Source organism: Hydractinia symbiolongicarpus, chromosome 1 (genome assembly GCF_029227915.1).
Source record: "Hydractinia symbiolongicarpus strain clone_291-10 chromosome 1, HSymV2.1, whole genome shotgun sequence".
NCBI lineage: Eukaryota > Metazoa > Cnidaria > Hydrozoa > Anthoathecata > Hydractiniidae > Hydractinia > Hydractinia symbiolongicarpus.
In genome coordinates this window covers 12,517,269-12,627,553 of record NC_079875.1, presented here as the reverse complement: position 1 = coordinate 12,627,553, position 110,285 = coordinate 12,517,269, and the positions used below count along the sequence as shown (strand labels likewise).

The following is a 110,285-nucleotide window of genomic DNA, read 5'->3' as shown; positions in this document are numbered from 1 at the left end:
CTCATCTGAATTGCATGTACCATTTGAGTCACCAAAGCTTTCAGATAACCAGTTAGCCAAATTTGATGTGTGCATTGTCTGTCTATCAGGTGTAGCTATTACGTTATTACTAGCCATTTTATACGTATTTTTCAAAGCAAGAAAAAAAATATTTCAGAATCATAGTAATACATTTTTACTCAGCCTTCTTGTGGCTTTGTTATTAAACCAAACATGTTTGTTGTTGTTTACAAGTGTACAAAGCATTTCAAGCAGTGGATCTGCATTAACTTTTTTCCGACATTTTTCTACGACATTATTGATAGCAGTTTCGTCAAACATAGTTTCCATCACAATCAACCAGTATATACTGATCAAATATAGTCTGGAATATGAAGCTGTGTTTAGTTCAAAACGGCAATACGGTTTGATCAGTCTAACATGGATCATACCGATATGCAACTTTATTTTTCAGTTCTTATTTAGCAATGAAAAGGTAAACACAGGAATAGTAATTTTTACAATTTTATCAAGTATAATTTTCATCTTATCCGTGAACACATATTTGTATTTTAACATTCTTTATCACATTCAAAAGATTGGCGTAGAATCAACTCTGCAAACTGACAGCAAGAGCTTGCTAAAGCTGAAACGAAAAGAGAAGAAAGCATTCCGTATCACCTTATTTATCGTCTCTTCATATTCGTTAACTTTCGTCACCTTACCAATTAATCATATTCTGATGTTATTTAGTATTCAACCAAAAGAATTTCTTTTGTTTTCAACTTATTTGGTAATTGCAAACACGATCTTTGATGCTTGTGTTTATATTCTAATGAAAGAAGATGTAAGAAATGAATTCAAGAGGATTATACTAAGAAATATGCGTTGGAAAAGATCTCGTACACGCATTGCAGCAGGTACAAATGTTATGAATACTATGTAAATGACTTCAAAGCAATAAAAGATAGAATTATATTAGAATAATAGAAAAATAGAATTTTGATTTTATTATGTCAGACAAGTGTCAAATTTTTTTCGCGGGGATAAGGATTTTGTCCGAGAAATGCATGCGCAAAATTTTTTTGTAGAACTAATGTAATTTGCTCTCCCCAGAGATTTAGTTGAGGCAATTCTCTCTTGTGTCTAATAGTTCCCTTTGTAATTGCAATAAATGCAAAAATTTGGGGTCATTTTTAATACACCTTTTCTGAAATATATAAATCATAATAATTATGACGTCATCCATAACTTTATAATGATTCTGTGCTTTTCAAATAAGAACATCAGATAAAATAATAATTTATCATGACAAAAATGAAGTTTTTCTGGTTGGATTTTATTTAGATTTGAAGAAAATATTTGTTTTGAAAATAAGGCTATTCTTGGAAAGATCGGCTATATTAAAAGGGTTTGACCGTAACTTTCAGCTCGGAATTGAGGCACTTAATGAACAGAAACTTACGAAATTAGGTAATTTGTTCTACCTTTTGCTAAGGAACATAGGGATAAGAATCATTTTTAGTATCGACCTCTTTAAATGAGTTTGGCATAATTAGGAAATTCGGGAAAGGTCTATTATTTTGGAGAAAATAACAATGAGGGGGGAAGCGTTTTTTATCATTATTAAATTATTATTAAACAAAGGAACAATTAAACACTTACACGTGCTAATTGCTTAATTTTCTTTTCGAAAATATATTTTAGACGCAGTTTGTCGAAATATCTATGTTTCACTCCTGTTTTGGTGACATCGAAGTTAATTCTAAAAAACCTTACATTTTGGTCTTGATATCCTAAAAATAATTCTATATTATGACCCACTCTGTCCAGGGACCAACACATTAATACGAGAGAAGAAAGATTCGAGATAGAGAATAATAGTTAACTTAAAAGTGACAGGAAGGAACCAAAATATTACCTAATTAAATAAAATTGTTAAGAAAAAAAGTAATATGAGATGTAAACAAAAAACCTTTTGTCTTTCACTTGTAATTACGCAGAAGCACATGGATAAAAACACAAGCATGCTCTCACACCCTGCAATCTCTTAGTCGAAGCGGATTGATACCGCAAGGAAAATTAATTAAGTACCAAATAAAAAGTCTGGTTGCGCAAATGTTTTTGTATCGTTTGATGTTACATCGTTAACGTAGTGTTCAATCAGACCATGGGCATAACCATGAAACAGTCCACGTTCTGTCTTATACGAAAAACTCCATGTTGTCAGCATAATTTTTAACTTAACTCGCGAGTATTCGAAATCCCTGTTTATTTTTTAGCCAATACAATCGTGCAAACTTTAGGAAATTCTCGACAAACTTCTTCAGTAGAACCCCCTCTTAACCCCCTTTATACTGTTTTTAAGGTGCCAAAAAGACAATTAATGTTACTTGGGGGGTCTATGAACCAAAATGGATGATTAAATGTCCATAAATTTGATGTTGCTTGCCCCCCTCCCATTAGGTTACCAATAGTAAATACAGGTTTGACAAATGTCCTGGTTGCAAAAGCTGTATTTATACTTCAGATCAAAACAAACTTTGGATTCTTGCAAGAACCCTATAAAACATTCTTGATGCTAGATTCTTTTGCTATCGAAGCTAAAAGCTCTGTGAAGGAGAATGCACTTTAAATACTGTTTCTGGTAATACAACCATTATCGATGTTGGTTATAAGCATGTATGCCAAAGTCATTGCTCCTAGGGCTATTTTATGCCTGTGATATGCTGGAACATTTACGATGAGTTTTCACATAAAACGTTTAAAGCCTTCATTAATAGCGATTTCAACCTCGAGGGACTTTCCAGATGTTTTTACTTTTTATGTTTTAATTGGAGTTTTAATTAACCTAGAAACTCTTGTAGTTTCTGATCTAATAGATAATCCTTGTCCCCAGGGCTTCTTTGTGCTTTGAGCCGTTATAAAATGCCCTGGGAACAAGTTTGGCTATAGATCTGTTCCTTATTTATTTGAATGGTCAGCTCAGGATGGTTTCTTATCACATCGTTCTCACAGGTAGCGGTACTTCTTTTTTCTCTGAGATTACTCATCTGCGTCTTACTGTAATTATACAGTCTAACCTGTCTACACTAGACGCACATGGGATAGAATTGCAGTCTAACCTGTCGACAGTAGATGCACATGGGATGAAAGAACACCGTAATATGCCTGCCGCACTAAACTTTTTTTTCTTTATAAAAAACTGAAAATTTAAATTTTGTCTTTGAGGTTTAATGTTATGCTAATCCTGGAAATCGTTTTTATTATAGTTGATGTTTTATTTTGTTCTTTGAGCTTGTCATATACAATACATTACAATCTTTTGCAAGCCAAAAAGTTTCTTTAACATTAAAGTTATTTCCACAAGTTTTGATGTGCTTTTTAGTCAGAACAGAAATAAAATTAAGCAAAATTTCAGCATTGTCGTTCTACCATTTTAATCTTTTTGACAGTCATGTATAGACTCATTCTTTTTTTTATATAAAATTTTCTTTATAATAACAACCGTTGCCTGCCTGTCTGTACGCGAGACAAAAGGTCGTACTGCGGCGCACGAAACATTAATGCACAAAAATGATTTTTCCGTAAATTAAAGGATATTTGTAAAAAATGTATTATTTTAAGTCCTTCTAGGGCAACCTCGTTCTCGGGGCAATTTGCCTGATCGATGAAGTTGATAGGCCACTCCGTAATAACTGCTCAGGGGACACAAGACCCTGGGGACGGGGATGATTCTAGGGCTTTAATAAAATCGGTGTTGCTTTTGATATGAAATTTTATTTGACATAGTCATGTGTCCTTGACATGAAACAATAACGTAATGTGTTCATTTCAGATCATGTGTTTCACAATACCGCGACCACTTTCTGTGCATTAGCGAAACCTCAATGGATGACACCATATTAAAAAATAACGACCCATCACTACAACAATCAAGTAGATAAATAAAATACCGAATAGCATGATGGCAATTCAGTTATCAATTGCAATATGACTCATCACGCACGAATAATAGATCTATTTTGGAAATTTTCGTTATAAGAGAGCGTAATTTTAGAAAACGATAGTTTGTAATAGCAGTTTTAGAAGAGTGATTTCAACTTTAAAAAAAAGGGGAATTTATTCCCAACATATTACGTTTTGTTTCATTTTCTGTTTTCATGAAAGAATCAGTGCTGTTTTTGACATCATAGAAATGAGAAGTGAAACTTATAAAGTGGTGATATAAAACAAAGCATTTTAAATAGTTAACACTTTGTTTACAAAAGACCACGTTGGTAGCAATTTACACAAGTAAATAAATTAATTAAATAAATCTTCTTATACGTTTTACGTTATATCAAGCGCAGGTGCAAATTACATTTCAAAACAACAATAAAGAAGAACAGGCTTTTGAAATGGATCAGTTGAATTTAAAAACAAGTGAAGTGAGACGAAAACGAAGCGGGAGAAATAAAACTTCGAATTTACTACAAGAAAACAAGATGAAAATCTTTGGAAAGAAAATATCTTTTGGTTGGAAATTGAGAAACTTTTTAAAGCCAAATAGTTATGATAAGAAGCAGGATTTGATAAATAATGAAGAAATTGAGAGTGAAGAGTTAACAAAAGATGAAAAACAAACATTTTTACAGTGTCTTTTCAGTTTTAAAAGTCACAAGAGGCAGAACTTAGAGGAACAAGAAATAACAGATGTGCCTCGGGGCGAAATGACCGAAAGTAACACAGCAAGGGAAGATAAATTTGGTGGGAGTAGCGACTGCAAAAGAGACGACAACGACTTTAAACATGCAGAAGAATATAAAGTATCATCAAACGAAGCTGGAGAAAGAAACAGTAAAAACCACAAAATTAGTAATGACATTCTAAAAGACGAAACAATGACTGAAGATGACGTATTTATCAAATCTAACCAATCACCGGCCATTACTGAATCACATGAGTTATGTTTTAGACTCGATAATAAAATTGAAAGTCTGGAAGAAAATCAAGAGAGTTCTAAAGCTCAGTGTTCAAAAAATGAGATTTCCAGAGATAGCCCAACTCAATCCGGAGGATTAATTATCGGATTTTTTCGCAAGATATTGAGTTCAAAAAAATATAAAAAGAAACTGAGTGTAGATGTTCCAACGAAAGATAATGGTACGAAGCAAACGGCTTCGAGTAGTTTCAATGCAGAAGAGGATAAAAAAGGATTAACAGAAAGTATATCAAGATCATCTTCACTCTCCCTATCATTGAGTGAAAATATGATGGACCTAACGAGTTTAATAGATTTCGCAGATGGCGTTTTGCTATTAGACACCGCAGCTGATAAGAAAAGCGGTAAGGAGAATTTAGACATCGATAATTTCCAAAATAACTTTTTTCGCGGATGTGAAACGAGCAGTATGTGTCATATTAGCAGCGAAAGTGAAGAAATTACCGAAACTTTTGCCGAAGATAAAACAACGGACGAATGTTTCACTATAGACGAGGCTAATGATAACAAGCGACAAACGAACAAAACAGAGATTTACATAGTAGATGAACACAAGGATGCGAACGAATGTTTGGAAGGTTCTGAATACGAAAATACAGAGTTAGAAGTTAACAGATCAAGTGAAAGCAAGATTGTGTGCGAAAATGAGAATTACAATGGTGAATCTTTACATTTGGAAGAGGACTAAAGGCTTACAGCGTATAATGTTGTAGACGGAGGGCCGTTACCGCCTACGGACCCCGTAACGCTCCCTGGAACACGCCCCCCTCCATATATTTTGTCAATCATGGTTATTATGGAAAAGTTACTTACGCAGAGGATGCGTTTTTACCCAAGGAAGGAGGTTTAAATCTTAAAATCCCTACGCTCAACCCGGTTTTCTTAAAACCTGGGTTTCAGCATAGGAATTGCGTGACTGCAAAAAAAATAAACTTATAAAAATATTTTGTTTCCTGTGTGTCGAATTTTGACATAAAACAATTTTATTTAAAGTATTCCACATCTGTATTTTTATACTAATGTTATGTCAACATAAATATACCACTTGATTACATTTCGCAAAATTTGTCTGCGTGAGAATTACTAAAAAGATAAATTTGCGAATATATAACTTAATTTATTATTAGATTAATCTGTATTTAAAAACGGCAAGATATTTTCGTTTTTCTTCACTTGTTTTTTCTCTGGGTAAGATTCACGAATTTAATTCTCCACAAAAAGCTTAAAATTGTTTACTCACGAAAAAAATTCGGTTCAGTCAAACTGCTAAGTCACTCATTATGCATGAAATAATGTGAAAAAAGAGAAAAATAAATTAAATTAAAGTTAATTGAAGTTTTGATTATTAATTTAAAAACATGTTTATACAAAAAAATAGTAGCCAACACAAAATTTCAGAGGCTTTTGAAATTAAAAAAGGATTACTTTTGAATTTTATTTATACACCTCATAATCACATGACAAGAGCAAGCTTTACTGACACATGTGAAATTTCCCCAAAATTGTACAAATTATATTGAAATTACAGCGGAATCTCGCTGTCTTGAACTCGCAGGAGACTAAAAAATTTGTTCGAGATAAATAAAGTTCGAGATAAAGAAAGGAAAATACCTTACGCGGACCACAAAGGGACCGAGACTTAAGTTCGAGATAGAGAGAAGTTCGAGATTAGTGGAGATATAGAGATTCCACAATAATATTTAACGACAAGTTATACTTTGTTCAACTGATTCTTATTAACACGAGTGAAAGTTTTGAATTAAAATTATATAATTATATCTCAGGTTTTCTTTAAAACCTTAAGGAAAAATTTAGATTTATTTAGAGGTATGTTGAAATAGGTGTGGCTTATCAATTTTAGCGATTTTTTTTTTTTTTTTTCAATTTGGCGTGGATTGAAATAAAATTTGTCTCTATACGAAACTTATTTCCTCCCTTTAAAGGACTGTTAGAGTGATTTAAACCAAATTCTGGTTTCCAAATCTTCTTTAGCACTTCATTGGACCATTTAATTAGGCCAAACTAAAGCAGTAGAAAATGAAAAATGGCACTGCACTTTATATGAGTAGCTACGTTCAATGTTAGCGAGTGATGACTTACTCAAAAACGAAATAAGAAAAGAACAATTTGTTTTGAAAGCCACAGCATTACATATTAACGAAATTTTATTTAGGTAAAATAAAGAAAGGAAAATACCTTACGCGGACCACAAAGGGACCGAGACTTAAGTTCGATGTCCTAAACGCTGCTACAAAGTGAGTATAAAGTTTTAATGAATGGCTCGAATTACTCGAATGGCTCGAACAAAATCAAAACAATTTTCTTTTTTTCTATTTTTTCAACTTTTTTTAACAAGGTGTCTCTGTTGCTGATTCGTGATGTCTTTTGTTGCAGAAAACGCATATTGAGAGAAAGTCTTTGTTTATTAAAAATTTAAACTTTTAGAATTTGTTGATACCTGAAATGCGCTCCCTTTACATTGCCTCCATTAGAGACAAGAAACATTAAAAACGACAATTACTATAAAATCCTTTTTTAATTTTTATCAAACATTTTATCGTACATATTTACTTGTTTCTTAATATTAACATAGTGTTTATATCAAATAAATTAGATTAAAAGGCTTGTTAGAAAAAGGACTATCCAACATAAGACTTGGTTTTTGTGAGAAAAAGAGGCGGTGTGATTACCTACTGACTTCATAAAGACATGACTTCCTTAGTGCATAAATAAATCTCCTGAAAATCCGGAATAATATACATTAAGTACTGGCTACATAAATAACAATTACAAATATATATAAACAATAAGAGAAATTAATAAAATGCTTAACATATTTCGTGTTATTTTTTTACACCAATCACCTGTAAAAGACTTTTCTACTAGTACTAATATTTCTTTTTCTAGTCCCTTAAATTTATTGAGAAGAAGTTACCATTCAAGTTATTTCTGATTTTTTTCCTCGTGTATTTTAATCTAAACTTTTCCCCCTAAAAAGTATAAGAACATACGATGATTCTATACATTTTCATATCCACACAGACTTAAAATTTACCACGTTCAAATCAGAAAAAAATAAACCCAAAAACGTACACGAAGGGGTGACGATGCGATCAAGACGGAAAAAAATAAGAAATATAACATGAATATTAATTCAATATACTATAGTTACTACAAATTATTCTCCCATAATCCTCTTGTCCCTTTCACAGTCTCTAATGTTCAGTGCTTCTTCGATACGAATCACGCGATTTCATTCTGGACCGATACCAATCCTCCACCTTTTCGTCATTGTATTGGTTGTAATGATGAGCTCGAGAGTTGAATCTTGCTGTATACCAATTTATTCTCTCGTCTTCTTCATACTGGTTAAATGTTTCGCGTTGTTTACCCCAGTATAAGTACCATGAGTAAGGAATTGCTTTCTCGTCGTCATCTTCAACTTCAAGAGAAGAAGCATTGTGCTGGTGTGCATCTTGAACTCTCTGAGGCGCAGATGGGCGTAACGGTAGAGAGAATTCATCCTCATTAGTGCGTTGTTGGGGCGTTGGGGGTTGTTCTGAAACATATATACTTTGTGGGCCTGATGGTTTAGGGTGATTTCTTTGTAAAAATTTACCCTCTTGCATAGAGTAGGTACCGTACCACACTGCTGGTGACTCGGAACTTTGTCGTTGCTTTTGGGCGCTCAAGCGCTTTGGAAGTGTTGTTTTTTCAGGCGTTTTAATGATGGATTCTTGAAGATATTGTTCTGCTACATCTAATGATGGTTGACGTGTGATTGTTGGTTCTTGTGGCATACCTAATCTTTTCGGTGGAACAGGTTTACCAGGAGCATCTTCTTTCCGGTCATAAAAATGCGCCATGTTAAATACAGATCGAGAAGACGTCATAGGAATCCTCCATGATTTTTCCTCGTCATACTTCTTCTTCTTCTTTCTCTCCCTCTTCATTTTCTTTTCGGTTTTTGGCCTTCTTTGATTTTCAGCTGCGTTTACTTTATGCAATATAGCATTGTACATATACACTAGCTGATTGTATTTCTCTTTCCAATCCTTCGTCCTTTCTGTCAACATTTGATACTTTGTCTTGTAATACGCCACTCTATACGTTAGTTTGGTCTTTTTTTCCCTGAATTTATCCTTTGCTTGAGTTAATTTTTGATATTCATTTTTTAGGTGTGATTTTACTAGCTGTTTTGCTTTGTAAACCTTTATTTTAAACTCTTCTTTTTGCTTCCTTAGTTTCATCTTCAAATCCTCAATCTTATATTTGGTGTTTAACTTTTCTTCAAATTTCCATTCTTGGAACTTTTTTTTCTCTGCCTTCATCTTATCTTTTAACTCGTTCATGGCGGTTTCATACTCATTCAATTTTTCATTATCTTTAGATTTACCATGTCCCTCACTTGGTTTTGCTGCGGTCATATTTTCTTCATTTTTGCTCTTGACAGCACTAGACATTTTGTTTTCAACTTCCATTATAACGTCTTTGATCTTTCTATCCGTTTGCCATTTATACAGATCAAACTTAAAGCTTAATTCGGCAAGTTTACTTTTGTACCACGTCTCACTTTCGTCTGCATCTTTCACTTCATCATTCTTTTGATAGTCATCAGCATTTTGTTGGTTCAAATGAGACGCAGGCATGTCAAGTTTAGTAATTGTTTTTAATTTTCCATTGACTAATTCCACATAGACGTCTGCTAATTCGCAAGGAAATCGAGTGTACCCTCTTTCATAACCTTCTTCAATGATTTCTTCGTAAACATCCTCTCCGCATTTATAGAGAGTCTTGAGACTTTCTTGTTTAATCACAGAGCATTTTAAACAAACGTGGTCACGTTTCGCATTTCTCCATCTGTTTTCAAATGATTTAAATGCTGCATCAGGACAGATTTTATTATCGTTTGTGCCTAGACGGCATTCAGGCATTTCCAGTTTGGTAATGGTCCTTGACTTTTCATTGACTAGTTCCACATAAATATCACCAAGTACACAAGGGAATCGCACGTTCTCCCTTTCAAAGCCTTCGTCAATTGCTTCTTCATAAACCTCCTGTCCACATTTGTAAAGCGTTTTGAGGCCTTTTCGAGCTATCACAGAACATTCCACACATACATCATTCAATTTTGCTGCCTCAGGTTTTGGAAATTCAGGATTGATCTCATTTTTCCATCTACTTTGGAATGATTTAAATGATGCATCAGGACAATATTGATTATCGTCAATAACCTGTTCATCTTTTTTGACTGAATTGATCATATTACCAATTTTAAAGATCTTTCGAAAACGATTAACATTTTCCAGTGTAGTTTGTTCTTTAGAATTTCCAGCTTTTATCTTCCATTGACTTTTTAATTTGCTCCATACGTTATTTACATGGTCTGATATTTTTTCGACAGGTTTTGAGAATAATGGAAGGTTTGATGTTATGTTAAAATCAGGAAGAACGTTTGAAAATAAGGTAAGGCAAGAGGAAAATGAAAAGGTCAAGTTCTTCATTGATTTTCCGATTTTTGCACACTTTCGAAGGTTTGATAATTTCAAGGATGTATACTTCTTCTGCCAGTATATCACCTTTTCCTTCTCCTGTTGCAACTGATCTTTCAAATCAGCAATTGCACTGCCATTATCAACAGGTGACAAATTGAAAATGTCTTGAATAATGACATCAACGTCATCTGCGTATTTTGACATGTCCATGGCGCCATTCATCATTACCCTGATTGGTCTAGCCTTATCAGTGGCCGCCTTTTTCACTTGTTTTTTCCAGTACATTGTCATTTGTTTCTGAAGATGGTATCGTTCTTTTAAATCTTCCAAAGATGTTTTTAAGGCTCCATGTTCTTGTTCCAATGTGTAATACGACGCAAGAAGATCCCGTACACTATTTTTCATCGTTTGAGAAGATCGTATGTTAGTAATATTAAGCTTGTTGATTTTCTTGCTCAAGAACAGGAAGATTTCAGGAGGGAGGTCTTTACTGCTTTGTGTCGAAGACGAGGGGACGTTATCTTTCTCTCCTCCGTTGCTGACAAACATTGAGGCACAGCCTATAAGAGAATAGTCATTATTATAAAAACAATCACTTACGTTTTGTGGAAGATTTTGTTTAACAAAAAAGAACCACACATTATAATTTCCCAAAGGATAAAAGAAACAATCTGTGAACATAAATCCTATAACTGATGTGATGAAATTCCTTTCCTCTCTTAAATCTTTAACTTTAATGTGACGTATGTTTCCACATAGAACGAAAATTTAAGGCTTACCGCTTCCTACGCAAACACCAGTGGCTACACACAGACAAAAGACGATGACAAGGGTTGATGTTTTCATTAAAAAGAACTGATTCTTCTTTTCTTTTTTGTCAAACAATGACGTGAAATCCTTCTCGTCTTCATGTTCTTCGTATCCTTCAAAGAGAACTTTGATATCGTATTGTTCTTCTTCATTTTTAACCTCAAAAAGAGTTTTAATGCCCAAATCTTCTTCAGCATCTTCTTGGTTGTCAAATAGGCTTTTGATTCCAAGATCGCTTTTTTCTTTTACTTCTTTTCCTTTTTCCTTTTCTTTTCCTTTCTCTTTTCCTTCTTTCTTTTTTCCTCTCTCTGTTCCTCTCTCTGTTCCTCTCTCTTTTACTTTTGTTCTCTTTTCTTTTTCTTTTTCTTCTTCAAACTCCTCATTGAACAACATGTCAAAGCCAAAGTTATCTTCAATCGTCTTGTTTTTTTTAGCTAGAAAATGATTTGACTTTTTAATACAAATATGTAATCTCGATTACCCAAATTATTTGAACATTCACTAGACGTTACACGAGACGGGAAAAAAAGAGAAGGAGATAATAAACAAAAAGTTGGAGGGTTCAAATCGTTCGCCTTGGTTATTCTTTTCCTTATTCATCATTTCCTGTTGCTACTTTTTAATACTTTGTCAGGTAAGGTTTTCGAGACTGAAGAATACAGAGCTTTATAATTTTGCCAAATTCTACTTAAATGTCCCAAATCCTATGGAAAGTTACGAAATTCTAATTACTTAAATATATATGTATACAGGCTTACCCGAAATACCACAACCTCGTTTTTGCCTTTTTGACATTCGGAGGCGGGCGGCTAAGCGGCCCTTAGACAACAAACCCTTGGGCCGAGGATGGTACTACCACAATAAATTATAAACAAAAGTTTGGCTTTTGTATACACCTATGATCCCAGGGCTTCTCATAACACTATGGTAAAAATCAATTGGAAGAAGAGTTTCACACTGTTTAATAGTTGTGTTGAAATGGGTCTGTCTCAAAAATTTCAAGGAAAAGGCGAAATTGTCAACAAATTTTAAAACCTTACCTTTACTCTTATGTTGAAAGTAATTTTCATTCGCAAATACAATCTCTAACGATTCGTCCTCCGCTGCGGTGGTAGCGACAGATTTGGACAACACTTCTATATCCGAATCATCTTCGTCATCACTCTCCATCGTTGCTTTCCAGTGTTTAATCTCTTCCTCACAGTTCTCATTTGACTTGATAAGAAATTCATTGTTTGACGTGTTTTTCTGCAACATTTGCGAATACAAATGCTGTTCCGGACGTTGCTGTAACACTTCTATATCTGAATCGGTTTTAATTGGTTGGGTATTTCCGAATAAGAAATAGTTTTCGTGTATTTCCAACTCGTTTTCGTCCAGCGAACGAATTTTTTGCTGCGGTATAACCTCATACTCGCTCTGAGTTACGACATCTCTACTTGGAACTACCTCAAAGTCATCAGAAGATGACGTGGCCGTACTTGAACTCTAAACACAAGACAATAGCTAGTACAAATCTTTTAGTTTATCTCGAGAATTCTCTAGAACTCTTATTTGATTTACCACTATTAAAAGACAGTTGCAACCTCGTTCCCAAGGCTTTTTGTCTTTTTTTATTAAATCAGAAGTGTATTATACAACAGAATGCAGCATCGGCAAGAGACAAAAAAACGAAGTTAATCCCAGGATTTTGGCTGCGAGGTGACGATGCAATTTTACTTTCTTTACGCAAACAGTAAAGATTAAAACAACTATAATTGTTTTGTTTTGTTTTAGATAGAAGGCGTTCTTCTTTCTTATTAATCCGTACATAGCAAATTTGAGATGCGTATGCAAGCAGTTGGAAGCCGTTCTTTACTATTTTTGATCCAATAAATACCGCGGAGTTTTCTGCAGATTCTAAATGTTGGAATTTTGTGTGCGGGAAAGAAAATTTGTGAAGTAAAAAACATTATATAAAAAGCACAAATAATATTCCTAACGTGAATATTCCTATCTTAATCTTATGCCTTCTTTACTGTCTTCATCACCTGTTAAATCACTTTAAATAACGTTGCATTTCAGTTTTACAATTCTTTCCCGATGAGGGCGGTACTAGATTATACAATTCTTCGCTGCTTGTGTAGAGTTTATTGAAGACGGCTAAATGCGATATACGACGACAAAAAGTTGCAATTTTAACACATGTTATTCAACCTTAAAGTTGGATTTTTGTTGTTCGGTGTCCGCTTTTCGACTTAATTGACGATAATGTGGCGTAGCGAAAAAAAATATAATAAAAAATATATCTAATATTTAACGTTTTAACTTGCAGCTCTCTTCACTCTTTGATCCTGCTAGTTCATATTTATTTTTTAATATTTTGTTTGTTTATCATTGTTAGTTCTTTTTTAATTTTTATCCATAGATGTTTAATCAAATCGTCTTTTCACTTAAGCGGTAGCTACACGTGGCAAAAACCATTCGCAAAGAAAATATCAAACCCCTGGATATGTTTTTATTAGCAGCAGGTCTAAAAGAGCTATTACACTAGTACTGAAATTTTGCTTCGGATAGAAAACGGTTACCATCCAAGAAGTGAATAAATTATTATTAAAAATGTAAAAAATATTTTTTTCTTTTTTTGAACATAGTTTTCTCCATTATTTTACGTACAGTTTCCAAGTAGGAACGGAAAGCTCGAAGTCGTTAGGGATTCCAACTAACAGGTCCTATAACGATGCTCTATTTTTTTTCCTGCAAATCAGATGACACAAATCAGATGACGGTCAGTAAATGGCTGCAAAGAGGTGGACAACGTTACATTAGAAGTGCGTAGCAGCGGGCAATCTCTGCTTGCAAGGGGTTCCCACTGCACCACCATCTCTACATTCAATAGTCAAGATAATTGAGATCTCGTAATAACTTACCTTTTTCTTCTTAGAAGTCCTTTGTTTCTGTTTTCTCGATTTCCCCATGTTTTTAAAATAAAGGCTACACAAAGGTCGAACCACCTCGCTCTGATAACGTTTGCAACTGAACTATTTTTTTTTATCAAGCTCATAAAACTTTAAGGCTGCAAATAGTGTTAAAATATTTATGAGTAGATAGAATTCACTATAAAATTCGGACTACATTTTAACTTTTTAAAATATGGTTGTTTTTATTATTAATATGTTATGAATATACAATATGGAAGTTGCGTTGAATGACTAAACTTTGTATACTTAATTTATGGTTTTTGTTGGTATCAAACGAGAATATTTAAAAGTTGATGAGCAACTATACATCGAACTGAAACAGATACGAAGTAAAATTTTGAATTATTCATTCAGTTATTTGAATGTGAAAAATTTAAAAACAGTGCTACCAGAACATAAGAAAACCTATCTTTGTTTTTCTGTTCAGTTCAAACGTTACGCACAAAGGAATTAACTAAAATAGAAAAGTGGTCATTGTAATTGAAAACTTTTTTAATCCAATTTATTATTTTGCCATAAAAAGCACTCCTGAAGTTTTGTGGTATCAGTGGCTAAAACACTTTAGTATCTTAATTTTTTTCAAAACGATAGCTGACTATTATAAACCTTGAATATACTATGACTACGAAGAGACACGTGCCAGAACTTTAAACGCCCTGTTTGCACAATCTTTCATGCCCAAATTAGTTTATTAATATTATATTTTCCAGCACCAGTACCTTGGCGACGAATCTAATTAAAATTTGATACGTATAACCTGAACATTTTTGCAACAAATTGAAAAGAAAACAGTGTCTACCTCAGAATCATCATTATCGATGCTATCAACAAAGGTCCATGCCTTCTCCTTTCCCTTCATCGTCTCACCTAAATATGCGTTCTTCCGGCCAACTCATACATCAAAGTCTTGCACAGAAATATAATACAGCATATATAAAAAACGTATGGTGTATTTTTCTGTTATGATCGATATATTTATTACCAAGTATAAACTTTTCTTTTCAATTGCTTGCAATGTTTGTTATAGTTTTGCAGCATTCTTTTCATAAGTTTTAATTCAGCTTGTTTTTTAACTTTTTTAAGTTTGTTTTGATCACGTGATAAAGCGTAGTGAACGCAGCACTCCACCACGGTGCTTCTTATGGTTTGTGTCGACAGCATTTTGTCGTGCAAAGTTTTTCTGCTAGCGCCCTGGTATTCCACATTAAGAATATGCAATAAAGGTGAACAGAAAATTATATCTTCACTTTTTGGTAAACCAAAGAGAAATAAAGAACAAAAGCCTTGTACCACGTGTGGTATATATACACAAAAATATATATGAAAAGTATGTTCATTGTAAACTGTAGTTAGTATATACAAAGAAATTTAATTCCTTTAACAAGCACGAAAGACCTGCAAATAATTAGTTTACAAGCTAAAATTGACATTGATAATCAGCTATGTCTATCTTGTTCAAGTGGTCTGGGCGATTAATTTGCAGAGTCAGCAATCTTTTTACAGTGTCAGCAAAAAATTGTGTGACCCAGAGACAAACAAGACGAATCAAAAACGCTGCTAAACACGTTTTCTCCCAAGACAACAGTGCATTTTACTGTTTTCCTTTCTCTTGCCTACAGATCCTCAGACATCTTGCTCAATTTACTCTTTAAGTTTTTTTGATTATAAATTGTGTCAAAACATAAAGTTGTTCCTCATACACTACTATAGCTAGAAGAAATTATGAGCCAGCGACAAGATCCGAGTGACTTTCTGAAACAGATCATTGGCATGCCAGTCGTTGTAAAACTAAATTCTGGGGTCGATTATCGAGGTATAAACGATTATCAATATGTTTTTAAAATATAAAACATTGTGCTGTCCTAAATTTGTAAAACATTTATTTGCTTATATTTTTTTGGCTCAGGAGAAATTCATACAAAAGCAACAAATCAGCATTTCTTATTTGTTTTTTTAAAAACCTCTTCAAATATAAACACTAAAACAAAACAAACAAACAAAAAAATGCAATGAGTGCAAAATTTTCCAAACAGGTTTTTGTTTTGTTGTCTCAGCACATTTTTTCAGCAATTCCTCCATTGCATAAAAAGGAACATTCTTTTCATTTTGCAGGTGTGTTGGGTAGTCTTGATGGTTACATGAATATTGTGTTAGAGCAAACTGAAGAATATGTTAATGGCCAGGTAAGATTTTCTCTGGCTATGTCAAATATTTTTCTGGAACATGGGGCTTCCCTTGATATTTGTTATAAGTCTTCCTGAGAAGACTTATAACAAATATATCAAGAATGGGTTACGAGAGAGTGTAGAGTTCATCTGCTTAGTTGTAATCAGATTGAAGGTAAAAAATAAAAGCAATTAATAGGGTTGCCATTTTTGTTTATTTAAATTAAAGTATATACATATTGGTATTAAATCTGAGACCCTCAGATTTTTTCCAATGTCTTGCCGAGTTAACTAAGCTTTCTGCAAGTTAATAAAATGAGTTGTTCTCATATGAAAACCCACTCATTTGTACTTAAATCAAAGGATATTCCAATATTGGTCATGTTAGTAAGGGATCGTCTCTGAGATCGTTTTAAAAAAAATCGTTTCAAATCGTTTCATTTTTTAATTAGCATAGCATGTGATACGAATTTGAAACCATTGAAAGTAATGTTTAATTTTTTGAAATCGTTTCAGATCATATGGAAATTGTTTCACTATTTTGTAAATCGTTTCATTAAAAAATAAAATTGTTTCATAATCGTTTCATAATCATTTCAAGATTGTTTTCTTATATTTACTTGAAATCATTTCACATACCATAATTCGTTTCAAAATCGTATCATTATGATTGTTTCAGTACATTTATTTTAGATTGTTTCAAAATCATTTAAGGTGTTTCTTTTACATTCTTTTAACATAAAAGAATAAAAGAAATTACTAATCTAATAAAGGTCTCTCAATAAAATCTATGCGCTGTCACATAGGTTTTTCTATCGCTGCTTTTCGTTCTTAAATTTTTTAAATGCGAACTAACGAAGCTTTTCTATTGCCGTTCTTAGTTTAATTTTTAAAATGAGATCTAAAAAAGCATTTCTATATCACATTTCGTTCTTAATTTTTTAAAATGCGATTTAACGAAGCTTTTCTATCGCCGTTCTTCGTTCTTAAATTTTAAAATGCGATCTAAAGAAGCATTTCTATCGCCGCATTTCGTTCCTAATTTTTTAAAATGTGATCTAACGAAGCTTTCCTATCACCGTTCTTTGTTCTTAAATTTTTTAAAATGCGATCTAAAAAAGCATTTCTATCGCCGTTCTTCGTTCTTAATTTTTTTTTTCATTGCAATATTTTTCATTTTAAAGGAAATTGTTAGTTTTAAGAAAAACTGTTTATGTTTAGTTTTGAAAAACTGTTTTACGATATTTACGATAAAAGATGTTGTTGATGATGTCGATGTTGTGTTGAATAAAAAAAAGAGAAACAATACTTTTACATTAAGTTTAATTGGTTTTTAATTAGTTCAAAATCGTTTCAAAATTCGTTTCAATAACTTTCAAAGACTTTTACATCGTATCACAAATATTATTTTGACAATCGTATCAAATCGTTTCAGAATTTTTTCTAATCGTTTCAAAATAGTTTTAAAATCGTTTCACAATCGTTTCATTTTTACGTAGTTTATACAAAATCGTTTCACAAATAAAATATGAAACATTTAATTTATTTCATGATACGATTATGAAACGATGTGAAAAAAATATTGAAACGATTTCCATACGATGAAAGTCGTTTCAATTCGTATCAAAACTGAAACGATCTTGGACACGATCCCTAAACAGAACAAAAAAAAGAACAATAGAAGTAACCAATCAAAAAACGCAGACTATTTTTACCGCAAGAAGTTTGTTTTCGACTAAGCGTAATTTCTCTCACCTTAACTATTATGGTTTTTCGGAGTTCAGGAAAATTTTCCCCTCTCCTCTCACAGCTATTGTATTGTGGTTTGCTGAAGGGTTGGAAAATTTTGCACCGTTCTCTTAGCATGAAGGTTTTATCAAAACAGTGAATATATCTTTACAGGTTTGGCCACAAATTGACCGAAATGATAAAGTCAAAATAATTTTTTTAGAACTTTTCAGATTTAATGTTAGAAAGTACTTTAATTTTTCTTATTAACTTCTTAATTGATGCATTATGCGTAACCAGTAATTGTCACACCTCAGCGTTAATTAAACTAGTGATGGATCAATTCTTTTCTACATTGTTTTTTACAAGAAATTGTAATTGTCTGTGGCGCTGTGGAATACAAAATAAGTGTAGATAAACACATAATGTTAGTGGTCTTGATGCCTGACGAAACGATGCAACATTGAATGTAATTCATTCTTTAAACTAAAGTGACCCTGTCCATGTTCCTACTACAAGCCTTTACACTGTATGCGATTGTTCTTTTGATGTGACACATAAAATTATATAGTTACTATTCATAATGAATAACATTGCATCAAATAATATTCATTAAATATTGATCTCTTTGCTAACGAAAAGCAGGTCTTCTAACTTGTTATTCACTTTGATTTTCAGTAATGCCTCTTTTTCTCATCATAGGTTATTTAAAATTTAAGCAATTGTGTCGGGACCGATATAGGCTTTACATGTAGATTTTTTAAGCAGTGCGGAAAGTTTTGTCTGCTTCAGAAAGTCCCTTTATTGCTGTAAAACTTAAATCTGTTCTTTTTCTTTAGCTTAAAAACAAATATGGAGATGCTTTTGTAAGAGGAAACAACGGTAAGTATATATATTTTTCTTGTGTTAAATGTTTACACAGTGTAACTTGTGTTCGTGACCTTTAATTTAGAAAAACCATAATAAATTTTAAATGTATTATTTAAATTTTTTGATTTGTATACCTTTTTTGTGTCTATGACTTAGAATCAAGTAATGGCTAAACATGTAGCAAAAAGTAAACAAAGCCTTGGAAACCTATCAAATGTTTTACCATATGTTAGAAACGAGTTGAACATCATTTTCATTCTCAGCCACACATGATTATTAACAATGTATGTGTAAGACAAAAAATTATTAACTCTAATAATATTTGAAAGGATTTAAAGGGAACCTGAGGTATAAAATGATGTTGGACTTTATATTATATATAGAGCCTAAAAAGTTGGTTGGCAATTTATTTATTTTAATTTTTTAAAAGCTCTTTTCATTCTCATTTATTCACATTTAAAAGATTTTGGATTCTATTGTGCTGCATAAATTATGATTTCATATTAAGGAATAGCAAATTTTGCCATTCTCTGTCATCAGTAATTTTAGACCTAAAAGGATGTGCATTCAGACGTTGCCAATGCATAGGTATTATAAAGGTGATTAGTTAACATAAATTATTTTGCTAAAATGACACTTGGTTGCTGGATCCAGTCTTCTTAATTTTTTTTAATAACCAAATAACTGGGGATATAGAATTTAGTTTACAATAAGATGTTCTTGGTAAGCTTGCATAGGCTCGGTACTCACAAAATTTGATTACCAAACAACATATATATATACATTTAATTAATCCTTTTAGAAAACTTTAAACAACTCTTAAATTAAGTGGCATTTTATTGTTGCTGGCATTTTATAATACCATTCACATACTATTTGATACCTTCTGGCAGTCACGAAAGTTAATTCTCACAAAAAATCATTGAAATAGTTGTTTCAGGAAGTTAATTGCAAAAAATATTTGAAATGGACCATAAAGTTCTAATGAAATGACTTCCTTGATTTTTGTTTTTATTAATTCACGAAAGTTTCTTCCTTTAAAGGGAACCGAAGGTATAAAATGATGTTGGACTTATATTATAGAGCTTTAAAAGTTGATTGGCTAGTTTGTTTAAATTTTTTAAAAAGCTTTTTTCGTTCTCAAAATATTCACATTTAAAGAATTTTAGATTTAAGTAATAGGAAATTTTGACATTTTCCGTCATCAGTAATTTTAGACCTGTCAAGGGATGTGCATTCAAAATGCATAGATATTATAAAGGTGAATTGATTAACATAATTTTTTTCCCCAAATGACACTCGTTTGCTCCTCTCAGACCTCTTAATTTTTTCCCAATGGCCAATGTTGTTTGTATAAAGGCTTGCTAGCACCCTTTGTCACCAAGATTTGCCCATATATATGGACTGTTTGTAACATCGGTTATATCTTGTTTTTCTTTTATAATATATAACATATAAAATTTTTAGAATTGCAAATTTATATTTTAACCATCATTTTATATGTTGTTACATTTAGTTCTGTATATTAGTACTCGAAAACAGAAGCCAAAAGTTTGATCAATCCGATATTGCTGGATCCGACGCTATTTTGTTGTTACTATGAAGAATATACTTAGCTGAAGTATCAATCCACACAACTGGTCTTAATTATAGAATCAGATTCATCTTGTATATATAACTTGTGTTATAATACTTTATTGTATTTTAAAGAGTTTTTATTTCACAAAGAAGTTTGTCTTAGTTATATTGATATTTATAACTTTTAGTTGTTTTCTAAAGTCAGTCAGAAAAGGCTTTTCTTGCAGCGTTAGTATGATTTATGGCAACCACAGTAATGTGCCAATATGTTGACCATTGTGATTTGTTAAGAAATTCATTGCTTCAAGTCAAAATATTGTGGATTTGAGTTCCCATTCCCTGTTAGCTGATTTCATATGAAGTAATTGCTTGATGTTTACACTATTGGGGTTGGGGTTGAGAATAAGGGGGGGGGGGTCATTAAAGTCCATGTTGACTATCGTTTTATCTGAAAATGGTTTTCATTCTAATAATGGCAGTAAAGTAAGTAATAAGATAAGCAATAAAAGTTAATCATTCAAAAAGGAAACTAGATTTTTGTCTTCATTGAATTCGAAATTGTACCTGTCATGTATAATTGTTGTGTAATTTACGGACTAAAAATTTACGGAAGTTGTTATTAAATAATACAAAGTTTCATATGACGAAAGCCATCAATAAAATTAAATTATTAAAAAATTGCATGTATTTTAAAGACTGGAATAATAAAAAAATATCTCGTTTGCCAAATAGACTTCAAGCTACCTTATTAGTATGTATCCTTATACTGTAATGTACATCTGATGACCAAAATTGACTATCCCTCAACTATAACAAAATTTAGTGCTTTGTTTTGCTTTTTTATGAAGTTAACTAATCAACTGTAAATTACATGCTTTGTTTTAGGGAATAGAACAAAAAAACATGCCTCCTAAGGATCCGAAGTTACGTAACTTAACCATCAAAAGTGGAGTTGTGAAAAGGTAAGCGAGACAACTTGTGGAATACACAGGCGTTGACACGTTATGTTTAAGGCTTAGATTAACTTTAAGAATGAGTATATACAGAACAACATAGGTTAACAGGAACTCAGTAGCTGTAACAGTATCAGTTTCTGCATGATTCCTTTCGTAAAGGAGCACCGACAGAATGAAATTAAACTTTGTTTCTTGCCGTGTAACTTAGAGAATTCTTCCAAGTTGTTACTGGTAAAGAGTATTGTTAGTAACAGAAAGAAAATAAGAAACGTCTATATACATATATATGCCAGGAGTCAGGAAAAATTGGAAAGCTATGTCTTTGTAAATGCGTAGTCACTACTCAAGAAAACTTCTAAAAGTTAGGAAATGCTTTTGGAAATGGAAAGAATTCCTAGAAAATCACTTTTATGAGTCTATTTTGTTATTCAGGTCAGGTTGTTTAATTTTAGGTTATGACAACTGTCCATGTGACCTTTTTTTTATTGAACCAGATCACGTTTGAGAAAAGGTCAAACAACTCCTCGAAAAATTTACTTTTTAAAAAGTGGCCCTGTAAGGAGGTGTTATTACGGTTGTTTTTCTTTGTTAAGATTATCAAAAGAAAAGGTAATGTATGAGAAAGAATTTCAACAACATGAAGAAAAAATCGAAACAATGAAGAAGGAGGAAAAGGATGAATATGATATTAAGAAAATGGTAAGGTCTTTAAAAGTGTAAGATTGTGTACGTTATCGTATCGTACAAGTTAAACCCAGGAGAGTCTTTTCCCAGGACAGTCCCAGGAAAGGATTTATATGGTCTATCGTTTTTTCCCTTTTTTCAAATATATCTATTCCTAATATTACTAAAGTCGAGTTGTGTTATCACATTGTAGTATCGAATTTACATTTTTTAGGTTAAGATTGTTAGGTTTTTATTTTAGCTTCTGTAACTATAGAGATTCAGAAACGTCAGGAAATAATTGGATTGATATTGAGTTGATGCAATGCTTATACAAAAATACGACACATTTGCTGACTTTGTAAAACCTAGATACTTATTTTTTTCTTTTTGTTATGTAATGGCATTTAGTATTCTGTTTGTGTTTGAAAAAAACGAATTAAAATCTCTTATGATACAACCTCTTATGATATAGCACAGCACTACCCTATTTTGAAGACATAAATTCTCAAAAATCAGTTTATTTGTTGTAGATTGAAGTAAAAAACGAATCCGCTGCAATGATTCCAGACTGTTCTCGCCGCTTACAAAAAGCTCACGAAGAATTGGCAGCTCTTTTAGTAAGTGTGAGCATTGTAATTTAAAAGCTGTGTATCAGCCAATCACGTCCCTTGAAAATTGGGACTACTATTATTCAGGTTTGACAGCTCTCATGTATTTTAAAGTGGGTAGGTTTCGCATACTTATAGAAATCCCCTTAATCGTATGTTTAATCTGAATAATATCCGAAGTTATTTAAAATGATGATAATTGTTTCCAACAATAATTATCCGGTTTTTAACTGTTTTAAGTTCTTTATTTTTATTTTTCCTGCTTAAATGTCTGTAAAATCTTGGATGAGTCTTTTGCATTGTTAACTGGTTCTCACTGTGATTTAAGTGTATTTTTAACGTGTTTTAAATAAGATTTTTAAACCTTAACTGCGATTTAAGCGCATTCGTGTCGTAGCATTTGTAGCATGAACCTGCTTGAAAGGTTGTAACCAAGTTTCAGGTCATTTAAATTTTACTGAAGTTATAAAACGTTTTGGCTTCTACGAAAAGAACGTTTTTATAGCTTATTATATTTTATAATGCGACGTATCAGTTTATAATCACTAATATTATAACATTAAAATGATAAATATATCAAAAGTCTAACAAAAAGTAGAACACTCGTAACTCTGCCCTTAGGAAAAGAAATCCACGCGAAATCTTTTGTTTATTAGCCAAAATTAATCCATTATTCCAGGTATATGAAGGAAAAACCTCCGATTATAAAAAAAATTTCGATAATTCCTAACATTTTTTAAGGAGGAAGAAAAATCATTAGCTGAAACAGAAGAGTACAAAACTGCAGAAAGTATTCTTGAAGATGCGAAGGAACAAGTTGCATCATGAGAAGTCTTTCTACTTTGCAGCCGATAAAATGTTTTTAGTAATTTATTATATGATCAACAACACCTCTACCGGGCAGAAACACATTCATTTTTGGTTATCGCAATTATGTCAAAGACGAGTTAGAGGTCGAGTACTATTTTATGTGTAAGTAATGCTTTATAAAAAACATCTGCCGGTAGAGTAAACTTAGAGACGCGCGTTGTAGAGAAAAAAAATGTATGTTACAATCTAGTTTATTTTTTGTGTCTTTTTGTTCCAATTATGTTTTGACTATTTTTAACTGATTTTTCCCATTTTTTACAAAACAGCTCGACTAGAGAGTTTTCCTTGAGCTGTCACGCTGAAATAACATTAACGTTTACTTCGATGATAGAATCGGTTAAAGCAGGATAAAAAAAATAATTTGAAGAGAAATTGTATGATGAACAACTTTGACATGTATCTAAAGGTTCTTTTCAGAAATTGTGCACAATGTGTTTTATTTCGAAACTACATTTGATTAAGGTTTAAAAGAAGTCTGATTACAAAAAAGAAAAACCACACGAGAAAATGTAGTTTCAAAGAAAAGCACTGTTTATAGACCTTCATACGCACTACTCAATATATATTATAGACTTACTGTCCTTAGAAACACTACTCATATTTAGTGTTCTTTAGATGCACTACTCAATACTTATACCGTCTTTTAGATCCACTACTCGCATTTATAGTGTTCTGTAGATGCACAACACAAACCTATACTGTCTATTAGATCCCCTACTTATCTTATAGTGTTCTGTAGATGCATTACTCGAACTTATATTACTCATACTTAATACTACTCAGTACTTAATACTTTTTGCTCAAAATTATTAATTATTGCTGGATTTAATCTTTCGAAATTAATTATTGGCTCGGTAATTTTTTCGAATTAAGTCCCGCAAATTTTTTTATGACCCAATTCACAAAAATAAATTTTGATAAATTAGAACAAACAATTTTTCATGCAAAAATCTAAAAAAAAAAATGCTAAATATTATGGTCACAAAATGTTTGATATGGGAATCTATTTGGAAAAACAAATTCCAAAAAAAGAACGTTTTGCCTTTAATTTGCGAAGATAAGTTCGTCAAAAATAATCAACATTACCAGGGAATATATCGTTTGTGGGAGAAATGATTGTGTAATTGAAAATTAAGAATGGGTCTTTAAGAGTTGTAAAAAATGCGGAATAAAATATTGCAAATGTGCACATTTTTATTTTATTTTGGAATTAAATGCTCAAGTAGGTTGTGCCCATTTCTAAAGTGAATTTATACAGAATTTTTAAAAAAATTTCAAAAGCGCCAAAAGTAAGGTGAAATTCGAGATGAAAAATAAAAGTATTTGAATCCTTGTTTTAAGAATTCGAAATTTAAGTTTACGATTCTGCATTCTTTTCTGTTACAATGTTTTCGAATTACTTTCTTCACTTAAGTAAATGAATACACTTAACTTTTCCCTATGGCAAATATTTATATTTGTATATGAAATAACTCTTTTTTGCATGCTTTTCAACCGAGCAATTATTTAATCTTGGTATTACCTAAAAACTTCACATTAAATCGGACAACAGTGGGTAAATAACTTTAATTTTTGTCAGCTTTTTTTAATAATCTTGGGCTTTTCTCACTTTCTCTTGAGCAGTAAGGCATTTTTTAAGCAGCCTAAGTGTCGGATCAAAAGTTGCTTATAAGAAATACCGCTGCAGCCACCTTTACCCCATAGTTTTTGTCGGAATTAGTTACCGTATTTGTTATTTTTTTATAAACAATGTCAAATTTAGAAAATCACTCCCAAAATTGCCGAAATTTTAAACAGTCCTAAACAATTTGAATGGTCCAAAATTATACAAATTGCTGGACAAATAAGTGGTTATTAACAAACAATTTCCATGGTGGAAATTTAGGCCTAAGTAAAATTTGCCATACATCTTGACTTCTGGCGGCGCTTCTTGAATTTGACATTAAACAGACCAAGTAGACCGTTTTGTTAATGTTTTGAGGTTATAACCAGAGCTCTTCTATGCATATGATATTCTGTCAGAGCCGTCAAATTTTTGACTCAATTTAAAATACTTTGGAAATAAAAAATTCGTCCCATATAACCTTGCCATTTTTACTTAAATAGCTAAAGAATGAGTAGTCGAATGAGAGCTGCTCCTTTAAATATTGGGGTTTCGATGAAGGGCGAGCTGTATTGAGGAAGGTCCTCCTTAAATATATTGGAAAACAGCGACTGATTTTAAAATTTTAACTCGAATTTAAGAAACAAAAATAGAAACGCTTAAATATCAAAAATTTTAGTGTTTATGAAAACTCCTTAATAACAGCTACACCACCGCTTACAAAATAAAAGTACCCGTAACAATTAATTTCACTGTATTGTTTTTGCGTTATTGTCTATATTATAATACACGTATACGTCTGTCCGTCCGTCTGTCTGTCTGTCACGCCAAATGATAGCTTAGCTGCGCAGGTAGTGAGACGCACGCAATGCGGTATAAATAACGACTAGTATATTTTAATTTTTTATAGTAGACGACAAAACATTTTGGCTGACGCTCCATGTTTCTGTATTTAACAGACTCTTGCTTACTTGGCTATCTTAGGAGGACTAAATTCACGTGTGTGGTTGATTATGTAGGCTGGTTCGCCAATAGAAATTTTTATTTTTTAATAGGCTGTATAAAACTTACATGACGTTTAGGACAAGTTCCCCAAAAAATGTTGCTTTTTTATAGTTTTTTTTTGCACGCTTGGTTCTCTTATTAGCGTGTATTTTTTTAATGAACGCCTTTTTTGGGAAATAGAGGAGAGGCTCATGCAAGGGAAGACGTTGAGTAGGACGCTCGTTAAATATCCTCTGTCAGAAAAGGTGTGTGGGGAATTTTTTTAAAAGTGGGAACAATTCGGATTTCGGTAAATACAAACTAAAAACTTCGAAGTAAACTACCTATAGTGATTATTAAATCTTTATTGTAATTTGGAGATTCGAAACTTGTGCGTGATACTTATAAACTTTATTCTCATAAAAAAATAACTTCCCAGTGCTTGCTAGCTTTTCTGTATTGATACACCTGTCCAAATATAAAAAACATATAACAAGCCCTGGGAACGAGGTTGATAAAAATGTGTCTCGTGATCAGCACTACGACCCCTACTTCCCTTCTTGTTCACTATTTAAGAAGGAAACTTTCTTAATAAGAAACTTTGTCCAAATTTGTTAAAATACCCGACAAACAAACTTGTTCTTGTTAAGTTCTAATGTTTCTTGAAAAAAAAGGTGAGGATTGTGGAACATTCAAAAATTTTTGTAATAACAATCCTAAAACATACACTAAATTGCTCTGTTGTCCTGGACAACAAAAAATTCCTCACCATAGATTATTCATAAAAAGTATTACATCTTGTTCAAGCCTTTTATACTTAAAGTTAACAAGTACCCTTCATGTAAAAGGGTCGTTTGACTCGGTCAAAAAAAGAAAAATTTACTAGTTACTTGTTGTTGAGAGCAGTTACACATATCTTACATGAAATTGCTTGACCCTTTCTCCAAGGTTGAGTCAAAGATTTTATAACGGCAACGCCTTAATATATCAGTGCAATAAACTAAACCACAGCCCAGTAATCATTTAGTGTAGTTTATTTATAAGTTTTTGCATTTGCACGGAAGTTTTAACGTTATTTCAAATTATGTAAAATTCTAATAAATTCTAATAACCACTATGTCACAAATGCATGTGTTCTACTCGCACGAACGTAGCTAAGACTTTCGCTGTACTATTAGATCTCCATAGTTGAGTTGGATGCCTTCTTTTCTAAATTTAAAAAAATACAGTCTTGTTCCTAACCTAACATTTGTTGTTACTTGAAGTCAAAGTTTAAAGAGAGAAAAGAAACTTGGGAAATGTCTTTAAATGATGTCAGATTCAGCAGAATTTCCATATCCATAATCTTTATGGTTATGGAAATATCCATAATCTTTATTTAAAACTTACTTTAAGAAAAGATATTTTCGCAAGAAAAAAATTCGCCAGTTTCGCGATTTTTCCCCGAATTCGCGAAAATAAAATCCTCGGGAAAGTTTGTGGCAGTGCTTTTGCGTTATTCTATTTACCTATGCTTAAACATTTTTGTTGACCTTATAAAAAGATTTTGAAAAAATTAAGTAAATATACAAAAGTAAATTATAAACCTCACACCCAATACCATGCATTTTTGGCTGCTGTTGTACCATCAACATCATCATAGGAGTAAAATAGACCTGACGAGGAGGTTATTGGTTTACCATGTACATCTATGCAACACTGTTAGTCTGTAGAAAAATCCTTGTGTTATCCGTCGTGCATATTCCAGGCATCAGCAGTTTGTGCTTCACCCGCCGTGCATTATTTGGACATCGCTAGTTTGTGTATCTTTTTTAGCATAAAGCATTCGGGAACAAGATTAAACAGAATACGGGTGTCCATCAAGGACGTAAACATAGACTCGCTTTTAATTTCGTTGATAGATGAGATGGGAGGACCGTTAACAAATAAAAAAGGATATAATTGACACTTTCTCTGGTTCTTAAAGTACCAGTTAGATCGGAATATATCCTTGTCAAATCTCAATTATTAAATTTGTTGTTGAAATAAAATGGGGAAAGATAAGTAGGTCTTTAGAGTAGCCACCAGGTCGGGGGAGAAAAGAAGACAAAAAGCAAAACCAAAATGGTAGTAGGGGTTTTATATTTTTTTGCATCACATACAATTTCCAGAGATAACTTAAGTGCAAAATAAATAAATAAATATATATCTATGTATATAGTGAACTAAACATTAAAACAAAATTTACTAACATAAAATTGCAGATTGAATATCTATATATAGTTTTTCTTCCTCAAAATTTACATACGTACATCGTAGAAGGGAAAACAAAAGTACAAAAAATCGCTATAATACAACTATTATATGTCTATTTTTAAAAATAAATATAAATTTTACAAGCAGATAGATATTTTTTTTTAAATTTTCTCTGTGTTAGCGTCGATTACTTTCACGTTATAAGATGATATGCATATGCTGTATTAATTTACGGGCTTTTTGAGAGTCTAGGTCCGAGTAAGAATGTCGCGCTAAAATATCAAACAAAAGTGCCCTTTTACTTTTAGTACTGTGAACTGGAAAACTCTTTCCGATGAGGGTTTTCATTTAGCAGAACTTTCATCGGAAATATCGGCAGGATACACTTGATAAAACACCTAAGAAAAGCCCACCAAGGTCAGTTGGTTAACGAAGAAGCAAAAGAGATTTCACCTTTAGGAGAAAAAAGTTGCAGTTATTATTTTTTTTGAACCAAACTCAACAGTTAACAGATTGCCATCAAACCTGTTATGTTTTGATCTTGCAGCAAAGATATGCATTTTTCATTACATATTCCGAACTATAACTTTTTACCATGCGCCTATCTATATGATAGCGGTTTATGTTCAATTGTTTTTCTGCGCATGTCTCCTATTCCATTCCAATGATCCATTTCATTAGACGAAGCATATTGACTCGCTGGCGAAGTACTCGATACATAATCCACATCCCGTGAACAGTCTGGATTCCCTATGTATCCCTGTGGACCAATAGGGCTTCGTTCTAACGGATAATTAGGTGGTAATTGGTTGTATGGGAATTGACTACCTACAGGAAGTTGGGCAGTTTGATTAACATTTGCACCATAGTTTGTGGGCGGTGATGACGTCCACATGTGGTCGTTATGGTAACATGAGCTATCACGTGGCGAGTTTGTAAAGTTTTGATTAAAGTAAGAGGAAAACAGTCCGGAAGAATGATGGAACATATTCATGGTTTTCTTGCGTTTCTTCCATTTTGCTCGACGATTCTGAAACCACACCTAAAAAAATCAACAATAGATATGATGGTCAGTTTAAACTGTCAGAAAAAATTATGTATGTTAAAGTTACACTAAAGTTACACTTAAGTGAGTTAAAATGTAGCATTTTAGAAAGTAAAGTAAAGTTTCACATGAGGAGGAAAATGTTTCATATTTTTGGAGTAAAAATTCGTTAATGGGACAATACTTATTTATTCTGCGCTAAAAAAAACCCTGCGCAAACATAGAAATAAAAATTCAAAATTTGGTAGTTTTAGGAACACTTTTTCCTATAAAGCATGCGTAATTGCATTAGCCATATGTGTTGATTGTTTTTAAGGTAGATATCTAACCCATTGGTATGTTATACTAGGCACATTGTGAGAGATTTTAGAACAGATTTTAGAAGACAAAGAACATTGACTTACGATGGGGAGTAAGTAAGAAATTTGGGAAATTTGGGAAATGCATGCTAATGTGTGTCTCGTCAACCCCTGCTGCAGTTAAGTTACTTTACACACTAGTGATGTGTATAGCATTGTGTTGCTTGGTACACAGACTGGTTAGCGGTCAGTGGAAGCAACAAAAAGACTGGCACAAGACAGAGTGGGCGAAAAATCCACGGAAATTTGCCTGTCGTACAGATGTCGCAATTGTTATTTTGTGCGTAAATATTTCGTGCATTCGTAGCACGATTGTGAAACACACAAAGCCAGACAAAATTAGGGAAAAAGGGTAGTTATATTATTATATTGCCAATGGGAGAATTGTGCAGGTGTAGGTTGCGAATTTGAACCAAAACAAAAATTACATCCGCTTTGTTTCCCAAGCTACGTCACAACAAAAAGTGGAAATCTATTTGACGTAAACTACTATAAAAGTTATTCAGATCAATTTCTTAAATAAATTAAAACCTTTAAGATTTTCCTTTTATTATTTAGAAAATAATCTGGAAAGAATTTAAGTTTGTTGTTGTTATTCTAATATCAACTTTTTTGTGTCATTTTTATCATTCGCAGTCGGTTCACTTTTGAAGTGTATTTAAGTAAAACCGCAGACAAACTTTTCTTAAAATGCATTTCACATAATATCAGGATCACTTAAATTTAATTAGAAGATTCATTCTGTTGTTAATTAGGATAAATGATTGTCGTGAGGGATCAGCTATCTAAAGCTTTATCACAAATTATAGATTGTAATTATTATGTGCAAATAGAGACTAGAACAAAGACGATGAATACAACGTTACTTGAACTTTTATTTTTTATTTAAAATGACTTTTTTAATCTTATCATGAACCCTTTCTTCGGTGTTTCTTTTTAACATTCAACTTTTGACTTTTCTTCTGCAATTTCAAGTTTTAGCTTGTTAAGTAATTCCTAGATAATACTTTTGCTTTATCGAAATAAAGAAACAGATCATTGTAAAATAAGTTTCAAACAACCTGCCCGTCTGTCGGTTTAATGAGAAAATGTAAACAAAAAGCCGCCATATTTGTTTACCACGTAATTTAAAAAAAAAGTCCGCCAATTTTTGTAACAATCTCTCTTGAAGTACTTTTGTGTTAATTTTCTAAACAGTAACTTTTTTCTAAGAATTAGGTCAAAGTCATAAGAACATTGTAGGCTCTAGAATATCCAGGCTCAAACCTACTGAAATTTAAAAATGGTCAGGCACGTTGACTAGCTCCAAACTTTACCAAACGTGCAACTCTCCACGCACATTTAGGTCTAAGGTCCTATGAATGTAACATTCACATGCTTAAGTTCTCGCTAACTCCATAACTTTCCAGTGGTCCTACTTAAAAAGAATTTAAAAAATTGGCCCAAATTGAAATATTTTAGACTATTTAACTTTCGCTCTTAAAAAAAAACGATCAAAAAAGAACAAAGATTTGTCGGTTTTTTACCAGCTTCACATATGTTTACGACAAGATTTATTGATATTTTGTTGTGGTAACGTCATCTAGATACAATTCCTTTTACACACAGACATTCTCATCAACAAAGGCACATTACACATAACAACTTCTTAAAATATTTGTCATATCCGGTATATTTATTATCTTGTACCATTTATTTATATCTTATTTTTAAGTAAAATAAAGTTGTTACGAGTTTTTTTAAGTTAAGTCATCAAGAAGTCGAGCTCACGTTTTTTCTAAATACAGAAGTTTTTATAATGAAAAGGGCGGGAAATTGTCTTTTGACCTCATTACGATGCATTTTCGAAATATTTACGGTTGAATGGTTTTTATTAAATTGCGATCACGTGACAAATATTTTGCCGTTTCTCGATAATCTGATGAACGTTTTATATTCTTCGCACCGCTGAGAAAAGAAACTGAAAATTTTGCTATGGCAACTGTAGATTGCATCATTTATAAGACTGAGGCAAGTAAAAAAGGGGCACGCAATAGAAAAATATTTAAGTAATAAAAATACAAAAGTGAAGAGAAAAAAAAGATTTACCTGCACACGTGATTCAGTCAATCCAATTCTCATTGCTAATTCCTCTCGTACGAAAATATCTGGATAGTGCGTCTTGCTAAAGTATCGTTCTAATTCATTTAATTGCGCGGGAGAGAACCTCGTTCTGTGTCTCTTTTGCTTGGATGGTCGGTCGAGGTCATCGCCGCTATCATCTTCTTCGTCTGACAACTTTGTCATGTTATTATTGTTGATCATATTATTATTATTATTGTTGTTGTTGTTGTTTATGTCTTCACCTCGATGAAAAGTCATATCGATATGACCAGCTTGTTTGTAGCTATCAGTTATTTGAGAGAGTGCGTCCACGCCAGCAAATGAAACGTTTGGCACACCTGCGGCAGTGCTAATAATATCGTCAAACGTGGAAATGTTCGCTTCGTTTTGGACTTCTAAAATACAAAGAAATGAGGTTTTAATCCAGGCATGTTAGTTTGATGGAAGTATAAGTATACACACAGCCTGGTATTCAACTAAACGTTATGTCACACCCCACACGATCATCAAGCCTCGATAAATTACTGATACGTATAAAGAAACAAGAACAAAAATTGCTTAACTAACTTCTACAAACTTGTTATATTCATCGCAAACGCGGTTCGTTATTTCAATATCAGACACTTCTGGTTAGAAATAAACATCGTGGTTTTGCTGATTTTTTTCTTGCAAGATTAATAAATTTAATTCCTGGCAAACCTGCATAAAAATTTTACCCGCGAATTATTTTTTTAACTTGCAGATACTCGCACATATCATTAAAATTAGCACTGTGTCTAACATACAGCTTGTACATAATTCATTATCTCTATTCTTATAAAAATCCACTTATTTTGTAAAGCACTCGCTTTTTTTAGAACCTAAAAAATAAAAAATCTGTTGTCCTGACTTACCCTTTTGGAAACACGCTCCAGCATAACCAGTCAGAAATGCAAAAACATTTCATAGCTTTGCGCCTTTTATATAATATCGAGACATTGTGCGGATTTATCCAATACTTTTTTAAAAAAGCTTAAGTGATGCATAATTTAGAAAAAGAACTATTAATTCGCCAAAACTCTTCTGAATGTGCGTTCCATGTTTTGAATGAAAAAGTAAAAACAGCTTGATAGAAATAAAAAAAATAACCATCTTATAATCAAGCTTTAATCAATTTTAATTTGACAGATATTAAGTGATAACGAAAATTAATCAAAGCCTAATTTTCTTAAATACACAAAGTTAACTCAAAAGAAAGGAAAACTGCGGAAAAAAATAGAAAGATAGACATATGCACTTTTTATATACATCATGTGAGTTTTGATGTGATAGCTATAAATAAGAGTGGTATATAAGACTAGCATAAAGGACCGGTATATAAAAGTTTATTCATACCTGGAGGCAGCAGCGAGATCATATCTTCATTATTTATATGAGCGTACGTGATGAGATTTGACACTTTGAGTTCTTCCAACTGTCTTGGTGGATGTCTCTGTGAATATGAAGAGGGTTCTGCCATTATTACCAATGAAACACGCTCCCCTTTTAAATCCTTTTGTTTCACTTACTCAATACTGATCTGTAAAAATCTGCTTTAAGACAATTATACAAATAGTCGGTACAAACTTTGTGATTCTTTTTTTTAAAAAAAAAAATATGAAAAAACTCTCTTCAAACAACAGACTAATTAACCTATTCGTGTTATTTTTACATCGTTGTAATATTTACAAGCCAATCAGAATGCTGGTAGGTGGAGTATGTTGTTTTTTAAATGTGGTTACGCGCTAAGCTATCTGGGTTAATTAAACATGGAACTTTTGAGCATTTTTTATTAATGCAGTTTTGTGCTTTTTTTAAAAAAATTTTAGTTTTACTCATTTATTTTTGTTCATTTAGATATTTATATTTATTGTTTGTTTTAGTTCAAATTTATTACTATTTATAATGGAGTACTAAAAACTTCGACACATTTGTTAATTTGTAAAGAAACAAAACAAAATTGTGAATTATAACACTAATTAGGCCCCTCACTTTAAATAGATAAATTAGGGAGAATTGGAGAAATTTGGGGCTAGTCTGTAATAAGTCTATAATGAATTTAAGAACATTTATTAAATTTTATACTATCTACACTATTTTCGTGCCTGAAAAAACTGAAAATGGGGCGTTGGAAAAAGTGTTGCTTCGTCGAAACTGTTTTTACCAAAACTTAACACACTTTCTACAATCTACAAGATTCACAAAATTTGTTACAGGATAGGGCGTAGAAAGGGCGTTGTGGTGGGTGGCACGTGTAGCCTTTAAAATTTAAAAAACATATTTAAACACGACCTCCTTTAGTCATGGAAATGTAAAGCAGAAGGAGGAGATGGAGAGAAGGATTGAGGGGTTAATAAAAACTAGTTGCATATAACATAAAAAATTTAAATCAAATTATATCAGTTGTCCCCTTTAATAAATCTTTTTTCGCGCAAAAGTAAATTATGCGTCAAGCTACTAAACACTTTTTTCGAAACGGCGCATTTACATCATCACTGCGCGAAAAAACTCGAAAAAAGATTATAAAAAAGACCTTAGCCCTGTTACGCTGATTTACACTATCGCAAATGTTGTCACTGCTCTTAAAAAACTTGAAAAAGGAAAATAAACAAAACCTTAGAGCTGTTACGCTGGTTTACACCATCGCAAATTTTGTCACCGCTCGAAAAAACTCGAAACAAGATTATAAACAAGACCGAAGCCCTACCTTTCGTTTAGGCGATTTCTAACTTCAGAGGCCGTTTCATGTATGAGAAAAAATACATGTTGTGATTTTTTATTTTATACGCGTATAAAGTTCGGTTCGCAACTTTTTCATACAAGCAAGGTGCGCACAGTATAATGTAAGGCTAAGAATCATAGACCGAAAACTTGAAAGCTATCGCATAGATAGTTGAAAATCTTTCCGCCATTATTTATCATCTAAAAAGAACATTTAAAGCCGACAATATCTTTAGATAATGTTTTCGTGTCTTCGTGTTAAATATGGTGTTGCCATTCAAATCAAAGACATTTTTTTACTGCCTAAAGCAAAAACATGTTTGTGAGGAGGAGAAATGAATCAATGAAGAAGTAAACAAAACATCAATAACGAAATAAATTCTGAACAAGATAAGAAAAGTGCTACGTCATCATGACGTAATGCTTTTTAAGCGATTTGCGGAATCTGGGAGGAGGAAAAGTCAGGCTTTGAGAGATATGACATTTTTGATTATGACTCATTAAAATAAACAAAAAGAAAATGTGTGAAATTTTTGAGAATATACAATAAAAGAGCCTGCACCGGAACATGTTTCGTCTGTTGCATTTCCTAACCGACCTAGAATAGGGCAACCATATTTGAAAATACTCAGGCAAAAAAAGAAAGAAAAAAATTCAAAGAAATATTGACTTTTCGTATTGCTGTTAAAGTAGGTTTTTATTGAATTTAAATGTGAAGTTTATTTGCCCTACACAGATGGTATTTTAGAAAACTCATATTTAAAATCCATTTGTCGAGGTCGAGGCTAAGACAACATGGGGGCTCGAATTAGTTCTTCAAATATAAACATCGAAAAGTAGAAGTAAGGAAAAAAACAGCTGTATATCACGAAGAAACCAAGATGTGAAAAAGCGTTCTATTCAAGATGTCTATTTCTAAAGTTTTGATTTTTAAAGTCAACATAAGCTTATTAGATGTTCAAAGATATGGAGAGTAAACAATCTTTTCAAATCAATATTTTTTTTTCGTGTTTGGCGAATATTTGTTTGTGTTACTCAGTGGATAAAAACATCTGCAACTTTGGGCGATGCGTAGCACGCCATATTTTGAGTGTTTACACCACGAGAAAAAAGTTTTTTTTTTTTCGCATGATTACCGACTTTTAACAACAAATTTTTTTATTATGCCTGACAATTATTAATGACCCACCTTCGGTCACTCAGGCTGATGGCTCGTAGAGTTTGATTTCAATTAAAAATTGAATATCTTACCAAAAAAATAGGACACTTCTGGTTCTTGTGTTTGCAAAAAGGTGACTCGTTAGGCGCCATATTTTTCTTTTTATGATTGTGCCAGTATTTCATCTTATAGTCTTTGCATTTAATTTTGCGCAACAACATTTTACTGCAAACAGACGGATAAGCTTGTTAGCTGTTTTTACTCCGTCGTTTTGGCTACAGTTCTTTTACTATCTTAACATAAAATCTTCGACAGCTTCGAAAGTTAAAACAAGTCAACTTTTCAAGCGTTTGCTAACGAACAACTTTTTAACAGCCAAAATCAAATTCCGAATAGGCAAATAATATTTAAGGTAATGCAAGTTAAGTAGATTGAGTGAGCGCCGACGTTTAGTGCTGCGACATGAACGTTTAATGGAAAGAAAGCTCAAAAACGCAGAGATGGTGTAGTGGTAGTGCATTCGGTTTGTAATCATAAGGTTTCAGGTTCGAGACCCCACTCACGCGCTCTCTAAATGTGTTGCCAGCTCATTTAGTGCCAATTGCTGATCGCTAACCGGCTGTGTGGCAGGCAAGCAAGTTAGAGCAATACTATACGTATCTCTGGCGGTAATGTAACATAGTTACAGTAGGGTAGGAGGAAGAGTCAGCTATTGGGACGGAATCCTTAAGGGCTTAAAATAGAGTATGGACAGCTAAAAAGTTCCTTATTTACGCGTTCCAAAAACGCACTTAACACATCTATAAAATTTATACGCGCGAAATGTGATTGCGCAAAATAGACACAAACAAATTAATTTTTTGCATGTTTGACAAACCTATAGGTCAAGAACCTGCGTACCATGATGACAAGGCCATGTGGTATGGAAAGATACTGACATTCTGCTGTCGTCGTCATTTAGTAAGGAAAATCACTAAAGACCAGTTGTGTCACACAGAAATATCCACTTAGGACGATTTGTTAATTTTCTTCGTAAATAGGTAATATAACAGGCCACAAACAAACAATAGACAATTTGGCGTTCAACAAATGAGACTAAAAATATCCTCTTTGTAACATTGCACACACACGCACACACACGCACTAAGCGTATTTTATAAGAGAGTTGCACTAAAAACTGCATCGTAATAACCAACAAATGTTGAAAGTTAGTAACAGATACCAAGGATATGATATATATACAAGGAAGAACACAACATGAGATGTTCGGCGTAGAGTGCTTTCTATTTGGAAATATTAATTTCATCATATACAATATGTTACATCACAAAAAAAACTTCATTCCATATTAAGAAACAATAAAAAAAAATAATCGAAAAATTAAAATATATAGCAGGTACTACTAGCCGTCATAAGCCGTGAAAATCTTTTTTATAGCAACAGTTCTCCGTTCAAATTTAAATACTGTTGTTTCGGACCACTGGTTAGTAAATGCATTTTAACGCATCAATTAAACTTTGTAAAAAGTGAAAAATCTTATTTCACATGATTTTCTTAATATTTCACGAAGTTAACAAATCGCAATACTCTCCAAATAAATTAAAATATAATTAAAGATATTTATAATAAAATTATATGCACAAAAACGATCTGTTCATTTCTTCTTCTTTCAATTTATACTGTATCTTCAATGCAAGAGAGATAAAGTAAAGACTGTTGAAAAAGAAATTTGCGGATCCATTATTGTGTGCTAATCAGTGCACTAACGCTTTTTTAAAAAAATTTGCTAAATTTTATTCACGTGAATTTTGCGAAGCTAAGATTTATAATTTTGGTGAGTAATAATTTTCGCGAAAGTGATAAACACTCGCAAAACTAATTTCCGCTAAAATTAATACATTTTACGAAATTTTTACCCAATCTTAACTAACCGTCTACAATTTTGGTACGGCAGGAGGAAACACCAACGTGTAAACGTTGTCAGGTGGCATAATAGCAACCGCTTTCGCATTCATGTTATCATCTTCAACACACTGCATGAAGGCTTTTACTACATCCTTTATTCTAAAGAAAAACAAAATGCAGTGTCAAGTGTCAATTGAAGTGGAAGCTCTATTGCGCACCCACGCTAACATTTGATATGTATTAATTCATTTTAATGATATTGCTGACATAGTAACTAACGGGAAGTTTTAGCGTCCTTTTTGATCATCCGAACGGTTGGCTCTTCCTCCTCTTCAACGCTAAGTTACTATTACCCGCTAAAGTAACGTAAAACATTACTCTAACTTGCTTGCGTGCCACAAAAGCCAATTGGCGGCTGGCTGACAACACTACATTTAACATTATGATTACAAGTTGACGGCGTTATCACCACACTATCTCCGCCTATATTTTTGTATTTTTTTACATTTTTTTATTCACATATTTTAAAAGAGAATAGAAACATAGCCGCAGCTCGCAGCACAACAATCTAATTATAATTCCAAAAACACTGTCACTTTTAGCGTAACGGAGGTTAGGCATAATGGGCGCTGGCACGAACTAAGCAGGCTGCGGCCATGAACACCTAAAGAAATCAGACTTTAAGATACAAAAAAGGCTGCTGGAAGTAAACAGTACTAGCTACTAACTGAATTTTTGGCAAAGCTTCAAAATTCTTCTTCATCTCAGGATTCTCCTTTTCTGCATTGCGTAACATAGCAGTGTCACAGAAAAAAGGACAAAGACAATTCACTCTCACACCGTCTATAGCAAAAACCGGTAGATGCTAAAAAAATTTTAAATATGAAATAGAAAAAGAAATAAAAAACATTAACCTAACCACAAGAGCATTGAAAAACATCCTATACCTTAAACGAGCGTGTGAAAGCTACCACCGCATGCTTGGTAGATGTGTAAACTGGTGCTCCTGGCATCATCTGAAAACCTGTAGCATAAGGTGGAAGTATATAGATATAAATGATTTTTTCGGAATAGTTAACAACACCAGAGATAAAAAAGTAGTGCATATATGCATATTGATTGCCTATGTAAGAAATTCAATTTTTACCATTGGACGGAAATTTCTTCACTATTTGTCATGTACATATCAAAATCACGATGTTATGACAAAAATTTGTACCATCGGATTATTTGTTTCTTTCTTTTAGTGGTGTTTTTGTATTATATTATTTTTTCTACTGTACTTATATATCACATAAATTAAAGTTAGGGAAAAAGAACCATGTCAATCTAATAGAGCAGAAATAAATGATTACTATTATTAAATAATTATTATTATTAACAGCCAAAAAATTGTCAATTGTGCCTTAATAAACAGTGAAATAAGAATATAGCCAATTTTAGGCGCATTGAACATTGAAAGTAGTCATATAATAGAATTACGAACATAAGCATAGCATGTAAACAGATAACAAAATCATGGATCTTCTTGAAAATAAATAAAAGCAGTCATACATTTACACTAAATCAGGCACGTAAAAAAACCAACCTGCTGCCGACGCCACATTTACAACCAACCCACCATTTCCTCCACTTGACTTACTCATCAATTCTATTCCCTTGTACGTCCCCTCGATAACAGCTGTCTAGAAATGATAATTAAAACATAATTCACAGATGAAATTTTTGAATAGTTCCAGGGTAGAAAACAGTTACACCTACATTCCTTCAGGATATTTTTAAAATTGAAGACATGTTTATATTGCACATTAGTGAGACATGGGCAGTAAAGCAGAAAATCTTGACCGTGTAGAAAGGAATGATATAATAAATGGTTAGGTAAAGGATGGGAAGAGTTCAGATGAGCTAATAAGGAACATGCTAAGTATTCGCAGCTTTAGAGATGCTACCCAGATAAGAATATTGACTTAGTATGAATTGAAAAGGATAATTGGGTAAGAGAGTGGAGAGGCTTGATACCTTCCGGGACGATGCCAAGAGATAGACCAAGAAAGACTTAGTTAGCCTAAAGCCAAGGTAATAGAAACAGACGTGATACGGGGGTTTTAAGTTTAGAACTAACACAGTTTAAATCTGAATTTATTTCTCTTAAAGTATGGCTCACATCATACCAAATTAACAGCAATCTGAGGCCTAACGTCTGAGGTTTTGGTAGATATGATTCCAGCGTTATTGCATACTATGTCCAAACCACCAAATTCAGTCCTTGCTAGTTCAAACGTACCTATTAAAAATATATAGCTTGGAATAAAATTAAAAGAAAAATGTTTCACGAATATGTCTACACATGTTCATTCAAATTCATTTTGGAACTTTAATATACAATATTTAAACATAATCATTTTACTCACAATACTTTTCTCGACATATTGAAAATTTATATTTTTAAAAAAAATAAATTTATAGCACAATAAAAAACACAACATTAACAAAAATAAAAGCAAGAAGCTCATACGATTTAGTTCTTGAGAATTGGTCACGTCACAATACACAAATTTCATTTTGTTGTGACCATAAACTTTTGAACATTCTTCTTGGAACGAATTCCCCAACTCCTTATTCATGTCAGCCACAACAACCTATAAAACACTATCAAAATTAACCAGAGAACCTTTAAAGGGAGATTTAAATTAAACTTTTAAATTAAATTTTTTTGACATTTAGGTTTGAGTACCCATACCAGTATGCTGGTATAAAGTTCCAACTTAATACCTCTTTGTTGGTAAAAATTAAAAATAAAATAGTAGTGCTAGAAATCAGGAATGTATTACCCGTGAACCGTTGCTTAACAAACATCTTGCAAATTCTTTACCAAACCCCTGGGCTCCACCAGTGATCAAAGCTACAGCCTTATCTAAAATCATTTCGTAGTTACTTTAAATTCATCTAAAAACAACAAGGGTATGCAAACGTTAACGAATTTCTACTTAGATCATGCTGTGATTCGAATTAGCACCCAAGATCCTTAAACAGCCTTCTCGCTTAAGCAACTATGTAAATGTCTTACTGTTTATTAAACACCCATATCCTAACAAGTTGTCACAGGATCACACTTATTACATACAGTATCTATACAAGTTAAATGGTTGCTTATTTTAATTAAAACGTTTTTTTTTAATAAAAGATTTACATGTTAGGCTTTCTAGGTCTTGGAAATTTCTCCTTTATTGATATCAATTATTCATCAAGAATTCTGGCTGTTTAAATATGTAATAAAAAAATAAAAAAAACAATTGATTGAAAACAAATATCTCTGTCTTCATTTCTTCAAGTTAAATAGTTGGAAAAACTTTAAGTTTGCTTCTTAGTACCTCTATTAATCAAGCACAGATGCAAAAATCTAAGATGCTAATTCGAATCATAAATATATTGTATTTTTTGCAACTATAACCAGGAAATGCATTCAAATCCAGTAAGAATTTAAAACGACAGCTTTTTGAACCTTGAATTTTACTTTTTGATGTGTTTAAAAGTTTAAATGGACAAAAAGGACAATGATCAATTTTATTGCAAAAAAAGTGTGTACCTTGTTGATTTGGAGCACCGGAGTATGACCCCCCCCCCCTACATTTCAAATCCTTACATCATTAATTTGATGGTAAAACCCCAAATCTGAACGAAACTTTTATACATGTTACAACTTTTGAAAAGAGGTCCTTAAATGCCTTGATGATGTTCAGCTATAGATGATTTTGAATTTGTGGATTATACGTAAATAAAATATAGACTATGGTTTCTCTTGTTAGTCCCCTATTTTTCAACCATTTTGACTAATTTCATGAAAAATATTGATACACATACTGAAAATCTCAACATGATTCACCTAGGGATCCTAGGAAAAGCCCAACCCTTTTCTAATGGCAAGGGGCAAAAAAAAGACATAAGACATAATATTTTCATAATATTCTTTGTACACACATGATTTTTCTATGAAGCTTGCAAAGCTATAAAATCCTTCCTTTGTAATTTTCTTATTTGTTATGCCCACTAAAATATAGACTTTTCATAATTATGGAACATCGAATTGAAAACATTAATTTGATAACCTATGTTTGATTTATAAGTCATACAATAACCTATTCCATTTTTTCATTTATTTTAATATTGTGACAGTGCACAGAACCGTCCCAAGCAGAAGTCCAAAGAGACCTGTCTTGTTTTTGGTACGTTAAACCTCTGACATAATCTGTGTGCCGAGAATCAGAATATGTATTCTCCCAATTAGCAATTTTATGGACTTTTACTGTCATATCATCTGACACTGATGCAAGATGTTGATCCTCAATAATTAGTATTTTATGTATAGGTTTTTTGTGGATTTTAACCTTTGATATTTCCTGACTAGTGTTTCTCGTGTCTAACATAGAAACATCTCCATTGCTGTAACCAATACAAATTTTTTCCTCAGTTACCCAGTCCAACGACATTGGATGTGTTATTGCTTGATAATCGAGCAAACTTGCAGGTTTTCCGGTACCTCTATTATCGTATAATTTAACAGTACCATCTTCAGATGCAGACGCAAACACATCAGGAGTAGCACAATTCCATAAAATATCAAGAACTTTATCAGTGTGCAAATGCACGCTGTGTATAGACATGTCAACTTCCAGGTCCCACAACTTTATACTACTGTCCCAACTTGCACTAGCAACTTGTTTTGATTGTTTACTGATGCTAAGTGCTGAGCAAATATCATTGTGTTCAGACAATAAAATTTCATTTGAAAGTATGGGGGCATCCTCAAGTTGCCAAACTTCTATGGTCCCTGCATCAGTACTAATAATTATTCTCTTTTCATCAATCCACTCAATATCCGTACAACCAGCCTCGTTCTGAGTTGCATAGTCAACATGAGGTATATTTGGTGCGAATTTTGCATCATTGAATACAGCCAATAAACCATTCCAACATCTACCTGTCAGATTTGAAGCAACAATAGCTAATTGTCCAGCATCATTGAAACTCAAACCATCAATATATTTTGGAACCTTTGTTACTCCTGTTTGTTCTTCCAAAGAACTCATACTTTAATATACAAGCTATAAAACAAACAAAATATTTGATGTGCAGTTACTTCAATCCCCCATTTATTCTTCACCAAAATCTAAAATTCAGGTATTTTCATCAAGTTCAGATGACCCAAATTAAGTTTCATAGATCCCATCTCCCAGTTGAAAGCTCATTGGTTCTTGCCTTACTATTATAAATTTAATATATATGGTTCATTACAATCTAATAAAGATCTGGCTGACATAAAAAAATCTGATGATTTGATTGGCTTAAAGCTCCTTAAAAGGGCTTTGTATGGAATCGAACATGTCTTTTTTCTTCCTTGATCACTTTGGAAAAACAATGTAAAAATGGCTTAAAATTTTTTAGGAAATTTATTACAAGGAATCATAAGTAAAAAGGCGTACCTAAGTTGATTAATTTTGTCCATATTCCGAAAATATATCTCAGCAGAAATTTCTGAAAAGATAATGTCGTAAAAATAAATCTTTGTGAAAGTTTAGGAATAACAAAAAAAATTTTATTTTTTCTTCGGTAGTTTTTCTCAGTAATTTCCTAGTTCACAAAAAAAAAAAAAAAATGAATGCCTTATTTCAATAAATAGGGCGGAAATGAATTAAACTTGCAAAAGGTACTCAAATCATGAAAATAATTGTTCACAAAAACAAATATTTGGAAAATATCTTGACTGATTCACGAAAACTGAAAGCATAAATCATATATATAAATTATACAAAGATTATTTTAAACGACCCATGTAAAAAAACGGATTTAGTTTAGAGGATGAAAGTGAATATATATTGTAGTATATACATAATAAAATTTGGAAATAGGAAAAATAAAAACATAAGAAAAAAAACTTCATTAGTCTTGTAGCAGATGATATAAAACAGTGGTACTGTAATAGGCATATTTGAGAAAATATGTAACCATCGTGTTGGTGCTAAATCACATGAAAATTAAGACAAAACTCCTTTTTGAAATTACGGCAACCATATTTAATTTTACTGCAAATGGTGCAACTTAGACTTTGAATCTTCCTTTCTTGGTGCAAAAAGCATGCAAGAAGTGGTAAAAAGAGAGGCTCTTCTGAGAGATTTACCACCTATTTTGGCACAAATCATTTTTTGTCAGCTTCACTACTGAAAACGGGGTTCAAAGTCCAACCTGCTCTAGTTGTGGAAAAATTAATCATGGCTGTGCTAATTCTGAAAAGGTGTATTAGGCAGACATCACAAAAGTCGGATATTAGAGTCATATGGGCACAAAAATAGGGTCAGTTGGCCAATTGGCAAGTAAAAACTCAAAAATTCGGCAAATTTACAATTTTTCAAATTAAAAGATCCAGCTATGCATGCCAACAAGTGTGCAAGGCAGGATGCAGTACTTATATTTTTTCAAAAGTGTTTTCTCACGATTTGAGTAATGCATGTGCAGTTCCCAACATTCTCATGCTGTTTCCAGGGGTGTGAGTGGCTTCTAGGGATTTCTTTTATAATGTTTATTGTGATATTGACATGCCAATAATTACAAGAGTTTTGTTTTTTGCCTCACATGCCCATTGTTCTTAAAATGAAATCAAAACAACTACATCCACATGGAGAGTGCTCTAGCTATAGCAAGGATCAATATTTTTTTAATTATAAGCTAGCTAGCTATAGTAGTAGTGATTTATAATCATAGTGGTTAGTTAGCCTTTTCTGGGGATTAAACTCACTGTTCCGTACGAAATTGACCCGTTGTACGAGGTTGGTCATTTTTCGCACTTGTACAAAGATGGGCAATTTTGTACGAAGATGGGCATTGCAATTGCTGTACAAAAATTATGCAACGAATAATTTGGTTTAGAAATGAATATCTAAGCATTGCTAAATACATTCAGTAAACATTATAATATCTTAAATATTCTCTGAACGTTAATTTTTGACCATTATTATCTAACGATTGTACCAACTTCGTACAACTTAAATAACTGTGTACGAGGCTGGGCCTACTTCACTTCTTCTACTTAAGTTGAATTTTTTTTAACAATACTAACTTTGTACAATTTGGAATTTTTTTCTGCAAAGTTTTCGTTTCATAGCACGTAGAACGTTGTCTATTCTTCCACATAAAAATCCATCATTGTTTCCGTTTAGTCATTCCTAAAATTTTTCTTCCATGTACCTCTTTTCAGTCTTCATTGTGCTGAACATAAAAACACGCGTTAAAAGTTTTTATATAAATTTAAAAATGTGCGTTCGAAAAAGTACTCGAAAAGGTCGATATTTACCTACCTTTTCCTATCGTAATAACTTAAAAGGTTAGAAAAAATAATATATTGAAAGTTTTTGCGTTCTTCTCCGTTCTCACTCAATTATTAACAAAACCATGCTTACAAAAACAGTTTCGTACGTGCCACGCAAAGGCACTGGAGACAAGGGTGATTTACAGTTTTTTTGCACGAAAATTCAATATAGCATAAAATTCAAAAGTCACTACCATAAAAACCATGAAAAGCCTAATAGGTCCTGGGGACGAGGTTGATGAGATCCAGATAGGAGTCTAACCTGCTCGCCTTATTAGTATTTTTTCAAATAGGCATCTAGATCGTAAAACGAATGTATTCTTTTTGAAAACGAAATAAAAGAAAAGAAGATATTTTAAAAAAGTTATTATTTTATTATAAAAGTTTTATATTTTGACGATATTCGCCGCTGTACGAAGATGGTCAGTTTTGTACGAGGATGGTCACTCTCAGCGCTACGGCAAAAAAGCCCAACATCGTACAGTGAATGACATCGTACGGAACAGAGGACTGCAGGCACGTGTTCTACGCTCATTAACCCGGATCGATGTGTTTTATGTTCAAATATATTCAATGCCGGTGCACTTATGTCATTTTTAATTTCTGATGGCAAGCAAGTAATTTACGGACCAGTTAAACTAAAAATTTCTAGATGAGATAAAGTTTACGGACTCAAAAAATGAATAGACCCTTTTGTCGGAATTTAAATCGCAATGGCGTTAAAGTCTGGTCTTTAAATTTAACAAAATAATCTGCAAGTAAGGTTGAATAAAAAAGAAAGGATGTCTTCTTGGGGTGAGACTTTCATTTTTTTATTTTTTTTACACAACCTAATTGTGCTGATCATAATGCAAATGCTCGTTTTAGATATAAAATACTTCATTCGATTAAAGAAGTAAAAAATACATAGGGGGTAAGTTTAGTGAAAATTTAAGGTGTGACTGTGGTCCCCAATTGTTTCCAGGAAGGAGATAGATGTGCATATTTTACATGGCTAGCCTCACAAATATCAAGGGATATACCCTGTCTATTATTTCCAGGAGGGGCCATGGCGTAGATGGAGAGTCCTAGAGTATTTAATGCTCATTTTGAGCTACGCAGACCCAATTAGAGCCTGCGCTCTACTAGACAACTCCCGGCAACATCCAACGGCCCACACAGTGTGCCATCTTCCCAATTTTCCTCACATGGCTTGGGTTAACCCGGGGCTATGGTAACATTCACTCGCCCATGTTGAATCGCCGTCAAGAGGGATTGAACCCCCGGTCTCCCGCACAAAGTACGAGAGCTATAACCACTAATCTACGGCGCCACATAAGGAGTAACAAAAAAGGAGTAAGAAAAAGTAACAAAACCATGGTTTTAGAGTGTCTTAGGCTCCTTTTTGAGCTACAAAAACCTTTTTAAAATTACTGCCAAACAAAACAAGGGTCCTTATGTAGGGATTGAACCTGTAAGCTTTCAAACCTTTAATGTGAATTAAGCAGTTTACCATATAACCGTGCCCCAGAAACTGTTCATATCATAATCAATTGTTTTCTGTCTATATTTTTCACTCTATTAAAAAACATTTCGATGCTTGGATAACCAGGAACACTCCATTTGTTTGCTCGCTCTGGATACACCTCCAAAGGACCAGCTATTACATCGTGGACCTTAGAAAGTGAAATATCCCGCATGGTTCCTGTATACGACTCTAATATTGTACCGTTCCCAACATGTGGCTTCAGACAGTCGAATTCAATAATACATGCTGGACCATCTGCGTCTAAAAGGAATCGAGTGGTGGCTTTTCCAATGTAAAGAGAAGCGGCTGGCGTTCTTTTCTTTACATTTGCTGACTCGGGTTTAAAGACGACAGCAAACCATTTCCCAACAATCTCTTCCTCCTGAGTTGGTGGTGATAACCACTTCCATAATTTAACAAGTCTTGCTTCGTCTTCTTCCTCGTCAGCATAATCTTCTTCCTTATCTGTATCTTCATCCTCGTCCTCAACTATCTCCTCATCGGTTACAGATTATATGTCACTATCCTCTTTATCCTTTTCTTCGATCTTTCGACGCTTCAGGGTTGGTTTTTTAGTTTCTTTTTTCTCGACCAACTTTTGCAAATAATCATTGGTGGACATCACTTTTGTTTTCCAATCAACTTTTCGGCGAACTGGCTGTGTCTTCTCAACTGGACCCTTAATTGAAGATAGCAGCTTTTCTTCAAATGTTGATGGAGGATCATCCAGTACCCATTTGGGCACCCAAACCTTTCCAGGGTAGGGCAAAGGCTTAGGCCCAATTAACTTCGATACTTCGCAACAGTGATTATCAAATGCAGGAAGTATTGGCATCGATTGATTGGTGCTTGCAGTTGAAGGAGCATCAATAAAGGATGCTGAAGAAGCGTTAGCAAGAAGCGGCGATTGTGTGGTGTCGATTGATTGCGTTGGCGTTGTCGCGGCATTTTTATTCGTTGGCTCTTTTATTTTTTTCGGCGTATTTAAAGCGCGAGCAAGTTCTTCCATAACGTCCTCTGGTTTTCCCATTTCGCACCATCTTCTATATCTTTTAAGTAACCGTGGGTCAAATCTTTTCTCCGGGTACTTCGTTCTGTCGATCGGAAATATACCTAGATTAAAAACAAGTTGAATGTACTTTTCCACATTTCACAAGAGGAGAAGCAGTTTCACTTAATGACGTTTTTGTAAAATAAAATATGTATTCTTAATACCTGTTCGTCTAAATCCTGCTTTTATGTTATCTTCAGTAAGTGCGGTTTGCCAACACTGTCCAAGTTTCTCCACAAAGTCAGCTTTTCGAAGAGGACGCTTACCACCGTAAGAAACACACCATTCATTTAAGACACGTTCCCATTCTCTCTTCAGGGGACCAAAACATGCTACATCTAACGGTTGTAAAATATCTGTCACATGCGGTGGAAATTTCATGATTGTCACATCTTCCTCCATAGCTTTTAAGATAAGGCTTGCAGACACATGCGACAAATGGCCGTCAAAGAGAAGCAAAAGTGGCCGATCTGTTACTACTCTGCAAAAGTGTTTAAACCATTCGCCAAACACATCAGTGGTCATCCAACCATTATCTGAGCAACCATACAGTGTACCTGGCATACCTAACAAGATCCAAATAATGTTTTATACAGCGGATACATAAAAAATAGTGTAGGAGGGAAAGGGGAGCAGAAGATTGGGTGACAATTAAGAATTGTATTTACTGGGACTTACTTTCAGGTGGAACCAAGACTCCTGATGATTTTTTCCTGGGAAAACAACAAGTGGTGGTAATGCTTGTCCAGCTGCGTTCACGGTTGTTGTATTTTCCCGACCAGCACCTGGTGTTACTCGATATGCGACTTCGCCACTTCTGCTGACCACTTTGCACCTTTTCGGATCTGTTGGAAATCCAGATTCGTCACAGTTCCAGATTTGGTTGGGTGTAAATTTTTTTTCTTCAACGATTTTTTCAAGCATGTCGTAAAAGTCATGCACAACGAAAGGATTTGCTGTCATGGCCTTACGCGCACTGCAGCTCATTGTTGCCTTTTTTAGGAAAAGGTTGTTTCTTTCCATAAACAATCTTAGCCATTCCTTCCCAGGGCGGTTTTCAGCGAAAGGGGTTTTCATTTTTCTTGCCTCCACATATTCTTTGACAAGATTTTTGACTTGGTCTCGTGTAGGACTAAATCCGAGGCAGCATAGGACGCGGATTACTTCAGCTAATTCTGATTCAGTTGCTTCAGTAAGGGTGGGTTTTCGGCCAGACCGTACAAATTGTTTATTTTCCTTTTTATTTCTCATTCTTAGGCGAATTGTGGCTTCGTTTACTCCGTATTTTTTAGCTGTTGCTCGGATAGACGAGATTCCGTTTTCGACCTCAGATAACGCACTTGCCAGGTCTTCCTCAGTCCACTTTTTGATCGATTTTTTAGCCTAATGAATCATCATCATCATCATTCTCGGCTTAACGTCCGTTTTCCATGCTAGCATGGGTTGGACGGGGTATATTAATGACCCTCTTCCAATCTGATCTAGACTGTGTTAGATCTAAACTCAACTTCCTCTCTATCAAGTCTGTCCTTATAACCTCCTTCCAAGTCTTTCTCGGTCTGCCTCTGGGCTTTGCCCCAGGAACTATCAAGTCTCTACACTTTCTTACCCAATTATCCTCCTCCATTCTTTCCAAGTGCCCCAGCCAATTCAATCTTCTTATCTGGATAACATCTTTAATTCTACAGAGACTTAGCCTGCTTCTTAGCTCATCTGAACTCTTTCTGTCTCTCAGACTGGCATTACACATCCACCTAACCATTCTCATATCATTCCTTTCTAAACGGTCAAGATCTTCCTGCTTTACTGCCCATGTCTCACTACCATACAACATAACACTTCTTACACAGGCCTCATACAACCTACCTTTTACCTCAATTGACAGGACTCTGCTAGTCAACAAAGGAAGTAACTCTCTAAACTTTTTCCAAGCAGAACCTATCCTGCAAGTAACACTTCTTCCAACACCCCCTTCACTGCCCAACATATCACCTAAGTAACAGAAGTTCTTAACTATCTCTAACGAGCCACTGTTGTACATCATTAAAGCTGAAAATACTTCATTCTCTATAATCTCACCTTTGCAACGCTTGCATACAAACTGTATGCCAGCTCTTAACCTTCCACTAATACTACTGCACTTCTTATGTACCCAATGCTTGCAAGTCTGACAAAAAATTGAGTTACTACCAACCCCTTTCCTGCAAACTCCACAAGGCCACTTTCCAACTACAAGGTCACACTTGGCTGCAATGCTACTTATCATGACTTTAGACTTTGCTGTGTTTACCTTCAGCCCTTTCTCTTCTAGTCCTTTCTTCCACTTCTCAAACTTTTCAACTAATTCTTCCATCGACTCTGCTATGAGAACCAAATCATCTGCATACAATAACTCCCATGGGCAACCTGTTCTGAACTCCATCGACAGTGTTCTAAGACTAGAATAAACAACAAAGGACTTAGTACAGAACACTGATGTACACCAACATTTACACTAAATTCATCACTAAGTGAATCGTTAATCCTGACACGACTTCTAGCATTGCTGTAATGAATGTAAAAGAAAATTCAGAAACGACACTTGTAAGTTAGTTTTAAAGTGTTTGACAATTTTAAATTTTAATCACGGTGGTTGCTTCTATAGTAGGCAAACATGTTTTCGAATTACTTACTGTCTTTGACATTTTGATCTTGTTTCGTTCGCGTTTAAAAGAAAAAGAAAATGTTTTTTGAATGCATGTGAGCAAATCTATGGTAAATTTAGATCCCAGGCTCTAAAACAAAAGAATCAGTGTTGTCCTTTTGATTAAATGAAGAAAAGACTAATAAAATATTCATGGCGCATATAGCGCTTCTGGGTGCGTATTTTTAAAAAAAATCGCCCATTTAAAAATACGCATCTATTTTTCAAAAAGCCAATGCGGGGTAGGGTTTGTTTTCTTAAAATAGTCAAATATAAAATCTCTGCGGGTAAGAAAAAAATTTAGTTTTTAAAATGGTACTGCTTAGCTGTGCTTACACGCTACTTGTGTTTAGCCATGCTGTGCGTATTTCTTTGTGGCAGAATCAGATGTTTTTACATATTGAATTACAAAAAGGTTAGTGGTTAATGATTCAAGAATAAGTAATTAATAAACTGTCACTTGCATGTATTATTATCAAAAGTGATAAAAAATAACAAAACGCAGTGTTTTTATGTTCTTTTCTACTTTTTCTTGAGTGAGTATTTTTTTATGGTTTACATTGATGCGTATATTTTCGGAGACTTGACTATATATAATATTATATATAATATATAATCGTATTTTTGGCTCAACAGATTAATATTATTGGCAATTAGGGAAAAAGTAAAAAGGTATATAGTAATATAAAATTATAGTAAAATAAAAGTGTATAGAACCAAAAAATAAGATGTTACATTAAGAAATTTCAGTTGTGCGGTATAGGTATATATATATATACATTTGTGTACATCTGTGAAACAGAAAAATGTAAAGGAGTTATATATAAGCATGGTGTAATCCATGTGTTCTCAGTAAATGTTAGAAGGCTACTTCCCAATTAGAATTTCAACTTAAATTTCCCAGTTCAGCAGGAATATATGCATTATTGACAGTAATGAAAGAAGACATGAAAGCTCAATTTTCCCTACAGAAGATTCATTACCAAATTCACAATGGGACCCAAACAGCTATGGTTCAGAATTTTTAGATTCTACCCTGATGAGCTTACACAATCATATTCATTAAAAATGCTATACAATGTTTTGTTTTTAATATTCTGGAACAACTGCATGAAGCAATTTTAATCTTCTTTTTTCCACATATAAAGCAAGCAAAAAGTCCTTTTGGTCTAACGACATCATTATTGGGGGAAATTAGTGAAAAGAATTTTTCATTATCAGAAAATTTTCGTATTTTTTAAAGTTAGATTGAGTGGTATTTATATTTCCTGACTGGCTAAGTACAGATCACAATTGTTTTTGTAAATTGAATGTGTAAATATACTAACTTGGCTCTACTTAAATAGAACATATTCAGGGTTCGAATTAGAAAAGTGAAGTTGAGCGGCAAAAATTTTAGCACTTTGTAATAAAGTAAACCACCATTTAGATGTGTCCTGGGAACACTGAGATCAATTACCATTGGCTTGTTTATCGGTATCTACTTGTTTTTCGACGAGTATATATTTGTATTTTTTTGTGACCTGTGACTTTTTCCTGCGTTTTATTATTTTTATATTGGGACAAGTGGGGACGTTTAAACTTGTGAACCCCAAACATGAGTACTGAGCATCTGAGCTAGCGACTTTATCAGTTTTAACTTTCTTGTCTCCAATAGCCAAAATAATGTTGCAAAAATAAAATAAGTTTATTTTTATAGCATGCTGTAAAAAAATATTCAAATGTAATTATTGTTTCAGAGGTTCTTTACCAGTTTTTGTAAACATTACAATGCAAGTTAAATACAGTATGCTGATTAAAGTTGTTTTAACAAAAAATATGTTTGTTTTAAACATGAGTCCTTTAGTAAAATGCTGTTTTTTATTTTCTTTGTTTCAATGTGATGAAAACAAAGTTTAAGGAAAACAAAGTTTGTTTAAAAAAGATGCAATGAGAGAAATTTTAATCAAAACAACACTAGCTGGTTATTGATATCGTTCAGAAAGAATGCTGATTGCAAGTGTGTGCTTGTCTGAAAAAAAACAAAAAAAACTATGTCCATAGGTACAAAAAGATATATTAAAAAAATAAACATTGGTTCAAAAATAATTAGATATCGATTCTGATGATTCGTCTTCTAAGTCTGAAAGAGTATATTTCATGATATCTAAAGTAACACATTCGAACTATACCTGTTCTATTCTATTTTTTTTTTCCTTACGAAACTTGCTCACATATTTTTAGTCTTTACTTTATTAAATGTGTACTAGTGAAATATGCTAACAAAAAGGGTAATAATTTCTTCTCCTGGCATAAAATAATCAAGCAAAACATGATAATTAAATGGAAGCATAACAAACAAAAAGAAGGAATGAACGATTTTTAATATCGCAAAAAGACACGAAGTGACACAAGAATGTCCCATTCGAAATTTTATCATTTTCTTCGAAAAGTGTTTCGCAAAAATGGAATTTCGATTCGTGAATCGCCAACTGCTAATTCGAACCCTGATATTTCAAACTTGTAGATGCCTTATGAAGAAAATAAATTTGTGGCTATACACATTTTTATAATATATGCAAATTACATATTTACAATCCAGTCAAGATTACTTTAGAACATTACTTCAACATTGTTACCACCTCTAAAGGGAGGAGGTGAATGTAGTTTTTAGTCGTAATTTGAATCATGTATCTGAAACAGACAATTTTATAATTTTTGCATATATAGAAAGAAATTTTATTTTCAGATGATGAGGATTTTGTGCCTGAAGTTTCAACAGAAGAAGTAATAACAGACAAATGGGAAGGTGAAGATGAGGACGATGATGTCAAGGTATAAAATGATACAAAAAATTTTAATTGATTTTTGCCATATTGCAGGTTATCCAGAAAAATTAAAATATATAAGGGTTCAAACAGTTGCAATTCGCAATTTTCTAATCATAATGGCATCTTTGCGAATCATTTGATAAGGAAATTTTTATAGTGATCATTATGTTATAATGATTGTCTTGTCTCAGATTGTCGCAGTTATAGACTTTATGGCCGACTTTATATAATTCCAATTTAAACCCTGCATAATGCTGATAAATAATAGTTTTATTCTTCACTACTGACTTTATATAATTCTCATTTAAACCCTGCATGAAGCTGATTATTTTTCACATACATAAGCCTTGGTGAAGTTGCTGGGAGATCTTTTTATTCAATTGTCATTTTTTACATTGTTATAGGACAATTGGGATGATGATGATGATGGTGAAGAAGGAATAGACAAGACACAAAGTATGTTTTATATATGTGAAATGTCACTAAAATTTTATCTAATGTATTTGCATGTGAGAAAAACGTCATATACACACTTGCTTTATTGAATATATGTCCTGCTTTTTTAAAAAAGTTCTGATTTAGAAATGACAATAGCCGGGAATTTACTGACAAAATTCAAATTTGATTTTATAGCCACACCTTCTAGCCAACCGAAAAAGAAAAAACCCCTTGCAGAAAGAATAAAAGAAAAACAAGAGAAAAGACGGCAGGAACAACTTGCAAGACAAGAGGTAAGGGAACATCTATATATAAGAATTTTGTTTTAAATATAGAGTTCTAATTAAAACTATGGTTTGCATTGGCCAAAAATTGATGACATTACACGCTGTTTCGTTAAATTATGTATAGTCAGTGGGAGTAAAAAAGAACACATTTTAAAAATGAAGGTTTAAAAGAAAAGTTAACAACGTTTTTTTTTTACTCTTAATATGCCAAAAGGTAGTGGAGGCAGATATGATGTGAAAATATTCCTCATCATTCCACATCATCATCCCAGATGTGAAAAATGTGATGTCAGAACACTTGGAAGAAGTTCCAGAGAGTTACTTCCTTTGTTGACTAGCAGATGTTTATTCTTATTTTTCAAACAACAGGATTTTGTATATTTTAAAAGATTCTTGGGTAACACACTCTGCTGCATAAGACACTGTTAAAGGAAAGCAAAAAAAGTTAAAATATGTCTAAACAATTTAAAGAAAAAGAAAAATGCTCTTGGATGTGACGCTCAAGCAGTTCAGTATTATAAAGATCATCATAAAATTCTCTATATTCCATCTTTGTTGTTATTAACAATTCTCTGTAATAATTACATCATTTCTTTCTGCATAATATAAAAGGGCGTAGCACTGGAACTATATTCAGCAGAATAATTAATTATCCACAACGTTTAAGTTTAAATTGTTGGATGGATATTTTTGGTAAAAGATAATAGTATTTAGCTATAAAATCGATAAAAGAGTGCTATAACAGAAAAAATATGGATGTTATAGTCTGAAAATATAACTCTTAGGATCTATTAAAAAATAGCCACCTTAAAATTCAATTATTGCGAAAATCAGTTCTAAGAAAGTCTCCTTTCCCTCCTTTTGATTCATCACCAGATAAATTTCTAAAGCTACTGAAACACAAAGTAAGGTTAATTTCTCAAAACCGTTGAAGAAATATTTTGCTGACCTTATTTTTCATTCTTTTCACAGCAAATGAAACTAGAAGAAGAAGCACAAAAATTACTAACGCCTGAAGAACAGTTAGCCGAACAACTTAAGAACCAAAGGTAAGATTGATAAATGTTGTTTACCTTTTTTTACAAATTTTCTACTATTTCCTCCTCATTGGACGATAGCTCAATGGTTCTCTCTTTTTCAGGGTTTTCTTTAAAATAGCTTTTGTATAATTTCATACTCTGATCCAAGTGGAAAATTAACTAAATGCACATTTTCTTTAAATTTTTAACATTGCCTTTTGATACAACGAAAACTTTTATTTAGATTTCCAAACCGGCTTTAAATAGAGAAGACCGCTTAACTACCGTGGATTCGACTGTTGCCATAAGTTTTGCTTTGTGTGATAGCGCATATTTTCAAATTCGCGTTAATTAAATGCATTTTTGAAAACAACCTTGCTCAACCGCCTTAATTAAATGCCTTTTTCAAAATAACATTATTAAAGTGCATTAAATTCATGACCGTTAATTTAATTTGCGTTAATTTCTTGACTCGTTAATTTCATGGAATAAGGTATAGGTTCAAAACAAAAAAGAAGAGAGTATAGGAATTTTTTAATCATAATTTTTTGAAGTCCGGTTTTGAGAGTTATATGTTATTAGACCTCAAAACATTTCAAAAAGATTTATCTAAATGTTTGTTTTTTCTTTTTTTAACTCAGGTTGTTTTTTCTTTTTTTAACTCAGGTTGTTTGAGCCTAACCAAGATGACTTTATACATTCAAAGTCTGTTAACAGGTTGTGCACTTAATAATGAAAATCAGGAATTGTCAGAAACTTCTAATACTTCGTCCGTCTTTTGGTACCAATCGTGTCAGCTAAATCATGCACAAAAAAATGATATATTTTTATCGACTTTGTTGTGACGTATGAATTTCCGTGGATTTTCCATGACTAGTTTCTAAAATGTCATCAAAATGTCTACCTATTATCCTCAATAGAGCTATATCATGATTACCTTGTTGTTGTAGGTGCAAGATAATTATGTTTTTCCTAGCCCTGTCCAGGATTTGAACCTGGATCTCCCATGTGTCGTAGCCATTAGACCAACTGAGCATACAAAACTTTACAGGTGCAAAGTATATACACTAAGGAATTTACAGCATAGCCTAACTAACTAAACTTTTTTTGAGGATGTCAAAATTCAATTTTTTAATTTTTCTGATGCCTTAAATCTGAAATTGAATTCAAATTGACAGAGAATGAGAAAGCTGGTAGGGCCACATCTTTTCCTCTTAAATAGCCCTGAAATTTATAATGCTTGCTTGTTTCGGTGATCAAGTTATTCACTCAAAACACCAGAAAAGAAATGGGTTCCCTAAAATTGACCACATGACCAAAGAACAAATTGAAATCACCAAAATGTGTCTCAGTTTGTACTCTGTTCACATAAAAAATACTGTTACAATATGTTTGACACAAAATTAGTCACGGGATACAAAACGTTTCTTATCAGGAATTATATAATAATTATAGAATATATAATATAGCTCAACATTTTGCATTCCTTTTCAATCAAGTTATGAGCCCTATACAATTACTGTAACGTATTTCCTTGTTACATACCAAGCCTTGTGTATTTGAAAATATCAGAATATGAGAATATCAGGATAAAGTTTAGCTTGGTCTAACAGTAGGCTTTACATTCGTTTTTTCTGCGTATAAACATACATATCGGTGTATTTGCTCTTTTGAATTTAGCACAGTATTGCAGGACAATTGATATTTTTGTTTCAGGCTACAGGAAGAATCTGATTTAGAATTAGCAAAAGAAGCATTTGGTAAGTTGCAATTCATGTAAAACTTTAGATGCTCAACTCAAACATATGTGACAAAGATACCATGATTACTCGCTATTTTTAGACTATTTTGCTCTCCATAATGATGTTCTCTCTTAACTATTCTTGATTCAATTGATTGTTGTCTTGTTGTAATGTGATCTGATGTGACGTCTTTAGGCTGTACAATGTTTTGCTATGTTGCTAAATTTTAAACATTTCCCTGCCCTCCTTCATCTGGCCGCAATCAAGTAAATTTCCGTTCAGTTTTGAACATTTGTTTCGGCTAAAACAAGTCAGAAATCACCTAAAAGGCATTGAAAATTAATGAATGCACTCGTGTATTAGACCAGTTGTTGTTTACTTTATCTGTTTCGTTGACCCGCTGTTGTAATCCACTGAGCTATCAATTTTTGTTTTTTTCTTTCCAGGTGTATTTATAATTGTTGTTTAAATCGGGGATTTTCTTTTATCTTGAATGTGTACGAATAAGGCGGCCGTGTACCATTATAATCGGTTAGGAAACGGCAAATAATGATGAATCTCGTTATTATCTAGAATAACGCCCTGATTATATGATTGATATCTTTTTAGGTGTCGCAGATGTGTTACCGGGACAAAAGACATTTGAAAATTTTAACCCTACGAGTAAAGAAGAATTTAATGAACTCTCTACAATGATCAGTCAAAAACTTACGGCACACGAAGTAAAATAAATTCATGTCATCTTCACCTAGTTTATTTCCGCTTTTTTCCCATTTTTTTGCTTCGTCGTTGCATAAACTTTTTTTTGCATTTCTTATTTAGAACAAATCTGAATATACGACATTTCTAGAAAATCTATTTCGCGACTGTTGCGCCGGAGGTGAGATTGCATTTATTTATTCATTGTATTTTCATCATTCGTGATCGTTGTTGTTTTATTGGAAAGGCTACTGGAATAATTGGACAATCCGGACCATAAACAACGATTTCCAATTAATTTAAATTTTTAAAACTATCAGCCATGTGGATGGGGATCGGTAAGATTCGCAAACTGTCAACATCATTGGAGAAAGCATGGTGTCCTGGGAGGCTAGTCCCCTTTTGGAAAACTTCAGCCCCCTTTAGTCTAATGTGTGCTCCCCTTTTCTTGGACTAAGATAATTATCCCTATACAACACTGTTTTGTCATTCATTGCCAACTACCCTGCTTACTGCACTATCCTTCGATTCGGTCGCTCCTCTGGACTTGAAAAATATCCAAATTTAAAATGTGAAAGTAAAATCTAAAATTCAAAAAATTCTACTCAACTCAAACATTTCTAAACATGTTAGTGTATATTACATTCTGGGGAAAAATTATACTTAGGGTAACATTACTTGAGGAATAGAAAACTGGGTAATATTCTGCACACGAAAAAGTTGTTAAGAAAAAAATCTCCATCTTGACTTGTAGCCACATGGAGATTTGTCCCCCATAGTTTCTTGCCCACATAGCCTAAGAAAAAGGCCACACAAAAATTAATTTTTCAAATATGTTTGCTTCTTAGCTACTTAGTCTCTGATAGTGGTACATAATAAATCTATAAATTTTTGGTATGCTTTATTGGTAAATAGCTAGCTTTTCCCACATTTGAATTATCAGGATCAGGAAAAAGTCTTGAAATAACTGTGAACAAGCATTCACCTACTAATTCATATGAACCTGAATGATTAATACCCGGTTAAGCTTTAATAACCAGTTAAGCTCTATGCATGGCATTTGCAGTTGTTGACAGTGCGAAAATATATTATTTTTTTTATTTAGTGAATGCCGAAGACATCAAAAGAATATCGAACAGCTTAACCGTACTGGCTAATGAGAAACAAAAATTATCGAAAGTAAGTGTGCTTCCTGATAAGTTTTCAGACAGACAGACAGACGAAAGACACAGACAGTTACTTTAAATTTACTTTCCATGAGGTACCTTATTGATAAAACAGACTGGTAATAACTGGTTTAATTTTGTGGGTAAATTTTACTTTTCACTTGCCCACTATTTGAAATAGCTATGGATAATAAACATTCATAAATGCAAAGGAATTCGACAAATTCTGCTTTGTATATAAATATTTTTATAAATATTTACTAACATGGACACTGAAAATAAAAGCCTCCATATATTCTAATTTTCAAACATTTTGATTCTTAATGCATTGAAGAAAGACAAGCAAACACGAAAAGAATTTGTGGCAAAAAATAACTGATCTAAGATTTAATAACTTTTTACTGTCTTTTTTTGTATATATTTTCCGCAGTATATCTTTTGCGTTTCTATTTTTTTTTTAATAGTTTTTGTTGTGCTTTAGGGTGGTAAGGCTGGCAAGAAAAAAGCAGCTGGAAAAAAGACGTTATCTACTGGGAAGGCTGTTCGCAATGATATGGATTTTGAAGACGATTATTATGATGAGTACGAAGACTTCATGTAAAATTAGATGCGAATTAGAAATTAATTTATACCCTGTACTGTTTTCTTTTCTTAGCTTTGTGCGCTTGCCTTTCTACTCTCCCACCACCAACGCTGTTGTACTGGTTGCATCCTTTGCAAGTCGGGTTTTTAGGGCCTAGGGGCTCTGAAAAACCGGTGTAGGGGTGAGGCTAATAAGACTCTCTCCACCACTCCTCACCCCGCCCCCTTACCACCCCCTCCCTCCTTACCAACTCCTCCCCCTTACCACCAGGGTTCATTCACCTTTTATAGTCTATAAAAAGGTGAATCAACCCGCCGTGGTTTTAATTTGTTGTAAGAGCTCTGGGGACGAGAATACGCAGAACCATCATCGATTAGAGTATCCATAGGAATTTGGAGGCTATTCGAAGATTGCAATAGTAAAAAACAATAACTATTGGAAGCTTCTTTTCATTGTTGTTAATTCCTGGAATCGCTCAACCTCGTTCCTAGGGCAACTCCGTATTAACAGCTCAGGGACAACAAGACCCTGGGTACGAGATTAGGAATCGCTAATATGAGATCTAGAGTTGGACCAAAAATACACAATTTTTACTAGATTGTTTTTTATTTATTTAGTATTTGCGTCAACCGGGTGAGACTCGAGCTCACGTTTGACAGTGTCAAGTTCTACCCACTAAACAATCGGTATTCAATCATACATTAACCATTGGCATAAACATTATTTACACGGATATACAGCATAAAAATAATTATATTAAATAAAAATAACATTAATAATAATAATATAAAATTTATTGTGAAAAATTATTTTAAAAAAATATGTCGTAGGTAAAATCCTGGTCTGGTGTTTACCGAATGAATTTTTGACTTTTACCCTAAACGAAATAAAAAATATATAATTCAGTCATGTCATTAATTTCTAATTGGTGAAAATGTTCACTTTTTCTGTGTTAGTATTGACACAGAACACAAGCCTGCTACATATTAGAATGCGAAATAGACGCACTGGGAACGAGATTGGGAAGGAGACTAATCTGGCATTCACGGGTTGGAATGAATCCTGGGAATGAGTTTGAGTTCTCACAGTAATAAACCATAAATAAATAAGTAAATAAGATTGGCTTACTCGACATCTTTAGCAGTCTTGACTATCTTAGATGAATCTTTATATTTTAATTGTTGTTTTTTCAACTGCTCAGCAACTTCTTTCTCAGTTTCTGTAGCACGAGTTTTCTAAAAGCAAAAAGTAAAAATTCTTAGGATGTAAATAATACTGAATTAATGAAAAAATAAAATACAAATTTCAAGCTGTAAAGACTTTTTAGGCGTTTGCTGTTAGGCACATTAAGCAAAAACCCTGGGTACGAAGGTGTTTAAGCTTTAACCACAAATAAAAGAAAAACTTTTTCGTCTAGAACTAATCGAAATTTAGGATGAAAAAAGGTCAGTACCTTTCCCGAAGCTCCAACATGTTATAACTTCTATATGAGAAAGATAGAATAAGAGAGTTCTATAAATTTTTGTTAATGGTTAAGCAAGGTAAAGTTAAATTTTCTTTACAGTCTCGACGTCCTTAATACTTCTTTAAAAACTTCAAGCTAAGCCTCGGTACGTCATAAAAATATTCCTTATAAAATAAGTGATTACAGCACCCCAAAACAATAAATGTTCAGATTTTAAATTTTGACTCGTTTATTAACTTAGTATTTTGCCTACAAAGACAAATATTCTTCCAAAAAAAAGTGGTTACTTACCTTGAGTCAGGCTCAGCATAACCTTTCGCTGTGGTAAGTCTCATATCCAAATGCATAACATCGGGTTGAGGCTGAAGTAAAAGCTGAACAATGACCGGACGATTTGTTCGTGGGACAAGCATTAATGCAATTCTATAGTAGAAAAAGTAATCGGAGGGGACAATAACTAATCATCCAGATAGAGTCCCTCATACCATTCCGGTATAAACTTTCTAGATATTACATAGTTTTGCATCTGAGAACACTCTAAGGCAGTCCAGTACTTTTTCATAACGAAGAGGTGTTGGAGAAACAACATCAACTAGTTATAAGCCCGTGAATAAAATACGTTAAAATTCATCCGTTGTGGAACTTCACGGAAATCCCTCATTTTTCCTCTCTCCTTCCTCAAGTCTTTCATTCCTCAATCGTTGTATAAATGCTTGATCATCTGAATATTATTGTCACCCAGGTCTTGAAGGGCGTAGTTGAAGGCGTTTCGACCATCACGCGCTTTCATGAGCAAGTTTGCGCCCTTTTGTAGCAACATTTTTACAGCGTTGTTACTGCGAATTTCCACAGCCTCAAAACAAAATCCGACATTTTCGAATAATTGAAACACAATCTTTGTCAAAATACTACGTGGCAGGAATATAGTTAAACAGGTACATCAAATCTTAACAATGCAATATATTTGATATATTAAAAACACATTGGTTGAACACTTGCGGGAATAAACTTTGCAAAACTAGCGATATACGTCTGTCTGAAACCTACACAAATTCGCGTGTCGCTTTTAGCGGTTACCATATTTGGCTCATGGACTGACAGCACACGGAGAGCACTAAAATATAAATAGTCTCTTGTCTATGTAAGCTGTACGGACGGTTAAAAATCTTCCACTATCCTTTTTCCAGTGCGTGCCTAATTTAATACCTTATACAGAGGTGTTTTTCCATCTTTGCCTCTTCCATTCAAACTTATACCAGGTACTTCCAACAGCTGACCTACAACCAAAATAAAAAAGCAGGTTATAGATATTTCATTGTTACACGAAGGGTGAAGTGATAATGGATATTAACTTCGCCCCCATGGCTTTTTCCGTATAACAATCTCGAAACACGAGATAAAAAATTTTCTTGTTGGTAGAAAGCCCTTTGGACAATGTTAAACACTTAAAAAAATCAAGCTCTGAGTGATATAAAACAGTTTATAGCGGGCGTTAAAAAAACTTTTGAAACTTTTTCTTTCCTTTTGCCAAAATACTCACCGTCTTTCTGTCTGTGACCCAAAATAGTTGTAGCGACATCAAGTAAATTATAGTACTTTAACGGTTAGCTTATTATTTCACATAATATCTACATCATCATCAATAAGAACTATCAATGATATTAGAAACTGGTGCAGTATTGACCATATCTTTTTTTATTAAGATATCCTTGATGGTGAAATTTAACAACTGCATTATGTTTTAAATTAACGCATCTATAAAAGTGGTGTTTAATAAAGGGCGGAAATAATAAAGGGGCGTTTCCCAGAAAGTAATCATAAAAAGCGGAAGCCGTTTTTTCTAAGCATTACAGCAATTTAGCGTCGTACGGCAAACTAGCGTCGTCCAGCATACTGTTTGTCATACGGCAAAGCTTCTACGTTTAAATTACCTTCCTCTATGATCTCGTTTGTTGATTTTACCATGAATACGTTTGTCTGCTAAATATTTTTCTACTTTCTTCAATTTACCTTTCCACACATACCTTGAAAAATAAAAACAAAAAAAGATGATATGCGAGACTAATAAGACTTAATCAACCATACCTACCAAAGCCTGCTAATAAAGTTTTACTCAGGCATGTATCGAACTTGAATCTGTAGCATTATTTTTACATTTTGCTTGTTTTATGATCACAACTTACGTAAAGAGAGCTCCATTAGCAGCAGATAAAGTTATGGATACTGCAAACTGTCATAAAGCCTTCTTTTAGCAGCAGTCTTTAGTTCTCTTGACCTTGTATCAGGTCTTAATGTATCAAAATCAATCCAAAAGGAGGCAACACTGAATGGTAAACCAGGAGATATTGGTGGTGCTGTCAGTGGAGGAGTGGGAGTCGGCTGTGTTGCTTTCTTCGGTGGCACCCATTTTGGTTCTGGTTTTGGTGGTGGCGGAAAACATTGTTCTGGAAGAAGCCCCTGACACTCCTCATCTATGATCATGGATTGAACAACGCCACTAAGTGGTGAAACGCTACGTGATCTCCATCGTGGAATGGAAGATTTTTACTGGACTGTAAACTGAACGATTACTTGGCGAAGGAGAATGAATAGATGCAACTTCATTACAACTGCACGTAGATCTATTCAGCTTTCTCAGTCTCTCTTATTCCTTTCGCGAAATATTTTTATACTATTTTAGGTTGATGTAATTTTGTTTATATGCACTTATTTCTCTGAACCTTTGAGTATTGAAAATTATTATGACTCTTCTTCCTCAAACTCCTATGTATTTATGCTTACTGATTTAGAGAAAGAGTGTCTGAGACAAAAAAATATATGCTTAATATATTCATTCAACTTGGGTGTAAATAACAGATTCAGCACGCATTGTCACTTAAGTGCCTGCTAGAAAACATTCCTAAACCTTACGAGCTTATTCAGGCAAATCTTTTTTCGCATGTTCATTCAAGTTGCATTAATGCATCAATAACATACAACACATAACATACAATACAGTAATCTTTGTTTTCCATTTGGAACAAAACTTACATCTGGTTACAACCTTGTTCCCAGCGCCTGTTCTTTTTTTATATCGGGACGAAGAATCGCCGTCACGGGGTACCAGAAAACATACAAGATGCCCTTGGGATGAGGTTGACCTGCTTCCTCATTTAATATAGCGTGTTTCTTTCATCTTTAGCAGCACACAGGAATTCGATCGCTTGATTATTAATTCTTTTTGTTTCGAAAACAAACAAACAAACCAACAAGAAAACAAACAAACAAATAAACAAAAGACTTACCTCTTCTGCATTTCTTTTATTTAAACGTTTTAACACAGCTCTTTTTTCCTTTCTTATCTTCTCAGCCTCTCCCATTTTTCTCTGTACCCAATCTTTGTCCTTTTTTGGTTTTACTCTCTCTTCATTGCTGAGCTTCTTTATCTTGTTCTTCAATTTTGCACCAATGAAGATTTCTTTATTTCTGCGGTGGCAACCGCATTCTCCCTGTCGTAGTTATTGCTTTCCTGTGCATACCTTTCATTGGGATCAGAAGAATCTCTTGAAGAACCCATATATAATTGGGTCACCGAGACATCATCACCTTCGCTCTCACTGTCATCCTTATGCCTATTTTTGTCAACTTCATCATCGTCATCATCACCATCATCAATCAACTCATTTTCTGCATCTAACTCTTGTCCGTCTACATAATCTACATTCCGGATTACTCTGTTTCGAACTAACACTTGTGAGTCTTCTGAGAAGGCGTAAACGGAGTTATCTTCCCTTACAACAGTAGCGCAGTCTGCATGCGATGTATTTTCATCCATGATTTCCACTAGAGTTGCTTTAATATCATCTTTCGGTATATCGCTGCAACTTGAAGCACTTGATCGATCTTCTAAACTGTATGTCGCAGATGCACGAGAAAATGATCTTGAATAATTGTTCTTCCTCCTTCAAGTTTTCTTTTTTGAAAACAAAGCGGCTATTGCTTTACCAAACGCCATTTGTTAAATGTTTTTCCAATTTATTTTATAAACAATATCATAAAACACAACAGATAATTTTTATTTTTTTACTTATGTCAAAATCGTCTCAAATGTAGAAAGAGTTTAAAACACTCTAATATGAAAATTTAAAAGATGGCGCAATTGCGTCATGGTAACCGCGCATTAAACCTGCATTCCATTGGTTGCGCAGCAAAGGCAAAAAAACTATTTAGTTTTTCTACAGTCAATAAAAAACAGTTCCATAAAAGACTTGATGAAACCTTATGAAACTTTTCACTATAGCCAAGGGTTTTACCTTCTGTATGTTCTTCAAAATACTAGTTGAAACATTCTGCAATCCCGAACTTAGTTTTTGTCGCAAAAGTCCGATATTTGAAAGGCTATTTCACGAAACGACCGAACAAAATCAACTGGTCAAAACTCTGCAGCATGTAGGCTGCGAAAGCTTTTCTCTTAGAGATGTGTAGATCAGGGAAATGCTACTTCTGCCAAACCTGCCTTATGGATCAATCAACACGAACGGTGGCCTGCTAAAATTCAAAAATTTTAAAAACGGGACATGCTGAGAACAGAAAAAACGAACATAGTTTTTGTTGCAAAGGTCGATTTTTAAAAGGTTATTTTACGAAATAACAGAACAAAATGAACTTGCCAAATATTAGCAATCAGCAGGCTGTAAAAGTGTTTTGGACGATGTGTAATACGGATCAATCATTGCATTACGGATCAATCAACGCAACGGCCCGCTGAAGTGTAAGATTTCAGTAACGTCATGCACGGGATCTTACAAATTTTCTAACAACGAAAGAGAAAAAAATGCGTAAAAGTTATCAAGAATGTAGAACGGTGACCGTGAAAATTACTCTCTCGGGACTATGATATTTTGCAGATCTAAAATATGCCTTACATTTTTTAATCGGTAAAAACAATACATATCTTATTTTTATGGTAACTATATTCATAAAGTTATTAAAAATTTTAGTTGCACATGAAGTGATAGCAGAGAGATATTTGTTTTGCTTTCTTCTTCGTCCTGGTCCTGTTAATGACAACTGAATTTTTATTGCGTATCTCGCCTGAAAGCTGCTTTGTTTTTATGATGAAATCTGTGCTTTCACGACCCTGCAACAGTTTTATTTTTTTCATTTTTTGCTTCACTAACTGGAATATTTAATGAAGAACAACACCTGAGTATAGTTGCCACGAGAAATGACGTCAATTTGACGTTTCTTTTTCAAACCCACCCACCAACAACAGAAACGTCAATGCATGTCAACTGAAAAAAACATATATTTTTGCGGTTCTGAAAGTTACAGACGCAAAATCATTCACTAGCCGTTTCTTTCGCCTTGTTGTTTGCTTCTTTTTTGAATCCTTCTCTGATTTGTTTTATTAGCCAGTTTTTAAAGCTCAATTTCACCTTTAGTTTTGTGGCTGTTCTTTTAAAACTAAATACAGGACCATTTCATTTTACTCACACAACCCAATGGGACACATTTTAGTTTTTTATTTATATCTTTAAAAAGCATGACGCACGCCCAAGCATATCCTAGCCGGATTTTTAATTTCTCATTGCTTACAAAAAACATCTACACATTTTTTTTTTAAAAGAATCATTTCTGGGTTTAGCATAGAGCTTGACGCTGATTTTTTACCTTTAAAATGGTTTTCAAAGATCATGAGAGCTATTTTTTTATTGGTAACCTTTGTGGGAAATTTTAAAATTTAGAATATAGATGTTATTCTCGAACTAAACTAAATACTCAAATATTTAAATGACTTGTTTTTACTAATATGGGCACATAATTTTAGGGTATTATGGATTCTCGAACATTGGAAGGTTAACTTTTATGTTGTTCTTGTCAATCGGATGCACAGATTCATTTGTTAATCTATCATCCACAAACCCATATATTGTTCATTCTACTTATCTTGACATGCCTTTTCTATATTACTTTTACTATCGCAGTCAAAACCGTGCAGAAGAAGGCTTGCCAAACAGGAAAAAGTGAGGTTATTGAATCCCTTGCTAAAAAGTATAAAATTGATTGGGTTATCGAAAAAAAGGACGAAAATACGAGTACTTGAGCGAGAAACTGGTCCAATAGATAAAGAAATATTTGGACAGACCAGAAATGACTTACATAAGCCCTGGCAAAAAGGACAATGTTTATATTGGGAAAATTGATGGGATGTCTCAATATATGCAAAAACAATACTTGTTGTGGACACTTAGAGACGCACATGACATTTTAAACAGAAGTGAAATTCTTGGGCTTTCAAACAACGGCGACAGCTTCCCAGAAAGCTTTGACAAAAACTTTCATTTGGCAGGCTCTATAATTTTTTCAAAGCTCACAAGAAGTATATATGGAATAAAAACATTCCTGAATCGTCGAGCTTGTGCGAAGTGCGCGAGAATGCTTGTTTGCTCGCGAAAGGCATAAACAAAAGCTTAAAGCTAAAGCTTTCTACTAACCCACACGATTTAGTTGTGTTAGGTATTCATGCCGTAGAGAAACTTCCTGTATGAATAATGATTGTATTGAATGTGGTGTTTCTAAATGACAAAAAAATGTCAATAATGAAACGGAATGCAATGACACATCCTCTGACGACAGAGGTGAAGAATCAGTGGAAAAAGGTGTGACCTTTATCGATGGGGAAAGGATGAAAGGACTCAAAAATCAGGCATGGGAAACATGGCGTGAGGTCATTAAAGATCTTAAATCTCATATGCATCGAAAGAGGAAACAGGTAGATAGAAGTATTTCGCTTCATTGTGCTTAGAATGTAGATTTGGAGTTTTTTTCTTACTTTTTGCCTCTTAGGTTGAATACTACAATAACTTAAAACATGGTTTGAAAACAGGTGACTACATGCTTCAGGTAGACTACAATGAGGGATATCATTACACACTCCAAATATATTGCATATTCTTGGTGTTTCGAAATATATTGGACCAGGCTGAAAAGGATCCTGTGGGTAATGTAGCTGTTGTGCATAGTCCCATGTGTAATGAGCTGTTCCATTAAACGAACATGACTCATTTAATGCATTAGGATCATATTGTGGATACGTTTTAAATCTTCCACTGCCTGACGACATTGCTGCTTATAATAATCAAGCTCTTCTTGTGCTTTTTTCAGGTGGTCAATTTGCTCCCTAAGAAGATTTGATTTTTCCTGTTCGGATTTATCAATGCTGCGAAAAAATGACATTATTATTTGATTGACAAGTCACACATATATCCGTTAGTGGTTTGGCAACTACCACCCATGGGTTGAGCTCATTCCACAACACTGTAAACTGACTGTAGCTTACATATGGAATAACAGATTTTATACAACTTTCTCTGTAGTAGTGCCATATATTTGTTTTGTATCTGATGATGGAATTAATGAAATTGATTCATCCCTGCAACCTGGTATCCGACCAGGCAATAAAACAGCATGCTATTCTGCATAATTTTCAATAAACCCTTTTACATGGCAATTTGTTTCGTATGTATGGGCATTAGATGGGAGCCTTTTGTTATTACCATGTTTTCTTGGTTTTGCACCCTCCTCATCAAAATGTTTGCATAAACGAGCAAAAGTTTGCAAGGATATATCTAGTAAGAAAAGGAAAGTCTTTCTGCAAATTTTACGCCTATACATAAAGAAATTTATATGTCCTGAACTTGTAGATAAAAATTTGGGTAGCCTAGAAATTTGTAATAAATTAATACAAAAATGTCTTTTTCTCCCTTGACAACTCAGCCACAGAATTTTTTAAAAAACTCTACCTCTTCTGTAGTGAAATGCCTAATACAATTAGTACTAGTACTTCCCAGGTTACACCCACACCCCTTCGCTAAAAAATCACTTATTGTACTTAACTCTGCGGCCTCCATATGTTCCTCCTTTTCATAAATAATAGCTGGTCTTTTTAATGAAAGAGCCATATTGGTTACAAAGTTGCAAGCACTTAAATTTCCGTAGCAGATGTCTGTGCGACACGTGATATCGCAGTTGGTAGGCACCATGTGACATACGCATTATGTTTTAACCCCCTAAGACGAAAGTCCGTTTTTTTACCGGCCCTTTTTCGGGAACCGTTCAGCCATTGGTCAAAGTAATCGAAATAATACTGCAGCATTCTAATTTACCCCACCAAACTTTTGTTTCTTTGCAACAAGACACGAAAATGGCTGGAATTTGTAGTCAAAACACAGGGTATAAAAAATACAGTCTTGTTTTTTTTTGAGTGCGACAATTCAACGGCAATTGTTAAGACGGCTTATTTGGAAAAATTGGAGGACGATATTGCGGAAGGGAAACGGTGTAGATACAGACACCGAAGCGACATGTACATGATCGAAATTTTAGCAATTAAAGGTAAGTTCTACTCCCCGAAGACTTGCCAGTTTTTTATATTTGACGGCCTGAATATAAAAAGTTCTGGGGACGAGGTTGACAGTTTTTTTTCTTCACAGTTAATTAAAGATAAGAATATGCATATAGACCTTTTGAATACTTATTTTCCACAGTAAGCCATTTTTAGCTCTAACAACTGCATGACAGGCAGAAAGATGCAGGAGCTTGCTGAAGAAAGGCATTTTTCAGTCTATTTCTTTATACGGAAACATGCTTGAAGCTTTAAATATTACTGGGTGGAGATGGATAACTTCTGATTTATATATCATTTTAAGTTTTAAAATAAGTGAAAAACTTAGCTAAACTGGTAAAGAAGTGTATTTTGGTTTGAAATCTTTAACTATATTTTTTTGTAAACAGAGAACTATATTGCTTGTAAGTTTTTAGTGAATATATAAATAAAATGTTAAAAATAAATACATTTAGTTAGCTACCTATATTGTTTTCCGTTTCTCTGCCCAACCACCTGACTCAATGGCAATTCAGAAAAGAGAGAAAATCCCCACGCTACCACGTGAAAAACACCTCAGTGAAGAATATCTAATTTACAGAACCAGAATTTAAAACCGACCGACAGCACAGAGATTTTAATCCCCGTTCCTTTTTTGAAATTTTATCCCCACCCCCTCCTCCACCCCAAAAAATAGAAAAAAATAGCAGGAACTTTGGCAAAAGTAAAAAGCTACAGTTTTATTATCGAAACATCGTAGTTTTTTTCGCAGAGGGATGACTTACTGTGTGCCGTGTGTTACGAATTTATTAAACAACAGACCACCTTAATAAAATACTAAAAGCTAAACCATAAAGTGTTTACCAAAGTTGGTTAAACTATTTATTCTCAAAAAGAAAAGCGTGGTTACAGAAGCATTTTAGGGTTCTTTGCATGGTATCTTTTTTAAAACTTTATAAATTTTATTAAAAGGCAGGTCGTCTTGAACGGTCCTGCTTTTTTCACTCATAAACGCACGTGCATCAGTAATCTTTTTTATTGTCAGGTAGCCATATTCAGTCTACGGCCACTATCATGAGCACTAGTATTGGTAATAAATTGGTATCGGTAATATTAGAAGTAATTACCGATACCTTTAGTATCGATAATAGATTGGTATTGATAATACCAATACAATCATAAGAGAAGTATCGATAATATTATTAGCACTATCGATACTTGTTAAAAATGTAACGATACTTTTAATTTTTGATTACAATACTATCGTTATTTCTTTTGTTTCATTATCAATACTACCGATAAAATAATTACCGATATTATAGGTTGTTACCGTTTTTTCCCAAAACCGTCACATTGAATAAAATGTGAAATCTTCAGATTCATACTACAAGAAAACAACCTGTTACAACAGGGTTTCAGAAGAAGCTTATAAGTACAAATCAAAAATGAAGAAGACTTTAACTGTAACATTAATTCCACCAAAATAGCATTTTACATGCCGGATTAAGTTAAAAATTTATATACACACACCAATTTACTGATGCTGAATATGATCCTAAAGTCGATACATCAAAATTATAAAATTATAAAAAACATGCAATTCGGAAAATGTGTATAATGTTGTCAACATACGAACAATAGATAGATAGATAGATAGATAGATAGATAGATAGATAGATAGATAGATAGATAGATAGATAGATAGATAGATAGATAGATAGATAGATAGATAGATAGATAGATAGATAGATAGATAGATAGATAGATAGATAGATAGATAGATAGATAGATAGATAGATAGATAGATAGATAGATAGATAGATAGATAGATAGATAGATAGATAGATAGATAGATAGATAGATAGATAGATAGATAGATAGATAGATAGATAGATAGATAGATAGATAGATAGATAGATAGATAGATAGATAGATAGATAGATAGATAGATAGATAGATAGATAGATAGATAGATAGATAGATAGATAGATAGATAGATAGATAGATAGATAGATAGATAGATAGATAGATAGATAGATAGATAGATAGATAGATAGATAGATAGATAGATAGATAGATAGATAGATAGATAGATAGATAGATAGATAGATAGATAGATAGATAGATAGATAGATAGATAGATAGATAGATAGATAGATAGATAGATAGATAGATAGATAGATAGATAGATAGATAGATAGATAGATAGATAGATAGATAGATAGATAGATAGATAGATAGATAGATAGATAGATAGATAGATAGATAGATAGATAGATAGATAGATGTGCATATTTTACATGGCTAGCCTCACAAATATCGAGGGATATACCCTGTCTATTATTTCCAGGAGGGGCCATGGCGTAGATGGAGAGTCCTAGAGTATTTAATGCTCATTTTGATCTACGCAGACCCAATTAGAGCCCAATAAAAGTTAAGTGCGTCGTGGATTTTGATAATTAATTCTAATGCATCACATGCTTCATATATGAAACATAATACGCTGTCAATTAATGAAGCCATAAAAAAATTTTTTCTTTCAAATAAGAAAACAATATTTAAATTATGTTTGAATTTGCTACCACTGATCACGCTGTAATTTTCGTTCATTTAGTTGCATTGGCAAATATTTCTCGTTCACTTTTCGTATAATCCTCATCACGAAACAGAAAGCCTCGAAAAGCACGCAAATATAGTTATAACTAAAACATGACGAATTAACAAACTATTATTCATTTGATTTTATTAATTTCACTTACTAAAATTTAGAAGTTTGATTACAAACATTGTCATAGGCTATTGTAATATAAATTTTTCGTTGGTTTACATAGGCATATGAATCACAGATCTAAAACAATGTGCAGTATCAAAGCGCTTGCTGGTTACGTTGTTTACATCCTCTAGTACCAACTGTGTTTTCTTTTTGATGAAAATCTCGATGATAGATGTTTCCTTTTATAGTCACAGTTAGCTCCTGGTAACTTGGTCACCGGATAACTCTTTTTTTTTTATCTCGAACCATTTTCTTGGGTCCCTTTTAAGTTTCGTTAATTCTTTTTAACAAAACACTCCGAATAACTTAAACCTCGGATAACTTGCACAGTCGTTAACTCGACCCATATTTCTTGAAGACTTGCAAACTTTATCCAGCGCACTCTTTAAATATGACGATAATTCAATCATTCTTTGTAAATACTTACAGCGTTTTGAATTTCCCAATTAGTGATGACTTAGGATTCTAAAAGTAAATTATGTAATGTGGTTTAAAATGACTTTTCACAGAAACCTTTTACAGAAAGAAGTGACGAATTTTTTCGCAGAGACAAAAAAGTTCTTCCTGAATCTTTAATAATTAATTTTGGATAATTTCATTTCAATTTTAAATCGTTTTTGTGGAGTTTTAAACATGCAAGTTGGCAATCACTTCTAAATCCACAAATTTTGTTTCGAAACGAGACATTGTTAGGTCATATAGCTATATGTGACTACCAATTTTATTCCTGGGTCTTGTACTACAGAATAAATAAAATAAGTGTCTGCTAAGCAATAGCATAACTCAGAAGAAAAGGATAGAATTTGAAAAAAAAGGAATTTCAACACTTGCGTCAATCCCTGCAACGAAAATGTTTTAAGTCTCAGTCGAAGCCTCTTGCATTGCGTTAATGAAAACAGATAAAAAAAAGTGCTTGATAAAACGTGAAGAAGCAAAAGACTACCAGACTAATTCTTCATACTTACTTTTATGCATGGCTCTCCAAGGGGCCAGTCACTTTTGCAATGATGTAGCAGTTCGTTTAACGAATTACATTCCTGAATTTTTGAAAGGACGAACTTTCTTTTGATACTAAAATGTTGCACAAAGTTCCCTTTCAACATGGATAATACGTACAATTGGCCACTGGATGGATTTTCACTTTTGCGAATTAAGAAAGCCCCAGATTTGTTTTCGGGATGTTTAAGATAGCGAATACTTTCATCCCGAGTGATACAACCAAAGTACCAGCTAGATAGAAAAAAATATGTGGAATGTTAAAGAATACACAAAATACACATTCTTCTTCTTCTGATATCCATGCAGTAAGTACTGTTTTGAAACATTTGAAACCTCTTTCCTTTTATTAAATGGAATATAGGATTAAAAGAGAATCAGTCAGGAGCCTGAATTATTGTTACGACGGAAGTGTAGTATTTATAAAAAATAATTCTCAGAGAAAAGAACATTTTTAAAGCAAAAACGCGATAAACAACAACGCATGATGATTGATTGAACATCAAACCATGCTTCAGAGAAAGCATGAGAGCTACAGAAACAAATGTGGGAATGGGGCAAGAACTTGTGGATTTGAAAACTGATGGTCCAGTATTCACTTGTGATTGCTGTCACCATAAAGACTTGTAGATTTCTCTACTACAAATAAATATGACATAGACGTTACCAATCCAAATTATTATTAACGGTGATAAACAACATAATGTTGTTTGACATTTTACAATCAACAGATATCAGTACACCCTAGGAGGAAACGAGAGACCAACGTCTTTGATAACTGATCAATTTTTGTTAAGAGTTAACGCATCATTATTTTCCCAACTAGCGAATTTGGTGAAAAAGTTGATCGTGACATAAAACTGTGCCCTTTGATTATAATAATTATCAGCGTATCACTGTAAACCCGTCAAATCTTTTATTGGTGCTGATAAAACCTTGAAATCATGAATTCTGTTAAAGAAACGCCTGCCTTTTAAATTTATTCTTTCAGAAGTTGTGGAACAAAGGATAAACAACTTTCCCCTCTGAATTTTTTCAGGAAATTAGGTTGCGTTGGCATACGGTGAGTTTGGATCTGGTCTAATAATTGCAAAAATAAATGGCCGAACTCTATTCCATGAAGACATAATCAATTTGACATACTTTGAGCAATTTAAATTCTTGAACTTGAATGCAGTATTACTTTTTCGATACCATGTAAATATTTTTTTCAAAGAGATTGGCCTCTTGATACGGTTATATACCATGCATTATATGTTGAATATCAAATACGTGGTAGCCTACATGTTTTCTTTTGAGCGGAGGGGTCAAACCTAGACGGACATTGAAGAATATGTTACATATAGACAACACAATGGTATTTAGAATATATGTAGAATTTGATAATCATTTGATTTGATTTAATTTGATAATTAGATACAGAGTTAACCAAGAAACATCATCTGTACTTCTGCGTAGACAGTTTCCTTTAATGTTATCTTGGGCATGTACTATTCACACAGTTTAATATTTAACGCGGCAACATTTTGACATTAGATTTCATTTAATGAAGCAATGTTCATTTAACAATGGTCAACTAAATATAGCCCTAAGCAGAATAACGTCCTTGATGTTTTTTGACTGCTAAATTTAATGAAAGTGCTATTAGGTGTGATTGCTATGTTCCTGCTGAGTATGACCAACTTAAAAAGAAAAGTAGCTTTCGCCCACTGCAAGATATATGTATTTTATCTGATGAAGCATTGACCATTGTACTGTTAAACACATGTAATTATCACGTCATGCAAAATATATTGCTCCAGATAATAATAATAAATTAATTTTCTGTGTTATGTTTAACTGGAGCACAATTACTTCCAAGTCAGGATGCTCAGGATTCTGTATTATTGCGATACAGATAAGATTTAAAGCATTTAGCTTTGTTATCAAGATCTACATTTTTGATAAAAGCGAATCATACGTAAAAGTTTAAGCAGACATAACTTGACCAGACATAACTTTGCCAGATATAACATGGCCAGATATAAGTTGACCATATAAGTTGACCAGATATAACTTGGCTAGATATGACTTGACCCAATATAACTTGACCAGATATAACTTAACAAGGTTTGACTTGACCAGATATCATTTGACCAGATATAACTTGACCAGATATAACATGACCAGATATAACATGACCAGATATAACATGACCAGATATAACTTGACCAGATATGACTTGATCAGATATAACTTGACTAGATATAACTTGATCATAAGGCAACAATAACACCATCAAAATCAACAATAACAATAACAAAAACAACAACAATAACAACAACAAGGACAAAACTAAAACTAAAGCAATAGCATCTGCAATGAAGATAAAAAGAACAACTGCTTCTGCGCGCAGTATTAAAAATACAAGTTTGAAACACTGTTATATACTCACGGTTCATCTTCTAAATTCCTAACAGTAGTAGAAGCTTCAGTGTCACAAGTAGGGTGATTCCTCCTTTTGTTATCTGGCATAAAGAAAGAATGGTCGTCAATAGTAACAGACAAAAACAATGTTTCTTATAGAAAAATTAAAATCTCTGTATTAATAATAGATGTATCTTATCTGTCTAAAATGCCTGCTAAAAGTTCTTTGTACTGAGAATGCTTGTAAGCAATATGAAATCTATAGAAGATTTCTTGAATTGATAGATTAACGAAACAACAGAAAATAAAATACCGACTTGGTCATAACTTTTATTTGAAATTTTTGGTCGTTTTTGAGACCGTCATCAGGAAGACAATTAAATCATCGAAGGAAGTTGAACCGGAGAAAAAAAATATGTTTTTTGACGGCAGCTCTTATTAAGCATAGCAATCATAGGTAAAAATCCCAGATGTCGAAAGCCCTAGCTTTAAAATGTCGGTTAGATTTTTCAAAATACGTGGCATTACACTTCTGTTAAATTGACATAACGCATTTGAAAGCAAAGCCTTTTGAACACGGACCTGAAATTCAATTTGATGAAAAACAAACAGGTGAGAAAAACCCGAATTTGCGACAGCAGGCCGTAAAATAAACGGAGTTGACTAGTCTAGTGCGTAGTTGCAAAGTCAAAGTTTCCAAAAGTAGCAAAAAATATATACACCGGATTCTTTTTTACCTAACAAAAGCCTAACAAAACACCTAACAAATCTTGAAACGTTTCAATACATCTATCTATAAATTTACTATACACGATTTAATGGCGTAAAAACAATGTTATGGCCGCATTCAACAGCAATAAAAGTATTAAAGGTACAGTAAACGCCACTAAACTTTGAGTTTTTTTGAAGTGACGCCAAAAACAATTAATGCAACGGTTAACATTAACACCAAAGGGTAAAATATCATTTCTTTCGGTTTCAAATGTCCAAGATATGTTGACATAATGCCTGTTTAAAAAATATTCACTCAGGTGGTCGTTTTCAGGTTACACCAGTCAACTCTGACTGGTAAGTTTGTTACAAGTGGTCAGTTATTTGCCGTCAAAGAACGTCTTTTCCTCTGCGGTTTAGCTTTCTTTAATAATTTTAGTATCGTCACATCAGACCTCACGAATTTTTTTTCAGAAATTAAGGAGAGCTTGATGATTTATAGAGTAAACCAGAACTTAATTGGAACATTACTTTTCGGGGTTTAATCATTCGAAATTTACTCGTCGGGGTTTACTTGTCGGAGTTTACTCGTCGGGGTTTACTTGTTGGGGTTTACTTGTCGGGGTTTAATCATTCGGGTTTACTCGTCGTGGTTTACTTGGCGGAGTTTACTAGTCTGGGTCTACTCATCACTGTTTACTTGCCGGAGTTTATTCGTCGTTGTTTACTTGTCGGGGTTTAATCATTCCGGTTTATTCGTCAGGGATTACTTGTCGGAGTTTACTAATCGAGGCTTACTCGTCGATGTTTACTTGTCGGAGTTTACTAGTCGGAGCTTACTCGTCGGTGATTTATTGTCTGATTTTGCTAGTCGGGTTTACTCGTCAGGGATTAATTGTCGGATTTTACTCGTCAGTTTAGCAGAGTTTACTTGTCAGCTTAGCAGGCTTAAGACTTAGAATCTTAGGTCAAAGTTTCAACGGTAGTCAAATTTAGGCGTAACAAGTCGTTCAATCGGAAGTAATATCTTTAAAATGTTGATTTGCGTTTTTCTTGGGATTGCATTTCTACGTTCCTAATCATGATAACTCGAAAACTTCACTTCTATTGATTAGGTAATGAGTACTATGACATGACCTTCAAGAATAGTGGTAGTATAATCTCAATGTAACGACGCTTTTCAGTCAGACATATTGTAAATTTAAAATCCGCCAAACTTAAAAGCTATTTTCGGAAGTACACAACTTGCGACTATTCTTTCTCGTCATATCACAGAAAGACGTGTTAATCATTTCTTAGAATCTCAAGTTCTAACTCTCTGTTAAATTTCAGATTTTATGGCCAGCGGAAGGTAAATTTTTAGGGCTTTTCATTATCTTGGACAGTAACCATGGTAATTGATTGGCTTGCCCAATATGGGTATTTTTGAATCTCACGATACAATCTTATCAACTGATTTAATTTATTTTCAAATGCTTTAAATATTGCAAGAAAAGAAATCCTGAGGGAGTTTCCCCCTCAAGCACGTTTGGTTTTTGAGATGACTATAGAATAAAAACCCTGGATCTTTTACCTGCATCCGAGTAAGTCTCAGGTTCTGCATTTGTAGGCGTGGCGTCACTAAAATGAAAATTTATTAAACCAATTGTGATGACAAGATTTCACATGAAATAAGGCTGGATTTAAAACTAGTCTGCGTTTTTCAAAGCCCTTGCGAATTACACTTTAAAAAAACACGACTAGATTAAAAGCTGTAGGTAATAAGAAGTAAAACTAAGAAGCACACGATGTCTTAAAATATAATCCTTAAACTTTTTTTGCCAATTCGTGAAATATTTGTAATTTATTTATGAGAAATCCCAGTAAATGTTGTGTCTGGTGTATATAGTTGATCAAATATGAAAATGAGTCATTGATAAATGTCACTTATGATCGTAGTGACGACATTACATCATTTTGATACATCGTTTCCTATGCTAACTCGATATTAAGTGTACCAGTAATGCAGAAGAAACAATGTATTTCAAAATACAATTTTCAGCAAAGCTCTTCGTAGAGAGCTACACCATTGGCGATGTATTATTTTAAAAGAGTGTTCAAACACGTTAACTAACCATCAAAAATAATAATATAATAACCAAACCTTTTAGTTTTGTTTTCAGCAACAAAATTTGTAACATTTCTGTTACCTAAAAATTAGAAGCGTTAACAAACACACGACTTAATGTTAAATTTTGAATCAATGAATCAGAGGTAGCACTCATAACGGGAAACCTACCATTTATACTTTCCACAATGTACGATAGTTTAATAGCTAATTGAGAAAAGTTAGTCAGCTTTTCAGATCCCTTAATCAAATTTTGGCAAGCAGAACTAGTGCCAAGAACGAGACTATCTGTTTCAACTTTATCAATAAAAACTTTTAATTCCCCAAGCGGATTGTTTGGTAACTCTTGGTCATTAATTTGGCGGAGATGTGATTTGAATATTGGCATACTGGCTGATAAAGAAGTGAGATTTCGAAGTGTTTTTTCAATTTCCACTTTTTCAGCAATAAGCTCGAAGTTGGATTTTAAATTAAACGCATTTATGTAATCCCTATATTCTTTCATGCTAGTGTGATCCATGCAGTTAACGTTGATTATTTCTGTTCTAAACATTTCTCTTTTATCATCAAATTCTTTTAAGAAACGTTCCTCCTCAGCATTCAAAATAGTAAGATACCTTTCTATACATTTTAATTTTCTCATTTTTAATTCCTGTGCAAATATTTCCCTTTCCCTCTCGAGCTTCATCAAGGTTTCATGGTATATTTTGGATAATCTTTCAGAGTCCTTTCTTGTGTTTTCAAATGACGTAATAAATGATTGGAACCAATTCTTCGCTTCCATGCCAAATTCAGTTACACTTTTCAGTCTATGATTTTTGTGTTCCCTGTGAACGCAAAACACACACACAAATTTATTGTCACATTGGATGCAAACTCGTTTAGCCAGCGAATTATGTTGACTGCATAATGGTTGGAGTTGTCCTGTCTTTCCGTTAAAACGTACAGTAGTATATGCTTTGTTTTCACATGAATGCATATGTTGGCATTTCTCACAGATCTTTGTACCACAAGTACTGCAAGAATAACAGATAGGCTGTTTACAATTCTCGGTTTGTTGACATAGACCATTACTTGTTCCACTTTTTGATCTAACAAAACAACAAATCACAATAATTCTTATAATGGAAAGATAGTGCGCTATTTTTCACACAACGTCTCTTATAAACTACAGATTAATTTGCCGTTCGGTTGTTGCATTAAACAGAGCTAAAAAAGTCATAGTTTGTAATATTCCCTTTTTTAAAATCAGCTTTAAAAAAATAAAATTAATTTTAGTATATAATTTTAGAAAATATTTACTTATTTAAAACGCACAGGATGCAAACCATATTTCCTTTGATTCCTTTCTAAATTTGTACACGTCTTATTTATTGCTTGCCAGCGTCAAAAAAACAAGTTTAGGTATAAGAAGCAAGGTGTCCATACATAACTCTTACATGAAAACAGTAAGATGAAAAAGAAATCATTACTTACACTGTATCTAAAATTTCAGAAAGGCAATAAGAGTTAGCCAAGGATGATGTTGTATCATGCTCATTTATTATCGTTTTGTTTGGACACCTAAGTGGACAATTCAGTTCTGCACTTCCATCTTCATTAAATGACAACATGTCGTCTAAACAGTCTTGACAGTACGTATGTCCACAGTTAAGATGTTTGGGCTTGTGGTAAGTCTCTAAGCAAATCTTGCATTCCACCATAGCACTGATCATGGATGGTGACAAAGCCATTTCAAGTATTCTAATTTCAAGTATTCTACAAATTAAACCTTTTTTTGCACAGAGAACACGTACAAAATATACTGTATTTTGATGCTTATATGACCTTGACCAGTGCTATTTAACAAAATATTAAACAGGTACGAATTTAAGGCAAACGAAATTATAGGCCTAATGATAATTGACACTAACGAGAAAAAGCATTGAAACAGAAATTACCTTAGAAAGTAATGTTGCTATATCAAGTTAAGTAAAATGCCACGTATCTAATTTATTTCATACAAAATTACGGTTGTTTATAAATACAGATATGAAAGGCATTTATACAACATGAGTATAAAATGATTATAAAAATGCAAGGAAGATTTAATTAAGTCAGTTCAATAGAAAGCTTACTAAGCTTTTAATGCAAGGAAAATGCTCCTTCAAATACATCTTTTTTCACAAGAATGTAATTACACGCTTCTCTAGTAACTATGCAGAAATCTATTAAATTTAGCTGAACGACCACTCTCGATTGTTGTGTTTATAATGCTTAAATTACCATCCTACCATAAAAACGAGACGCAAAGTACCCCCTCTCCCTAAAATAGGATTAAGCGTGCGATACTCGACGTTCTTTGTCAAATCTAATTTTTCAAATCTAATTAGAACTCGAGATTTCAAAAGTTGTTAACTGTCCAGAAGTGTTTGAGAGATGCAGAGCAGTCGAATCCTATTGCCATTTTATTCTTTGAAAACTCTTTTTAAAAGGGTAAAAACCATTTACAAAGCTTTTGCTGATGTCGTATCAACATTTTTGTAACTAAACTAACTCCGATTAAAAAGCACCTCTGCCCCGATAAAATTACATCAATAACACAAATCGGGAATCAAAGGGTACAAAAAATTCCATCTATATTACTTTGTTCTTTTAATGTAATTCAATAAAACCTGCCTCTGTTTTCGTCGTCATATAATATGAATTCGTTATTGTGTAAAGACACGGCACTTTCCTATCCAATGCTTGTTTTGTTTTTTACATTCCAGTAACTTTGCATGACGTAATAGTTCCAGCCAACATAGCACTGTCTTCCACTTTGCTTTTTTTTCTTCCTTTTAGATACGTATGACAACAATTCAAATTTTCTTCCATTTTACATAGTTAAAAGATTGGGATTTTTTTTATTCTTTTTTATCTTTATCAGTATTCATGTGGGCCAAAAATTTATTCAAAGAATTACAAAATAATAAGTTTTAGAATGAAACCAAAACAATTCAACGACCTCACGTTCTGTAATGTTCTTAGCATTAACATTTAATAACATTAGAACTACCACCGACGGAATTTAAATCAATTTTAAACTTACATTAATATAGTTAAGATAATGTGAAACAGTTTTGTCAATATGTCAAATGTAGCATAGACACAGGACTGTACCCTAATCCCTAATAAAGTCTGTTGACTGGGGTTGATATGTGAGAAACTTCAGCATAGGGTGCCTTTTTACTTAACTTAGAAGGTTAGAATCTCAAGGTCAGCCATCCCCCCCCCTCCAAAAAATAATCTGCAACAGTCCTGAGACAGCAGCTAATTTAAAACATTTAGTATGACCTTAAGAAAATGCCATCTTTAACTTTAAAAGACTGATGTCGCGTACGTGTTTGCAACCCGTGCTGTCGTGTTCTGTCAGCATATTAAAAAACGTCTGAATAATCTAGAAATGCACTAATTTCATATGCATTCAAGTTAGTTCTATTAACAGCATGTACATCACTTCCAGCATCAATCAAAACCTGTACCATCGATGGTATTCCTTGTTGCTATCATTAGCAGCGTTTCTCCATCATCATCTCTCATCTTTGCAATATTTGGATCGCTGGATATAATCGATTTCAACATTTCGACATCACCATCGAGAATGATTTTCACAATTTCTGAAGAAAAATTTGTACGTTATAGTGTGTATTACTTACGTAACAAAATTTCTTGGTAATTTTCCCCGATATTATTTTTGTAACTACGAGGAATTAACAGAACAATTGAGTAATACTAGAATGCTTGGAACGATGCAATTCAATTTAAATCAAATTCCCTCTCGTAAGTCGTTAATACCGGCAGTGGTCGTTTTGTTTTCTAGCTCATAGTATGATTTCCACTAATTCGCTCACTCCGTATTTTACTTATTGTAAACTAAAGTCTTTTAAACAAATTTATTAGCAGAATTTGCGAGAGAAAAAAATCTGCCTGCAAAAGTTTTGGCGCTAATTTAAAAACGTATTTCATATGATATAATAAATGAAACCTTTTTTAAGACATTGTATTAAAACATTTTCGTATTCCAATTTAGTATGAAGTATTAAAAATAGGTAACAGGATATTTGTAGTCGTGTTCAAAAAAAATAAAAAAGAGTTACGTTTAAACATTCTATCCATTTCTGTTAAGTATTTTTAAATAAAGTCGCAAAGTGGCTGTTCTTAACCACAAATTTTCATAAAAATTTGGGTACTTTTGGGGAATTAACGTTAAAAATTTCATACCGTTAAATTTGCAAGTCTCTACTGCCGGTTGTGCACTTTTTAAATTAACATCTCTAAAACAGACAACAACACTATCAGGATGTTCCAAGAGCTAACACTCGGAGTTTTTTTTAACAATTCTTCTTAAACAAATTTTTATGCTACATTTTGGTTACATTCCGTAAAAACAGAAAGCCAAATTTAAAAAGAGCGCCCTTTTTAAAGTCGTATATTTGTGGTCCCAAAAAGCAGTACCAAGACTGACAACAGTCAACTACTTATAATAACTAACATTAACGAAAAGTATAAAAACACCTTTTCACTGTGTCTGCATTGACAAGACTCGTACTTCCTTGAGACTTTTCATATCCTACAAAAAATTATTTCAGCAATCAGAAACGCATAATAATATTTTGTTCAATGCTCAATTATGAAAAACTGGGCAAGCCAACGTACCTTTCAGACTTTTTACAAGGTTCATCAAATCCTTTGTTAGTTGTGGATAGTCAAAATTTCCTTCAGTTTCCCCAATGGTGTTGTTGCATGCAGACCATTCAGATGAACTTACGTCTCCAATGTAAGCAGGATAAAAAGTAATTTTCAATTCACCCAATGGATTTTTAAGTAATTCGTTATCATTTATTTGAGGAAGATGTAAGTTTAAATTTGGAAACGTTTCAGGTAAAGAAGATAGATCACTAATGTTTTTTTTAATTTCTTTCTTTTCGGCAACTAGTTCAAAATGAGACTTCGAGTTAAGGAGCTCTATGTAACTAGAAAATTTTTTCATTTTAGCATTTTCTGAGTAACCACCGCTAATCACTTTTGCTTTGAATTCTTCTGTTTTTTCATCAAAGTCCTTCAGCAATTTCTTTTCCTCTGCCTTTAACAGCTGCAGATACTCCTCCATGCGTTTTAATTTTCTTACTTCTAATTCATGAACAAACAATTCTCTCTGACTCTTAAGGTTCATCAAAGCTTCATTATACTTTCCTGATAAGGATTCCAACAAAACCTTTCTGTCCTCAAATGATGTCACAAAGGACTGGAACCACTTCTTTATTTCCAAACCCATTTCTTCAACTGTTTTCTTTGTATGGTTTTTGTGTTCTCTGTTTATACAAAAAACACAAGTGAACTTCTCTTCACATTCGATGCAGACATTTTTAGCTAGAGAACTGTGCTTTTTGCAAAAGGGTTGGACCTCTTGGATCTTTTCATCAAATGTTACTACAGCATAAGATTTGTTTTCACATGAATGCAAGCGTTGACATTTCTCACACATCTTTGCACTACATGATATGCAGGAAATACAGATAGGCTGTTTGCAATTTTCAGCCTCCTGGCACAGCTTAATACCTTTTCCACAATTTGACCTAAAAATAATGTACTACTATTATTTCAAATGTTTAACTTCGTTAAATTTTCTTTCATCTACATGCCATAATTGCTGTCTTTGAAAAAAACTTTTTCGTTTAGCGTTCACCAATGGACGAGTGGACGAACACCAATTTTACTACAATATTACTCAATAAACCTACAAGACCTTCTTTTTTTATACCTGTTTATAGCTATAATTCAGCCTTATTTCCAGAGCGCTTTTACAAAATCGGAATTTTGATGTACTTTGCAGAAACTGCTTTGTGAAATTACTGCAAAACTTTTAAGCAAGGAATCCTACACATAAACGTCTTTTCTAAACTGACCATACATGATGACATCAGCAAAAATTATGAATTGCATAACTATACGGGAATACCCTCAATCGAGGACATCAATTTTTCAAAAGAGGTGTAAATATTAAGCTCACAACCATAAGCAGAAATCCGTTTGCATATAACTCATAATCAGAGCATATCAAGAGTGATTGCGTTGTGGCACAGTGGGGTGAAAAGCAGCGCTCAATGAGCCGGCTTGCTCCAAGGCTTTGTTGAACAAATTTTTTTATGCTGGAGATCTTTTATGTTTCGCTCCGGTTAAAGCAGCCATATTCAAATTACATATTGGAATGGCAAATATGATACTTGTACAACTAGTTGATAAACTTGTGGAAAAATCCACATAGGCGAATGAACGATTAAAGAAAGGTCCGGAATTTGAATTCTGCTGTCATCAGCAGTGAACTGACAAATATATTTTTGGAAAATTGGTTATAGATTGTTTTTTTTGTGTCAAACTTTAACAGCTGAGCAAGAAATTGTATAAGATTGCGTGCTTTTGATGAACTGTTACGGAGATATCTATGTTTACATTTTTTTTGATTACATCATTAAACCGTCTGTTTCAAAACGGTTGATTGATCAAACTTCACAAAATGGGTTTTAGTTTATTCCTGACGACGTCGGTTATTTCTGAATGTTTCTAAGTTACTTTGTCTCAAGCTTAAAAGCGCATTGCACTTTTTAAGTCTATTTGGTGAAAAAATGTTTTCGCCAATCTTATCTAACGCAATGACGTCAACGTTAAAGTTTTGTACAGGAGTTTAGTTTGAAAATGTTGTGGGCGTTACAAACCAAAACCAGAGATGAGGTTAATATGATTGACAACGACTACAACTTACATCTTATCCAGAATGTCGGTCAAACAAAAAGTCGTCGCTAAAGAAGATGTTGTCTCAAGTTTTGTTATTATAGTCTTCTTTGTACATCTCAATGGACAAACCAGTTCAGCACTTCCATTTTCTTTAAATATCAAAATGCCATCTAAACAGTCTTGACAGTACGTATGTCCACAATTAAGTTGTTTGGGCTTGTGGTAAGTCTCTAAGCAGATCTTGCATTCCAACATAGTACTGATCATGGTTGGTGACAAATCCATATCGGTTACAAGTTTATTATACAAAACTAAAATACAGAGTTACTATACAAATAGGTTTTCTTTCATTCTTTAGGAGAACACCTATTTGTGTTGTGTTAAATAGCGTAAAACAAGACATCACTTATTCTTTTTAACGACATAATTGACAGATACTTTTTTCTTAATACTGTTAAAGTCTTTTTTTCATGAAGGTTTTAATCACTTATAAAAATTGTTTTCTTATTGACTTCACTGAGTCTTTTATACACAAGCATCAAAATTCATGTAAAAGTTGTTTTCAAAAAAAACAAAACAGAAACATATCAAACAAGAAGCTAGTAAAACAAAAAACAAAAAAAAATATTTCAGACAAATAAAACAAAAAAACAAATATCTGACAAAGAAATAGCACGAAAATATACAAATAAATAATATAACTAGCAAAAATAAGTACATTTTCAAATGCAAATTTCTTTTTGTTTTAGATTAAATTTGTTTATGAGCTCTTTACTGCAGTCGTTTTAAACTTTTACTAAGGCATTTCCATGCAAACAAAATAGACATAACTTGGTAAATCTACGTCATATCAATTAGTGGAAGTAATCTCGTGGTTAGCATGATTTTAGGAAAATGATTCATTAGCCTTAAGAGTTCCAAGGACAATAACCACAACGTTAAACATTGGAGAACCATCAGCACTAACCCACTTGTATAAGATTTGGGATGATGTAATCGACAAAGCACAATCAAAGGAGAGCCAAGCCCTCGGCGAGCACTATTGAGTGGAGATAAAATTAATAGCTTGGACCCTGGGCGCAAAGGAACGTTATTAAACGCCTATAATAAAATTATGCGTTGCTTTTAGACCAATCAGTAGTTTTAGATACACAGGATTTTCGCATTGGCAAATTGTACTTAGGCAAGTGCCGAATTGGCCGAAGTCTAAATATGCTCCTGAGGGAGATGAGTGTGCTTACTGTTTAAAAACTGCAACTTCTGTTTATTATTAAAAATACCTGCGAAAATTAATGCGCCAATATCGTTAAAATCACCGTGGACAAAGAAATTGAAAATAAAACTTTGAAACAGAAAAATATAAAGTTACAGGAGATCTTGAAAGCTGGTGTAACTGTGAGTGAAAGTTTAAAAGATCAATATAAAGTCGATTATAAAAATTGTGACCGTGATGTAAATGCAAATTTACATGCCAATGTTTCGGATTACACGCAAGGTCTCCTTCTGTCTATGAATAAATGGAATTAAATGAAAAAAGCTCAGGTGTATTGGTATTACCATCTCAAAGAACTTTGAGCGATTCTAAAAATTATATACGTCCTCAGAGAGGATTTAATGACCAGCTTATTGATGAACTAACTCAAAAAACAAAAGAATTTAGTGATCTTGAAAAATTTGTGGCGTCGACGAAATGGAAATACAAGATGATTTGCTGTGGGATAAAAATACTTAGAATTGATTGGTTTTGTTGAACTTAGAGATATTGATTTGAACTATACGCTACGTTCGAAAAAGTTGATCTACCCATGTGCTAATATTTCTAGTGAAGTGTTATAAATCCATTATCATATTCCTCTGCAATATTTGCTACAAGTGGAGTTTCATCATTTCAAATTTTCCCTATATTTTGGCGAGCAGTTGCAATATTGGAAAAAATTTTCAGAATACATGCTCAATTTGACGTTGCCCATAAACCTGTAACTTATAAACACCAAATGTATATTCCAGTGAAACAAGATATATATGTTTTTTTTACCCTAGTTTGGAGTAAAGCTTTACAGATGACAAAACTGACACAACTGTGGTAAATGATGATGTCCTCTTCAGGAGTACCGGTGAACTAATGACATCAAGTACATCTTTTATTCAGGAATGCAAGTCTCTAGTGTTGGGGGTATCGCCAAATCAGACAACTGGTGTAGCGTGGGTAACATTTCGGCTATTTATTTATTTTGTTATATTTTATTATTTTGTATAGGATAAGAAACCATATCTCACATTTCAATTTTGCTAATTCCTTAAATCCATTTTATGTAGAATAACTAGAAACAAACTGAGGCCTATGTTAACTTTACAATCCTCTGTCAAATGATTGAAGCTTTGTAACCAGCTGATCAACCGAGAATTCATTACGTATAGGAATCTTGTGAAAAGTATTATCATTTTTTTTTTTTTTTCACATCTAAATTAAAGTTGTTTTTTTTTAACCACGATAAGTTTTGACAAGCATAAGTGAAAATTCTCGAAAAGCCAATGTTAACTTAACGACTACCTCTATATATGTTGACTAATGCAATTGGAGTTGAGGATCTTCGGTTTTCATTTTTTTATAAATAACTGGACAAACTCCTGTGGTCTAATGTTAAGATTCTTCTGGAAATTTATTTCCGTAAGAGATCCAGGTTCAAGTCCTGGCAGGAGTGTAGCATACTCATTATTATATGATTAAGGATACGGTAACCCACTGAGGCACATACTCAAATGTTCATCAAATTTTCTAACTGTTTTATAGCAGCAGAATTGCAAAAATAATTGAAGTCACTTTGAACACACTTGGCAATATTATTCAACATCAACAGGCTATCTGTTTTATATTGAAAATGTCGGGTGCAATTCAAAAACTCTGTCTCGCAAACATGGAAAATGCCATGTGCCCTTCGGTTAACTTTCCGAAGCCCTCCACGATTTTTACTGTCAAGGCTGCTCCTTTTCACATTTTGCTCCTTTGACATTGCAGACATGGAATAGGTTTAAATTTCTAATACGAGTATACAGTATGTAACCAGCCAAGTACTACCGTATACAACAGTTTCATCTTCCTCAGTTACTGAAGTTGATTTCACTACACATCAAGGCTAAAAACTCACGTAGAAGTCGATGAAAATATATCTATCGAGTTAACAAAACTGAAACAGAGTTTTGCAACCTTCCCAGATATTGAATTGTTGAAAATGGGAATAAAAAAATTATCGACAGCTACTCTCTAGTAGACTTTTTTAGGACCTTAACTCTAAATTGTTATTAATATCGCTTTCGCTGTGAATAATGGCGTTTTATGTTGTTTTTGTGATGAGGGCAAGTTTTATGTAAAAAAATGTAAATAAAAAAAAAAATGTAACAAAAATGTAAAATATTGGTGTTTATGCGACCTTAAATATTTTTATGTCCTTTTGCGTCTTCAAATCACAAAATTAATTCCAAGATTGCAAAGTACCGCTTTTACTACAAATAATGTTGTTTTGTGACGCTTGCAAGTTTTCGCAACAAAACTGTGATAATTAAGTGTTTTTGCGAGCTTAAATATTTTAATGTGCTTTTGCGACCTTAAATCATCATTTTCTATGTTATTTTTTGTGAGGGGCATTTTTTACCTTAAAAAATGTAAATTATTGGTGTTTTAGCGAGCTGTAATATTTTAATGTGCTTTTGCGAGCTTAAATCACCAAAGTAATTCTAAGATTTCAAAATACCGCTTTTTGTTGCAAATTAATGGTTTTTAAGTTATTTTTGTGATGAGCACAAGTTTCACAACAAAAATGTAAACTATTGGTGCTTTTGCGTCGTTAAATGAAAAAATAATCCGAGATGCAGGTAAAATCGTTTTTTTTGCTGCAAATAATGTTTTTTATGTTGTTTTGTCATGTACGCAAGTTTTAACAACAAAAATATGAAAAATTGATGTTTTTGCGAGATTAAATATCATAAGGTGCTTTTGCGTTCTTAAATGAAAAAATATTCAGAGATACAGCTAAGATAGATTTTTTTGCTGCAAATAATGTTTTTTACGTTGTTTTGTCATGTACGCAAGTTTTAACAACAAAATGTGAAAAATTGGTGTTTTTGCGACCTTAAATATCTTAAGCTGCTTTTGCGTTTTTAAATGAAAAAATAATCCGAGATACTGTTTAAACAAGTTTTTTGCTATAAATAACGGTTTTTTGCAGCGAAAATGTGATGTTTATGTGACCTTAATACTTTTTGCACCAATATTTATACTAATAAGAGTGAGTTTATTGCGAATCGCAAGCTGCACCATGCTGATATTGTTCGAATCTGTGCACCAGTTTGCAATGTTAAAGCACTCCTCTTTGATCAGCAAAAAGAAGAAGAGAAGACAGAGACCAATAATTTTGGACACTTAATAAAAGGGCTAATTGTTAAAAAATATTAACAAGGCTTACTTTCCTCATTTTTGGATACTTTAACAAAGAAATTGTAAAAAACAACGCGAGGAAAATCGCCAAAAAGAAAATAAATTTCACTTGGATTGTTTTCTACAATTAAATTTCCAAAACTCCTGCCAGGATTTGAACCTGGATCTCCTATGAAATTTCTTCATAGGTATCATACCGTTAGACCACAGGAGTGTCAGCAATTGCCATTTGCCAAAAATAATATAATTTGTACATGTGTGGCTATAAACATACTCGTTATTGTTTTTTTTCTTTTCGGCCAAGTTATGTGCTGTAAAACGAGGTTAATTACTGATCATAAAATTCACTGAATGTAGATGTTAAGTCATTCCTATCCCCCTCATTAAAAACCAGTTTGTTCACAATGTATCGATGCGATGTCCGGTTAAAAAATAATATTGTTGCCAACCTGCAACACCCATTTTCAATTGGAAATCGAGTGAAGTACTTTTTCCTTGAACATAATTTCCCCATCAACTTTGGTTAAGGAAGGGGAGGAGAATTTGGAGTCTTCAGGTACCAAAAAAATTACAGAATAAGGACATTTAACTTCCAAATAAACCTTTGTACAACAGGAACAAGTGACTGTTCGATCTTTATAGGATTCTTCATAGTTGTTACTGATGACAAGTTTGCAGAGTGGGAAAAATCATTAAAAGTTTGCCAGTATTGCAGTTAGTAAACAATTTGAGCTCGATAGTTTTCTAAGTCTACTTTTATTTTATCGCATTAATAACATGTAATCTGAATCCTTTACTATGTTTTTCAAGGAAGATTTTGTATTGTCTCTAGAGCTATTTACATTATAACGTCTTTTTTTATGTACTGGTATGTTGAAATAAACTTTATGCGGCGCTAATGTGACTACAATGATCCTGCGATATTATTTTGTTCGATATCATATGATCATTTCATTAAATTTACAGCTACCTTAAGAGAATTAATATCGCGAATTTCGCCATTTTTTGTCATTTTCGCAAAATTAATTCTCGCGAAATTGTCAATTGACATTTTGTTTATTACACTCGTCCGTTTTAATTTGTTTACACTTGTGAGAACAACGAGGAGATGATTTTAATATATAATATCTTCACACAGTTCTTTAGCCGGCCAGCTATCTACTTTGTGTTCTTAAAACAATAAGAAGATGGGACCAACCAATGCCTTGCCTTGATCTTTTCTTTTTAATGCCTGCCTTTACCGTGGCTTCTCTTTGCCGTGCTATGCTTTTGCCTTGGCAACATCTCCGCAATCCTTTCCATATTAATTTCCTCCTAACATGATAATAGAAAACCCCCAAAATATCACAGATTAGACCTTTTTCTCACAACTTTTACGGAGGTTAAACTTTGTGGACTTAAATCATCGTAAAGTGATCTATTGATTGAAATTTGCGAAAATGTTTAATCTTTATTGACATTTATTTATTGATTTATTAATCACTTTTTTTAAAAAAAATAGTTTGGGAGGACCTGAGCCTCCCCCTGGTGACTACGCTGATGTTATTACATTAATTTTTTGAATTTCCGCGCCCGAAGGCGTAGGAAATTCTTTAAAACCGTCGTTTTTTCTTTCAGAGCATTTTTTGAGAAAAAATCGACCCTGGGATTTCCTGTTCCTCTGAGAGGAGGATAGATATCTGACTAACTAACTAACCCTGTCCCAAATGGTCAATTGCAACGTCACAGATTTAGACTTCGTACCCAAGCTCCCTAAGTACTGGGAAGTCATCTAAATGACGTTTCAGGCCAAAATTGGTATTTGTTTTTGACGAAATTTGGCACAGTTAACAAAAAAGTATGCTGAACATAATGGTGACATCATAATTTTGATTTTTGTCACCTAAATGTCATTTTAGGCCAAAATTGGTCCAAAAATTAAAACTACTTTATTTTCAACAAAATTTGACACAGTTAACGTATGCTGAACATGATGGTGACATCAAAATTTTGTTTTTTTGCCACCTTAAATGTCATTTTAGGCCAAAATTGGTCCAAAAATTAAAACTACTTTATTTTCAACAAAATTTGGCACAGTAAACAAATAAAGTATGCTGAACATAATGGTGACATCAAAATTTTGATTTTTGTCACCTAAATGCCATTTTAGGCCAAAATTTGTCCAAAAATTAAAACTACTTTATTTTCGACAAACATTGGCACAGTTATTAAAAAAAGTATGCTGAAAATGATGGTCACATCAACATTTTGATTTTTTGTCAACTAAATGCCGCTTAAGACCATAAACGTTTCAATCGCGAGACTTTCAACCATAAATAATAGGCTGTATTTTTTGTTAGCAATTTCTTTTAAAATGTGAGTTTATTATGACACGTTTCGTTTTTTTTGCGTTTGTTGTAAGATATAATGGTGTGCTTTATCTTCAGAGCTTCATGCACCAAACCTCTTCGAATGTTTGACATGATAACACAACAAATTAGCAGGTTGTCATCAAATATTTTGGTAGCGAGCGGAAATTCTTAGAGCCCCCAGGGCTTCTTGTTCTGTTTGATTTAGAAGTCACAGCCTAAAGTATCCAATAACTTCCGCATTGTTATCCATATTGTTTTGTTGTTATTTTGGAAACACCGGCTAAAGCCTCTTCGAATATTAATTTCAAACATGTTATGTAACTAATGGTGTAAGGTCGTAAAACTTTATTGAGAGATTCCCATGCTAGCCTGTGTAAGATACTTAGCAGTGAGTGAACTGCGTCCAAATCTACGTAACTATTTAGTTTTCAACTATACTTAACCAAGACAACCGGCGTAGAGTTTTGTAGCCGGTACCAGACCGCTGCATTGGTGCGGAAGATCTTTTACTTCCGTAAGTTCAAAATGCTTAAGAGTAACATTTATCATTCTTATATTCCTTGTACTAATACGCTAGGTGTCTCCGTGTGTCTGTGACAGCCAAAAGAGATACTTTTCAATCAAAAATTTGTTTACGTCCAAAATTCAACTGACGGATCTTTTTATTGTTCTTCTGCCTAAGTGTATGTTTCCATGGGCCTTATGGACTGGTATATAATAATACGCTGTATTTGTGACAAGCATAGTAGATGTGTGTGTTTTTCTTTGAAGTCGCCGAAAAATGCATCTCTCAAATACTAAACGACAAATTAAATGTCAAGACGCCAATTAATGAAGCCATTACAATGCACTTATAATTTTAGGGTAAAATAACTTAAAAACGGGTGGAAATAACTGACGTCATCTCCCGTGTGGGTAACCAGGGACTGGCGACCAAATTGGGTTTGCGATCAAAATTAGGTCAACGTCACCTATTTTTTGTCTTAGTGAATATTTGCACAGGCTTTATAGACTTCTATTTTTTTTTATATAATTTCGATGCTCCAAAGGCAATTCATCATTCATGATGAGATTTGTAGTAGAATATTTTTTCGTTTAGGAACAATTCATTTACAAGAAAGAACTAACTATCCTGTCGAAAATGATAACTTGCTCAATCATGCGTATGGTATAAAAACACAATAACATTTTTTCTACATGAAACATAAATTAGCATACTTTGAAAACTGAATTCATATGCAAAGTTTTTAACATACACCGCTGTTCTGTATACAAAGCAATTTTGTGAAATTATCTCGTGTTTTTTGTAAAAATAACAAAACTTGTATTTTATTATTAAGATACTATTTCGTTCTTTTTGTCCAGTATTCAGGATGGGAGATCCTTCTCCCATAATCATGCCCGATGATGAGAAAAGGATCTCCTGGAACATTGTGTACAAAACTGTTATGTTCAAAATATGATCAACCTTCAATAATAATAGTAATTTATAATTTGGACTGTTGCACATAAAGCAAATGCTAGTCTCTGAAAGTGAGATCAGCACGAAATATGCTACCACAGTGACTCTCTTTTGGTCAATTATATGTCACTGGCACGTGGAAAAATCCACGGGTTTACCTGTCCTTTCTATACCGCACTGCATGCGCTTCGCTACTTGCGGTACCATTTTGCGTGACAGACAGACGTATGCGGTTATCATAATATAGATACGATTCTCTAAAAATAACGGCTGTCACATGAAAATTAAATGTTTGAATAAATTTGTCACTGCTTTTCTCTTTCATTTGCAAAAGCACAACTTTTGTTTTGAATAATATCAATAGATGAGAATGACAGTATAACATATCCTATAAAACATACTATTTTCGAATATCGTAAAAAATAGTCAGAGGGATATATTCTATTTGTGGTTGTAAATAGAAATGGAGAAAAATGCAGAAAGATTTGCAAGCTTGGTCAATTAATTATATGATCTAACCTCAATCAATTTCTGTTTAATACTCAAATTATGTATAATTTTGATACTTTGAATGATATGCTCACTATTAAGCATTACTCTAACAACTTATACAGGACCTAAATAGACAAAAAAGCAAGAAAAAGTTTTGACATGCCTTTTAAAATGACACACAGTTAAGTTGGCACATCGTTACTTGGCGAAGTAATTTCATAGAGCGCCAAACAGTCAAAAACCAAAATCAATGAAAAGTGTATTCGTGCATATATAGATGTAAACTATTCAAACTATTTAAAACGTAAGATCTAACAATTCTAATATTTAAATATAAGAACACACTAATATATATCAAAAAAGACATAACAACTCTTTGAAATTATCCAGAAAAGCTCTTTCATTTCGAAATAATAAAAACTTAGCTGCCAAAAGTTTCGGGGTCATTAGGGAAAGGTTTTTAAACTTAACAAAAAAGAATGCAAGGAAGACATACCCTTCTCCCCCTCGCGGACTTTAGTAGGTTATTTCTTGTGTGTCATTGGTAAATGTCCCAGCGAATTTTTATCGTACTTCACGACAATGTGCAATTAAAATTTACGTCGTATAAAAGTTATAATCTTATAAGTTATTTTAATTATAATGTAAAACACCAAAATAATAAGCGGAAGGCTCAGCATCACATATTCGAACCAATTAAACGCTTGATCGATGATGTTAATAGGATACTGCAATGGTACACCATAAACGAAAACAAATGCCCTGAACGAATTACCCGAAACCAAGATGCACAAGGCAAAGAAACAGACCGTTTCCAAACGATTGAGCACTTGTGATCGATAAGGCAATGTATTTCGATGGTGGAATAAGAACACCAGCATAAAGGGAAACACACAAAAAAGACGTGCGATGGGATTGATCAGGTATGTTACGAGAGCTGTAATGATCAATCGACGGACTATAATCACCGGATTCCATAGTACTGCTTCACCTTTTTTTAACTTAAACGAATCTTGCAATATGGAGAGAATCTTAGTCTTATCATCATTGCAGTTGTTACCATAATCGACATCATCATTGACTTCATCATTTGTGGACTGAGTCGAGTGGTGGAGATTGTAATAATAATAATATAGGTACTGAAACAACGTTAGTGGTGGGCATAGCAAACCTCCTAAGAATAAGTTCACCCCAATCTTGTTCGATCTTAGTAACTTAGTGCCGTAATACAGTCCTGGTGCGAACGGTATTACCCACAGAAACAACAATAACCACACAACATATTGCCAACTGGTGTAACAAAGAATGTTGCCATTCACGTACAAACGATGTGTTCCGTTGATATCAATACAATTGAGCATAGTGAGTTCGAACAGGGATATATTTGTGAACCCAAATAAAGCCACCTGTAACAAAACATGCTTACAGCGACACATAAAACTTTTTTTACTTTCCATTGGCTGTTGTCGTCATAGCATGAAGAACAGTGCGATGAGAAATGGTGCAGCGACAATTAGAACATTTTTATGAATAGTTTCGAGACAACTCCTCCCTCCTTCATCAGACAAAACGTTTTTGTTAAATTACTAGCAAAAACTTCCAAGGTAAAGTATGTCTCGAAAAGTTGCTTTACTACTCGAATGGAGGTCGTATAACCATGACTTTGGTTTGGTAGAGCAACACGGATCAGCATATTAAGTTGGTAGAAGTTAATAAGGATTTTAAGGTAACCTACTGCAGAGGAAGAACTTCCTTCCTCTTTATATTCCTCGTTACTATGTTCTTTAGCCGTGGTAGATGAGGATTCTGGGAGCAAAGTTTCAGTCAAAGATTGCCTTCGTGCATATGATTGATGATTTCTACTGCTACATAATCTCTTAATTTTTGTAATTACATCATCGATATATGCAAACACTACAAAGTAGGTTAAGGCGTAAATAAAAAAAACTGACCAAAACGCTTTTAAATGTTTACATTAGCTTTGGTGAAGGTACTGATTGAAGAAATAATCAACGTAGTAATTCTTTCTACAATTCCCACACATACCGATTTTATGACATAGATTGAGAGAATCGCAGAAATAACCTCCAGGACATGGTATAAACTTAACATCAGTTCCGCTATGGTAACCCCAGAACCTTCCACGGCTTTTAATATTGCCTTTCTCGCAAATTCCACCAAAAGGACAGTTTTTGCATTTAGCGGTATGGACGATTGTTTTTTCGTAATTAGTAACAACAAATCCTCGATCCAAACTGTATGATCCCGGAGGACAATTTTCACAACCAAATATCATGAAATATTTTAATGGTAGTAAATTGCTACCAACTGCACACGTGTAACGAAAATTTGGACCAGGGGGATTTACTCCATCTTCTAAAAAACAATCGATTGGAATTACGGCTTTCTCGATTGTAATGTTGACAAAATTAAACAATTTTGTCAATACACCAATGCTCTCCATTACTGTTGAATAAGAAAGTACATTTTCAATTGGAGATGTAATACTTGTGTCGGTAAATGAAACCGATACAGCGGTATCCCCACTAAAATAAAACGTCCCTGCTGACAGAGAAGTATTTTCATGGAAGATTGAAGATATTATATTTATGTTCTTTGTAAAAGTAGCTGATATTGTACCACCTTTTCTTGCTTTGTTTTTAGTAAATCTGCAGTTGCGAATTTGCATTCCACTGCCTATACCGTTAATAGCACCACAGTCATAATTAAGTTCCTTATTTTCAATGAAATGACATCCGTCGAGGTTTGTATCTGCTATATTCATCAATGTCAGTCCCCTTGGACAGCGTTTAAAAAAAGAATTGGAAATGTCAACTTTCTGTATGTTTTCAAGTTGCAAGGGATTTGAATCACAATTCTGTATTGTAGTATTATGGATTTGAACATTGCTTGTGGCTATCACGTAAATTGATTGGGTTTCCGGTTTTGTAAATGTACAGTCATGAATTGTAAGTTGCTGCAGAATACTAATGAAATGCAAATCTTTTTTTTGAAGTCCGTTAAAATGACAATTTTTTAAATGTATATTTTGGACATAATTTGCGATAATGTTTACTGCATTTAAATCAGAGTGCACATCAGATAAGGTGAAATTGGTACACCAATTCAGTTTAATTGTTTTTGATTCTACGCGATAATTTAAACGATACTTTGGAAAAGAAACAACATCCATTTTTATTGATTCTGCACCAAAAAAAATGCAATAGATAAATATCTTCGCGAAATGATTTTCCTAAAAATGTAATGTTTTTCAAAGTCACAGTTGCGTTTTGCACATAAATACCGATACAGCTGACTTTACATTCCAACCAACTATGCTTAATAGTTAAATTAACTTGACTGACTGTATCTAAGTAAATAAAAAATACTTGTCCATTTAAGACATTAACATTGCTAACATTTACAGTAATGTCTAATGGAACGTTGGAAGCTGAAATGAGAGATGTTTCAACGAAATATTCGCCAAACTTAAATGTGCAATTAAACAGGTTAAGGATTTTCTTTGTAATATTAACCCTTATTTGAAATTCATCAAATCTTTGGTTGATGTAAATATGCTGCTTTTATTCTTTGAAATATCCGAATTTCCATTGTATTGAATAAAAAAAATGTCTTGGAAGTCAATATTCTCAACACTGATAAACAATGGTACATTAGGAAATGTGAAAAATTTTCCACTGACAACTGACTTATGACGAATGGGTATATCATCCAAAATTAACAAGACCAATTTTCCGTTAAATGGAATTGGCGCTGTTTGATTGTAGGAGTATGGTTGTTGTTGCTTGCCTCCATCTAGATGCACAACGACATCATCTACAATGGTCATGTTAATTGCATAACAGTGCCTGACACATTGTTGTTTTGCTTTCACAACGAGGAGAGTCTGTACCATCCAGTGATAAATATATATCAACTCCATTAGAGGAAGCTGTAAAAGAAAAAATAAACTTTATAGACAAGCATTTTTTAAAGGCTATCTTTTTAAAGCCCGGGGCAACATTTGACACGATGTTTTCATTGTTAGCTCTTCGTAGCAGTTCCTTTTAATTTTATTGTTAATAGGGACAGTTTCAAAAGGCAAAAATAACCAATTTCGAATATGGTTGTGATGATTTCAACTTCAAGCGTCATATGATAAAAGCAGGACTTGGGACCTGAGTTAACTCGCCGATTTGGAGAGAAAGCTCTTTATAAATACCAAAAATTTGCAAAGAATAAAATTAAAAGAAATCTAAGCTGATCAAGAAATGATGTAGAGTATACATCTATCAATGCTAGGGTGAACTGTGGAGGACATGGCTTGAAATATCGGTTAAACATCATTTTCTTCGCCAAACAACAACAAACACCGTTGTTTTTTCAATAATTCTCTGCACAAAACAATTTAAATATGGTCGATAATTTTAAAATACCATTTAGTGTCCGTTAATTTACCTTCCCGCTGAATTAGATTGTTTATATGCAGTTTGATTCGAATTCAGACGGCATTTCTTGGTAACAATGCAAAAAATAAATTGTGCAGCCTATATTTTACATGTCATAGATATTAAAGTCCCGACTAGTGGGTCCCAAACAGTGGGTCCTGATTAACGAGTCCTGTGTGGAGAGTCCAACTTTTCCGCTATTCTCTTTCTAGCTTTCACTTTTCACCCTTTTCTTCTTCTGTGTTACTGTTAAATGTAGTAGAATAATTATATTTATTTCTATTCCCATGCTGAGCGCTAAGTAGAAAGGACAGATTCACACTTTTATAGTCTCTGGCATGACTCAGCTGGAGTTTGAACCTAAGACCTCCCGCACTGGAAACGAACGCTTTACCACAAAGCTAACAGCCATTAGCAGCTGTAATTTTCCACTTCCTTCGGTTTTTCGTACGTTATGTTTTTTGTACATAAAGAGTACAATAACTGAACCGTTGCCAAAGGTCATAGTTGTACAATAATAGGATCTAGTCCAATTGGTTTAAGGATGGCTATTGAAATCTTTTTACTTGGTTGTAAAACAATTTGTTGACCTTTATTTACAGAATGTAGGGTAAGAACGTTTTTAGGCAGATATTTATTTTTTTAGATATAACAAAAGTTATTAAATGTTGCTTTTCAAAAGGACTTTTTTCTGCGCAACCATGTGATTTGAGATTATGTTACTATGAATGTTAATGTGATAAGTTGACAATCACATGCTCTAAAAAGGATATAGGAACTACTAATCATATAAAATGATTTCATTACATATTGCCCATTATGTGGATATCACGACGTCAGACACCCCCTTTAAAATATTATGTTCACACCAGATCACCAAATCAATGTGGGTCTAACATAGGCCTGATATACAACAGGAGGCTTAATCACTCTAATAATCGCTTTTCTTCGATACACAAGAGACATCAAAACAGACAGTGGTCTAAACAGGTTTTTAAATATACAAAATGAAGTGAAAACTATGGATGGTATAGTGAAAATAATCAATTTAATTAATGACCACAATTTAACCGCAACGTCTGAAATGATCTTTGTGTATAACTAGGTACGTTAACAAAAACATTCTTGGTTTGCATAAACATTAACTGTAAACACATGATGTTAGAAGGTTTTGGTAATTTTTAAAGATTTTTTTTATAACTTTTACATACAGAATGTAGAGTGAAATTATTTTTCAGTTGTAAATTTATTTTTAGCTATAACAAAAGTTATTAACACAAAAATTGAGATGTCTCACAAGCATTAATTGTATTATGGATAAGTTATAATATTAGATGTTTGCAGACTGATACGCTGATCACGGTTGATAATCCTCAGTACACATTGTCAAAATAGTTAAGGTTTCTTCATTGCATAATAGCTATTTTATTAACTTTTAACTGGCAATAGGTTGTGAAACCCAGGACGAGTTTTACTTTATCTATTTATTTTGTTAAACCCTATCTTATCTATTTCTTGTTCCTTGTGATCATTTTCTTAAATACGAAACATTTTTTGTTATGGATAATTTTTGTGAACAAAAAATTAAAAAAGCGCGAATTAGATGATCATCAGTGTTTAGAAAAGTCAAAATGTTTGTACTTGTGTCGAAGTGATTACAGATTTTGGCTGTACTAAAACTTGGTATTTGATTTTAAATCCAAAATAATTCTATAAAGGAATATTCTATATATTTTTTATCTTAAGGGCGATGGGGATATAGACAATTTTTAACGTGTTAAATTAGAGCAACAGCTTGAAAAATGGCGAGTCACTTGTGTTACTTGTGCGTGACCGGTGACTAACAAGTAGTGCTCAAGCCTTTACAGGAAAGATACCTGATATGGGAGTTGTTGTTTTTTGGATCACATCTAGCACGGTAACCGGAAAGTACTCCTACCATCTAATTCGATACCTTCTGTTTTCTATATCGTTAATAAACTTTTGTATAGCAACAGCAGCACTACATGCGAAAAATACACAATATCTCACAGCAACGATGTCGAAAAACCTTACCGCTGACTGGAAAACATGTTACTAAAGTACAAAATAATGTCGTTTGAAGCCATATATTGGCGTGTCATCACCCTACTAATTTTAGCGTGGCATTTGTTGTACGCATTGCTGTCTTACTGAATTCTCGGTGCACAGAAGTTCTACTATATAAAATATCTTGTAAACATTGAATACTTAAAATCGCTTTGTAAGTGATCTATGCTATAAATAAATAAATAACTTATGGATAAACAGAAAAACTTGCATTTAATTTACAATTTTAAGGCAAAAAAATGATAAAATAAGCATCAGAGCGTGGCATATGTACGGTGGCCCATATGTGACATTTTTACGGACAACTCTGGTAAAAAACAAAAAAAAAATGATTTCACATTATCTCGAAGTTGACATATTCGCGATATATTCGCTACCTAAGAAATAAGTAATGAATAAGTCGCGGATGTCTCGACTGGATGTGATATTTGCGACATATTCACCACTAAGTAATTAAGTAACGAGAATCTCGGACCGAAACAACTCGGCAACAGGGGTGTATTGGTTGATTGATTGTGCATGGTGGCGATAGAAATGTCCATGCCGGTCATGCGAATAACCTTTTGCTTTAATGGAACGATGCAGAACGGTTCTTAAGAAATTAGTGTTTTCATGTATCAACAGGACAAAAGGTATCTACGATTTGCTTTTCCCATTTACAATTCTCTTTATGAGAAGTGCATGCAATACTTTGTCTACTTGAAACAAAACTAACTTTTGTTATTAGGATATGGTTTTTCCATTCTTATTGATCACGATGTACACCAAGGAAATTATAAAACACTAGTCGTTGCCCGTGAAAAAATCCACGGGTTCGCCCGCCCTTTAAATTTACCCGTGGCAACAAAGTGGATAAAAATATATCGCATTTGATATTTGTGTTTCCGTAGCACGATTTTCTAACTCAGCGGGGGGTCCGCGCAGAGACAGACAAAATACGGGTATTATTAAGGAGATAGCCGGGAAACCCGGCGTCGAATCGCCGGGATGAGCCACAAGTAACTGTTGTTGAACGCCCAAAGGAGCGCTTAAAAAGAACTGCAAACTGTGCGACACAGTCAGGTGGAGCGCTTTAGTACAGGTATGCAGTATGTCGTAAATCAAGTGAAGCGCGCACACCATTATAGTGTTGCGACTGCAACATATTTTTCAAAAAATAACTTTCCCGCAACAAAGGCTGAGATAAAAACACAGTTTACAACCGTTGTGACTCTGTCATAGGGAAAACAATCGGTCAATATTATTTTATTTTGCGGAATAAGTTTTTGTAAAAATTAAAAAATTAATCGTGACACCGGACTGAGCGCTTAGTACAGTTAAACGGTGTTACACAGGGATAATACCCTTTGAAAAAAACTTTCTTGCAGACTCTATTTAAATGAAAACACAAGAAAAAGTCCTTCGCTTCTTGCACAGGGCTAAGCGGTTAGTCCAGGTAAACATTGTTGGACATTCGTACAGGCGTGATTCCCAAGAAAGTTTAAAAATTAATTGGCACTGTGGGCTGATCCGCATAGCCGTAACAGCCTTTTCCAAAAAGAGGCTATTGTTAACACTGAGCTGACCGCTTAGTACAGTTAAACAGATGTGAACAGTACCCTTCTCCAAAAAAACTTTATCACAACTTCGGTTTAAATGACAACACAGGAAACAGCCTGTCGTTACCCCTCCAGCTAAAGCAATTGCTCAGCCATTTTATTTGCAAAAAATTTTTTAAGGAAAATAATTAAAGATGTAGCTACCTAGCTAAACTGCATTTAGCATAAGATTTATTGCTAAGAATATTGCGATATTGATAGCCAAACTGAATTTTTATACTCTCACTTTTTAGATAAATATATGAGATAGCTAAATGGCTATATCCTCGACATAAAAATAAATGTTGGGTTGGAGAAAAACTTATACCAAACAAAATTAGTAAAAAGTAAGGCTATTAGCTAGCTAGCCTTCAAAATGTTCCTTCCTAGCCAAATATCCTAAAACTGGTGCGTTTAAGATATGCACGTAGCTAAAAAGCTTATAGAAGACAGAAAGGTGAAACAGACTTAGAAACAACACTGACCACCATTACTTTTTAAAAACTAAAATGGCCATCATGTTTCTTCGTTGGCATGTCTAGTCTTGATTGGTTTTTCAAAGAATTAGGCGTTTTGATTGGTATACACGTGCGAGCGGTCAAAACAAAGTCAGTTAAACTGTCGGTAAAACCATCCTATTTGTTTTCTGTGGCTCCTGGGCGAAATCGGCGATTAAGGTCACGGGGGTAAATTATTATTAAAAATGGCGCATTTAAATAATGAATTCATTTTAATTACTTAATTTGTTTTTTAAATTGGAGGTTTATTAATTAGATTAATTAAATTATGTAAGGAAATAAATTAATTTCTGTAATTTATTTTGATAAATCATAAGATTTCTAATTTAACAATCCCCTGGTTTCTAAATATTCGCGGAAAGATCCAAGGAAGATTGGTAACCCTTTTGAACAGACAAAATACGGCTATTATTATAGAGATTACTTTCTCGCGGGCTTGTCTGATAGAGAAATTCTTTACTTTCTAGGGAACTATCATGGAATCACACTAAGTCTGCGACAGTTACGTCGTCTTTTACGACAAGAATCTCTATTTCGTCTACAGAATAAAACACCTATGAATATCCTGATAGAGAATGTTAGGGACTTCTGACACGGTTTGAAGAATTGCGTTGGCTATTGATCTATGCATTTAAAATCGCGCAATTTGGGTGTGACAGTTGATAGAGAAATGGTCAGAATTTTCATAAAATGTTTAGATCAGCGTCAAAATAACAAACAAACGGCGAATATATAGACCTCGAAAAAATGTAATTTTTTTTTGAAAAAAACAAATTTACATTTGTTGCTAAAAATGTCACATATGGTCCACCGTGCATATATTGTACGTGTTGCTGCCTAACTTAAACCTCGATGTAATAAGTTCTAATGTATGGAACACCTGATAAACACTAAAAACGTGAAATGGCTTTGTCACTTCATCACACACTGAACATGGCGAGTGCTATGCTGAAATGCAAATTTTGCTAAGAAACTTACTATAAACCCAATTATCAGAAAATGGAACGCACAATGATTGTTGAAAATATATGTCAAGGCATTTATATGGGTTGCAGTGAAAATACTCTGAAACAAACAAAAATACTCCCCCCATGACATTTTTACAAAGATTTTCAGAGATCATTGATCATACAATTAAAAAAAATCCACAACACCTCAACCAGTACGTTTTTTCACAACCTACAACTTTGAGAACTATGAAGATTTTGGTTTTCCCTATTTATGGTTGATTTATTCCTGTTAATACAATAATGATTACGTAAACACTTCATGATCTTGTATCGACAAGTTTAAGAATTATTTTCCATGAAACAAGGCTGCTTAAAAATATCTTGTGACAAACGCCAATAAATGCAACTTTCAATTTTAAATATCTTTGATAAAATATAGCAGCATTTTTTTAAGTATATACAGTAAAAATGCATGTTTTTAAAGATAAACACAAACTAAGGAAGTAATACAGTTTTTGTCTGCAAAATATCAATTCTAAATGGCTGAAATTCTAGATCATTGTTATTTGAAGCAACAACACCTTCAACATTTCTTTGTCAATTGTTATGTTTTAAAACATAAATGTTCACTGTCTCGTATGGTCTTTTTAGGTGTATGGTAGAATTTTATTTGTGAGCAGATCAAGAAAGCTAACAAACAAATTCATCACTTTACTTGGTATGAGCTTCAACTTTAAACACAAAAATATAAAGGTTTTCCCTTTTTAGTTATTATTCTTTGTTTACTTTTTGTAGATATTTTAGATAGATACCTAAGGTGATAGATTACGACTTTTCTGTCTCATTTAAAATTGTTTTATGTGTAAGAAAAAATAAAGTTTAGTCTTCATAGTCTATGACGTAAAGAGGGCGCCATCTTGATGCTTCTGAATGCAATTATGAATTGGATGCACTGTCAAAGATACATTTCAAAAATTAACACCACGTGACTACATGTTGGCGATTTATTTATTTTACCTTTTTTGTTTCGATACTTTTTTTTCTCTCTTTTAATTAACTAAAAAGAGATCAATGCTCGTCAAAGAGTTTTTCGTCAAGTCAGAAATTCTCTTGATTTTAATATCGTAGAATATTTGAATGAGCAGTGTTCAATAAAGAAAAAAAATGTTAAAAAAAACAATGAAACTGAAATAAAAAGATTAGATCATATTTCCGGGCACCTGTAAACAGTGCAGAGGTGCCAAAAAATTATTTGGTGAAGTAATAATTAACTTGGTTAAAGAAAAATAAACATCAAAATGCATCGTATCGTAGCTATGATGGCCAATAATTGAAACGATTATCCCCTAATTTTTGCCTTAACATTTTTGTTATTTAGGACATAAATAATTGCTGATAGAATCATTACGTATCATATATTCTGAGTGTTGATCTCTGGTAAGCTTCTCACTGCGAAATATTTTAAAGGATACTTGCTTAACCGAATAACTGAAATGGCGTTGTCGCCAGACAGGATCAGTCTGATGCTGGAATGCAAGATTTGCTTAGATACTTACAATACGCCTAAACATCTTAACTGTGGACACACGTACTGTCACGGCTGTTTAGACGACATTTTGTCATTTAATGAAGATGGAAGTGCTGAACTAAATTGCCCACTTAGATGTTCAAACAAAACAATAATAAATGAACACGAAACGACATCATACTTACCTACTTCTTATTGTCTTGCTGACATTTTAAATAATGTGTAAGTATTATTTTTGCAAATTGTTTTTTTTTTTAAATAAATTTGGATGTTTCTACACTATTTTGTCAGCTTATTACCATCATAAAAAAACAGCAGTCGCCATGTTGATTTTTTGGACACAATAAAGTTTTATTGTTCAAACATCCTCGTTAACATTTCCAGTTTTATACTTTGGTTTTTTATTTGTTATCTGATAAACTCTACACATTTTAAGCAGTTGTAAGACTAGCTTTTTGTCCACTCTTCTAACCTTTTAATTGGTTCGGAAACATATAATGCCGTGATATTTAAGTAAATTAAGTCCAGTGCCGTGAGATCAGGGGGATGCAGAAGTGAACTTAGCCCACGCAATAAATTTTTTTAAGAATGTTTTTTTCAAAATAAGAAAATTATTCCCCCTTCCCTTTAAAACCCATCCCTTGCACCAAATGTTATTTTTTCTAATATATAACAACAATAGACGACAAATTGTTTTAGTAATGAGAGAAAAGAGAGTCATACTTAGGTTACATTTGTGTATGCGCTAAATTATTTTCTAGAGAAGAAAATGGAAAAGGCAATGCCCTATGCAGACAAACTGAGAATTGCAAACAGCCTGTTCGTTACTTCTGCAGAATTTGTGCTGCGAAGATCTGTGAGAAATGCCAAAAAATACATTCTTGTGAAAACAAATCATTCGTTACTGTTAGTTTTAACGAAAAGTTACAAGAAATTCATCCCTTATGCAGTCAACATAACTCCCTGGCTAAGCAAGTGTGCATCGAATGTGATAGTCAGTTTGTGTGTGTGTATTGCGTCCACAGGGAACACAAAGGTCACAACACCAAAAGCATAACTGAATATGGCATTGAATTAAACAAGCATTTTCAAACATTTGAAGATACAATAGTTGAATTAGAAAAATTATCAGAAATATATCATAAAACTTTGATGAAGCTCGAATGTGAGAGAAAGGTATTTGTTCAAGAACTGGAAATGAGAAAACTGAAATGCATAGAAAGATATCTTAGCATTTTAAATGAAGAAGAAAAGAATATGTTGAAGGATTTTGATGAAAAATCAGAAAAATTCAAAGCCGAGATAATGCGTGTTGGCTGCATAGATAGGACTAAAATGAAAGAATTTACAGATGAAATAAAGGCTTTTAAATTAAAGTCCAATTTCGAACTGATTGCTGAAAAGGTGGAAGTTGAAAGAAAACTACGAAATCTTTCTTCCTTACCGCCCAGTATTGCAACATTTAATTCACACCTCCAACAACTAAATATGGAGAAGTTATCAAGAAACCCACTAGGGAAATTAAAAATTTCCATTGATGAAGTTAAGTCACCTACTGTCATTTCGGGCGCATCGTCTCCTTGTAAAAATCTGATTGAAGGATCTGAAAAATGTTTCGACTTCTCACGACTAGCAATTGATTTATTGCGTATTATGGAAAGTTTACAAGGTACCTTTTCTTGCTGCTGCTTTTACTTTGTCAATTTAGAATCCAACTTTGAGCGTTTTGAAATACACTCCACCTTCAGTAGAATGTATTTCATTTTTAAGGCGACTTCAACATTACATTGATGCACTGTATAGCTTATTCCTCGTAAAATTTATTAGACGTTCAGTTAAAATTTTATGGAGTTATAGGAGTTATATTTGCACAAAAAAATGTTCAGCGGATTATGAATATGCAAAATACTTTAGCATCTATACGCACTCCCAAAACACATATCGATTTGAAAATTTTAAATGTGAAAATGCTGGATTGATAAAGAACATAAGCACGTTTTGTCGGACTGGCTACACTTGTGGTCTAGTTAAGTTTAGTAAAATTAATTAAGAAAAAGTTAATCCGAAATTTTTTACACAGATGTGCAATAGAAAAAGAAAATTCATTCCAAATATTCTGGTGATGCCAGTCAATTACCAGTCAATATAAGAATGTTTTCGGAATTAGTGTGGCCGTAATGTTTACTGTGTAGACCTTGACACTGATTAGTATACTGTAAAGACCATTTCCTTTTGACGATTTAGGAGATTTATTCTGATGAGCTGTTAAGGCTTCCGCTATGTTTCTTTGCATTGAGCGTTATCGTTATTTATCTCACTTTTAGACGAGATCCCTCTCAACACAGAAAAGGGTTACCATCCTTGTGATACGACTGCTGCCACGACTGTAAGGACTTTAGAAAATGAACGGTAAGTTATTCATTTTTTTCCACAAACGTTGTGTATACATGACCAAAACAATAAACATTAAAAGAGCATTTGAAATCCATTCTCAGTGGTTGCACTAGTGGAAAACGTTGAAATTTTATTGGAAAGTCTTTCTGATGTACTCTAGTTTTAATAAAACCATATATGTCAACCTATATGTCACATTAAAGGTAAATAAAAAATAAAAAATAGAATCGGAAAAATATAAATATAAGTATAAATAGAGATGGCAATAAATAGAAAAAAGGCGAGAAAGAGGCGGGTAGTGAAAATAAGAATCTAATCGCATATGTTCTATTTCATTTTTCTATTTTCTTTTTTTCTTAATATATCCCGAAGAATCCTTCAAGTTTATTTAATTGCAGCATATTGTGGTAACAGGCTGAATGCAATTCATAATTATCTATTGTCATTCTTTGTATTTACCTTACTACGCTACTTTTTTCTTATTCAGATGGTATTTTGGTTGTATCACTCGGGAAGAAAGTATTCGCTATCTTAAACATCCCGAAAACAAATCTGGGGCTTTCTTAATTCGCAAAAGTGAAAATCCATCCAACGGTCAATTGTACGTATTATCCATGTTGAAAGGGGACTTTGTGTCCCATTTTAGTATAAAAAGAAAGTTCGTCCTTTCAAAAATGCAGGAATGCAATTCGTTAAACGAACTGCTACATCATTGCAAGCGTGACTGGCCCCTAGGAGAGCCATGCATAAAAGTAAGTGTGCAATATAAGTATAGTATTTATTTGTTTTGCTGAAAATATATTATATCGTATATATAGTATATATAGTACATACATATATATTATCGTTTATCACAGTTGTTGTAAGGGGCAAAAGAGGTATATCAGTTAGAGCTGGCTTCAACCTCTTTGTGTGACGTCTTTAGTCATTTTAAAATTAATGAAAATACTGTTACTTATCTAAAGAGCGTTAAAAACATTCTAACTAATTTTTCGTCATATTTTTATGTTAGTAGTAATAATTGACCGTAACATACCTTCCTGCTTTTTAACCTAAGAAAGGATAAGTACTAGGAAAATACCTCAAAATACGATATATTGTTTATGTTGAATTAAAGTGGGAAAAAGTGGGAAAAACTATTGAGGCCGAATCCGCCCGTCTTAATAACTTTTCATAGTCTTGTCCAAATCAAACTTAGCACATTTATCCGTGACGTCATCAAAAGCTTGAAATTTGTTCAAAATACTGCTATCTGCTTAAAATTCAATTACTTTAGTTCTAGACCGAATTTGCGCATTCTGTTTGAAGTTTCTCAAAGCTAATCACGTGTACCACACATGCAAAGTAAATCCTCTTCATGAAACAAAGTTGTGTTTTCAGTTTTAAATTCTAAGAGTAATCGTAACAGGAGTTATTATATTTTCCCCATTATAAAGGTTTCGTGGAGATGTTTAGGGTTGTTTCAAGTATTAGTCAATATCAGAGCCTCTGAAAGGTATGAGACCTAAATTCGGCATGAATGTGTCTAATAGATAAATAATGAAACATAGTATGTATCGTAGCCCTGAAACATAGCATTAAGGAGCTATTAAAAACACTCTCAGGGACCAAATAGGGTTAAGCAATGTCTTGTAGATTAATAATCCGCAACGATTTTAACTGGGAAGTCAAAATTTGGGAAAATATACAAAGTTCCATAACAATTAAGCAACTATTTCAGAAGATTTCTAAGCAAGCCACCTCATGACATGTTTGCTTGTAACTGATGCTTTTCTTGCCTCTTCATTATTTGAGGAAGTTAGATCTAAGCCTACCCGCAATCGTTTTCTTCAGTGCCAAGAATTCTCTGCTATTTTCTGCATGATTAACGGGGAAAGATAGAAATGCTCGCACAGTAGTACAATGGCACACCGCTGTGACTGCAAGGCAACTTTTCCGTTGCTAATATTTCAATTCAATAACAACCTGCGCACGTAAACTTTCTCCACTGTTTTACTTTCGCCGATACAAACTAGTCACTACCTTAAAAACCCGTTCCTGCTTAGCGACCGATGGATATAATAATCTAAAAAATAGATAGTCGACTGAGTAAAAATGATCTCTTTTATTGAAAAAGTACGGTTGTTTTTACCTTGCGAAAACAGTAGATTATATAGCACCAAAGCTGCGCACCAAAATTCAACTTCACACAAAAAAAATATGGGCAGCGATTTCATGCGTCGATAACGGTTTTTCGAAAATGGCTCTAAATTGAGTTTTACAAATTTCACCTAACGTAGCATATTCATCGTTTTGCCATTCTGTTATTACAAAAGGTCTTTTAATTCATATTTCATAGAGGCAATAAACTTCTTTTCCTTCACGAAATATTAATTATCTTAAAAACAGTGCACAACGTTAATATAAGATCCATTGCTCTCTGCGTGAATAACTTCGTATTTCAGTTAAAACTTTTTCTAGCTTAACAGTTCGTTACTTAAACCTGTCATTATGTAATAATGAAAGCTCATTGAAGTGTATTACCACGGCTGATATACTATAATTCTTTTCTCTTTTTTCATTTTTTTTTCTGTGTGTGTAAATTTTTACTTAATTGTAAACACATAGACGTTAAACGATCCAAAAAATTTCCTTGGATAACTTAGGAATTAACTTGTAATTTTCGAAATATTGTGTTATTTCTTTTCCCGAATAATCTTTTGTGACAATGTAATTCTTAAGGACCATTACTTGATTACTCTTTAGGATCTAAAGTCACCATGAAAATGGTAAATTCCGTTGTCAGTATTTTATGGATGGATCATCATTAAATTTAGCGACTGTACTAGAATTTTCAAATTTCAAGCAAAACAATTATTTGTGATGATGATGTATTGGAAGTATTAAAAGATTGTATCAATGACCATCTTCGACAAAAAGAAACCAACGTGACACAGATGGTATTGTAGATATTAAAAATATAGGCATTGGAAATCCTTATATAGTGCATCGTTGTATCTTCATGGTGCATATCTCTTATAGTAAAGTGTAAATATACGAAACATTTTATATTAAAACTGATTCCTATGACATTGGTTACGTTTATCTCACTAAATTTAAAAATAGGAATTTGTTAGAAAAATTATTCTCGTTGGTTTTAATTAATTTCCTTGACATTTGAGACATTCAGATTCTCTATTAGAAAAGAAAGTGCAAATAAAGATTGGAAAAAAAGTGTTTTGCACAACATATTAAACAACAGTAAATTGCAAAGGTTTTATAAATAAATTTCTTTCCATTCTGACGGCGAAGTATGTCGTGCGATTGGGCGTAAGATGGGCGCA

General features: G+C 33.2%; 9 protein-coding genes across 14 annotated transcripts; 3 read left to right on the top strand and 6 right to left on the bottom strand.

Annotated features, from left to right (window-relative positions):
* Positions 1-7,480: 7,480 nt before the first annotated feature.
* Positions 7,481-15,358, bottom strand: LOC130639916 (uncharacterized). Of its 2 annotated transcripts, none has more exons than XM_057447111.1 (4): positions 15,028-15,358; positions 12,309-12,756; positions 11,238-11,702; positions 7,481-11,018 (listed from the first exon to the last, which is right to left on the bottom strand). In XM_057447111.1, exons 1-4 carry the CDS (start codon positions 15,085-15,087, stop codon positions 8,179-8,181), a joined length of 3,813 nt encoding a protein of 1,270 aa, XP_057303094.1. In that variant the 5' UTR covers positions 15,088-15,358; the 3' UTR covers positions 7,481-8,178. The 2 variants fall into 2 exon arrangements, with proteins under 2 accessions (XP_057303094.1, XP_057303095.1); XM_057447112.1 differs by lacking the exon at positions 15,028-15,358 and adding an exon at positions 14,178-14,367.
* Positions 15,359-15,736: 378 nt separating this feature from the next.
* Positions 15,737-28,904, top strand: LOC130640027 (U6 snRNA-associated Sm-like protein LSm6). Of its 3 annotated transcripts, none has more exons than XM_057447121.1 (6): positions 16,338-16,411; positions 18,961-19,003; positions 21,455-21,531; positions 22,119-22,224; positions 22,722-22,808; positions 28,800-28,904. In XM_057447121.1, exons 3-6 carry the CDS (start codon positions 21,473-21,475, stop codon positions 28,827-28,829), a joined length of 282 nt encoding a protein of 93 aa, XP_057303104.1. In that variant the 5' UTR covers positions 16,338-16,411; positions 18,961-19,003; positions 21,455-21,472; the 3' UTR covers positions 28,830-28,904. The 3 variants fall into 3 exon arrangements, with proteins under 3 accessions (XP_057303105.1, XP_057303104.1, XP_057303103.1); XM_057447120.1 differs by lacking the exon at positions 28,800-28,904 and adding an exon at positions 23,541-23,854; XM_057447122.1 differs by lacking the exons at positions 21,455-21,531; positions 22,119-22,224; positions 22,722-22,808; positions 28,800-28,904 and adding exons at positions 15,737-16,041; positions 20,508-20,741 and having other exon boundaries at positions 16,341-16,411.
* On the top strand, positions 23,629-59,194 carry LOC130640001 (eukaryotic translation initiation factor 3 subunit J-like). Of its 2 annotated transcripts, none has more exons than XM_057447119.1 (10): positions 23,629-23,771; positions 53,131-53,216; positions 53,617-53,668; positions 53,846-53,943; positions 54,910-54,986; positions 56,673-56,716; positions 57,308-57,420; positions 57,521-57,578; positions 58,503-58,576; positions 59,045-59,194. In XM_057447119.1, exons 1-10 carry the CDS (start codon positions 23,768-23,770, stop codon positions 59,162-59,164), a joined length of 726 nt encoding a protein of 241 aa, XP_057303102.1. In that variant the 5' UTR covers positions 23,629-23,767; the 3' UTR covers positions 59,165-59,194. The 2 variants fall into 2 exon arrangements, with proteins under 2 accessions (XP_057303102.1, XP_057303101.1); XM_057447118.1 differs by lacking the exon at positions 23,629-23,771 and adding an exon at positions 45,805-45,956.
* LOC130639943 (homeobox protein orthopedia B-like) lies at positions 28,361-35,006 on the bottom strand. 2 transcript variants are annotated; one of them, XM_057447114.1, is made up of 4 exons: positions 34,724-35,006; positions 33,373-33,469; positions 31,984-32,393; positions 28,361-29,533 (listed from the first exon to the last, which is right to left on the bottom strand). In XM_057447114.1, the coding sequence occupies exons 2-4, from the start codon at positions 33,392-33,394 to the stop codon at positions 29,093-29,095; spliced, it is 873 nt and encodes a 290-aa protein (XP_057303097.1). In that variant the 5' UTR covers positions 33,395-33,469; positions 34,724-35,006; the 3' UTR covers positions 28,361-29,092. The 2 variants fall into 2 exon arrangements, with proteins under 2 accessions (XP_057303097.1, XP_057303096.1); XM_057447113.1 differs by lacking the exon at positions 34,724-35,006 and having other exon boundaries at positions 33,373-33,666.
* Positions 37,162-40,786, bottom strand: LOC130639985 (15-hydroxyprostaglandin dehydrogenase [NAD(+)]-like). Its single transcript, XM_057447117.1, has 7 exons — positions 40,633-40,786; positions 40,317-40,440; positions 39,973-40,085; positions 39,390-39,486; positions 38,749-38,825; positions 38,530-38,666; positions 37,162-37,960 (listed from the first exon to the last, which is right to left on the bottom strand). The coding sequence occupies exons 1-7, from the start codon at positions 40,723-40,725 to the stop codon at positions 37,831-37,833; spliced, it is 771 nt and encodes a 256-aa protein (XP_057303100.1). The 5' UTR covers positions 40,726-40,786; the 3' UTR covers positions 37,162-37,830.
* Positions 41,364-43,646, bottom strand: LOC130639969 (methylosome protein 50-like). Its single transcript, XM_057447115.1, has one exon. The coding sequence runs from the start codon at positions 42,886-42,888 to the stop codon at positions 41,938-41,940; it is 951 nt and encodes a 316-aa protein (XP_057303098.1). The 5' UTR covers positions 42,889-43,646; the 3' UTR covers positions 41,364-41,937.
* Positions 59,195-71,707: 12,513 nt separating the features above from the next.
* LOC130639900 (uncharacterized) lies at positions 71,708-79,739 on the bottom strand. The gene is made up of 7 exons (XM_057447110.1): positions 79,446-79,739; positions 78,141-79,060; positions 78,006-78,051; positions 77,436-77,482; positions 75,180-75,252; positions 72,715-72,979; positions 71,708-72,214 (listed from the first exon to the last, which is right to left on the bottom strand). Exons 1-7 carry the CDS (start codon positions 79,700-79,702, stop codon positions 72,173-72,175), a joined length of 1,650 nt encoding a protein of 549 aa, XP_057303093.1. The 5' UTR covers positions 79,703-79,739; the 3' UTR covers positions 71,708-72,172.
* A 675-nt stretch (positions 79,740-80,414) lies between these two features.
* LOC130639884 (E3 ubiquitin-protein ligase TRIM56-like) lies at positions 80,415-85,463 on the bottom strand. Its single transcript, XM_057447109.1, has 5 exons — positions 84,751-85,463; positions 82,647-83,566; positions 82,506-82,560; positions 82,212-82,264; positions 80,415-81,607 (listed from the first exon to the last, which is right to left on the bottom strand). The coding sequence occupies exons 1-5, from the start codon at positions 85,005-85,007 to the stop codon at positions 81,456-81,458; spliced, it is 1,437 nt and encodes a 478-aa protein (XP_057303092.1). The 5' UTR covers positions 85,008-85,463; the 3' UTR covers positions 80,415-81,455.
* Positions 85,464-102,993: 17,530 nt separating this feature from the next.
* On the top strand, positions 102,994-110,031 carry LOC130651187 (tripartite motif-containing protein 5-like). The gene is made up of 7 exons (XM_057456059.1): positions 102,994-103,026; positions 103,692-103,758; positions 104,466-104,790; positions 105,330-106,237; positions 106,893-106,977; positions 107,450-107,714; positions 109,708-110,031. The coding sequence occupies exons 1-7, from the start codon at positions 102,994-102,996 to the stop codon at positions 109,723-109,725; spliced, it is 1,701 nt and encodes a 566-aa protein (XP_057312042.1). The 3' UTR covers positions 109,726-110,031.
* The last annotated feature ends 254 nt before the right edge of the window (positions 110,032-110,285 follow it).

Coding starts and splice junctions, on each gene's coding strand:
- LOC130639916 (XM_057447111.1), bottom strand. CDS start 15,087: ATGAAGGGAAAGGAGAAGGCATGGACCTTTGTTGATAGCATCGATAAT. Junction 12,757..15,027: donor TCGATAATGATGATTCTGAG/GTAGACACTGTT, acceptor TCTTGTGTTTAG/AGTTCAAGTACGGCCACGTC. Junction 11,019..11,237: donor TGGTGTTTGCGTAGGAAGCG/GTAAGCCTTAAA, acceptor ATTCTCTTATAG/GCTGTGCCTCAATGTTTGTC.
- LOC130640027 (XM_057447120.1), top strand. CDS start 21,473: ATGCCTCCTAAGGATCCGAAGTTACGTAACTTAACCATCAAAAGTGGA. Junction 21,532..22,118: donor AAAAGTGGAGTTGTGAAAAG/GTAAGCGAGACA, acceptor TTCTTTGTTAAG/ATTATCAAAAGAAAAGGTAA. Junction 22,225..22,721: donor AATATGATATTAAGAAAATG/GTAAGGTCTTTA, acceptor TATTTGTTGTAG/ATTGAAGTAAAAAACGAATC.
- LOC130639900 (XM_057447110.1), bottom strand. CDS start 79,702: ATGGCTTTGTCACCATCCATGATCAGTGCTATGGTGGAATGCAAGATT. Junction 79,061..79,445: donor TCTGAAATTTTAGATACAGT/GTAAGTAATGAT, acceptor TTGTTTTGTTAG/ATCAAAAAGTGGAACAAGTA. Junction 78,052..78,140: donor CATTGTGGAAAGTATAAATG/GTAGGTTTCCCG, acceptor TCTAATTTTTAG/GTAACAGAAATGTTACAAAT.
- LOC130640001 (XM_057447118.1), top strand. Junction 54,987..56,672: donor GAACAACTTAAGAACCAAAG/GTAAGATTGATA, acceptor TTTTTGTTTCAG/GCTACAGGAAGAATCTGATT. Junction 57,421..57,520: donor AAAAACTTACGGCACACGAA/GTAAAATAAATT, acceptor TTTCTTATTTAG/AACAAATCTGAATATACGAC.
- LOC130639884 (XM_057447109.1), bottom strand. CDS start 85,007: ATGGATTTGTCACCAACCATGATCAGTACTATGTTGGAATGCAAGATC. Junction 83,567..84,750: donor ACCGACATTCTGGATAAGAT/GTAAGTTGTAGT, acceptor CATTATTTTTAG/GTCAAATTGTGGAAAAGGTA. Junction 82,265..82,505: donor AATGCAGACACAGTGAAAAG/GTGTTTTTATAC, acceptor TGTCTGTTTTAG/AGATGTTAATTTAAAAAGTG.
- LOC130639985 (XM_057447117.1), bottom strand. CDS start 40,725: ATGATTTTAGATAAGGCTGTAGCTTTGATCACTGGTGGAGCCCAGGGG. Junction 40,441..40,632: donor TGTTAAGCAACGGTTCACGG/GTAATACATTCC, acceptor AGTGTTTTATAG/GTTGTTGTGGCTGACATGAA. Junction 39,487..39,972: donor CTCAGATTGCTGTTAATTTG/GTATGATGTGAG, acceptor TATCATTTCTAG/ACAGCTGTTATCGAGGGGAC.
- LOC130639943 (XM_057447113.1), bottom strand. CDS start 33,496: ATGGCAGAACCCTCTTCATATTCACAGAGACATCCACCAAGACAGTTG. Junction 32,394..33,372: donor GATCTCGCTGCTGCCTCCAG/GTATGAATAAAC, acceptor TTTGTATTTTAG/AAGTCCAAAACGAAGCGAAC. Junction 29,534..31,983: donor TGACTGAATCACGTGTGCAG/GTAAATCTTTTT, acceptor TGATTTTTTTAG/GTGTGGTTTCAGAATCGTCG.
- LOC130639969 (XM_057447115.1), bottom strand. CDS start 42,888: ATGAGTTCTTTGGAAGAACAAACAGGAGTAACAAAGGTTCCAAAATAT.
- LOC130651187 (XM_057456059.1), top strand. CDS start 102,994: ATGGCTTTGTCACTTCATCACACACTGAACATG. Junction 104,791..105,329: donor GCTGACATTTTAAATAATGT/GTAAGTATTATT, acceptor ATTATTTTCTAG/AGAAGAAAATGGAAAAGGCA. Junction 106,978..107,449: donor AGGACTTTAGAAAATGAACG/GTAAGTTATTCA, acceptor TTTCTTATTCAG/ATGGTATTTTGGTTGTATCA.